We start from the raw sequence: 143,728 nt of genomic DNA on the forward strand, positions 1-143,728 counted from the left end.
CTCCTTTATCACACCGTGCCATGGAGCCATCTCTATCATTGTGCCCCCTTGTCACCATCACACTAAATATAATATATATAACACAAAACAAATGGGAGGGGACGCCAAATAGTATAATACTGTATATAAAAATACAGAAAGGTGTACCAAAAGTCAGAATCTTAACCACTAAATAGGTATAGACACTCAGGTAATAATAGTGGATCAACAGGAAGAAGGAAATGAGGAACCACTCTAGAACACCAGCGCCGTGCCAATATAATATGCGTACCAGATAAAAGATCTTTAAAGCTTATCTGTAGGTATAACCGGTATCTTCACCAATCAAGTTGAGCCTTATTACCCCATGGGAATAGCAGATGCTTCATACAATGTTGAAAGGTTCCAGAACTGGCACTTCATATATACTCAGTAGTATTCAGGATAATGGAGAGGAAGAAACTCACATAGTGTAATGCTGTATAGCAATACATTTATTACATAAATAATGTGGATGTGCACTTACATAAAAAATATATATATATATATATACACACACACATGTACACACACACATACAATATAAAGAGCCTCCTAGTGTCCGCCGTACCTTACAGAGAGCATTCCTGTGACCGCCATACCTTACAGAGAGCATTCCTGTGACCGCCATACTATACAGAGAGCATTCCTGTGACCGCCATACTATACAGAGAGCATTCCTGTGACCGCCATACTATACAGAGAGCATTCCTATGACCACCATACTATACAGAGAGCATTCCTGTGACCGCCATACTATACAGAGAGGATTCCTATGATCGCCATACAATACAGAGAGCATTTCTGTGACCACCATACTATACAGAGAGCATTCCTGTGACCACCATACTATACAGAGAGCATTCCTGTGACCGCCATACTATACAGAGAGGATTCCTATGATCACCATACAATACAGAGAGCATTCCTGTGACCACCATACTATACAGAGAGGATTCCTATGATCACCATACTATACAGAGAGCATTCCTGTGACCACCATACTATACAGAGAGCATTCTTGTGACTGCAATACAGATAAATACCTCACCTGAAATTAATAGACCCCACCATTAAATTAAAAAGCCCCATCAATAAATTAAATTGACCCACCAGCACCCCACAAATAAACTAGTACCCATTAAATAATTAGCCCCGCCTAAACGTCACCATTAAATTAATAGCCTACCTCCCACCCATGTACTAAGACACCCAACCTCCCTACCCTCATATCACACATTATATTAATACATACCCCCCTTCCCTCACACATTAGGGCAGCATACCCCCCCATCCCTCATAAAGCATAGCAGCATCCCCCCCCTCCATAATAGCAAGATGCAGCACACATTCCTCCCCTCCCTAATAGCAGCACACATTCCCCCCCTCCCTAATAGCAGCACACATTCCCCCCTCCCTAATAGCAGCATACATCCCCTCCCCCCCTCCATAATTGCAGCTTACATTCCCCCCCTGCCTCCCTCCATAATTTCAGCTTACATTCCCCCCCCCTTGCCTCCATCCATAATTGCAGCTTACATTCCCCCCTCTCCTTGCCACCATCCATAATTGCAGCTTACATTCCCCCCCTCTTGCCTCCATCCATAATTGCAGCTTACATCCCCCCCCTTGCCTCCATCCATAATTGCAGCTTACATTCCCCCCTCCCCTTGCCACCATCCATAATTGCAGCTTACATTCCCCCCCTCTTGCCTCCATCCATAATTGCAGCTTACATTCCCCCCCCCCCCCTTGCCTCCATCCATAATTGCAGCTTACATTCCCCCCTCCCCTTGCCACCATCCATAATTGCAGCTTACATCCCCCCCCCCTTGCCTCCATCCATAATTGCAGCTTACATTCCCCCCTCCCGTTGCCACCATCCATAATTGCAGCTTACATTCCCCCCCTCTTGCCTCCATCCATAATTGCAGCTTACATCCCCCCCCTCCCCTCCATAATTGCAGCTTACATCTCCTCCATAATTGCAGCTTACATCCCCTCCATAATTGCAGCTTACATCCCCTCCATAATTGCAGCTTACATCCCCCTTCCCCTGCTTTGAAACTTACCTCCTGTCCAGCCGTCGCTGCCTGGCTCCTCTCTGCTTCTCTGCTCCTCTGCTGCCTAGCAACGTCATGACATCAGACGCTGAGGCAGAGGGCAGAGTTCAGAAGGGGGTGGAGCCGGGTGCCGGCCGCCATCTTGGATGCGCCGGGCGGCCGGCAGTCTGAATCTGAGGTCTGTTTAATTTTTTTTTTTCTTTTCACTCCTCACACAGAAGTCGGTGCGGGCGGCCACTGCGCCCCCTAGGGACTGCGCCCGGGGCGGCGGCACCGCCCGCACCGGCCTCGTTACGGCTCTGGGAAGCATCACTACTGACAGATTTTTATGGGACAATGGCTGTCTGACAACACCGATAGCAAATGTGTTATTTTACTGCGATAAGACAGTGTTTATCATACACTGGGCTGTACTTCTCCCAGAGTGTTTATGTATCGCTCCCATGCACTGTTCAGCCTGTGTAAAATATATATTCGCAAAAGAATACACAGAAAAAAAAAATCAATGTCACCTGTCCATAATATAAGCATTAATGACAAAACAGTTGGGTAAAAAAAGTATTTTTTTTCTAATATATTTTTTTTTTCCCCATGAAATACTTTTATTAGGATGATCTTAATGTCTACTGAACATAAAATACATTTTTACAGTTACTCCTGATTGCAAACAGTTTATTGCTGCGCTTAGTTGCATATGATCCGGTTCTGCGCAGATCAAATTTGTGGATTTTACGAACAAAAATTGGCACTTATGTTCCTTAATGATTTAGGACCACACTCAGTGTTCACTTAGGATGTCTGACGGAGATCATGTGTCTGGTGGACACATCTCAGCTATAGGGACACTTTGTTATTCAAATATCACATCTTTATGTGGGAATTGCTGTACAATTGTACGCTGTGCTTTTGGAGATCTGTTATTTATGCATCTATGTATCACCAGGAGGTGGCGCTCTATCGTCCTTCAATTATCTTTTTATTGGACATTGTTTATTTTTATAATGCCATTACTATTATGTGATTGTCATGAGCGATGTCGACATTTAGGTTAAATATTAAGAAGCGGATGACCTCTTCCTCTTTTGTGTCAACTTTATAATTCTGCATGGATAACTTTTTCAAAAGCTTTGATGGTTACAACTTTCTGCATTTTAGTACTTTGTGGTGTTAGAACTTGGGGGATTATTTCAGATAATTACAAAGCAACAGGTGAGGGTATCAGGACACGACGCTTCATAGTCAGAACGATGAGCAGTAAGTACATTCCAATGTATAGGAGGTTTTCGTGCATTCACATATATACATCTTGGACTTGCAGGTTTTGCGGAGGAATACAAGCACTACAGTGATTTCATTGGTCGTTTTAGGATTTAAACGCACGGTTTGCATTCTTGTTTTCAAACTGCGAGCTACAATGACATAATACCCAGCAATATGCCGCTATGTTGTCCTAGTTACTGCACTGTGAGAGCCCTTTATGTAGACAGTGACACCTGAGTGTGAAATCACAGCGCTGGGACACTAGGTACACACAGACGGCGCTGTTTACTGTGTAAACACATCTTCACGGGTCATGAACCAAAATGTTTCCCAGACATCTGCTGTCTGCTACCCAGAATGCAACAGGAGTGGATGCTGGTTCAGTCGTACAACATCAGTCAGGAAAACTTACAAACCGTGCAAGTGTACAAACAAACAAATAATATTTTGTGGCATCAAGCGCCTACTTTTGGACAACTGTATCTGGTTTTCAGGTCGAAGTGGATGGCTCTTCTTACAAGATGGCGGCATCCAAGTGGGGCAAAGTTTGTTCTGGGGGATGGTAGGAGTAGGTGGGATTGGGAGAGTTCTTTGCTCAGTGCAGATTCAGTGCACAAGTTCATCTAATTTTGCACTTAAGTGCCAAAACGCAATTTATTTCATTGCTTCTCCGTCTGTCGGCTAAGACCAGGTGTAGATTCTCATGTACGTTGCGGTGCTCAATGGGTGACAGGCCGTCACCAGATCCTTTGTTAAAGGGGCTGGTAGCCCGAAACCCGAAGGTGCTATGTGCCCCCAACGGAAGTGGTGTGCCCCTTGTGGGCCACCTTTCTTCCCATGTCCATTGGAGAACCCCCCCCCTCCCTCCGCTTTGGGGAGGGCTGAAGACTTCAGTGCCCGAGGGAAGCCGCTCTTGGGGGACAAGAGGCCCTACCCGATCCTTGTAGCGAAGGTGGGTCTGAAGACCCTCGCCCACTAAGGAGCTTTATGGCTGCACAGGTTGGGTATTAAAGGGACCCCACTAGTTCCGGAGACGGGGGAAGGGGGCTAAAGACTGTTGTCCCCCTAAGGGGCATTGTTGCTCTGGGGGATGGGGAAGAACAGGGCACATTTTGATTTTGGATAGACCCAAATTCTCAGCTCCCTATGGACAGTATTCACCATGCACTGAGTGATGGAAGCAACTCTGGCATCAATAATAGTATAAAAAAATATAATTCAAAAACATATTGGTAGGTAGTGTCCGATTCAAGCTTTGGGCATCTCTAAGGTACGTTCTTTTCTGTTGTATCACTTGCACCATCTACAGGTCAGGTGTAAGTGCTGACTACTAGAGATGACGGCTGTGTATACAGCTAGAACATGTGTCTGCAATCAGGATCAACTGTAACAATGTATTTTATGTACAGTAGACATTAATAACATCCTTATAAATGTATTTCATGGGGGGGATAAAATATATATTTTTTTAATGTTTTCTCATTAATGATTATATTATTAATAGGTGACAATAATTGAATTTTTTTTTTCTGTGCGTTCTGCCGAGATTATTCCACATATGTATTGTACTAATCCTGCAGTGTATTGTATGCGTCAGAGCACTATTCTTCAGATCTGCTTCTAGTTGGATACAGACGGACGTATGCCCAAATTACGTGCGCACAATACGTTCGTTTTTCGGGCCCAGTGAGCGCGCTCTGATGCCATGTGACCTCCAGGCAGTGTCAGGAAAGGGTTAAGTCCCCGGCAGCCTGGAACTAACAAGTACCCGTTACCAGTGATATGATGGATGTGACGTGGAGCCGCACTGAGGCAGAAAGAGGATTACTAATCACCAGGGCGCTGCACTAATACCTGGCAACCCTCCCACCTCCAATTACTTGCTGCTTATATAATGCTGTAGGCAAAGGCCGGGGACAGGGGCTGAGATTAACGGGCCTGTTTAGGAAAAGGAGAAAGGGTTTCTCGCTAGTTACCAAAGCCTCCCGGCGAGGGGACACTGCCGAGCAGCGGCAGCGATAACATTCGCCGTGGGTCTCTGGCGAAGGCTTCTCCATGCAAGTATCGCCGCTGTACTGCTCTCGCCATCTCAGCGGAGGCTCCCCACACGAAAAAAATATTTATTAGTCAAATAAAGCATTGTTTGCTTTTATTTGTATTTTAAATAAAGTTTTTTTTTCTTTTTATTATTTTTTTAAAAAAAAAACTTTATTAAGAATTTTTTTAAGAATCTGGAACTGCAAACCCAAGTTCTGGCTCTGCAAACCCATGTTCTGTCCCTGCACTGCCCTGTCGGGCGCCAAGACTCCTCCTACCGCTGCCAGCCAGTACCGCCGGGGAGCTGGATTGTCTTGTGATAGTGGGATAATTGCGATAAATCTTCCATATAGCCCAATATTAACTCCTCAGATACAATTTACGTTTTCTTGTCCACATTCAGATGAATATAGTATATTGGCTTTCATGCACTCTCCCACAAACATTATTACATACTTGCCAACTCTCCCGGAATGTCCGGGAGACTCCCGAAATTCGGGTCAGTCTCACAGACTCCCGGGAGAGCTGGCAAATCTCCTGCATCCCGTACCCCAAAACAACGCGATTCGCAGTGAATTGCATAATTTTGGCCCCCCCGCGGGGCCAGAATGAAGCAATTGGCAGCGCCCCACTCCCAGACAAAGCAAGGAGAAAGTAGGTAAGTATGCATTATTATCTTCTGTGCTCCTCACTTATGTCTTTACATCATTACAGTTGTTCGTGTTTTTGCCGACCAGCTCTGCTATATAAACAAAACAGCTTTGATGAAAAGTTGCACGATGGCGTTAAATTCAAAAACGAATGTGGAAAACATGTCTGACAATGACCTTATCAAGAATAAAGAGCTGAATCAGTTAGTTTTCTCTATATTTTGAGCGGCTCCCAAGACTAAGATCTGCTTTGGATTCAGTATAAATCTTACATTGTTATACATTAATTTGACAACTTTCTTTAATCAGTTTTACTGTATTATTTACTTGTCAGCCACACGAAGGTGAACGTCAGGCTACGGTGAAATCAATTAGTGACTATTTAAATATTATCTTGGTCAGACCGCTGCGTGCTGACCTGTGACGTAGATGTGGTTTTGAAACAGTCAATCTGAGCTTAATCAGTGGATAGGTCCGGGTTCCTGCCTTTTAAGGGTCACTCATACTTATGTTTGTAATTCGGTGATCACAACTCAGTGCCATACCTCCCAACATGTCAAAGGAGGACATGATAGAAACTTTCAAATATATAAAGGGTTATAACAATGTACAGGAGTGAAACATTCTACAAAGGAAGAGAAGTATTAGAACACGAGGACATGTACTGACACTGGGGGGAAGAGAAGTATTAGAACACGAGGACATGTACTGATACTAGGGGGAAGAGAAGTATTAGAACACGAGGACATGTACTGACACTGGGGGGAAGAGAAGTATTAGAACACGAGGACATGTACTGACACTGGGGGGAAGAGAAGTATTAGAACACGAGGACATGTACTGACACTAGGGGGGGGGGAAGAGAAGTATTAGAACACGAGGACATGTACTGACACTGGGGGGAAGAGAAGTATTAGAACACGAGGACATGTACTGACACTGGGGGGAAGAGAAGTATTAGAACACGAGGACATGTACTGACACTGGGGGGAAGAGAAGTATTAGAACACGAGGACATGTACTGACACTGGGGGGAAGAGAAGTATTAGAACACGAGGACATGTACTGACACTGGGGGGAAGAGAAGCATTAGAACAGGAGGACATGTACTGACACTGGGGGGAAGAGAAGTATTAGAACACAAGGACATGCACTGACACTGGGGGGAAGAGAAGTATTAGAACACGAGGACATGCACTGACACTGGGGGGAAGAGAAGTATTAGAACACGAGGACATGTACTGACACTAGGGGGGGGGGAAGAGAAGTATTAGAACACGAGGACATGTACTGATACTAGGGGGAAGAGAAGTATTAGAACACGAGGACATGTACTGACACTGGGGGGAAGAGAAGTATTAGAACACGAGGACATGTACTGACACTGGGGGGAAGAGAAGTATTAGAACACGAGGACATGTACTGACACTGGGGGGAAGAGAAGTATTAGAACACGAGGACATGTACTGACACTGGGGGGAAGAGAAGTATTAGAACACGAGGACATGTACTGACACTGGGGGGAAGAGAAGCATTAGAACAGGAGGACATGTACTGACACTGGGGGGAAGAGAAGTATTAGAACACAAGGACATGCACTGACACTGGGGGGAAGAGAAGTATTAGAACACGAGGACATGCACTGACACTGGGGGGAAGAGAAGTATTAGAACACGAGGACATGTACTGACACTAGGGGGGGGGAAGAGAAGTATTAGAACACAAGGACATGTACTGACACTGGGGGGGGAGAGAAGTATTAGAACACGAGGACATGCACTGATACTGGGGGGGGGAAAGAGAAGTATTAGAACACGAGGACATGCACTGACACTGGGGGGAAGAGAAGTATTAGAACACGAGGACATGTACTGACACTGGGGGGGGAAGAGAAGTATTAGAACACGAGGACATGCACTGACACTGGGGGGAAGAGAAGTATTAGAACACAAGGACATGCACTGACACTGGGGGGAAGAGAAGTACTAGAACACAAGGACATGTACTGACACTGGGGGGAAGAGAAGTATTAGAACACAAGGACATGTACTGACACTGGGGGGGGAGAGAAGTATTAGAACACGAGGACATGCACTGATACTGGGGGGGGGGGAAGAGAAGTATTAGAACACGAGGACATGCACTGACACTGGGGGGAAGAGAAGTATTAGAACACGAGGACATGTACTGACACTGGGGGGGAAGAGAAGTATTAGAACACGAGGACATGCACTGACACTGGAGGGAAGAGAAGTATTAGAACACGAGGACATGTACTGACACTGGGGGGAAGGGAAGTATTAGAACACGAGGACATGCACTGACACTGGAGGGAAGAGAAGTATTAGAACACGAGGACATGTACTGACACTGGGGGGGAAGAGAAGTATTAGAACACAAGGACATGTACTGACACTGGGGGGGAAGAGAAGTATTAGAACACGAGGACATGCACTGACACTGGAGGGAAGAGAAGTATTAGAACACGAGGACATGTACTGACACTGGAGGGAAGAGAAGTATTAGAACACAAGGACATGCACTGACACTGGGGGGAAGAGAAGTATTAGAACACGAGGACATGTACTGACACTGGGGGGAAGAGAAGTATTAGAACACGAGGACATGCACTGACACTGGGGGGAAGAGAAGTATTAGAACACGAGGACATGTACTGACACTGGGGGGAAGAGAAGTATTAGAACACGAGGACATGCACTGACACTGGGGGGAAGAGAAGTATTAGAACACGAGGACATGCACTGACACTGGAGGGAAGAGAAGTATTAGAACACAAGGACATGTACTGACACTGGGGGGAAAAGAAGTATTAGAACACGAGGACATGTACTGACACTGGGGGGAAGAGAAGTATTAGAACACAAGGACATGCACTGACACTGGGGGGAAGAGAAGTATTAGAACACGAGGACATGCACTGACACTGGGGGGAAGAGAAGTATTAGAACACGAGGACATGTACTGACACTGGGGGGAAGAGAAGTATTAGAACACGAGGACATGCACTGACACTGGGGGGAAGAGAAGTATTAGAACACGAGGACATGTACTGATATTAGGGGGAAGAGAAGTATTAGAACACGAGGACATGTACTGACACTAGGGGGAAGAGAAGTATTAGAACACGAGGACATGTACTGACACTGGGGGAAGAGAAGTATTAGAACACGAGGAGATGTACTGACACTGGGGGGAAGAGAAGTATTAGAACACGAGGACATGTACTGACACTGGGGGGAAGAGAAGTATTAGAACACGAGGACATGCACTGACACTGGAGGGAAGAGAAGTATTAGAACACGAGGACATGCACTGACACTGGGGGGAAGAGAAGTATTAGAACACGAGGACATGTACTGACACTGGGGGGAAGAGAAGTATTAGAACATGAGGACATGCACTGACACTGGGGGAAGTAGGTTCAGAGGGAATGTGAGGAAAAACTACTTCACAGAAAGGGTAGTGGGTAAGTGGAATAGCCTCCATGAGAGGTGGTAGAGGTAATACAGTACAGCAATTTAAACATGCTTGGGACAGACATAAGAATATCCTTACAAAAAATTAAGGATCATATAGGGTTTGAGGTTACCATAGGACGAAAAATGGACAGATAGATGAGGCCACGCTGGGATAAAGTGACTCCAGATATAACGTGAGAGAAGAGTTGGAGCCAAAGTTCTGTGGTTACACTGCACTAATTACATCCCTACCCGTGTTATTATCCCTGTCTTATAACGTCACGTTCCTATAGAGCTAAACAGAGAAGTGGAAGCCCCATCAGAGCTACCAACCGTCAGTAAATGTACGGCTAGTCAGTAAAACATGAGTCACCACGAACCCCACGTGTTTTTCCCATTCCCAGCTGCGGTCGCGGGTTAATCCATAAATCAACATCTCTCGGTGCAACGGAACTTCCTTTTCTTTCTACACAATGAGCCAACTGGTCGCAGCTTCTATCTGTCTCAGGAACAGGTTTCCTTTCCCCGTCATATCAATATATGTTTGTTTTCTTTCCATTGTCAAAATACAACTCAATGTTTTGTAATGCGTTACTGAATCTTGTATTTCTTTAGAAAGAAGAAATAAATAAATGATTTATCACATGTAGTGATGGTTCTACTGCTCTGTAGTGTTTTAGTTGGTCTGTTTTTAGAGGTGTTTGGGCTAAAGGAGGAAGTGCCTATTATGCCGTTTGTACAGAAGGCTAATAATAAGCCCCGCCCACTCACTATCGAATCCATTACTCTCACTTGTCAAATTATACCTAGAGATCGAGCAAGTTATTGTTACACGAGTGTCGTTGTGACATCAGAAAACTGTTTGTGGACTGCGCCCATCTTTACGGTACTGCAAATGGATGGTGATGGCTAAATAGCATCCATGTAAGCGATCATAAAGGAATGGGGAGTTGCGCATATTTGAAGGCTTCCGTATTTTTTTGTGGGACTTCATGTGGTTCTAGCTGAGAAAATGATCTTGAAACGTACTACACCTTGGAAGTGCCGGTACTCTGTCTTTTCTGAGCCCCCTGTCACTTGGCGCAAAAGGGGTGGAGAAAAGCCTTAAATGGGGAGGAGCTTATTGCAGGACTGCGGCACGACATTTAAGAAATTCAAATAATGTTTGTAACACAAATATAAATGGCTGTAATGTAGATCAATTCTATCCATTCATTTTTATTTACTCTTGTGCAGTTTCTCTATGCAACATTTTTTTCTGTTTCTTTATAAACGTTCCCCAATGTAGTGTAATATTATACAGTATCCTAATGAGAGTTTTCCTTTCCTCTCCACCCGTCAAAACCATTTAAACGTGTTATTTACCATCCTGGATACAAAAAGCATATCAACAAATCAGCGACAAGTATAATAATATTATAATAATCTAAAAAGCCAAATAATAACAGAGTATTAATTCCCTGGTTACATCACATTTCCATGACTTCATCCCCATCTACAATGAGCCGCTTGTGATGTTACCCGACACCGGGTGAGTTACAGCCTCAATTATAGAACAGCACCAGGCAATTACGGGTCAGTGATTCAGAAGTATGGTCTGGGCTCCCAGCTATGGAGTTTGTGGCTCAGGGAACTTGCCAGGAAAATGTCTTTATGGAGGACAGGATCTGAGGACCTTTATTATGAGAAGACGGAGGGAATATGCTAAATTTAAATGATTTTTACTCATTTGAACTGCAAAGTAAAATGGAGTCAAGTTATAAAGTTGTTTCTTGTTGTTAGATAACTCTAGTCCTATCCCGCCTGGAACAACTGAAACCAAGGACATCTCTGTGGGCATAAGGCCCGATTTCTGTCTTTGGTGGACAAGGTTACATCCCAACCCATACTGAAGCAGGACCTCCTCCGTGATCAACGATACGATTGTCCTGGACAAGCTCTTCTGAACAAGAAGACCACCAACATCTCTAATGCACAACAACTGTTCACCATTATTTTCTCTTCTTCAAAGGCTGACCATGGCTGACGTCCATTCTTCACTGGGAAGACCAAGGTCAACCGTGTCATGACCAACGAGCCAACTTCTAGAAATTGTGAACCTTGTACCCAACACCAAACTATAATAGACCATTATCATCAACCATCATCATACATCAGGAGATTGTGTCTTTTTCCAGGTCCTAAACATACCCAACGCCTTTCATTTTGGAGATATTTGACGATAGAAATTACTGTGGGATTAAGTAGTTTCATATAATAAGGAACATATTCTATAGTGTTTGGTACATTCCTTTCTGCAATGGAAAATAATCATCTAAAAGATACTGTATCAATGGTGGATCTCATATTTTAATAGACCTAATATATTCACCTGGGCTCTTGGGACAAGGTCCGTTCCTTGTAGATGAGGCCTGAGGACAGTGGCAAGAGGTAACGCAGCCATTCATAGTGAACTACAAAACAGTATATAATGCCACAAGCACATTACACCATAGAGGGCACATAGTTTAAGCTCCACAATGTACACTGTGTGGACAAATAAACTGTAGAGGTTGCAGAATTTTGGGACAGAAAACCAGGACAGCCATGTCGCCTTTAGTTTCCTCAGTCTAAAATAATTCCACCCTCTAATGAAGAACTAAACTTTTAGCTGGATTTGAAGCCTGGCTTGTCCTCCGATTCCTATAGAAGCAACTCCTGTCCGACTCCATACTAAAATTGTACACAAGCTTCATGAACTAATGAAGAACTAACTTTCAGCTGGCTTTAAACCCTGACTCGTCCTATGGTCCAATTACAGCAACTCCTGGCCAACTCTATACTAATGTTGTACACAAACTTCAAGAACTAATGAAGAACTAACTTTCAGTTGGATTTAAACCCTGACTTGTCCTCTGATTTTTATAGCAGCAACTCCTGTCCGACTCCATACTGAAGTTGTACACAAGCAGCAGAATAACTAATTATTCCTCCGACCACACATTCCCCCCTAACATCTTCTCATGACATGATCCCCATATCCTCAAATGACAGTCGTAAGCATTTAAATGACAGGAAAGCCCTCGCATATTATTTTCTGCTGGTTAGTGGTGCACTGAGCTGTATTTCAGCCTGACAAGAGCCAGTTACCAGGTGCATAATTGTGATCTCAGCCCTGTGAGACAGATATTTACAATGACAACATTCACAGAAAGGGTCCCCACCCCCTGAACCAGCTGCTCAAATCATCAAACACATCCCAGGCTTCAACAAATTACTGTGCAGGGTTCCTATAGGTGAGTAAACGGGATTTAAACACTTTCACGGCAGGAAATGATTGACATACGTAAAATACAAGCGTCTACCATCCTGATACATGCTAAAGCTCAGCAGTATCAAAATAATAACACACAGAATATTAATATTATTAACAATCCCCTGTGCCATGACCCCCAGCATAGTGAGTGACTGTTCTGCAGAGCTTACAATCAGAACAGTATAATAGTGAAATTCTGCTTAACATTTCACTCATATCTCCTTATACATTAAGTAAGACACTAACAGTGCACACATGATAATGTACATACATCAGTGTACAAATTGTATATATAGAATCATGCACATTATTACGGTAGAGTTTACACGCTCTATGCAGCACGGAGACTCACAATGACAGTTCTCCAGAATCCCCAAACTTCAGCCGAAGAGGCTCAAACTCCTGCCGATCCGGCACAGCCCAGACACTGGGGAAGCTGCGAATCCTGACATTAAACCAGCGACTGTGTAACCAGAGAGGAAACCTCGTCAGGAATACAACTGACATGAATCAGAGAGTCAGCTTACCATGTGCATACCCCCCTCCTCTCTCCCTTCATCTCACCCCCTCCTCATCCACACACACACAGCCTGCCCATCCTGGCTGCGGCTCAGCTCTGCCCATGTACCCTGCAGCAGTGGGGTTATCGGAGTAGGTGCCAGCCAACAAGACGGGAAACATGACTTAAAAAAAAAATAAAGCAATTAAACTGTGATCCTTTAAAGTCATTATTAAACCATCTTTGAAAAAGAGTTTAAAAGTTTTGAACGCTTTTCCCAATCTGTCTACGAGATGTTCCTTAGTGCTGAAAAGTCTTAAATATGTAAAAATGTGCAAACTGTATTTTAGAACTTACAATATATTTTATTTCTTCATGATTCCAGTCTTAATTACCCCAATGTCTTTAGTGCAGGTACAGGATGAGGAAATTAATTGTGAGACAGGTATAATGTCAGGTGTGTCACACCATGAAAAACAGGTTGTGAACCATCAACTTGCGTTAAACAGTAATTAAAAATAGCCCAGAGGCCTCGTTACTAACAGGATTTATCCGAAACAGATTAATGTCCATCGATCAGTATTTTGGTAAGAAGCAATAACTTGTGACTTGAATACAGTAAGGGCATGTTCATGTAAATACAGAGCTGGTGCAGCTAAATGCAATGATAATACCAGCAGCGCTCTCTAGCTGGTTGTGATTGGCTGTTCGTGTATTGACCTCGTCAGCCAATAGCGTTGTGTCTGCATCATATCAAATTGCAGCCGTCTATTCGTATCACTTGAGATTTTTATTTGGACTGCAGCAGGAAAATAGAGTTCCATTTGATTTTTAAAGGGGAAAACAAAATCACTGCAAGGCTGCAAAAAAACCCCCCCCAAAAAATGCCCCTCCACCACCTTACTTGGTGCAAGATTTGTTTAGTTTTCACCAAACATGGAATTGTCCATGAAGACCAAACAGCTCCACTTTGGTGTTTTCTGTCCAGACGTTGTCCCAGAACTCTCGTGTTTCATTCAGATGCAACTTTGTAAATCTCATCTCCTTGTCTAGTCTTTTTCTGATGGTAACGTCATGAGCCCAATGGGGTCTGTAGATTGACGCATGTAGCTATTGGGTTCTTTGTCATCTCTCATCATACAGTCTTGTCAGATTATGGAAAATTGTCAATCTCTGGGGCATTCTCGTTGCTAATATCTCACTCCACCCTCTTCCAGCTGTTGGTGGTTCCCGAAAATGAAAGAGTATTTAACATGACTTCTAGCAGATAATCACAGTCTCCTGTATCTGATCAGTCAGTGCGTCTTGCTTTATCCCTGCCTTTGAACCGATATGGATCTACATTATTCATAGTTCTGTCACTGGAATCCATAGATGTTGGTTCTGCTCTCCTGGTACCTCCAGCTTCCTGCAAGCCCCACGTGCCAACTGGTCTGATCTTTGGGTGGATTTGCTGGGTTGCCCACTGCGGGTACCCTTGAAAATCAGCAAATGATCTGCTTTATTGACATGGGAGCAGTAAGGGTGTACTTACTTTGTCACATATTGCTAATTCCTACTGGCTTATATTTTTAAAATAAATCATAACAAAGTCAAATCTGTCTTGAGTCCTATCATTTGTCACTTGAGATTGGATGTATAACATTTTAGGACTTGGTGAGGACTAGATGATTTTTTTATTTTGTGATCTATAAAGACACAAGTTTGAAAGAGGATGTACGTCTTTCAGATTTGAAAGAGCTGTAGACATCCAGCCATAGATCACAATTTTTAAAGACCTTTATGGCTGCGTTCACCCCCTTGATAGGTATCACGAAGTCACTATTTTCAGGAACACTACCACTGCGATCCCCCCGTTATTGAACACTGCCCAGGAAAATATACTAGGGGAGGCAGTAAAACGGACTATGAATATGTACCCCTATGGCATGGTCATGGGTACCTCACCAGGGAATGCAGAACAAATGTAGGTGAAACAGCTCTTACAATAGGGATCAATGATCCATATGGAAAATGGACTCAGTATACACAAGAGTATATAGCAAATGTTGGACAGACCATGGATGGAATAAGATAGTGTCTGCAGATCCCTGATCCATTCTCTGCGGGGCTTTTTCAGCAGGGATCAATGATCCCTACTATAATTGTCATTTCCCTCACCTTATGCAGCGATCACTGCCGAGAGAATGCAGGTTAATACTCCCATAAAAAATTACCCCTCTGTACGAAACTTTGATGGGAGAGGGAGGTCAGGTTCACACCGGGTATCATTACTGAACTGAGCGGATCTCAGAGGTCAGTTTGACGTTAAGCTGGTACTATCCACTACAGAGATTGGAGGCAGATATCTTGTGAGCTGAACCAGCCTATAAATTCCTATAAACACCAATCTAGCTGCCATTCATCCATCAAATGACAACTAGAATCTGATTGGCTGCTATAGGCAACACCTCAACTTTTTCTTTTTAGAAGATTTGATTCAACCCCCAAAATACGGCTGGAATGGGAGCCTGCTGGTCAGTTTTGGTACTGCAGTTTTTCCGGGTACCTGTAATTCCCATCCTAAACACATCAGCGACAGCAATCAGGTTACCCAGGAGGTCTTGAACGTTCATGCTTGATTATAGGCGGGTCATAAAGTCACCTACACGCATATTATAGTGCTAGATGGGGTGAATTCGCTCTACGTAGTCTAACAGAGCACAGCAATGACGCATGATAATGGCCTAGAACACATTGCACTTAGAAGACCTAGATCTAAACATTACAAACTTACCTGAGACTCGTCTCCAACGATCACTGATGATTTCAGTTCCACGACCCCCCAGCGTATCACATCCTAGGACAGTGTAACTGGACAGGAGGTTCTGTGGGTTTCTCTGCTCAGTTCTGATAACAAAGTGCTTTCTGCTACTGTAACACTCGGAATTCTAGAGCTCCCCGGGAACAGGGGGTGGGGGTGTCGGATTTGATCCAGGCTGCCCAAGTCAACACTGCCGGCTTTGTGCAGGTGGTGACAAGGTATTTAACAAGTCCTCTATGAAAAGCTGGGGATTTATTATTTCGCACACACTGAGTCACAGGGTGGGTAGAAATACAATAATCAGGTTACCGGCTCCTGGCCCTGCAACCTTTGGCTGAACCGCTGAGCACAGCGAACCCCACCGGCAGCGGGAAAGTTAAATTACCTGGTCTCACCCGCCGTCACTTCACACCCGTTTCCACAGAAAAAAAAAAAGAAAGATTTTTTTCCCTCTAAAAATAGTTAGAACATAAATAGTATAGTACGTTTTTATATTATTTATTTAAAAAAGATCACAAATAACCATAAAAAATTCCTTTCCATTGCAGAATCTGATTTATAAATCAATTTTTACAGCAATAGGTGAGAAAAAAAATCCTTCACATTCATTTATTTCGTTAGAAAGACCAATTAAAGTGAACAAGTGGCTTGAACACATTGCAGACATTTCCTAGGCTACATCAATATTATTTTGTATAGAAGTAGCACGGTAATATGCCAAATTACCATGGAAGGTGTTGGTATTTTGGCTGTTTGCCATGGTGTGGGCAGCACGGTGGCTCAGTGGTTAGCACTTCTGCCTCACAGCACTGGGGTCATGAGTTTGATTCCTGACCATGGCCTTATCTGTGTGGAGTTTGTATGTTCTCTCCGTGTTTGTGTGGGTTTCCTCCAGGTGCTCCAGTTAACTCCCACACTCCAAAAACATACTGGTAGGTTAGTTGGCTGCTATCAAAATAGACCCTAGTCTCTCCCTCCCTGTCTGTCTATGTGTGTCTATCTATATTAGGGAATTTAGACTGTAAGCTCCAGCAGGGACTGATGTGAGTTTTGTTGTCTGTACAGCGCTGCGGAATTAGTGGCGATATATAAATAAATGATGATGTAAATGATGGTAATCCTGAGCCTTTATTTCATAAGGATTATCATTGTGCTATTGTTGTAGGACACAGCCTGGCCCTTCACTGGTATCCAAGACATACAAATCGCATTACCATGGCCCGATCTGCGATTTGAGCCATTGTCAGGCAGTGGGCGGTGCCGCCATGACATGAATCGTATTGCCACGTCCCCAGTCTGGACCTCTCTTCCGTCATCTCTCGGAGGAGAGTTCCGTACAGTTGGCAAGAACGATCCGGTGACCTCCTCCCTAAAGCACTTTAAGTGGTACACGATGGAGGCAGACATTTTGTGGGCTGGATCAATATTCATGCGAAGGCAGCTTATCAAATCACTAGTAACCGGTGACATCACTGAGAGACCTCATGAGGTAGGCCACAAGTGTACTTTAAAATACCCATATTCTTGGAAACAGGGACGATTAAACCTACAGCTTACAATGCAAATCTCAAGTCACCTACAAACAAGATGCTCCGAATTTCTTCCGCTCCTTCGGTGTCGCATTGTCTGCGCTGACCGCTGCCATTATTCTCCAGTTCAACATTTAATACATCAGGATAACTGGGAGGCGAAGGTGACGGATGGATTCCTGTAACATAGAACATTGTTTAGATGGAATTAATACAAGAACTGAGCCCACCAAACCAGCCCTGGTACTTACCAGCGGAACCCCGATGCCAATCAGACAGGAACCTTTATGACAAATCACAATAAACTGCCCCAATACACAACAGGTCTTTATTGTTCGTTAACATATTTATCTAGCATTACAATCATATGTAAACGCCAATTGAATGGCGCCCAATTCATTGCTCAAACATTACAGCTGCTTATGCTATAAACAGCCAATTATTGCCATTTAGTCATCTTCACCACTTAGAAACTAACTAGTTACCCTCCAAATCCACTTGCTAGACACCACTGCCGAACTATACCCAAATATGTTACACACCAATAATCATTTTTTGGACGTATTTTTTAATTCCCTTGCAATTTCCCCACGTTACACTGATTATGTTTATGACTACTGATCAGAAATCAATTGTGCTGCATTTAAAAAAAATACAAAACAATCGAGATTACCCCACGCAAGCAAAGATTTAGCAGAAAAGAATAATGAAGAATTGTACAATTACAGCACACGCACAATTAGATTGCATTAAGATACATTTTTTATCCAACTCATCCAATCAGAATTCTAGACGACCTGACTGTATAGGTTTTCCACAAACAGAAATGTTTCTGTGCAAGTCAACAAAAATGAACCGATTGATCTAATCAAAACGTAATGTGTGTGGATACCGTTACCAAGACATGGAACAACCAATTTAACATTGATCTGGCTGGCAATTAAGATTCATTTACCAGATATTCCATTAATGCCAGGAGAATCTTTAAGATCTAAGTAAAGTCTTCCTGGAGGCAAAAAAAATGACCAATGAAAGTATCGAAAGAAGTCGATTATTTTCCACCTATTTTATATTTTGAAATCCAAATAAAATCTTAGGGGGTAAATGTATCACGCTGAGAGTTTTCTGGCGGGTTTGAAAATGATAGTTAGAATCTGATTGGTTGCTATAGGCAACATCTCCACTTTTCAAATCCTCCAGAAAACTCTCAGCTTGATACATTTACCCCCTAGTATTTATCATAGACTTAAAACAATGACTTCCTGCATCAACAACTATTCCTGAACGCAACGTGTGTAAACTGATAAATTACACTGAATACATGTAAGGTTTTAGTAATAAAATATTAACTATAAAAAAATTATTTCAAAAAAATTGTGCAACTCAGACCACGGATATAAACTCCAGATTCAGGCTGGTAACTAAGAATTAAACCTCCTCTATTCACTGTTATAAAGTTGTATGTTAAAAACGGAGAGAAATTGTTGGAATTATCTTTCATGGAGACTGATCATATTGTAATAAATAGATTTTATATTTTCAGGGAGACATTCAATTCACAGCACTATGCTGCCAGACTGTCGCGCTATGAGATATCCATCTGTAATAACCGGATGTGCGCACAAGAGAACACGGCGCAACGCTCCGGTCGTGTCATGTGCCTGAAGAGTCCGGCATTCTCCCTGATACTGAGCCAGTACAAGACGTGTTTGGCTTCGCCATCTGTGGCATGATGACACAGTTCAGAAATTGTGTCCTATGTCCATGTATTGATGCCTATGGAGGTGACCATTTTCATTGAGACCAAGGTTTAATCAAAGACAGACAGGTAAGACAACATGACTTCAGTAATGAAGACAGAAATGTAAAAACACACTTCAGTCTCTAGAGATTCATTAGCTGCTTTTCTTTAACGCATAGTTGCCTACTCTCCTGGAATGTCCTGGAGACTCCCGCATTTCTGGGAGACCTTCCGGGCTCCCGGGAGAGCAGGGCAACCTCCCAGTTCTCACCCCCGCATTAGATAAGTGGCGGGGCGGGGCTTAATGATGCAAATGTTGTGTTATCTTAGCCCCGCCCCCTGCTGTAAAAGGCCAAAATTGTGACAATTGTTTAGGGGACAGTGTCAAAATGATGCGATTCATCAAGCCCCGCCCCCGCACGCCCACCTCTAAGGCGCCAGCTTTTTGGGGATGCAAGCCAAAATTTTGGGTTTTGCAAATAGGAAGAGGTATAAACTGAAATTATTTTTAAAATATAAAAGAGAATAGTTGTTCTCCATAGTAAAATGAAAGAAAAATGTAGTAAGGTTATAATCTTGACGTATTCCTAGGGTAAAGGTTTGTTTTACCTACCGCATATTAGCCTGGCGTGGAAGAGGAGGGGGCACTACGAGTATATTAGCCTAGCGCATTCTGAACCCTTAATCAGCTCCTGCAGATATACTGTAAACATTAAAAAGAGCAAGTAAATATATTATTTGACACTAATGTAAGGCAAGGACTGTATATTACTGAGTTGAATAATATACAAGAAGCAACTGGAGTGTTTACACTTATATAAATATATCCATTATGCTCCCTTTACTCCCCCTGCGGAAGAATACTGCCATTGTAAGAGAGGTTCTTCTACAACAAAGCAGACACAGAGTGACTGGCAGATTTGTAAACTTTCCTTGAATAAATACACTGTGTGGATTCATACAAAGGGGTAGAATCAGTAATGTTAAAGAACATTATTATTCCTTATTAAATTTTAAGGTGCAATTGACTTATAAGCAGGATTGAACAACCAATAAAATTATTCACGTGTGTTATTGTGTCAACGAGGACAGGGGTTCTGTGACATGATGTGAGGAGGGGAATGGAGGCAGCAGGAAGCCACAGACAGAGAGTTATATAGTGGAAGGAGCAGGGTCCCCAGCAGCACAGAGTATATCAGGGGATGAGTGATGTGATAGTGAGGACAGGGCTGCATGTGACGGGGGCAGTGACATGGTGTGAGGAGGGGAATGGAGGCAGCAGGAAGTCACAGACTGAGAGTTATATAGTGGAAGGAGCAGGGTCTCCAGCAGCACAGAGTATCTCAGGAGATGAGTGATGTGTTAGTGAGGACAGGGCTGCATGTGACAGGGGGCAGTGACATGGTGTGAGGAGGGGAATGGAGGCAGCAGGAAGTCACAGACTGAGAGTTATATAGTGGAAGGAGCAGGGTCCCCAGCAGCACAGAGTATATCAGGAGATGAGTGATGTGTTAGTGAGGACAGGGCTGCATGTGACAGGGGCAGTGACATGATGTGAAGAGGGGAATGGAGGCAGCAGGAAGCCACAGACTGAGAGTTATATAGTGGAAGGAGCAGGGTCCTCCAGCAGCACAGAGTATATCAGGAGAAGAGTGATGTGTTAGTGAGGACAAGGCTGCATGTGACAGGGGCAGTGACATGATGTGAGGAGTGGAATGGAGGCAGCAGGAAGCCACAGAATGAGAGTTATTTAGTGGAAGGAGCAGGGTCCCCAGCAGCACAGAGTATATCAGGAGATGAGTGATGTGTTAGTGAGGACAGGGCTGCATGTGACAGGGGCAGTGACAGGATGTGAGGAGGGGAATGGAGGCAGCAGGAAGCCACAGACTGAGAGTTATATAGTGGAAGGGGCAGGGTCTCCAGCAGCACAGAGTATCTCAGGAGATGAGTGATGTGTTAGTGAGGACAGGGCTGCATGTGACAGGGGGCAGTGACATGGTGTGAGGAGGGGAATGGAGGCAGCAGGAAGCCACAGACAGTTATATAGTGGAAGGAGCAGGGTCCCCCAGCAGCACAGAGTATATCAGGAGATTAGTGATGTGTTAGTGAGGACAGGGCTGCATGTGACAGGGGGCAGTGACATGGTGTGAGGAGGGGAATGGAGGCTGCAGGAAGTCACAGACTGAGAGTTATATAGTGGAAGGAGCAGGGTCCCCCAGCAGCACAGAGTATATCAGGAGATTAGTGATGTGTTAGTGAGGACAGGGCTGCATGTGACAGGGGGCAGTGACATGGTGTGAGGAGGGGAATGGAGGCAGCAAGAAGTCACAGACTGAGAGTTATATAGTGGAAGGAGCAGGATCACCCAGCAGCACAGAGTATATCAGGAGATGAGTGATGTGTTAGTGAGGACAGGGCTGCATGTGACAGGGGCAGTGACATGATGTGAGGAGGGGAATGGAGGCAGCAGGAAGTCACAGAAGGAGCCAATAACTTTTAGAAAGATGTAGGAAGATTAAGGTGTCAGACACACCTCTATATGAAGGAAACATCACACTTTTCTTTTTCTTATCAAGAAGTTTCTATCTCATTCATGAACTAATTGTACAATTCTGTTGAACGGTAAAACAACAGATAAAAAAAACATAAAGCTAAATAGGACCTGCTTCCTGAGGAACTCAGGGCCACAAATTGTATAAACCTCCCAAGCGTCTGCCCAATGTAGACATTAAATGCAAACAACATTGTCATTACTGTCCCTGTGGGGTGTCTTCTGCGTGTACCTCAAAATTTCTCTGCGTAATAATCTTCTTTTTTTTTAGACCAATAACAATCTTCTTTGAATCGATGGGCACTGATCTATAAACTCAGAGAGTGTCAATGTTACAGTGAGATCTTGTTATTTGAGTTCACTGAAAACCAGCACTACGACTGTAAAGATATCACTGGCTCTGTAGAAGACTGCTGTGCTCGGCGCACGTGTCAGCTAAGCTCCTAAGAATAGCGGCTTCCACTCTACATAGCCGGAGTCCAAAACCGTTTGGTTGCTTCTTCTGGTTGCACGTCTAGGCCCGGAGAAGCTTTGGATGGCCTGCAGCCACAACCGCCCACCGTCATCCTGTCATCGCCAGGATTTCTGAAGTCTTCTGTTTTATTAGCCAGACCCGAGCTAGCCAAACAGCGTCATATTTTAGAAGGTCGATGGAGCTGCAACAGTCTCTTATGGCTGTGTTTGGTGGACACTGGGCTGAATCCAGAAAGGTCCCCTCTAGGCATTAAAGGCTGAAGTTCTTGCTGCTGGATGGTTGTGGGGTCTAACAGACTTTTCGCACCTTGCGACGGAGAATTAGCAAAAGGAAAACAGCTACACGTCTCTGGCAGGGTCTGAAGGACGGGGGGACTCCGGGAATCTTGCCTCAAGCATCTTGCTCCATCAAAGTGGATGCCTGGAGCTGGAGGAGAACCGATGCTCTCTAGTGAGGAGATGCTTTGCTTCCAGGACTTCTGTAAGTCCACGGGGACTATTTTCGTGGTCTCGGAGGAGATGCAGACGGTGTTCTCATCTGGTTCTCCTTTCCAGGGGAGAACTTTCTCAGCCATGGTTGGTGATGGTGGGACGATTCGAGGACTTTGACATACTCCCAACATTCCTGTGGATATAACATTTATGTCAAACCTGGTTGGTTTCTCAACACCAATATTCAATAACTTAATTTACCAATAAGTACTTATGTAGGGGTTTCCCCTGGGACCTACGCCAATCACTTTCGGCATTATTGGCTCTTGTCATTGTAGGGGAGACCCAACACAGACGCTCTTAAGCTTCCAATTAGAGCAACTGTTTTGGATTTCTCCTGCTACTGACTATATGTCCTTGGTCCTAACTAAATACAGCAAATAGGATCCCCCACCAATGTACTATTATAGGTAAGGTAAGCGATCAAGTACTTGCATGCATAAGTTATTTTGTATATTTAACTGCCCGTGCTGCTCTGTCATCCAAAATCCGGTGTACGGAGGATTATGGGCGACCCATCGACCCTACGTAAAAAGGAAAGTGATTACCCACCGACTCTTTACGGATAACCAAAAAACGACAACAGAATGGAACATAAAGCGCTCATGGCCGGTCATCCGTTGACAGGTCATTGGGTAAGCAGAGTTCTTCTACACCCAGGGATCAGCCCACCCCAAAAGAAGCTCCGTTATTGCCGATTACAGAGCACAGGCAGATGGATACACGCCAAGGACGAGGTTGGCAAACGCTCCTGTCTTACCTGAGACTTTAACGCCATGGAGGATCTCATCGGTTGCTCGAGCCACGAAGGTTATTCCCTCGTCCTCCTCCATCCCAACATCCGAACATTCCTCCTCCGAGTCAACGGTTACTACAATAGAGGCTGGGCGGGGAAACACATTAAACAGTATCGGTCTGCACTGGGCGCCGTCAAGTCGGAGCATTATTTATCAAAGACGCAGATAATTACACTTTGCATTTCCACTCCACAGCTATTAGAACGTACAATGTCCCGATTCTCTGTTTTAGCAGAAAATAAGATTTTTACTCACTGTAAAATCCATTTCTCTGACTCCATTGGGGGACACTGCGAGCCATTGGGGTGTAGTAGTGGGCTCAGGAGTCTTGTCACTTTAACTGTAAAGTCTTTGGACTCCTCCCCTGCTACGCCCCTCCTCTCCAGAGAGATCCTCAGTTTTGAATAACCAAGAGTGAACGTAAAGGAGGTAATATAACCTGGACAGGTCTTAAATTATAAAGAACCATATTTCACACACAGAACTATATACAGAGCAAGGGAGGGTGCGCAGTGTCCCCCAATGGAGTCAGAGAAATGGATTTTACGGTGAGTAAAAATTTTATTTTCTCTTTCCTGCCATTGGGGGACACTGCGAGACATTGGGGATATACCAAAGCTTCCTCAAGGGTGGGAATGCTCTGGACCAGCTGCACGCATAATCCTGCGACCAAAGCTTGCATCAGTCGATGCAAAGCCTTGAAATCTATAAAATTTAGTAAATGTGTGGACGGAAGACCAAGTCGCCGCTCTACACAACTGCTCCGCTGACGCCCCGTGCCTGGCCGCCCAGGAGGCACCCACTGCCCTAGTAGAATGTGCCCTTAAGTTCTGCGGAACGGCTAGAGAAGCTGAAATGTAAGCCTCACGAATAGTGGACGTGATCCACCTAGCAATTGACTGCTTTGAAGCAGGCCAGCCTCTTTTATTGGCGTCGTATAAAATAAAAAGATCTCTGGTTTTTCTGACCTGAGACGTACGGTCTACATAAGCCTGTAGAGCTCGTACCACATCCAAGTACTGCATAGACCCTTCTGAAAAGTCTTTCTTTGGTTGGAACGGAGGGACAACAATTTCCTGATTTAGGTGGAACCTGGAAACCACCTTAGGAACAAAAGATGGCTTGGTACGAAGGACCGCCCTATCAGCATGAAAAATAAGAAAGGGAGGGTCACAGCGAAGCGCCCCGAGCTCAGACACTCTACGAGCTGAAGCTATAGCCAACACCAATACCGTCTTCCACGTAAGATACCGTAAGTCAATAGACTGTAAAGTTCAAACGGAGGTTTAGAAAGAGCACGAAGAACCAGACTTAAGGTCCCAAGGCTCGACAGGATGACAAAAAGGAGGTTGTATACGCAAAACCCCCTGCAAGAATGTCTTGATGTCTCAATAATCAGCAATCTTTTTCTGAAAATAGACAGAAAGGGCGGAAATCTGACCCTTGAGGGAACCCAGACCTAAACCTTTCTGAACACCTTCCTGAAGAAAATCCAGAACGTGGGAAATCTTAAATCTAGTAGAATGAAATCCCCTAGACTCACACCACGCAATATATGCCTGCATGGGAAGCCTGAATGGAGGAGCCCCTGCTAATAATAGTAGACCTGAGAACCACGCTCTGCGTGGCCAAAATGGAACTATTAGAATGGCGGGAACCCTCTCCCTTTTCACCTTCTTTAGGACCCGCGCAATCATTGGAATGGGTGGGAAAATGTACACCATCCGATATGGCCAAGGGGCCAACATGGCATCTACTATTTGCGCCCAAGGATCTCGAACTCTTGCGCCGTAGCGCGGAACCTGATGGTTTAGACTGGACGCCATCGTGTCTATGTCCGGGCAGCCCCAACGCTCCACCAGTAGGGAAAATACCTGACTGTTTAGAGCCCATTCCGGGGATGTAGGGTATGTCTGCTGAGGAAGTCTGCTTCCAAATTCCTCATCCCCGGGATGTGAATGGCTGAAATCCTGGGGACCTGATGTTCTGCTCACGTTCTGCCCATGCTAAAATGCGACTGGTCTCTCGCATGGCAGCTGCGCTGCGAGTGCCCCCCTGGTGATTTATGTAGGCCACCATGTGGCGTTGTCTGACTGAGTTTGAAGAGGTTTTCCTCTTAGAAATACCTGGGCTCCTATCAGAGTATTGTACACTGCTCTGAGCTCTAGAATATTTATTGGAAGAGTGGCTTCCTGAGGGGACCAGAGACCCTGAAGCCTCAGGGTTCCTGTTACTCCCCCCCACCCCAACAGACTGGTGTCTGTTGTGACTAGAGTCCAAGACCAGGTCTGTAAGGATTGGCCTCTCTCCAAGTTGGATTGGGACGTCCACCAGACAAGGGATAGCCTTGTGGGTGTGGACAGACGAACAATCTGTTTGTCTAAATTCTTCTGAGACCCTGACCACTTTCGCAAGATCTCTGCCTGAAGTGGACGGGAGTGAAACTGCGCAAAAGGAACTGCCTCGAATACAGAGACCGAGTACCGAGACTCTCTTTTTCAATATCTCTGGTCCTTTTCTGCAGAGCTAAGACTTTTTCTGTTGGAAGAAAAACTCTCAGAGACTGAGTATCGAAAAGCAGACCCAAGAAGCGCATCTGTTGAGTTGGCACTAGCGATGACTTGGGTAAATTCAACACCCAGCCGTGACTCTGAAGAAACTGCATAACAGTCTGAATCTGTTGGGATAGAAGAATCGCAGACGGTGCCTTCAACAAGAGGTCGTCTAGATAAGGGATAATTGTTATAACCTTCTGGCGCAAAAGACTGGCCATGACTGCCATAATCTTGGTAAAGACTCTGGGGGCGGTAGCCAGGCCGAAGGGGAGAGCCCTGAACTGAAAATGCGCCTCTTCTACTGCGAACCAAAGGAGACTCCGGTGTCCCTCCCAAATCGGTACATGCAGGTAGGCATCCTTGATGTCTAACGATGCCAAAAACTCCCCTTTTTCTATCCCTGCTATAACCGAGCGAAGGGATTCCATGCGAAATTTCTGAATCTTCAGCTGCTTGTTTAGAGACCGAAGATTCAGGATGGGCCGGAAGGATGCATCTGGCTTTGGCACCAGGAAGAGGTTTGAATAAAAACCAAGACCCCTTTCTAGAGGAGGAACCTGAACTATTACCTGCGCAGTCAGAAGCTTTTGAATAGCTTCCTGAAGTGCAACACGTCTGAGGGGACAAGAGGGGAGAGGAGTGACGAAGAATCTGTGACGGGGGGAGTGGGCTAGATCTATGACATAACCCCGGGACACAATTCCTAGAACCCAGAGATCCGTCGTGGACTTCCACCACTGATCCCTGAATTGAAGAAGTCGTGCCCCCACCTGATGCTCCCCCCGAAGAACTATGTCACGCGGAGGGCTTGTCTGCTGGACGAGCAGAACCTCTCCTCGCTGCACCTCTAACTCCTCTGCTTCTATTAGCGGATGCCCTAGACGCTGAGAACTGTCCTCTACTAAAATAACTTCCCCCTCGGGAAAAGTTCCGAAAGGAGCGAAACCTGCCCTGACGGGGCCTGTTTGAGACCGTGGGTAGAGAAGTGCTCTTTCCCCCCGTAGTCTCCTGAATAACCCTTTCGAGCTCCGTCTTGAATAGAGTTAATCCGTCAAAGGGTAAATTCTCTAAAGCTCTTTTAGAGTCTGCATCCACTGACCAAGTCCGTTACCATAGGTTACGACGAGCTGCTACAATAAGAGCAGAGGCATGCCTGATTCCCCAAATAAGACGATCCACACTCGTGGAGACTGAGTCAGAATCATAGAGAGCCTCCCCTTCCGGGTCTATATCTACCTCACCTTCCTCTGCTGAGGAGAGATCAGAGAGCTGATCTATGTCCAGACCTGCATCAGTAATGGCTCTCTTACCCCTCTGGGAAGTAGAAACTACCCTATCTTTCCTGTGGGTAGACCCTGCCTGTGATGTGGAAGCATTCTCGTCAGACTGACTGCCTGCAAGTGTAAGTGAGGTAGTGTTGTCACGTACCTCTGTTACCCGCAGCATCATGGCATCCCGTCAGTTTCTCCACAGGCGAAGACAAGGACTGCATCCAGGGCGGTTCTACCACTACAGAAGACCCCTCCTGGGCTGAGTTGTCTCGCCTCTGAGCGTCCGCAGTACAAGCTGCGCAAAGGGCGTTACGGTCTGAGTGTCCAACAGAAAATTTCGTGTTACATTTAGATACATTACAGAAGGCACAAAGTGACCCTTGCCTTTAGCTGTCCCCTTCTCCGCCAGTGTCCTGCTTCTTAAAATTATTATTAAAAGTAAGGCAGACAAACAGGGAGAATAATAAGTACTGGAGACTCCCAAACTAGAAAGTCTCTCACACTATAAGCACTCCTCGCCAATGTAAAAGCCTGCAAAGTACTGTCTGTGAAAATTTTTACCTCAAATAATTCACAAACAACAGATATAAACCTCCACATGTCAGGCACCGCCTGTGAGATCGGGATGGATGTCCCGCTGTGCCACTCAGCGCGTCTGGTTGCCTACCAGACGCGTCACTTCCGCCCCCGCTCGACCGCCCGGCTACAAGTTCAGAAAGCGTTCCAGTTGCTAGGCAACGGGACGCTGCATGTAGGAAGCGCTACGGCGCTAGTGTTATGACAGCGCTAGTATTATGACAGCGCTGCGGCGCTGAGGCTTATTGGCTACCAGAAGTATTTAAGCCTCTCTGGATCCCACCTCCTGTGCCAGAGTTTCAGGTCCTCCTGTCCTCCAGCGTTTCCAGTGTATTCCTGTGATTACCTGACCTTTTGCCTGCTTCCTGATTATTGCCGTTTGCCTGTGACCCTCGTGACCCGGATTGCTTTGACTACCCTTTTGGATCTCCCTTTTGTACCTCGCTGCCAGTACGCTACCGACCCGGCTTGACTCACCACCCCTTCGGATTCTCCTTGTGTACCTGCATTGCCCGCACCATTGCTGAACCGGCCTGTCTGACATTTCTCTCGTGCTTCGCTATCTGACTCGTGGAAGGAACGCGACCTGCGTGTTCCCTGCAGCTGAGTCCATACCTCCTTGCGGGGGTCCCTGGTGAACACCAGGGGCACGTTAGACTCCGCACCTTCCTCCGAGTAGTGCCAACGATAGCAGGTACGCTATACTAGTCGTGACACCACACTGACTATTATAATACAAGCCTGTATTAAAAAGTCTGTCCACAGAGGAAAGGCACAGCAGAGGCTAGAGAACCGCTGACACGCTGTCTCTTCAGTTCCCCCTCACCAACCGACAGAGCTGCGCACGGGAAAAGAGCCCCGAAGGAAGGGGGATATAGAGTATCAACTCCTCCCCTTCCTTCTGTTTCTGCCCGCCCTGCTGGCCTCCGCTGTCTGTGTCCCCTAAAGACCTGGCAAAATGACCACCCAGCAGCACTTATTTCTTGAAGCGGTCCGACTCACCTGCTACGAGAGTGAGCGCCGCTGTATCCCCCTTAAATGAAAGCTCATTGTCTAGAGGCGAGCTGGGAAACTGCCGTCATGGATGGAGGCGGGGGAGGAGAGGCTGTTACAGCATCGCTCCCTCTGTCCGCTATGGAGGCATCTTAACTGTCGCGGATATCCCGCTAAACTGTCTGCACCAAACATACACAGCCTTGATTCTATTAAATTACACAGCCCCCCTCCTATCTATGGAAATGCCGGCAGTAGGTACAAGGTAACAGAGCCCTAGGCTTCTGATACCTGCGCTGGGGTCCCCAGAGAGCAGAGCTAGGTCTTACTCATTGTTTTCCTGGGTCTTGTACTGAACCCTGCGCTTTGCACCTGTATAAGGAAGAAAATTAAAACATGAAAACCTAAAACTAAACGGGTATAGGCAGGAGGCTATACCCCAGTGACCTAACTCCAAGTCACTTCAAAAAACTGAGGATGTCTCTGGAGAGGAGGGGCATAGCAAGGGAGGAATCCAAAGACTTTACAGTTAAAGTGACAAGACTCCTGAGCCCACTACTACACCCCAATGTATCGCAGTGTCCCCCAATGGCAGGAAAGAGAAATAACCTATATTTTTTCCATTACAACAAACTAAACTTTATTTGTCTCATCTCTGAGTCCTGGACTCACAGCTCCTCCCTTAATGCCAGTGACATCATATGCAAAAGAGAGGGAGAAGATTCAGCGGGTATTCCGGTAGCGTAAAAAGAATTCTGGCTATGGCCATTGACTCTTTTGGAAAGAATAATGAACTAACTAACTACAGCTTCCTTCTGCTAAGAAACACACAATCCTATAGACACAATATATGATGACCGGAGATGACCGGTCTCCTTGCGCTGTAATTATACAATGAAGTTAGTCGCCATGTCTTACCAGTATTTTGCCAGCTCACTACTTTATTTTGTCTTCCATTACGGGTCTCTAGTTCCATGCTGCTTCTTCTCTGTATAAAAAGATTAAAAAACAATATATATATGTTATATATATATATATATATATATATATATATATATAACAAGATTAAAATAAAGACACAAAGTAGCGGCTATATTACTACATTCATCTAGTTACTGAACACTGCAATATCGGATCATCTGATCTGTTCTCACACAGTTAAGATAGATAGTTAAGAAATTTAAATTCATAGGTACACAAGATAATGCACCACACATATACAGCGTTATCAGCCCCATTTCAAATCATTCTACTCTACAATTTCCTACATTTATATTAACTACATTTTGCGATTATACAAATAAGACAAAACAAAACGCTGACGGTTAGTAAAATTTTGCTCACTGGTTTCCAATCGAGCATTAACCTTGCAGCATCGCTCAAAACACATTTACTTAACAGTTCAGTATAACATATAACGGTTCATAATTCCATGGAAAATAACAGATTCAGCATTTTTTTTTCAAAATAGTATTTTTATAATGTAGATTTGCAGTCCTGCTGCGTGACCTCGCAGCCTCTGTTGTCTTTGGTAAAAACACACAAAAACGTCCACGGTGAAGTGTGCGTTCCAGCAAATTCTGCCCAAAGTCTTTTCAGGTCAGGAATATCTGGTAAGCAGACGTGTCAGTCAGCCACTTCAGCTTTTGTGTGGATCTAATGGTACCCGTCTCCTCAGTGCACTAGTCTCGTACAAAGTGGAGGCCGCCATTTTGTGGGTGGGGCCAATGACCACGCGATTGCCGTCTACAAGGATACCAAGAAGCGGCGACTTCACAATTCTCTAGTGAATCAACACCACCACTCTCGTCGTTTTCACCTGACAAAATGGCTGCTTCCCCTGGCGTTGTCATTGGCTCCTCGTGACTTGGTAGGCCGCACTCTCATGACAGGGTAACTCCACAAAATGGCAGCGAGAGGGCGAGGGCAGGAATTCCTGTTATTTGGAGCATTCTGTCACCACGTTATAAAGAGGTAAATAAAGTTGAAGGAACGTGAGGCACACAACCAGGGTGGAGTCTGAGAGGCCGCCGCGGACACTAAATTCAGTCAAGTTTTACTGTATCCCAAATTCAGCGTTACAGAAAGGGCTAATCTTATTACAGCCTAATACTTCCAGTCATTTTATGAGGTTAATTGGACAGGTTTACGATTGTTTTCAAATGTATTTTTCTTTTGTCTTTATTGGAAACAGAGGCAGCGTTCAGTCCCGTGGACGTGCGCCAAATCTGCTCGGGGTACGAAGGAGCAGGCAGGGTTCAGCCAAATTGCATTTGTCAGGAATACAGTCAAATCCTACCCTAAAATAAACGCAAATCTGGCCTTGTGTGAGCCTGTGGGGATGACAAAGGGACACTTGGGGAAGAGGGGATTAATAAGTATGGCATTCAGCAGACAATAGCGCGGTTACTGCATAATGTCATCCTTATTTAAAATATTATATATATAATGAATTAAATGATCATTAATCTACAAGATACAGGGTCTCCGGTATATTTTTAATGACAGATACATTTTTATTACTTTTTATTCTTACTCTATTCCACAGATGTAACATTAATGATGGCTGGCAAATAAGATGTAGGTAGAAATCTCTGTATAATTTACCCACCTAGATCAGTAGATAATGACTGGAGAAATCTATTTATACAGAAATGCTCTAGGCAGCCATTCTAGGTACCTATATTCAGCAGAAAGTAATACCTTAGTGCTCGCGGTTCCATCCGCGTTGTCATATCATCCTATACTAAAAATAAAAGCCCAAACATGACCCCAATCCGCCAACACTATGCCCAAGTCAAATAGGCATGCCCCTAAAGTAATGTAACTCCACCCACAAATCAGTAACTCCACCCCTTTGTCACAAAAACGGAGATTCTCCTTTGAAAAACAGGACAGATGAGTCATACGGAAATAATTGAACACATTCTCATTCTCGGTTCAGCAGACAAAATGGCAGCCTCCACTTACTACTCCGCCTCTCCACGGTTGCTAGCAGATGGATATACTTCAAACGCAAGGAAATTGGTTCTGCCCACAAAATGTCTGCCTCCGCTGTGTGCAGATAACACTATACCATCCAGAGAGCATTCTATTGAGCACTATACCATCCAGAGAGCATTTTAGTGACCACTATATCATCCAGAGTGCATTCTATTAACCGCTATACCATCCAGAGATCATTCTAGTGACCACTATACAATATAGAGAGCATTCTAGTGACCACTATACCATCCAGAGTGCATTCTATTAACCACTATACCATTCCGAGAGCATTCTAGTGACCACTATACCATCCAGAGATCATTCTAGTGACCACTATACCATCCAGAGATCATTCTAGTGACAACTATACCATACAGAAAGCATTCTAGTGACCACTATACCATCCAGAGTGCATTCTAGTGACCACTATACCATCCAGAGATCATTCTAGTGACCACTATACCATCCAGAAAGCATTCTAATGACCGCTACACAATACAGAGAGCATTCTAGTGACCGCTTTACAATGCCGAGAGCATTCTAGTGACCACTATACAATACTGAGAGCACTCTATTGATCACTATACAAAAAAAGAAAGCATTCTAGTGATCAATATACAATACGGAGAGCATTCTAATGTTCTGTGTACAATAGTGAGAGCATTTTAGTGACAACTACAATACAAAGAGCTTTCTAGTGGCCTCTTTATTAAGCAGAGAGCTTTCTAGCACATCATATACAATGCAGAGATCATTCTAGTGACCACTATACCATCCAGAGATCATTCTAGTGACAACTATACCATACAGAAAGCATTCTAGTGACCACTATACCATCCAGAGTGCATTCTAGTGACCACTATACAATATAGAGAGCATTCTAGTGAACACTACACCATCCAGAGTGCATTCTAGTGACCACTATACCATCCAGAGATCATTCTAGTGACCACTATACCATCCAGAGATCATTCTAGTGACAACTATACCATACAGAAAGCATTCTAGTGACCACTATACCATCCAGAGTGCATTCTAGTGACCACTATACAATATAGAGAGCATTCTAGTGAACACTACACCATCCAGAGTGCATTCTAGTGACCACTATACCATCCAGGGTGCATTCTAGTGACCACTATACCATCCAGAGATCATTCTAGTGACCACTATATCATCCAGAGATCATTCTAGTGACCACTATACCATACAGAAAGCATTCTAATGACCGCTAACCAATACAGAGAAAATTCTAGTGACAGCTTTACAATGCCGAGAGCATTCTAGTGACCACTATACAATACTGAGAGCACTCTATTGATCACTATACAAAAAAAGAAAGCATTCTAGTGATCAATATACAATACGGAGAGCATTCTAATGTTCTGTGTACAATAGTGAGAGCATTTTAGTGACAACTACAATACAAAGAGCTTTCTAGTGGCCTCTTTATAAAGCAGAGAGCTTTCTAGCACATCATATACAATACAGAGATCATTCTAGTGACCACTATACAACGCAGACCCTATTTTGGACACCGGTATAAAAACACTGCCCATTTGAGTGCACAATTTACAAAACAGAGATTATTATGATAAATTGCACAAAGCATTCTCGTGACCTGTATACAATACAGACCCTACACTTGGTAACGAATCAATGCAGACCCTAATTTCTGCTGGCTAAATGATGCAGACTTCACTCTTTGGTGGTTATACAATGTAAACCCCAATCAATTATAGCTATACAATGCAGATTCAGACCTATTGCAGCTATATAATGCAGACCTAATCTCCAGTTTCTATACAATACAGACCCAAATCTAGAGTGACAATATCATTTTGCACCCAATCTCTGGTTTCTATTCTATGCAGACCCCAATCTGATTGTTATACAATGCAGACCGCAATCATTTCTAGGGCAGAACCAATCTATACATATCATACAATTTCTGTGTGCGACATCCACATGTATGTATGTATGTATATATGCATGCATGCACATTACATGTAACCTCAATGTCCACAATCCACCAGGGCCTCTATACAGATATCACACATACATGACTGTAACACAATGTCTGACCCAGAAGAAAAGAAAACAGACTGGGTGGATTAAAACCAGACCTTACAATCCATCATGCTCTCACCATGCAGCATCAGTCACTGGAAAATATAAGTCAGACTATCGTCTATGGATTATTATAGCAACAGATTTTCTGTTAGTGAATATATATTATCTAGCTTGTAAAGTCTCAGCGCCGGAAATCAGATATTATAACCCCAAGAAAGATTGGAAAAACATGTCCGGGGAACGACTGCTGGCACGATACAGACTGGACACGTTTCTGCAGATTCCTCTGGTCTGTGTTCTTGTGGAACTGGCAGGCTCAGGGTATTGGGGAATTTGGATTAATAACGAGAGCGTGTCCTAGCAGAACGCTGACTTAGTATTTATATGAACATACAATGCGGTAGGTCCTAATTTTGCGACTCTAGAGTGTATATTTTCTATAGTTTCAATCATGAATACCATGGGATCAAGAAAAAAAAAAAAGAGAAAGTTTTATTGTAACTAAGGTTTAATTTTACCTAATGTTATGTATATTTTAAGTAATTCATCTGGATACAAATCATCCTGCACAGGTGTGTCACACTTTGTACTATCTGTTTAATCAGAATTAATAAATGCAACAATCTGATTGGCTGTCACATTACTAAACATTGTTTGTGAGACTTTAACACACACTTTTTCAAGGACCTGTCTGGGATGCCAAAGGTGCCTAATTTTTAGATTTATCACTTGAAGTTTAGGTCCCCATTGAGTCAGGATAACAAATTGCACGACATGCCGCTGTTCTATATGTAATGTAATTACCATTACATGGTCTGATTATGTATGTACGACAGCTACAGAGTAACACATTTCTTACTCTGCATGCTGTGAGTAATTCACATTATTTATTATTAGTTTAAATTTATCAACAACTGTCAGTATCACAGAGCATAGCCAAGAGATGGATAAACACTAGGGGATGTATCTAGATCAGGGTCAGTATCACAGAGCATAGCCACAAGATGGATAAACACTAGGGGAGGTATCTAGATCAGTGTCAGTATCACAGAGCATAGCCACAAGATGGATAAATACCAGGGGATGTATCTAGATCAGGGTCAGTATCACAGAGCATAGCCACAAGATGGATAAACACTAGGGGATGTATCTAGATCAGTGTCAGTATCACAGAGCATAGCCACAAGATGGATAAATACCAGGGGATGTATCTAGATCAGTGTCAGTATCACAGAGCATAGCCACAAGATGGATAAACACTAGGGGATGTATCTAGATCAGTGTCAGTATCACAGAGCATAGCCACAAGATGGATAAATACCAGGGGATGTATCTAGATCAGGGTCAGTATCACAGAGCATAGCCACAAGATGGATAAACACTAGGGGATGTATCTAGATCAGTGTCTGTATCACAGAGCATAGCCACAAGATGGATAAACACTAGAGGATGTATCTAGATCAGGGTCAGTATCACAGAGCATAGCCACAAGATGGATAAATACCAGGGGATGTATCTAGATCAGGGTCAGTATCACAGAGCATAGCCACAAGATGGATAAACACTAGAGGATGTATCTAGTTCAGTGTCTGAATCACAGAGCATAGCCACAAGAAGGATAAACACTATAGAAAGTATCTAGATCAGGGTCAATATCACACAAGAAAGTAGTGATGAGGTTAAACTAAACACTAGTGAGCTGTACACAGGACTTGGCTCGTCCGGACAAGTTCCATTTTCCTGGTTCTCTGGCCTCATTTCTACTTCTGAGGTTTTTCCTTTCAAACTCTCGGTGGTGAGAGAGAGGAAAGTCTTGAAATGAATCGTACTTGATAACCATCTGTGGATAAAGTTACCCGCTGCTCACAAACGGAGCGCTCTGTAATGCACAATTACATCAATGGTTTCCGCTTGTAAATAAACACCGGGAATGTCGCCTTGGAGACAGCATTATACAATATTATATGTCTCACTGCCAAAATATGCTATAGGCAACCTTATTAAACTAAATACACCAAGAAACAGAGCATCTCATTATAGCATCCTCAGAGCTGATCGAGAAATGGAATTAAAGCAGTCACTTACGGGACGGAAACAGGCCAAGGGGTCTCTATGTATTACACAAATACATCTAAACTTTCTGTCTGATTAATAAAAAATAAAATAAAAAGTCGTTCAAAAAGCATATTTTAGTGTTTTTTTTGTATTCACAAATGTTTTAGTACATTCTGTTCCTTGTGCCTCTGAAGTCCGCGTGAACCGGGGGGCTCTGATATAAGGAGAGGGGATAAAGCAGGATATTGTATGACACTCGCTGTCTCTCAATCCAGGAAGCATAGAAATAAATCTGTTTACGCTTCTGTTTATTTCTTTACGCTAATAAAGTGCATTAGTCACTGTGTAAAAAAAATGCTTAAACAGGAAAAGCAACAGGGCCTCTTAAAGTACTGTAAAGGAATGGCAGGTTTAAATATACATCCTGTTCTCATTGGATCACCTTATATAATAGAGACAGCTCTTCTTAAAGTATTACATTTACATGATACTAATATTCCAGCAACCAAATCCAATCTCTGCATCCATCTGGATGAATACTGTGAGTGGGGAAATACTGTGGGGGATATTCTACAAAATTTCAGAGAAATTGTTGTTTTCCTCCACATTGCTCCCTTAAATAAGAAGACGACAGAAAATCAGGATCAGCGCCAGACTCTTCCAAGTAAACTTAAAAGTGGACGCGGAATAAAAAAACGAGATGCGGGCCAAAAAAAAATAAAAAATAATTGTGAAAGACAAAAGCATTTTGGAGTGAAATAAAGGTCCCATGAAATGTTGGTTTGGACAGTGTCAAGAACACATTTTTATTGATTATTTTTGTCAGCAGAAATGGACGTGTTATATTGAGGAATATCGTCTAGAGCCGGCCTGGCTAATGTGTGGCTCTCCAGGTGCTTACAGGTCTGTTCCCTGGATAACCAGCGGTCACAGAAGATATCGGTATCGGTGCTCAGCAAGTGACGGGAATCGGGAGTTATCGGATATTTTCAATGGGACGTTTAATTAAAACATTGAAGCCCACAAATTGTTCATTTCCTGGATCGACCGTATTACTTCCATTAAAACAAACATTCTAGATCATTATGTTATTTCATACGTTGTCCATAGATGTCCCCTTTATGTCCCCGTGATCTCACAATCTGCTGTATAGAACAGATGACGATATACATATAATGTACAGAGGTGATGTCAGGACGTGGCTGCGATGGGGTCTGAAATATTAGGGAGTCGGAGGGAAGCGACTTCCTTAGGCTTTCCTATCTGCGTATACAGGACGGATTGTTGACGGATTAGGTAGGGATGTATTGCGGGAAGAGAGACCCGTCACTGCTGTTGGGCTATAGGCGGCCAATAAAGTGACAGCGTTTATAAATAAAGCGTTTGGCGTGAATATATCGTTGTGGCTTCAGTTACTACGCTGCCCGCTTCAGACCGGTCACCCTACTTGTTGCCGAATACACTGGCAGCTGCGTAATCCTAGCCGGCCAGACTATAATGTATAATACCGTCAGTAAAGGGTAATACAGGGTTTAGTGGCAAAATAAATATCCTTAGTTAAAGATTTCCAGTGGCAAAAAAAGCTGGGACAATCCTGGGAAAATCAGGACACGTGGAGGAGACAATGCCCTTGCTCTTACCTTCTTGCGTCCATCTTTCTTGACGCGGGATTTGGACGAGCAGATGTTGTGCTTGGTGGACTTGAAAGACTCCAGCCTCCGCTTCATGTTCTTCTGGAAAACCTCCTTCTCCTGACGCTCCTGCTCATCCTGCGTCATAAAGTGGCGGCTGTAGCTCGCTTTGCACTGTGGAGATAAACCGCGGCGGGGCGAAGGCCGCGTCAGTCAGTTTGTAGTAACCGCGTCTTCAGACAAAATGAAAATACATTGAATTGTGTTTCTTTATCGCCCAAGGACACTTTTAGAAATGTGCCCAAGTCTAGTGATTCGCCAGGAACCAATCACAAGGCCTTAAGTACCTGCCCCCCAATCATTTTATTAAAAACCCTGTGTGTCCGCTGACTGTGATTCTCAAAGGGGATCAGTCATCCTTATGTCATGTGTTGTCTCTACCGTGTCCAGCGGTCATAACACAAAACGGAACACGGAGAGTCGAAAACCAACCAATGTGAAACAGCGATTACAGGTCCGTATCCTGTATTTGAAGGCCTAGATCATGGAAAGAAATATAGGACTTACCATCCGTCGTGGTTTATACAGGCTTCCCCTTAGTACATGATGCATGACGGCGTCTTCTCTGTCTCTCCCACTGCGCACCGTGTCGATGGCCTGCAGATCCAGACACGCCTTGCTGCCGTTCTCCCTCCTAAGATGCAATCAGGAGAGAGCAAAGAGAATATCAGACCCACTACGGCAGCTGTAGAAGAGAAAGTAAATATTCCTATATAAAACAAAATAAAAAGTTCTACTTTTAAATGGGCTGTCCACCGTCAGACAACTTTAATTTACTGATGTTTACCTTTGCCATCCCTTGCGGACCTTAGTCGGGGACTAACTAAATCTCCCCCTTTTGGACTTGTATTTACAGTCTTATATCCCATAGTAATATAAATAAGCCATGTGGAACACCGGTTCTCAGCCTGTAACCGGCCCCTTAATCACACCAACAAGCTTCTGATTCACACAGGTAAGAGCGGGTGTCGAAGCCCCTCCCCTGGCGTATAAGTCAGCAATGTGTGGCAGTCTCATGCACCAGGCTTCTCTCCGGCAGAAGCCCGGAGCAGAAACCATCACTCGTTCATGACACATGTACAAGTGGGGACATCAGCTCTCTCCTGTGTGAATGAGGCGATTGGCGCTCTATATATAGATATATATGTAACATTAAAGCCCAGTACCGAGGAGATATTGGGAAACAGTGATGCGCAGCTTATAATACATCGCTGGTAAACGTAACATACAATAAAGCATTTAACATCAAAGTTTCAATCTTGACTGGAGACCTCATATAACTACGTCAGTGACACGATTTCTCCGGTGTCTAAACACAGATTTGTACGGTCTTGGCGTGTAGATTACATGTTATCCTGTGCTTAACATATGTTACCATATTTTTACGTAGTTTTTGTATTATTGTCAGGACACTGAAACAAATGTAAAAAGTTTAACGAGGAGTCTGGGACTTGTCCTGTGTGGCCGTTATACAGATCACTGGTAAACAGAGAAACCGCTGATTGTCTTACTTACAATAGGTTAGTCACGGAGGTCTCGGACATGGAGGCTCGACTTGGCATCGACGGTAAAGACAGTCTATCGGGTGACAGTATATGACCTCCCTATAGGAAAAAGCACCAGAGGATTAATAAGAGTTTGTAAATCAGATTGAGAGGAGTCTGCACCGCACGCGGCCTCCAACCCGCTCTGAGATTAAGGTTTACAGTTTCAATCCCACCGGTATATAATCCATATGCTCCTATATAAAATTACCGCTCTGTAGGCCAAACTGTGCCAAGCACATAGTACTCAAACATCACCCAATGACGTTTACAGAATGAACCTTTTTTTTCTGGAAATGGTTTTAAAATGGGTAAGTTCCTTTTTATAAACAAAGGAAGTGGCCTTTCTTTTCACACTGCTAGAAGGTCTGATGAATGTGTCCCCTCCTGGTTTGCATAGAATTGCTCTGACGCATAAGGTTAAAAGAGGGCAGGTGAAAATGGAGAGAACCACAAAGCCGACAGCAAAACATGATCTATAACAGGCTTGGCTAACCTGTGGCACTCCAGGTGTTGTGAAACTACAAGTCCCAGCATACCCTTCCAGCAATAAGCTGCTATATATTGGCAAAGCATGCTGGGGTTTGTAGTTTCACAACACCTGGAGTGCCACAGGTTAGCCAAGCCTGACCTATAACATGTTACATGCTACAGAACTGCACAGGGGTAATACACAGCGACATGTCAGTGGATCGGAACTGGAGAAACTCTCGTTCCTTTTACAATGTTGTTTACTGTCGTTACTCTGAGATAGGATACAGCCCTGGGATATATGAAACTGGATTCTGGCCTATAGAGATCCCTGTATTGCTTATAAAGACCAGCATTTGCAAAAGTGGCTAACACTCACAGACCTGGGGTCATGAGTTCGACTCCAGACCATGACCTTATCTGTGTGAAGCTTGTATGTTCTCCCCGTGTTTGCGTGGGTTTCCTCCAGGTGCTCCGGTTTCCTCCCACACTCCAAAAACCATACTGGTAGGTTAATTGGCTGCCAACAAATTTACCCTAGTCTGTGTGTGTGTGTGTGTGTTAGGGAATTTAGACTGTAAGCTCCAATGGGGCAGGGACTGATGTGAGCGAGTTCTCTGTACAGCGCTGTGGAATTAGTGGCGCTATATAAACAGCGGATGATAATGATGACTCTCCCATCTCTCTGGCGCCACCTGAAGCCGGGTGCACGGGCGGTCACTCATTCATGACCCATGTACTAGGGGGAGGTGTCCCCCACCCTCTGCTGTGTGAAGCATTAGAGGACAGAAGATATCGGGCAAACAGTAGCACCTAGGACGATAATACCTTACAGGTAAGCTTAAAAAAGAATTTAAAATGATATTCTCAGTCTTAATTGGAGATTACTTTAAGTCAGTGACTCTATTTCTACAATGTTTAATCACACTGCTGAGATTTGGAAATGTTTGCTGTATAGGGTGGTGTCCTCATATATCCCAATTTTCCCTTTTTCTGGCTTCAAGAAAACTATAAGGGGCTTCAAACTGTAATGTAACGGTTTATACATAGCATCCCACAAACTCTACAACCCAAATTATTTTTGTTGCCCTTAGATACATCACACCTCAGCTCTGCCTTAAACACTGAACACAGCTGTATCCACAAAGCATTTCTGTATCATATTCAAGGGTAAAGAATGTAAACCAATGTGCCTATAAATTTTTAAGTGCACTCAAAATTGATTACAACAACGTATATGAACGCTGGATGGACAGAAAGCCTAATGGCGCTGTGTTTTGATTTGTAAATTGCTTTCAGGAAATGCAGCACGGTATTCATACAGACGCCGCATCTGTCATCCTAGAATAGTCTGCGATCCAGCGTTCCCTGGTTGCTGAATGGCCAGGGGATCGCTAGCTCATCTACAAACGCTGAGTGTAACTAGCTGGATTTTGTACAGTTATGGAAATAACTGCCCAAGGTGCACTGTTATTCGGTGCTTTCGTTTCTAAAGATTGTTAGGTAACAGATAAGAGTGCAATGTATTGTGACGTCCTATGCCCAGACCGGGATTTAAGAAAAAAAAAAGCATGTTCCAAATATATTATTAGGAGTCTACAGGATCATTTCCCACGTATAATCTCATTATTATTCCCACTACTTCAAATGATCTGTCGTATGTGGTTAGAACTGTAAGATTTGCATAAAACGTTCTGCACCAAGGGCCTGATCCATTGTGAACCAACAACACTACGGGCCGCTCTAAACTCACTATGATCCTTTAAATGTCAATGATCTGGTAACAAGAAGACATTGATTAAACGTCTATTGTAAATTGTTGGGAGGGGATATATTTCCCAAAACTTTGTTTGGATCGTTAGAAATCAGAACACTTGAAATTAAACCGTTTCCAATAACCCAGAAGTTAGCGTAGGTGAGTGCTATAGGTGGTACAGGATCCGCATGTGCCGCTCCGTGTTCTATACTTTTGCAATCACAGATACTGATCACACAAGCTGGGTCCATATCGGCAACGTCTCGCCAATTCCAGCCCTGACTCACGGTCTAGCAGACATGGATGTCTATTTTTAAGCAGCCAGCTTGGGCTGGGTCCTGCTCCGTTTCTGGATCACAGCTGTGAGACCAGAGCTCGCTCATCCTTCCTGCGGAGGAGCCTCCTTTGCTGACTCCACAATCTGCTGCTTTCCCTGAGTCACCACAAAATTCCAGGTGCCCCCCCCCCCCTCCCCCAACACACAAATATTATATAGCAATTATTTTCATCCTTTACCGAGTCATATTCCTGCTGCCTTTAAAACGATCAGGCCCTTCTTACCTCTACGTATCTATGTATTACCCAGTGTTGTTTTATTTGTATGTCCCCACTTGTAAAGCGCTACGGAATCTGCTGGCGCTATATAAATAAATGTTGATGATGACGTTGATGATAGGTGACCCAGAGAGCTGACAGGCGCAGCGTATATCGAGAGCTGACGGTAAATAGCGTAAAACCCACGTGAGATGTATGAAATATGTTTTGTTATTCTACAAAAGTGGAAGAACTAGAAAATATTTAAAAATGTATTTTTATAAAACAACTAAACTAAGCTTATTATCTAGGAAGAGAATTTTCTTTTTAGCACTTAAAACAGCTTTTTTTTCTCTGTGTTTTCTTAGACTCTAAAAATTGCAATGGTCATTCGTTATTCTCTTCATAGTAACTTCAGACTTTCTTAATAGACACGGTCAGAAACAGATCAGTAAATGGGCACATAGCAGGTAATCTATAAAAGTGATATTTTGTTGTGGCGTTAACTAAACTACAAACACTTTCTACTTATTAGCAGACTAAGCAGCGATAGCAGCAGAAAAATGGTGATATCTTAATAGAATATGGAAACACAAAGGAAGACAATCTTAATGACAAGTTAAGGAAACATTTCAATTACTCCTCTTTTAGAGAATAACCTTCTAGGGCCTATTAAACCATTTCCTGGTGACTAGTGCACAGTACAGACACTCTTCCTGATGGCTAGATTACAATGTATGCCCTTTGTAGCTAGTGTACAATGCAGACCCTATTGCTCACTGCTAATGTACAATATACACCCATTTCCTTGTAGCTAATGTACTCCTCCTTTCTTTGTGGATAGTGTACAATGCAGACCATTCTCTTGGTAGCTAGTATACAACGTAGAGTCCCTCCTTGCTGGCAGACCATCATTGTATCAGCTGTTGTACGATAAGGTGTCATGGTCATTGCAGTACAAGAGAGGGGACACACACATCACTGACACAGGCACTGCACGTATAACAGTCACCCTTAGACAGTACGTTTTATAACTACAAGCATGGCTGACAAACCATAGCGCTTAGTTCAATACCTGGTCTGCCAGACTTAGCGCGTCGCGGATGTTCAGCTTGTAGCAGACTTCCCAGATCTCATCTTTGATCCGATACGCCGATTTCCTCATCAGCCACTGACTCAGGTATTTCTTATCAAACTGCTCCCACCTATCGCGCCCAGAAATAAGGACCAGGATCAGGATTATCCATAGGGAGAAACAGTCGGTATAATTAAAGGGATTCTGCTGAACTCTTATTTTCATGCACCTAGATCTGATGCTGGGCTGGAACTAGCAGGAACGCAGGTCGGACACTTCTTTTGGCCCCTAGACTGTATTGTTTAAAGATCATTTTTAATGTCCCGCCCTCAAGTTATGTCAATTTAAGTTCCACTTATTTTGCATCTACAAATTAAGCACTGTGTTTATCAGACTGGGGTATGAAGGGCCCTTCATGAAGAGCAGGGGCCCATAAACTAATGTTCTGCTGAGGGGGGTGTGGCATCCCAAGGCAGGGGTGTGGTTAGCATGCAGAGGGCGTGGCTAGTCCACTCTTCAACCTCAACTTCCAAGAGGAGTTCTGATGTAGGAAGTGTGGCCCTCAATGGGCCAAACACTGACTCATAGCACCAGCCATCGTAGGCTCCGATCCCGTTGTACTCACTTGTCCCGCCAGTGGTGGTATCCGTGATGACCGATGACATCCTCTACCGCCGCCATGATGTGGTCAAAGGCCTTGGGGAGAGAGAAACTGTCCTGATTTCTTACCCAAAAACAACTTGCTGTTTTATTAAAAAGTAAATATTTAAAGGGTTTTCCACCTTCAAGCAACTTCAATGTATTGGCTTGTACCAGATTGATTAACTTAATTGCTTTTTTGTTAGCTTTCTAGATACGTATTAAGATCATCCGGCAGAGTTCCTTTCTGATTAAATATATGGAGGAAGGACAGGAATCCACAAAGATAAAGTCATCTACTAAAGTAATTGTTGCATGAGGGCGTCTACAAGCAAATATACTACAGTAATCTGAAGGTGGAAGAGAACCTGTGAGGTTACAGAACACAAAAAGCACAAAGGGACTCATAATTAGCATTTATCATAATCACATAGACACCCACTGTAGCTTAATACTAAAAATATCCTGATACGTATCACTGATAAGTGACGCAGACAGGCTCAATTAGCTCTTTGCCAATAATCAATCATATTTGATTTAAACAGACACCATCACTGTCTGCGTTTGATGCAGGATTATTAGTTTTATCCATTATAGGGCATCAATGTGAGGATCTCCACTCTCCAGAAATAACCCAGAACTCTCCATGCCATTGTCATGACCTCCTCTCCTCCCTGCTACCCCTCGTCCATTCCTCCCCCCTCCGCTGGACCACAGAGAAGCTGGACCGGGCTCTGTGGTCTGATGGGGACATTTAATCAGATACCATGGATGGTTTGCCGGGGAAGGACGTTAGACAGCTGCTATGGGTGTAGATCCCAGGGACTTACATGCTCTTGTAATTCCTCATTTAACGTCGGCTTGTGGTGGTCTCGTCTCTTCACTTTCAGCCACTTAACAAGAGGTTTGATGGTCAGACCCTGAAAGAGAGGAGATGGGGCGGTCAGTTTATTTTACAGAAAGTGTTACATTATCCGTGTACATCCAGGAAGCCGTCAACCATTGCACCTGCGCATTGTCGAGTACACTCCAGAACTTAATCAGTGACTTAATAAATGCTTCTGGTAATAAGTGCACCAGCGGAGGCAGACATCTGTGGGCGGAACCAATATCTGTAAGAATTTCAGCTAATCAATTTACCAGCAACTAGTGACATCACTGAGGGATGAGTGGAGGCCCCTCCCTAATGCCTGTGGCATTCTATGACACTTTCTGTCAGTGCGTCAGTGCAAATATGTCATTGACACAATCATTTAAGCATAAAAACAAAGAAGATACACAGTGAGGATTCACAGATAAAATCAGTCGCTAAGATTCTCTAACATACGATATATGAATTACGTTCAGAATTACACATTATTTATTAGAATATATATTAACCCTGGTGGTGTGCCACAAAAATAATCTCACTGCAGGGGTGTCACAACATTAAACATGCATAATATATCAATACATCGATGCAATACAAAGAACGGGAAAGAATAGGAGGAAGGAAGGAAGAAAATAAAAAACGAAAAAAACGAAAGAAAGAACGAATGAAAGGGAAAGGAAGAACGAACGGGAAAGAACAGAAGGAAAGAAAAAAAATATAATAAAATTATTGAGCATAACAACATTTAAATGAGGGAAGAAAACAGGCAATATGTTAAATATAATGTAATAATCCAGAGATGGGGATTTTATTTCCCTTTAGACCATCTGTAGATTCTTTTGCCCCCAGGGAGGGTCTTTATTTCAGGCCATTGATTACTAAGGAAATTCTCATTAATTCCCAATGTCCTGATTGTTTGAAGACTAAACGAAGGGAATGATGAATAGTTATCTGACACCCATTGTTACTGCCATAGAAGGGCCGCTCTGGCCGATAAACAGGTTAGTGACGGTGAGACCCCGCAGACCGAGGTCAGGTACCGCAGGGAAACAGTAATGATACGTTTCACCAACACAATCAGGTATAACGGCACCACCTGAAACAAAGGAACGATCTGTGTGTCTTTGTGTCGTGACCTCAGAGGTTCCAGCTGACTGAAAACAATGATCGGATCTTAATTATGGGTCCTGAACAATGGTTACCAAAAATTAAAAAAAGAACCCCAAAGACTTCTGGGACCGCGACAGATACGACAAACGTCACATCCATGGCCAGTACCATTTTATTTTCTATATTAACTCATTCAATGCCACCGCTCTAAGCTGTGGGTGTGGGTATCTTTTAATACATACTTATCCAGGACCATGACTTTAGTTTAGAATATAATATACATCAGTAAAACAGGTGTCCAGGTACTGGCCCAGGGGCCAGATGTGGCCCTCAGCGGCTATTAATGGTAAGAATGGGTAAAGAGATTGTGTTTATAGAAACTTAATTTTAACTTAAGTTTATTGTACATCTACATGATACTATATGCAAAGTACAGTGATCATAATATATATATATATATATATATATATATATATATTTCTTTTTTTCTAAAAATCACATAATGCGGAGAGCTTGAACTTGGCGATATCTGCAGCTGCTGACTACACACACTCACATACACAAACATACACTTATACACATTTACACACACACACAGTTACACACACACACTTACAAACTCACTTACACACAATCTCTTTTCATACAGCTCCCTTTAAAGTCTGTGACGGCTCTTTCCAGTACGACTATATTTATTATACTGGTGGCTGCTGCTCTGTTCATTGTCAAAGAACAGCAACAGTGGCCCCCAGGCAGTGTAGATCTTTTGTGGCCCCTTCTTCCCTTCACCAGTGGCACCAGACATTATTTCGCTTATAGCGCTCCTACACGGTTGATTACATAGTAACAGTGCCGTCCATACTGATTGTACAGTACCAACAGTAATCCCATCCGATTATACCAACAGTACTCGCCACACTGCTTAAACCTGCATCGAGTTGACGCTACCCTCTAATAAGGCTTATTGCTTTACCTAGAGTCAGGTAGTTGTGAGTGGAAGCCTTCCCTTTTATATATTTGATCAGTAACGAAGAAAGATGCTGTCACAGTTAGAATGCGCTGTTACCTGTGGTGTTAAATATAACTCTATAATCCCAATGATACATTTCCGAACAATGCCGGCTCCATTCAATCCGTTAACGCAATTTAAATCGCAGAGAGGTCAATGGAGTAACCTCCAATGACCCCCTCTGACCGCAAGTAAAACAAACACCTTTGACATGTGGTTTTACTGGTGTTCGAAGTGGGATTTTATTTTTTAAACACATATTTAAAAACCTGTGCCTACCCACCTAAGATAACCCCCCGGAATGGCTTCTTCTGAAACTTATAGTATTCAACACTGATTCAACACAGGAAAGAGAAATAGTATCGGTAATATATTTTAACCACACAAGACTACAAAGAGTCACTATAGACTGAATTAATAAAAGTAAAAAGAGGATAAATGCTAAACATATGTATGAAAGGCTCTTGCTGACTCGATAACACAAATGAGGTTACAATAAACAGGAAAAGCTGAGCTCGGATAAATACATTGCTTGAGTCAGATATTAAACCTCTGCGTTGACTGGCAGCTTGTGTCCTGCTAACACACCCTTTCCAACCTCCTGTCATCTCTCCTCACCCCGACGGGCTACACAATCCCTGCAAGCGGGTGGCAGAGCTGTCATTACCAGAGACAGCTGCCAGTAACCCCTTCCTGACTCACGCCAACCCCCTTGTTGGTGTCTTGCACCGATACTGCACAGAGAGACAGACGTGAGGAGGTTAACAGCTGAATTCTGCTGAATAGTAATTGAATCATGTCACAATGTACAGATGTCGAATAACAAGACAATCAGATGCAGATCCGAATTAACTATTCCTGGATAAAAAGAATTAGGAGAGACACTTCTGCCAGACGGAGCGGCGGAGGATAGCTGACAGAGCTAGGGCCGCAGAGTGAATAACGCAGCGTATTAAAGGAGCGCACGGCGAGGTGTAAGTGAATTATACGCTGAAAAGAGCTGTAACGGACATGTCACATTATCATGTTAACCTAATCTGAGGAGCTCTGTCACTTCTGTTAGAGATCTTGGTTAAACTGCTTAGCGACCAGTTGAGGTCACAGACTAGACAGGGAGTCAGATCCGCGGACACCAGGAGATCATCCTGGAAATTGCGCTGTCATATTAAACAAATTGAGAGACAGTGGACTGAAAATCGTCCAAAAGATGTCTCTCGTCTGTAACATGCGATAGCTAATAACACTAAAATTATATATATATATATATATATATATATATATATACACATATATATACATACATACATACACACACATACACGTATATTATATATTCCTACTAAACAAAATAAAGTCTGTATCTGCTTACCATGCCCTACCCTGGGAGAGAGGAGGCTCTGCAATTTCAGTATATTCTGGGCCATTAGATACACTCTTTCATGGTGTATCTAACAACAATGCAAGGTTAAGTAGCGTCTTTACCTGGCAAAAACAAACCATATGGGTTTATTGCATCCACACAAATATCCAGAGAGGTTGACATATAATTTTAAGTTGGACTATAGTTTTTATTTAATGCATTTAGGTGACCACTCTCACAAACATTACACAGGAGCAACATACATGCAAGAATAGGTATTGCCATGAGTATAGCAATGCAAGAGGAACTTTATAGTTAATATTTTATTGTGATATACTTTTATTCCCACCTAATGATGTATAATGTCTTTATCGGACCGTGAAACCCAACTTATGCCTGGGGTATCGCTCTGTCTCTCGGGCACTGTGCCATGCTGTCCGTCCCAATGCTTGGACTCCCCTATGTCCTTCACAGGAATGACATAATAAGGGTGTCTAGGTGCCAGGGCATGCAATGGGCACAGGAGAACCATAGGGGTGGGCCTGAATCCAATGGGTGAAATATAATCCACAAAACACAACTATGACAAAATGTCATCAGACAAGACTTCTACATACGGACTTTACAAACTAATAACTAATCTCAGACGCCTATTAGATATAACAGTGTTTAGTAGACTGTGCCCCCCCTGCCTCAAATTATTTTTGGTTAGACATTAATCATTTCCTAGGGGATTTTAATATCTTTGTACAACTTTTTATTGATTGGGAAAAAATGTACAGACCCTCTTATATAAATAAGATTCACATTTTGTAGGCGTCTGCCTTAGGAAAGCCCATAATTAACATTGTACTCCCCAATACTAACTCATGCACGGAGCACAGTGATTGGCTGCTGGAATCAGAGCAGGGGTTTGTATGTTACCCCGATTTTTCAAATGGTTTCCTCTGGCTTTCCCCATTTACTCCTCTGGTCCAAAAATCAAACATGAAGGTAAATTGTTAAAGTGTCTGACTACATTGGCCCTATTGTGTGTGGTAGTAACAATTATATTACACGATCCACTGATGTGTATGAATAAGTAATCTCTGATTATATAGCTCCAACAGACTCCACAGTGTTGTACATGGGATGTTAATACCAATATAAATAGAAAGAATGTCCAAGAACAGGCAAAGGACGTCACAAAAGAGGAAACAGCGTTTTTCCAAGATTGTAAATAACCTTTTTAGAATTATATCTGTAGGGATAACTGTTTCCCAGAACGATGGTACTTTTCAGTGCTACTGAACTGCGGTGTATTAAATAAGACTTGCTAGCTAGTAAACAATGTAAAAATCGCCATCTAGTGGAGATATTGGTGAACAGCGGATATGGGACATCACTGCCTGATGTGTGCAAGGGGGGTAACTGTGTTCAACTACTGCAGACTTGGCCATCCAATGGCTCTCCAGGTGTAGTGATACTACAAGTCCCAGCATACCCTACCAGATATAGGCTGGCCATCTACTGGCAAAGCATGCTGGGGCTTGTAGTTTCACCTGGAAAGACACAGGTTGGCCAAGCTTGGACTACAGCATGATCCCTCAGTGTAAGTTTGCTGAAAACCCGGACACCAGTGACTGCTCAGTCCATAGAAATACAGGTCATGCCTCAATATAGATGGTAAATGCTGTAACACAATTACGCAAGAAAATCCACTGTTGCACATCAATAACTGTGTATTTCTGACCTAAATATTGAACCCTACTTTGTTAAATTTAACGAATATGACTGGTACGATATTTTAACCCTCCCATTACCATTGTAAGAAGGCCAGCGCCGGATACAATTTAAACTTAGTCCTAGGGTCCCAAATATACTTCTTTTTTATACCGTTTCACCAAACACAAGACAGACAAAAGTGAAATTTATTCCGCAATTGTTTCAGCTGCAATTAACATGTCCAACCTCAGAAGTGAATAAAACGAAAGACTCTGGGTGATGCCAACAAACAACTAATCTTGGGAATAAAGTCGCCCATTGTGCCCACATTGGGTTTAATCTTTTAGTGGATTCAATATATTGCAAGTTCTTATGACCAGTGTAAAGCACAATAGGTTGATGAATACATTGTAGCCAATATCTCCACTCCTAGAAAGCCCTGTTTTATGGCCAATAATTCACGACTGCGAACGTCACAGTTGATCTCAGCAGAATAAGAATCCTCCTAAATGGAGGCGCAGAGATGTAGCTTCTAATCACCACCAATGCTTTTTTTAAAGATTTATAGGTGGAAAGGGCCACTAAGGACCATTCTACAGGACGGGCCCCGTTCGTAGTCAACAAAGTAATAGGAGCCAATATGGTAGCAAACGATTTAATAAATCAACTATAATAATTAGCAAATCCCAAAAACCATTTGCATAAAATTAAGGTTTGTAGGTTGAGTCCTATGAACAATAGGTGGTATCATGACAGGCTCCATACTCATCCCAGAATGCAGCCTAGGATTCACATTATGTCTCACACTCACTATTAAGCACAAAGCCCTGCCACCACAAAGATCTGGTTCAACAGCTGACAACTCTTAGGAAGTCTTCAGATACTCCCTGACTAATTCAAAAATGAAACCACAACCTAATTTAATCATAGTTACTGCTAACCAAACAATTCCTTGCATAAATATAGTGTAATAAAAACCAAGCCTACCTGACACATGAATTATTTAAGAACACAAAGAGAGAACATTATTAAATGGGATTTAATGAGGGGAAAAAAAGTCAATCCTTATGGAATAAAATTGGTGATAAACTGGCTTACAGAAAAATCGATGCCCAACAGTTTCTTTAAAACAAAGGCATAAATAAAAACACAGTAACAGAAGAATTACACTCGCATATTCTTTTGCATAATCCAAAGCCTTGGGAAGGCTAGAAGGTATAGACAAGCTCTTCAGTAAAATACTAATCCCCAAAAACTGTCAATTTCTAAAATCATTTCAACCCTTTTTAAACCTTGTTATTTTTTGTCCAAACTCCCCTCTGCTGTGACATAATTACAAGAGGTGTGCTGGTATGCTATTCTGTTTTACAACTGTGTCATTGCGCTTTGTCCCAGAACAGTTCTATTAAACGGTTATACAAATATTTTATAACTCTTTTCTGTACTATAGTAGAGACCTGGATTTCCACTAAACATGGTATGATTTTTTGCACATATAAAAGTGAAACATGACATCATTCCTATAGGTTCCTTATGGGTTAGGTATAGATCATTGACACTTTTGGGGCATATTCAATTAGGTCCTGGCATCGCGGCTACGCATGTAAGGGTGTCAATACAGTACTGCACAACATGGCGGAGTACCGCTGTACCGTGGATTACCTTCACGGGCCGTTCCAGCGCGTAGCCCACACCTAACTGAATATGGCCCATTGAGTTGTTTCTTTCAGCTGCTACAAATTTATACAGAGGTTTTCACACACATGTAATACGAGAAGTACTGCTTTGATCCATTATGTTTCCAAGAAGGAATATACAATGGACTTGGTTTGATCCAAGTATAATTCTTGCTGGCCCAAAGAATTTTAGCTAATCATTCAGGATCTGTGGAGCACTTAACTGGGAAATATTTTAGGATCGATGACCACATTAATATATTATTTTCTTAATTATCCTGATTAGACTATAATCATGACACCCATTACGAGAATTAAAAGGCCATTTTCCATTCACCCCCCCTCTCTATGTTTATGAGATAACATGCACCTCACAACTCAGTCAGAGAAATAATAGTATCCTTAATCTGATAAACAATTTGGAGATCAAAGGAAGAGGATATTCATTTTAACGGTTATCTTGTTGAGACCTCGAATCAATACACATACGTAGGGCCACTTTCTTCTTAGACACAAAGAAGAAGTCAGCGGGCGATGTAGAATGTTTAATAAATCCTATTTCTAAACTTTCCTTAATGTCATTTCCCACAGCTTTGGCCACGGGAGCGGAGAGAGCATAAAACTTCCCTCTTGGGAAGCTTTAAACCTGGAATGAACTCGATAGAAGTCAAACTTTCCATGAGAGCTGCAGAATTTTCTATCATCATAAATTTATCTGTAAGGTCTAAGTAGATCTTCAAAATAAGTACAACAAAGATTGTTCTCGACCATTCCTACAACACAGAACAATCTCACCTCACTTCCAGTCAATAAGGGGATTATGGATGGATAACCCAATACGATAGGAATGGAAGATTAATTCATAACAAAAAAGAAACTTTCCTCCACATGCAAAACAAACAATACTAGAGTCACCTTAGGGAATAGATTAACTAAACCGTCTAAAAAGAAAAAGTGGAGGTCTTGCTCATAGCAACCAATCAGATTCCAGCTATCGTGCTCTAGAATGTACTAGATAATTCAGCTAGAATCCAATAAATTAGTAAATGAGTCACTGCAGAATTACACAGAAAAATGACAGCAAATTAAGCCAGATCAATACCCAGAGCTTGAATTAGACGCTGCTGCGTGCGCTCGAGATTGGCACACGCTTACCGTACAATGACTACGGGCAAGCGCCCCTTCCTCACCCGGTTCTCGCCCTGAAATCGTAGGCTGTAGTAAGAGTTCTTTGTGCTTAAGATGAAGTGAACGTGGCGGCGTTCTGTGGCGTGCGCAGGGTAGTCGTGCGGATCATACGCACAAAATCACTGTTTACACGCCTTAATGAATCAGGACCTAAATGCGTTTAAAGGGATGGTGTTATAGGATACCGTGGCAATCAATACAAAAACAATCAGGACTCAGTATAGTCAGTGGCCGTCAGCAAAATTGTTGTAGAGACGCAAAGCTAAAAACAGCTGACAGGAAAGCACAGAAACTTGTTGTCTTCAGTGACGAGGACTAATGGCGGAGCACTAAGTATGAGACCAGGAGGTATCCAAAATAATGGCTGATCTGTGTTACTGAAATTACATATATATATGTATATATATATATATATATATATATATATATAAAAATATAAATATAGATAGTTTGGTTTTAGCATTAATAACGCCAGGTTAAATGTTACTATACAGTTGTAGATGGTGTCTTATTACACAGACTGTAGAATTATTATGAGGAGCCGCACTATCATATTATATATACACCACATACTTTATATACACATTGACGATAATATAGACACGTCTTGGAAGTGGTTATTAATCCAGATTTCCCCTTCATTTCTTTAGTACACATTCATTTAATACTTAATTTAAACGACTAGTCCCGGTCTGACTGCACTATATTCTAAGGCTGCGTCTTCTGCAGATTGTAATATAATACAATAAAACATGATTGACACTAATTAAAGATTTTCCGTCTGACTTTGAGACATTAACGCTCCGAGCGCCGCCTGGTAGAGTTAATCAGTGTGTGTACATAGCGGGAGGGGGAGTTCTTGTTCCTCGTCTTACAGGAACTGGACAGATTAACCAACCAAAACCGAATGTCTCGTCATCTGCAGAGCGTCACCTCTACGTTCTGTACTGATGAGCTGCAGACTATTAGTTTCCTATACTCCTCTCTACAGAACTGTATCTGATTTATCAAACCGTCTAAAAAAGTAAAGTGGAGGCGTTGCCCATAGCAACCAATCAGATCCTAGCTATCATTTATCTAGTACATGCAAGAACACGATAGCTAGAATCTGATTAGTTGCCATGGGCAACGCATCCGCTTTTCCTTTTTAGATAGTTTGATAAATCCACCCCTAGGTCAATAGGATTAGGCAATGCCTAGGTATGTAAAGGAGACCAAAACAGGGAAGATTCCACGTATTCAAGATTGCTCATTTACTTGGGGACAGAATGGGAGAGAAGACTGCACCATACCATATCTTTGTTCTCTTCTGTCTGCGCACTTACAGAGAAGTCACGAACATTACTAATGATGTCACGGCATTTTGACGCAATTTAAAATGGCGACAGCTATATTAGTATTTTTAAAGCGGCAATGATGGCTCCCTAACCCCCTACTCGTAACCTTAATATCCTAATACCCTAACCCTTACCTTAGATGACAACCAACATTACTGCTTTAAAAGTGCTGATATCTCGGACGCCATTTTTAATGACGCCAAAACGCCGTAGCCGTCATTGTTCGTGATTTGTCAGTACGCTGTCGGGTCGTTCTTTTGTCGTTACGAAGGTCCGTCTGCATTTATTAACTGTCGGGCAAGTCACTTTCGTAAATCTTTTGTCGTGGTAGTCACTGTCGGTGTTATAAGCCCCGTTAATGTGACTACCACCTACGGGGATAGATATGCGCACTTACTTCACGCTATATAGGGCCTTGAAACAATAGTAAACATCCCATTTTTCGCATTTGGTGGGTCTAACTCTAATAAATTATTTATAAGCATAACGTAACAGATATTTACGTTTCGTCTATACAAGGGAAGCTCCCGGCTGTATTAAAGGGACGCTAAATACAGCAAACGTTGGGACTCCCATTAAAGTACTATTACTGGGAAGGGATTTAAGAAAATGTAAATTTAAAGCAGAAAAGCGATTTAAGAACAATCTTTCCAGGTTTGGAGACAGTCCGGGGCCTAGCAGTTCAGCAGGAAAGAATAAGTACGTATTGGCTGCTCTTCGAGCCCAACTGGCAGAAAAACGCTATTTAAATCAAATTTAAACTTATTATTATTTAGTTACCAGGTACCAAGCAAATAGAGGAGTCTGAGATGTTGACATTGAGGGGATAAAGGCAACAAGGGGCAGATTATTTCTGATGCTCAGATTAGTGTGTGATTACTGCCAACCCTGGCAAATTATTAATACAGGTAACGAAACGTAATTGTTCGTTCCGCGGGCAGCGCTCAGTAACCGCCAGAGAAATCCGCCCTTGGAAGAATATAAAATGACGGTAAGATGTGACGTCGTACTAACCTGGAACATGACCGTGAAGAACACCACCACGATTGTTGTGGCGACAAAGTAATCTTTGGCTTTGACTTTCTTTCCATCCAGCAGGATCACCAGCGCGAAGGCCACTGCCCCTCGCAGGCCACCGTACGACATCACCACTTGGTCTATCCTGTCCAGCGGGAGGAGTCTGAAGCGATTTAAAACACAAGTCTGTAGGACGACACCTGGAACGTACAACAAGTTTGTTTCACGTCTCTGTCCAGCTTTAAGGATTTAACGCAGCCCCTTCAGTTTATATCATCTCCAGGTGATCCCCAAGATCAGATAATTGGGGCTTCCCTTGTTTTTAGGGAGCGGGGCAAGACAACAATATAACATTTTAGTAGCCTATAAAACTGCATTTTCTTGCTTTTTTGTATCACATATTCAGTAACAATGACAGATCTACAAATCAGGATAATCCATACTGATTGCATTTTTACACATAGACCGCTCTACGCAGGGTGAGATTAGATGTACCAGTCCATCAGGAAACGCTCCCAGAAAATAATATTCAGATGTTGCCAACTATGTAAGATTAAGTTAATCAACTGTGATGCATTTGCCAAAAACTACAACAGACTTATAGAAAGCGGCGCTGGGAAGAAACTGCATAAACTTCTGCGTCTTCTCAAATAAGTAAAAATAGACTCATCCATCCCGTGCATCCCTCACACCGGTCCTGGCGGCCGATACACCGGACTTAAATTGCAAACTTGCAACTCATGATAACTCAAAAAAAAAAAGCTGAATCTTTAATTACAGAAACTTGAAACAGTTTAATGGAGTCAGAATGGATAGAAAAGACCCATTGACCAACATGCCGATAATGGTCTGATTGGTTTAAACAAGTTTGTTATCAGGCACCAATCATTGAGCCACGGACGCTGAGATACCGCAATAATCGCAGCGAGTGCGGCCAGGATAGGGGCTCGTCCACAAGGACAATCTATGAAATGTTTGCCAAGGGAACTGCCCAAGATTTGCAACACTGGTGAAGTCTCCTGTCTGTTCACACAGATTTAAGGCGTGAAAGTCACACGGTACATTTCTGAGTTTTTGCCACGTTTAGGTGTAAACGGATGAAAGTGGCTGCTGCATTTCTGGGGTGACCCACAAGCAGTTGGCTACGGATCCAACATGGACCTGACATGAAACACAGACTCACCGATGGCTCTGAAGACGAAGATAAAGATGAGCGTGGACAGGACCAGGGCCGTGTCCCACGTCCACTTGGTTGTGTCCACCGCTGAGATTCCCAGGAAGATGAAGATGATGGTCTCCGAGCTGCTGGCTAAGGTTTTCATTGTGTATTTGACGGTGGTCCTGGATTTGTTGGAGATATTAGCCTCGACATACTTCTTACAGCACAAGCCGCAGAAAGTCACCCTATAGAATAATCAAGAAAGAAAGGTACCAACTATATACTGTATAATAAGCTCACACATCTAAAGTAACTAGTATTTTTAAGAACCACCGCTAGGTGGCGCTACAACACAGTTCTTTCTCGGAGCGCATATTTTTTTTTATTAAAATGCAAACATTTGAATAACCCCAACATGAATAAAAAGGTCTGTTCTCATATCTAACCTGTGCACAGTAACTTATTGTGTGTCTTATCTTACCATCAGTGAAATACATTGGCAGATATTAAACATATTTATATTTTACTTGCATTAAAAAAGCTTTACAGGTCTTTTTTATAAGGGTGTGCACCGGCCACTTTTAGTGTTTTGGGTTTTGGGTTCTGATTAGCTTGAGGTTTTGGGTTCTGATTTGTTTTGCCAAAACATCTGACGAAAGGTTTTGGTGCTAAAAACCAGTTTTGTGGTTTTTTTTTTTCACTCCTACGCTATTATTAACCTCAATAACATTCAATAACAATCATTTCCACTAATTTTCAGTCTATTCTGAACACCTCACAATATTGTTTTTAGGCCAAAAGGTTGCACCGAGGTAGCTTGAGCACATAATGCCAAAAAAAGAGGTACAAGTTGGAATTGTTCTGGGCCCTCCCTCCCACCCCTCGCGAGATTCGACGCGAGACTTGGACGACAGAGCCTCGTTTTCAATTTTTTGCCCGCCGGAAATATCCGAACAGTGCTCGGATCCGCACTGTTCGGGTGGGCTCGGATTAGCGGAATCCGAGCCCGCTCATCTGTACTTTTTTAACGTTGTTTACAGACAATGCTCAGAGATGCAAATCTGCACTAAAACCTGAGCAACCAATCAGCAACGAGATTTTTATCTGTATAGCGCAGGCTAGATAATAAAAGAAAACTTCTGATGGGACTGCGTGTTCAGTGCGCTCCATCTAGTGGTGAGGTTGTGTATTGTACTTTATACAGTCAAATATATATATATATATATACACACACACATATATAATGTAAGTGACTGGAATGTGATAATGTTACAATGAAGGCAGTAGTAGTGGCGGTATGATATACCCCCGTACACCCCCCACTTCCACCGCTGTCTGTCTATATATTTATTTTTTACTGGATACAGTCACTTCTTGCACTATATGTTTGTGTCAGTTTCATAAATCATTAACCTTACTTCCAGTGGATCCTTCTGGGTCCACAGATGGCCCGTGTACCATGATGTTATATGGGCTGACTGGATAGGATAAGAGCGTATAATTAGCTATTTGTGAATAAGTCGCTCAGTGAGTCACTTGAACCTGGAGCAAATCGTGTTTCCTGTGACCTCTATCGTCCTCTATTTGACGCAGTAAACCAGGTCGGACGTATGACTCACGGTGTGTGTGACGGACTCTCGCTCGGTTCCTGTGAGACTCCGTATCACCTTGTCCTTTTCACATCTGTTGTGTGACTCAGCTTTCTACTAACCAGCAATAAGGGCTCCGTCTATATCGATGTGAGCAATGTGTGATATACAAGGCTGTGCGATATATGGGGGCTCTATAATCTCAGAGCAGCCTGACCACTAAACCCCAGTGCTGATAGCAGACACACAGGGGTGTCCTGGGAACATACTATTAATATGTAAAGTGAATTGACCTGTTTAAATTTTTTCTGCAAAATCAGGGGGGAAAATTGTCCAAATTAGTGTAACATTTCTAAAATCCAATGTAGCGTGCTAGACAAATGTTACACAAACACAGAAGAAAAAACACACACAACACTTGTTTAGCAAGCTGCGGGTTTGAAAAAGTGGAGATGTTGCCTATAGCAGCCAATCAGATTCTAGCTGTCATTTTATAGAATGTAATAAATGATAACTAGAATCTGATTGGTTGCTATAGGCAACATCTCCACTTTTTCAAACCCGCAGTTTAGCAAATCTATCCCCTAGACCAGTGTTGGCTAATCTGTGACACTCCAGGTGTTGTGAAACTACAAGTCCCAGCATACCCTTCCAGCAATAAGCTGCTATATATTGGAAAGGCATGCTGGGACTTGTAGTTTCACAACACCTGGAGTGTCACAGGTTAGTCTACACTGCTCTAGACACCTCTTACAAGTGGTAATTTTGTCTGTTTTCTGCTGAAAAATCCCACTGCAAACACCATAGTTACATTATAAATAACGTGATCTTATCAGTTTCTAGAACATTGATGGGCAAAAGGTCGTCCTAGGGTCACTAGCCGCCCTCCGACACATCCCCTGTGGCCCTCAGCTCCTTCCGCTTTATTGTCAGATTTGTTTATTAGCTCGTATGTCAGCTGATGTTATTACAATTAGGGGTCTCTTTCTTAGATTACATGTATTGTTTTAACTTATAACCAAGATTAAGGATAATGTGTGGCCCTATTGAAGGATAGAGGGCCCCCGGAAGTGTATCACTGATCTAGAACATTGGGATCAGTCAACAAGCCGCATAGTCCCTCGTCCTTCATCCCCGATGACAGAGCACTTTACCTAACAGGCCAGTCCTTAGAATCCTGAGCTACAGGAGTAATTCCAGAGGACTGTAAAAGAGCGAATATAGTCCCACTGCCCAAAAGTGGAAGCAAGGAAGAGTTATCTACAGACCAGTGAGTCTTACATCAGTAGTAGGGAAACTGATGGAAACATTCTTAAAAGAAAGAGTTGTAGAATATCTCAAATCCAGTTACTTACAGGATCCCAAACAGCATGAATTTACTGGGGGGAGATCATGTCAAACAAATCTTATTGACTTTTTTGACTGGGCGACTAAAGAAATAGATCAAGGAGGAGCTGTATATATAGCTTATCTAGATTTTAGTAAGGCTTTTGATACTGTCCCACATTGCAGACTGTTAAATAAACTTGAAAGCTTGGGATTGGATTCTACGATGGTGGAATGGATAAGATCTTGGTTGCAGGATAGAACACAGAGAGTTATAGTAAATGGAGAACATTCACAGGAGGGAAAGGTTACCAGTGGATACCCCAAGGATCTGTACCAAGGATCTGTAACTGCTTCAACACTTAGCCTGCGGGTTCCGGACATTGCCGCTTTAAATTACCATTCAAGTAAGTCACGCCCAATCTGGCCAGCCTTGTGTGAAGCTAAACTGGACAATTATGTTGCTCAGCGTGGCTGAAATTTCTGCTGAGCACACGTCACTCAACGCGTTATCATGTCTTTGTCATGTTCTCATTTGCAGTATGTAACACGTGCCGGTCAGTGACTGGGAAAATGTAAAAAATGTACTCACGCTAATATTGAAGAGAGCGAGACCATCTCAGCGGTGAGGTGGGCGAGATAGACGATCAGGAAGATGAAGAGGGGCTCGATCATGCGTACCCGCTTGGTAAACCGGGTGATCAGTGCCAGCAGGAAGGCAAACACCAGGCCCACGGCCGTGCCACCGAGACTAACCACGAAGAAGGAGCCTATGGGTGAGACAACACGAGGTGACGTTAGATGGAGCGTAACCTTGGAGAGAAATAGTTTATACATGAAGCCGTTCAGCGGCGATGGCGGACAGGCAGCGATGCCGTCAGCTGGGCAGTCGCTCTTTCCACGGCGCCAGCACGCTCTCCCACTGGTAAGTGTGAGTATCACACTAGGTGCGCTTGGCTTGTTATAGGATGGATTGGGGAAGCACTTGGGGGGGGGGCAGGTTTAAGCAGAGCCACCTCTTTATTCACAAGTCAATAAGAAAACATTGGGGGCTTATCCAATAATATGCGAAAGGATAAAGAAACCCACAGCAAAAAAATAATAAAGATCTAATATTTCATTTCCTAAACTGGTCTAGAAAAACGACAGCAACAATCTGGTGCTATTACAGCACCTGTGTGTTCATCGCGCCAGGTGATGAAATATGTCCCATAGACATAACGGGGGTGTTACGGATTAATATGGCTGACCAAGGTGTACGTCACTTTATATAGAGCATGTACACGTTATACCCTCCTACACTGTACCCCAAAAACCTACAGGTCTGCAACAAACCCAAGACCCCAACACAAGCCCTTAGTGCATGGAAAAAAAATTGTCAGGTTAATACTTCATATTTCATATTGATACTAAATGAAAAGGAGATTCATTGTATTACATGGCTGCCTCCTAATACTGCCCCTAATTAATGCCACGGATACGGATCAGGGAAACGTCCCGACGATCCCTCGCTACACGTGTTTACTCACCGACTCCTTTCATGTAATCTACAGCCTGGACGTTCCGCGGCCCCATCTCAACAAAAGAATTAAACACTTTGTACAGAACCTGCGGGGTGAGAAAAACAAGACAGAAATAACCACTGTCAGGTCACAATGATCATAGGACCCATCTTACCGGGGACAGAGCTCCAAAAGGAGAGCTTGGTAACAAGTACTGTAATTGTCATTTAGAACATAAGTAAAATGTCAACAAAAAAAGAATTGATTACATTTAATGAATCATCAAAATACAAAGGTCGTGTGAAATACAATATTAACGGATATTGCGCATTGTTCATTAAATTAGTGAAAACGTTTGTTTGTTTTTTGGGAGGAAACCATTGTACACGAGACGCTATTCTAATGTTCTTCTGGTATGCCTTTAGATTTAGGGTAATAGGAAAGAACTGTACCCTCTTGTGTGACCGCTAGACTGGTGCGATTAAATCTTGGAATCACCCGCGATCAATCGCTCCTATCTGCGTATATATTGAACTTTTCCCGCCTCGCTGCCTTGCAGACGCTATGACCGTAAGGGTATGCTTATGTCATGGTGGAAATTATGCTACCCTATGTATTACTATTATATAGTTATTGAAGTTATACCGGGTTCTTAGGTATCGGCAGGGGGATTGATAGTTAAACGTGAGATAGGATAAGAAAGGTCTGCGGTAAACAGCTAGCATACGCACACATAATTATATCATCATACCACCCAACTGTCTCGGTTTCGGCGGGACCGTCCTGAATTTAGGGCTCTGTCCCGCGGTTTTTAATGTTGGGGTAAGGGAGATAGCTAATGGGCAGCCGTTTTGGTTGCCTATTACTGAGCACAGGAGGAAAGACGAACCTACAACAGGTGGATGTTACCTGTTCCACAAACAGAAGGACAGACGGAACCTACAACAGGTGGATGTTACCTGTGTCACAAACAGGAGGACAGACGGAACCTACAACAGGTGGATGTTACCTGTGTCACAAACAGAAGGACAGACGGAACCTACAACAGGTGGATGTTACCTGTGTCACAAACGGAAGGACAGACGGAACCTACAACAGGTGGATGTTACCTGTGTCACAAACAGAAGGACAGACGGAACCTACAAAAGGTGGATGTTACCTGTGTCACAAACAGAAGGACAGACGGAACCTACAACAGGTGGATGTTACCTGTGTCACAAACGGAAGGACAGACGGAATCTACAACAGGAGGACAGACGGAACCTACAACAGGTGGATGTTACCTGTTCCACAAACAGAAGGACAGACGGAACCTACAAAAGGTGGATGTTACCTGTGTCACAAACAGGAGGACAGACGGAACCTACAACAGGTGGATGTTACCTGTGTCACAAACAGGAGTACAGACGGAACCTACAACAGGTGGATGTTACCTGTGTCACAAACGGAAGGACAGACGGAACCTACAACAGGAGGACAGACGGAACCTACAACAGGTGGATGTTACCTGTGTCACAAACACAAGGACAGACGGAACCTACAACAGGTGGAATGTTACCCGTGTCAAAACAGGAGGACAGACGGAACCTACAACAGGTGGGTGTTACCCGTGTCACAAACAGAAGGACAGACGGAACCTACAACAGGTGGATGTTACCTGTTCACAAACAGAAGGACAGACGGAACCTACAACAGGTGGATGTTACCTGTTCCACAAACAGAAGGACAGACGGAACCTACAAAAGGTGGATGTTACCTGTTCCACAAACAGAAGGACAGACGGAACCTACAAAAGGTGGATGTTACCTGTGTCACAAACAGGAGGACAGACGGAACCTACAACAGGTGGATGTTACCTGTGTCACAAACAGGAGTACAGACGGAACCTACAACAGGTGGATGTTACCTGTGTCACAAACGGAAGGACAGACGGAACCTACAACAGGAGGACAGACGGAACCTACAACAGGTGGATGTTACCTGTGTCACAAACACAAGGACAGACGGAACCTACAACAGGTGGAATGTTACCCGTGTCAAAACAGGAGGACAGACGGAACCTACAACAGGTGGGTGTTACCCGTGTCACAAACAGAAGGACAGACGGAACCTACAACAGGTGGATGTTACCTGTGTCACAAACAGAAGGACAGACGGAACCTACAACAGGTGGATGTTACCCGTGTCACAAACAGAAGGACAGACGGAACCTACAACAGGTGGATGTTACCTGTGTCACAAACGGAAGGACAGACGGAACCTACAACAGGAGGACAGACGGAACCTACAACAGGTGGATGTTACCCGTGTCACAAACAGGAGGACAGACGGAACCTACAACAGGTGGATGTTACCTGTGTCACAAACACAAGGACAGACGGAACCTACAACAGGTGGATGTTACCTGTGTCACAAACGGAAGGACAGACGGAACCTACAACAGGAGGACAGACGGAACCTACAACAGGTGGATGTTACCCGTGTCACAAACAGGAGGACAGACGGAACCTACAACAGGTGGATGTTACCTGTGTCACAAACACAAGGACAGACGGAACCTACAACAGGTGGATGTTACCTGTGTCAAAACAGGAGGACAGACGGAACCTACAACAGGTGGATGTTACCTGTGTCACAAACAGGAGGACAGACGGAACCTACAAAATGTGGATGTTACCTGTGTCACAAACAGGACAGACGGAACCTACAACAGGTGGATGTTACCTGTGTCACAAACAGAAGGACAGACGGAACCTACAACAGGTGGATGTTACCTGTGTCACAAACAGGACAGATGGAACCTACAACAGGTGGATGTTACCTGTGTCACAAACAGGAGGACAGACGGAACCTACAACAGGTGGATGTTACCTGTGTCACAAACAGAAGGACAGATGGAACCTACAACAGGTGGATGTTACCTGTGTCACAAACAGAAGGACAGACGGAACCTACAACAGGTGGATGTTACCTGTGTCACAAACAGGACAGACGGAACCTACAACAGGTGGATGTTACCTGTGTCACAAACAGGAGGACAGACGGAACCTACAACAGGTGGATGTTACCTGTGTCACAAACAGGACAGACGGAACCTACAACAGGTGGATGTTACCTGTGTCACAAACAGAAGGACAGACGGAACCTACAACAGGTGGATGTTACCTGTGTCACAAACAGGAGGACAGACGGAACCTACAACAGGTGGATGTTACCTGTGTCACAAACAGGACAGACGGAACCTACAACAGGTGGATGTTACCTGTGTCACAAACAGAAGGACAGATGGAACCTACAACAGGTGGATGTTACCTGTGTCACAAACAGGACAGACGGAACCTACAACAGGTGGATGTTACCTGTGTCACAAACAAGAGGACAGACGGAACCTACAACAGGTGGATGTTACCTGTGTCACAAACAGGAGGACAGACGGAACCTACAACAGGTGGATGTTACCTGTGTCACAAACAGGAGGACAGACGGAACCTACAACAGGTGGATGTTACCCGTGTCACAAACAGGAGGACAGACGGAACCTACAACAGGTGAATGTTACCTGTGTCACAAACAGGAGGACAGACGGAACCTACAACAGGTGGATCATGTTACCTGTGTCACAAAGTTCTACAACGTTCCATTTTCTGTTACAATGAACACTATGAAGTAACTTCCCGCCATCTGCCGCTCAGTGAGACGTTACATAAATATCAGGTCGGTCTTTGTTCCCTGTGAAGTGTTTTGACACTAAGGAAAGTGGGTCTATAAAATGTCATGAAATAAAGCAGCGGTTTGTATTTAGGACACAGGTTACGGCATCGCACCCAGAGATCTGCGCTCTCTCACAACGTGTGATTATCGATCAGCTTTTATCCCATCACTTCACGCTCCAGGATCTGCGCAAGTGTGACAGTGCCAGTTTTATTGTGTCATTATCTTTCCACACAATAAAGTGTACGCACAGCAGCAGGGGCGAATCACGTACAGTGTTGTGTAACGGGTCACATGAAGGTCATACAAGTCTATGAGCTGTGTTATTTATCATAAATATATAAGTGCTCAGAAAGGGGGAATAAGAACTCACATTACTGGCTGTGGTTGTTATCACAGCTCTGCAACCAATAGATGACAATGATTTAAGCTGCTCTTATACAATGCAGCTTATGCAGCCAATTAGATTACTGCAGCCCTAACTCACCGCCAATCACACGGTGTGAGCACAAAACAATCGCTGTTCTGGTCACTGTTTGATTAGGAATATTCATTATGTCACGTCAGCTTTTCCCCAAGACTATGACAACAATGGTTCAATCTCACTCTATAGTGGCAGCGACCACGCGCAACAATTTAGTAATGGAAGCGCCGGGATCATAAGACGCAGCCTGAGAAACAATTACATTTGCTATATATCTAGGTTAGCCATATTAGTTAAATTCATGGTAGATCCTGATAGGACGATGCAAATGTCACATGACTTAATTCTCCCACTTCTTTCAAAACAAATGACAGATTTGTGTAGCTATCTATAAAGTAGTCAATGTGGGATGAGCCTACAATTACAGGACTCTATAGTCCAAGGGCCTGATCCACACAGGCGCGTTTCTGCTGATTTTGAGCGTATTTTATTTTATTGTATTTTATTTTATTGTATTTTATTGTATTTTATTTTAAGTCAGTTTTATTTTAATGTCAACTGTACTCCATATTGTGTTTGCCACTGCCTTTCTGTTTTACTCTGTTCTATAGCCCTCTACAGTCCTACCCACTGTTTTACTCTGTTCTATATCCCTCTACAGTCCTACCCACTGTTTTACTCTGTTCTATATCCCTCTACAGTCCTACTCACTGTTCTACTCTGTTCTATATCCCTCTACAGTCCTACTCACTGTTTTACTCTGTTCTATATCCCTCTACAGTCCTACCCACTGTTTTACTCTGTTCTATAGCCCTCTACAGTCCTACTCACTGTTTTACTCTGTTCTATAGCCCTCTACAGTCATACTCACTGTTCTACTCTGTTCTATAGCCCTCTACAGTCCTACTCACTGTTTTACTCTGTTCTATATCCCTCTACAGTCCTACTCACTGTTTTACTCTGTTCTATAGCCCTCTACAGTCCTACTCACTGTTCTACTCTGTTCTATATCCCTCTACAGTCCTACTCACTGTTTTACTCTGTTCTATATCCCTCTACAGTCCTACTCACTGTTTTACTCTGTTCTATAGCCCTTTACAGTCCTACTCACTGTTCTACTCTGTTCTATAGCCCTCTACAGTCCTACTCACTGTTTTACTCTGTTCTATATCCCTCTACAGTCCTACTCACTGTTTTACTCTGTTCTATATCCCTCTACAGTCCTACTCACTGTTTTACTCTGTTCTATAGCCCTTTACAGTCCTACTCACTGTTCTACTCTGTTCTATATCCCTCTACAGTCCTACTCACTGTTTTACTCTGTTCTATAGCCCTCTACAGTCCTACTCACTGTTCTACTCTGTTCTATATCCCTCTACAGTCCTACTCACTGTTTTACTCTGTTCTATAGCCCTTTACAGTCCTACTCACTGTTCTACTCTGTTCTATATCCCTCTACAGTCCTACTCACTGTTTTACTCTGTTCTATATCCCTCTACAGTCCTACTCACTGTTTTACTCTGTTCTATAACCCTCTACAGTCCTACTCACTGTTTTACTCTGTTCTATAGCCCTTTACAGTCCTACTCACTGTTCTACTCTGTTCTATATCCCTCTACAGTCCTACTCACTGTTTTACTCTGTTCTATATCCCTCTACAGTCCTACTCACTGTTTTACTCTGTTCTATATCCCTCTACAGTCCTACTCACTGTTTTACTCTGTTCTATATCCCTCTACAGTCCTACTCCATGTTTTAATCTGTTCTATATCCCTCTACAGTCCTACTCACTGTTTTACTCTGTTCTATATCCCTTTACAGTCCTACTCACTGTTCTACTCTGTTCTATATCCCTCTACAGTCCTACTCACTGTTTTACTCTGTTCTATATCCCTCTACAGTCCTACTCACTGTTTTACTCTGTTCTATAGCCCTTTACAGTCCTACTCACTGTTTTACTCTGTTCTATATCCCTCTACAGTCCTACTCACTGTTTTACTCTGTTCTATATCCCTCTACAGTCCTACTCACTGTTTTACTCTGTTCTATATCCCTCTACAGTCCTACTCCCTGTTCTACTCTGTTCTATATCCCTCTACAGTCCTACTCACTGTTCTACTCTGTTCTATATCCCTCTACAGTCCTACTCACTGTTTTACTCTGTTCTATATCCCTCTACAGTCCTACCCACTGTTTTACTCTGTTCTATAGCCCTCTACAGTCCTACTCACTGTTTTACTCTGTTCTATAGCCCTCTACAGTCCTACTCACTGTTCTACTCTGTTCTATAGCCCTCTACAGTCCTACTCACTGTTTTACTCTGTTCTATATCCCTCTACAGTCCTACTCACTGTTTTACTCTGTTCTATAGCCCTCTACAGTCCTACTCACTGTTCTACTCTGTTCTATATCCCTCTACAGTCCTACTCACTGTTTTACTCTGTTCTATATCCCTCTACAGTCCTACTCACTGTTTTACTCTGTTCTATAGCCCTTTACAGTCCTACTCACTGTTCTACTCTGTTCTATAGCCCTCTACAGTCCTACTCACTGTTTTACTCTGTTCTATATCCCTCTACAGTCCTACTCACTGTTCTACTCTGTTCTATATCCCTCTACAGTCCTACTCACTGTTTTACTCTGTTCTATATCCCTCTACAGTCCTACTCACTGTTTTACTCTGTTCTATATCCCTCTACAGTCCTACTCACTGTTTTACTCTGTTCTATATCCCTCTACAGTCCTACTCACTGTTTTACTCTGTTCTATATCCCTCTACAGTCCTACTCCCTGTTTTACTCTGTTCTATATCCCTCTACAGTCCTACTCACTGTTCTACTCTGTTCTATATCCCTCTACAGTCCTACTCACTGTTTTACTCTGTTCTATATCCCTCTACAGTCCTACCCACTGTTTTACTCTGTTCTATAGCCCTCTACAGTCCTACTCACTGTTTTACTCTGTTCTATAGCCCTCTACAGTCCTACTCACTGTTCTACTCTGTTCTATAGCCCTCTACAGTCCTACTCACTGTTTTACTCTGTTCTATATCCCTCTACAGTCCTACTCACTGTTTTACTCTGTTCTATAGCCCTCTACAGTCCTACTCACTGTTCTACTCTGTTCTATATCCCTCTACAGTCCTACTCACTGTTTTACTCTGTTCTATATCCCTCTACAGTCCTACTCACTGTTTTACTCTGTTCTATAGCCCTTTACAGTCCTACTCACTGTTCTACTCTGTTCTATATCCCTCTACAGTCCTACTCCCTGTTTTACTCTGTTCTATAGCCCTCTACAGTCCTACTCACTGTTCTACTCTGTTCTATATCCCTCTACAGTCCTACTCACTGTTTTACTCTGTTCTATAGCCCTTTACAGTCCTACTCACTGTTCTACTCTGTTCTATATCCCTCTACAGTCCTACTCACTGTTTTACTCTGTTCTATATCCCTCTACAGTCCTACTCACTGTTTTACTCTGTTCTATAACCCTCTACAGTCCTACTCACTGTTTTACTCTGTTCTATAGCCCTTTACAGTCCTACTCACTGTTCTACTCTGTTCTATATCCCTCTACAGTCCTACTCACTGTTTTACTCTGTTCTATATCCCTCTACAGTCCTACTCACTGTTTTACTCTGTTCTATATCCCTCTACAGTCCTACTCACTGTTTTACTCTGTTCTATATCCCTCTACAGTCCTACTCCATGTTTTAATCTGTTCTATATCCCTCTACAGTCCTACTCACTGTTTTACTCTGTTCTATATCCCTTTACAGTCCTACTCACTGTTCTACTCTGTTCTATATCCCTCTACAGTCCTACTCACTGTTTTACTCTGTTCTATATCCCTCTACAGTCCTACTCACTGTTTTACTCTGTTCTATAGCCCTTTACAGTCCTACTCACTGTTTTACTCTGTTCTATATCCCTCTACAGTCCTACTCACTGTTTTACTCTGTTCTATATCCCTCTACAGTCCTACTCACTGTTTTACTCTGTTCTATATCCCTCTACAGTCCTACTCCCTGTTCTACTCTGTTCTATATCCCTCTACAGTCCTACTCACTGTTCTACTCTGTTCTATATCCCTCTACAGTCCTACTCACTGTTTTACTCTGTTCTATATCCCTCTACAGTCCTACCCACTGTTTTACTCTGTTCTATAGCCCTCTACAGTCCTACTCACTGTTTTACTCTGTTCTATAGCCCTCTACAGTCCTACTCACTGTTCTACTCTGTTCTATAGCCCTCTACAGTCCTACTCACTGTTTTACTCTGTTCTATATCCCTCTACAGTCCTACTCACTGTTTTACTCTGTTCTATAGCCCTCTACAGTCCTACTCACTGTTCTACTCTGTTCTATATCCCTCTACAGTCCTACTCACTGTTTTACTCTGTTCTATATCCCTCTACAGTCCTACTCACTGTTTTACTCTGTTCTATAGCCCTTTACAGTCCTACTCACTGTTCTACTCTGTTCTATAGCCCTCTACAGTCCTACTCACTGTTTTACTCTGTTCTATATCCCTCTACAGTCCTACTCACTGTTCTACTCTGTTCTATATCCCTCTACAGTCCTACTCACTGTTTTACTCTGTTCTATATCCCTCTACAGTCCTACTCACTGTTTTACTCTGTTCTATATCCCTCTACAGTCCTACTCACTGTTTTACTCTGTTCTATATCCCTCTACAGTCCTACTCACTGTTTTACTCTGTTCTATATCCCTCTACAGTCCTACTCCCTGTTCTACTCTGTTCTATATCCCTCTACAGTCCTACTCACTGTTCTACTCTGTTCTATATCCCTCTACAGTCCTACTCACTGTTTTACTCTGTTCTATATCCCTCTACAGTCCTACCCACTGTTTTACTCTGTTCTATAGCCCTCTACAGTCCTACTCACTGTTTTACTCTGTTCTATAGCCCTCTACAGTCCTACTCACTGTTCTACTCTGTTCTATAGCCCTCTACAGTCCTACTCACTGTTTTACTCTGTTCTATATCCCTCTACAGTCCTACTCACTGTTTTACTCTGTTCTATAGCCCTCTACAGTCCTACTCACTGTTCTACTCTGTTCTATATCCCTCTACAGTCCTACTCACTGTTTTACTCTGTTCTATATCCCTCTACAGTCCTACTCACTGTTTTACTCTGTTCTATAGCCCTTTACAGTCCTACTCACTGTTCTACTCTGTTCTATAGCCCTCTACAGTCCTACTCACTGTTTTACTCTGTTCTATATCCCTCTACAGTCCTACTCACTGTTCTACTCTGTTCTATATCCCTCTACAGTCCTACTCACTGTTTTACTCTGTTCTATATCCCTCTACAGTCCTACTCACTGTTTTACTCTGTTCTATAGCCCTTTACAGTCCTACTCACTGTTCTACTCTGTTCTATAGCCCTCTACAGTCCTACTCACTGTTCTACTCTGTTCTATATCCCTCTACAGTCCTACTCACTGTTTTACTCTGTTCTATAGCCCTCTACAGTCCTACTCACTGTTTTACTCTGTTCTATAGCCCTCTACAGTCCTACTCACTGTTTTACTCTGTTCGTCAGTCCTTATGGAACTAAACTTCTAATTTGCTCTGTTCCACTACGGTCTCCCTTTTGCTGCCCTCCCCTCTGTGTTACTCCTCACCCCTCCCCTGCCTCCCCTGGCCGTTCTCTCACCCCCTGTCCCCTGCCTCTCATCATGCCGTTATTTAACTGAGGGCATTAATCTTGGCATCGCGTGTATTGATGAATCGGTCAATCTATCGGTAATCTATCAATACACGCACCTGCTTACATGTAATCTATTAATACACGCACCTGCTTACATGTAATCTAATCATATACGTACCTGCTTACATGTAATCTATTAATACACGCACCTGCTTACATGTTATCTAATCATACACGCACCTGCTTACATGTAATCTATTAATACACGCACCTGCTTACATGTAATCTATTAATACACGCACCTGCTTACATGTAATCTATCAATACACGCACCTGCTTACATGTAATCTATTAATACACGTACCTGCTTACATGTAATCTAATCATACACGTAGCTGCTTACATGTAATCTAATCATACACGTACCTGCTTACATGTAATCTAATCATACACGTACCTGCTTACATGTAATCTAATCATACACATACCTGCTTACATGTAATCTATTTATACACGCACCTGCGGACCATGCCGGCATCGCACACCTGTAGCTGAGCACCATACTTCAGGAATACTCTAGGTCTATAAAGATAATGACTTTAAACAACGAGCAGAGTGATGGCAGATGGATAAATAAGTGATGTGTTTTTATCTAGGACACAGATTATTAAAAGTCTCCAAGGAAACCCTTTTCCTTTCCATAACATGGTGACTATCGATCCTGATTCACAAGTTCTGTGTTATTATCCTAGTTCAGCTGTGACGCATTATACGGGCAACGTGTCTGTAAAAAGTGAAGTTAAGTTATGTAGATAAAAATGAAATAACCCCAATAAAAAAATATTTGGAAATGTTATTAAAAGACTCATTAAGTCTAAGGACTAACTAGGAACGTTCACCAATATATCCAAATATAGTTACACAAGTAAAATAAAAACTATTAGAAATAAGGATGGACCATGGGGGAAGCATTTTTGTCTGTGTGTAGCAAACGTCCTGTCAGTAAAACTATTAGAGATGAACTCGGCCTTTGGACACAAACGTAACATCTCTGGACAATCAACATCTAAGTCCCTCCAACTAGCGGCAGATGACATTTCTTAGGGGTATCTTGGGGCTCAGTTTTCTAAGGGGGTCCAGACTCCCCTCCCCATGAATCAGTGCAGCAGTTATGACCTAGATAACAAACATCCGGCCACTTTGTGTGAGAAGCTTGTTGTATGTTCTTATGAACCTGGGGAGTCGCTATTGCTGTTTATTGCAGAACATTGAAGCATTAAGCTTGCTGAATATATTAAAACATTTGGAGTAATGCGCTGACGGGGCTCTAATGAAAAATCAGAACGTAAAAATGTTCCACAAGGTATATTAACAAATCATGTGATCTTGCATGAGAAAAATATATTAAGCTTCAACACGGCTCCCAAGGCCAATGGTAGTTTTACTGGATAATTGTTTGCCGAATAAATGTGTTTTTGTTTTATTACGGTGACCTGAGAAAAACCTTTTGTAGGAGGTTCTGGTAACAGTTTTACACTGCAGTATAAAGAAGGGCTAGGCCGCAGCCGCCCTCAACGCTACATCAGATTGAGCAATTTACACTGCTGCCGCTTCAGCACAAAATGTTTTTACAGGTGCAAATTTAGCACCCAGCACCTTGATTTGCTCTCCGCTCTAAAACAGCCAAGATATGCCTCTCCTCTGTGACATCATCACCAAGCTGCGTGCAACATGGTCACATCAGCTAGTGCTCGAATACGGAGGGCCAACATCTGCAGAGAAGGTAACACAACATGGTGATTGAAGAGCTAAGACCAGGAGAGAAGGTAACACAACATGGCGATTGAAGAGCGAACACCTAGAGAGAAGGTAACACAACATGGCAACTGAAGAGCTAACACTTGCAGAGAAGGTAACACAACATGGTGATTGAAGAGCTAACACTTGCAGAGAAGGCAACACAATATGGCAAATGAAGAGCTAACACCTGGAGAGAAGGTAACACAACATGGCAACTGAAGAGCTAACACTTGCAGAGAAGGTAACACAACATGGTGATTGAAGAGCTAACATTTGCAGAGAAGGTAACACAACATGGCGATTGAAGAGCTAACACCTGGAGAAAAGGTAACACAACATGGCAACTGAAGAGCTAACACTTGCAGAGAAGGTAACACAACATGGTGATTGAAGAGCTAACACTTGCTGAGAAGGTAACACAACATGGTGATTGAAGAGCAAACACTTGCAGAGAAGGTAACACAACATGGCGATTGAAGAGCTAACACCTGGAGAGAAGGTAACACAACATGGTGATTGAAGAGCTAAGACCAGGAGAGAAGGCAACACAACATGGCAATTTAAGAGATAACACTTGCAGAGAAGGTAACACAACATGGTGATTGAAGAGCTAACACCAGGAGAGAAGGTAACACAACATGGCAACTGAAGAGCTAACACCTGGAGAGAAGGTAACACAACATGGCAACTGAAGAGCTAACACTTGCAGAGAAGGTAACACAACATGGCGATTGAAGAGCTAACACTTGCAGAGAAGGTAACACAACATGGCGATTGAAGAGCTAACACCTGGAGAGAAGGTAACACAACATGGCAACTGAAGAGCTAACACCTGGAGAGAAGGTAACACAACATGGCAATTGAAGAGCTAACACCAGGAGAGAAGGTAACACAACATGGCAACTGAAGAGCTAACACCTGGAGAGAAGGTAACACAACATGGCAACTGAAGAGCTAACACCTGGAGGGAAGGTAACACAACATGGCAACTGAAGAGCTAACACTTGCAGAGAAGGTAACACAACATGATGCAGCGTAAGTACAGATGGCGACAAAGCAGCATAGTTGTATCTTGCTGCCTGTAGCAACCAGGGGGAATCTTCTGACCCTGAATATTTCAGTAGTATATTACACCTGCTGAACCAAGGCAGGGATTGACATCAATAACCTCTGTCCAGCTTTGGGATCTATCCCTGGCCCTGTTGGCAAATGCCGAAATCTCCGAAACAGAAGTTCCCACCTATGCCAACACGGTAGAATGGATTAGTCTCCATGTGCAAGCCAAAATCAATCACGTATAACCCGAGATATCAACTCTTTAGTCGCTTTATCCATTAGTTGTTAAGATAAATACTAAAAGCCAGGCTCCTCCGTATTCTGTCACATCAGTCATCAGATGAATAACATGTATCCTGATATTTATACAGTGGCATATTTCCCAAGCTTTGTCCTACACGCAGACGGCTGCACGATCTGTTACGTCTCCTGTTATTTTTAAATTGCAGGTTCGCTCTGTGCTGGCTCTTTATTGGGAGTATGATTAATTCGATTGTAAGCTCTTTTGCACAGAACTGTGCATACATCGTGACACATTTCTTAGCTGCTACAATTGCATGTGATTTGCATGCCGTTAATTGCTAGGTTTCCGGCTCCGATGCCATCTGATCCTATTAGTGCAGCCAAGAGAGGTCTGCGTGTCAATCACAGCTGCTACATAAGTCATGAGCCCAGCAGGTCACGCTGCCTGTCTTCCACAGACTGTCAATTAATAACGTCGGCGCTTCCAATTGGAAACTATAAAACCGCCAGTGCTCTGAGGGCCCTGGACAGCAGAGCTCAGTGTATTTCTACATAAAAAGGACCACTACACCCCAAATTAACATTTTCAGATCTGATCCATGGAGAAAATAAAATCAAGCTATTATTACCTTCCCTCTCCATTACAGCGAGCTGAAGCTCCTCCCCTATCTTTAGGACAGTGTCCTGATTGGATCATATACAGGTCAAAAAGCTAAAACGGAGTTGCTGTCACATTACTGGCCTCGCGCTATGGATGAGTCAACCAATCCCTAAAGTGCATTTCCACAAATAAAAGTCTGCCTAGAAGCCCCTCCCTCCTAACATGGCTGCTGCAGAGCAGTGATAGGCCGCGGGGAACATAAATAGTTAAGTATAAACCTATATTGCATTGATGATTATATATTTCACTGAATATTTTATAGGCAAATAAATGTGTAACTTAATAAATAAGGTAATATAATCAATTTAATGTATCGACTATTAACTGGACCTTCAAGCCTGCTCGGATTACTCTCCAAACAATAGGAATTTGAGTGTTTATATAAAGATATGGGGCTTCCTGAGATGCAGATGGAAGATTATGATACCATATATAAAAATCATCATATATTTACTGCTACTATTGACTGTTACCATAGAGTTTAATCTCGGTGCGTAGATGAAATGATACAAACCATCACTATATATTAGCACGGCAGGCAGATTGTACAGTGCATTACCTTGCTTTCATCACGCTCTGGTTCCCGAGCACCTGGCTGCCGGCCAGACAATCAGAGACTCTGCAAAGCTCGGCTCTTGTGAGTCCAGCGCACGCTACGTGATCGCTAGACGGTCTACCACCGCCATATCCAGGGGTGGTTTTCGCATCAAGAACCTACTATAGGGTATCATGTTAACCAGTTTGCTTTGAGCCAACCATCCAGCCTGTTACCCGATTTAACAGGTCTGTGTCAAATTTAGCCACCAAGGGCTAACCACAATGAATCACTGGGCTGTTTAGGTGGAACTGCATGTGCTTCTGATCTCCCCAAAGTCAAAAACATTGTTCCAAGGATGCAACGATAAGTTTTTGCAGTACCACCTATGACCAGCAGGTGACACAGCAGAGCCCTTGTATTCAAACTGCAAATTTCCTATATACAGTGGGCCTGATCCATTAAGGAACATAAATGCCAATACTTTCCGTAAAATCACTCTGTGCATAACCAGAACCAGAGTATACATCAGTGAACGCAGCAACGTCCAATTCATCATTGAGCGCAAAGGACCCTTACTACAGCCTAGGTTTTCAGCGGATGGAATGGGGAGGGGACTGGGCGTATAAACGTAGGGCGCGCCAAGCTCGAGCAGGTGGACAGGTTCATATTTAGTGAGGATCGGACTATTCATCCTGCGACACCTACCACAGTCACAGCGTCATTGAGCAGCGATTCTCCGAATACTATGATAAACAGGGTCTCGTTGACGTGAACCTCCTCGAACACGGCCAAGACAGCCACAGGGTCAACGGCCGAAATGAGGCTACCAAAGAGCAGGAAATCCATCAGGCCGGCTTCCACCTGGGGGTCTGAAAGGAAAGAGATTTTGAGAGCCACATTACATAACAAGGTACATTCAAAGTCTTTCTACTTTCGGGTTCTTAATGCAACTTACTGGTAAAATTCCTGATGCCTGAAACAGGACCGCTGCCTGAAATTGCCTGTTGAAAACCTCTCAACACACTTCATAATGATTTTAGTTAGGTAAAGGTAAAGTACCCTTTTAACGTCTGCAGTCGACACACCCCTGCCCTTGTTTCTGGTACATCAATATTTGATCCCAGATCCCGCTACATCTTCTTGCAAAATGGGTAGATCCGCGATGACCCGATTTGTGACATCATGACCCCGCCCCCACTGTGTGATGATGCAAATCTCATTAATGCGCAACCGGGAGGGGGGGCTAGAGGGATGGGTGCTGGAGGCTGTGGTGATGCAAACTGCATACTTCCAAAATATGAAACAAAAGTAAAATTAAACTAGTTATTATTGACTAACGTACGGTACCCATTTATATCTTCTTCCTGATAACGCAGGAAAGAGCTAGGGGCCACAGGTGAAGTCTCGGAGGGCCACCTGTTGCTCGTCACAGATGTAGATGCAGCTGAAATTGATTATAAAACCAATAAGGGTTTGTTTTTGGTTTTTAATGCTACCTAGTCGATTCCTCATTGACAGTTTGGATAAGGGATCAGTCTCCCAGAACGCTACGCCCACGCAGAACGAGAAGACATAGGAAGGGTCTAGACTGTTCCTCTTCATTTTGGAATTGTGTATGAACAGATTAATAATTGACAACCTATTTTCTCCTAAAAGTGACGTTTCTGGGGATTGCACCTGTATCTGAGAACCGATTACATCCTGTATTATGTTATGACATGAGATTCCTGATAATTCCTGATAATGAGGCAACGTCTCAGACGGGAATATTTAAGAGGCAGCAAAACGCATAGAATGAATTTTACAACGCCTTTGGTGCAAAAGTCTAAATGATATCTATTCACCCTTTTGTTGGGCAAATTAGATAATGCTAAGTAAATCCATTTGTCATTTATATTGCACACAGCTCCCAGCTCGTCGTGTTAGTTGCTGCATCCGGCTGCAGAAGGGTTAATCGCACTGCTAGGAACAGGAATACACATTATTGTATTTCCAGCGGTAATAACAAAGGAATATCGTGCTGAAGTAGTATCGTTGTAAAGACAATTTTATAGATCTTTTTATAGCCCGAGGGAGTTCTCTGCGTTACCACCACCTCGGAGAGATACTGTGCTCCATAAATACTCATATAACATGATTAATATGTATATAGATTATATTGATCCCAGCCTTGTACGGTGGTCATCATGCCCGGGCTACACGGGAATGGGGTAAAGGTGTCCAGGCTATAAGAATATTGGCCGGTTTCTGAGTCGGGTATTTGATGACAGAACTATAGATGTGAAATGGTCCCAAATCCGTCACAAGGTTAAGAGGTATCCTGACCAGTTTATGTCATATTATATATAATATTACTGACCAGTTCTCTCCTGCTGTATTGCTGGATGCAATTCTCAGTATCTCGCTGTATTGTGGAAACAAAGAGAACTACACATCACTACTTCTTTTGTGCCGTAATTCTCAGTATCTGTAGTTAATGTGTAGATACGGCCAACTGCACAGTACCACTTCTCTTGTCCTGTATCCTGGACGTAAATCTCAGCATGTCTTTGTATTATGGATATGTAGGGAACTAGTCAATCTTATTTTGCACCTGTAACATAAATTCAGCTATCCGAGTGCTTTGAGTCAACTTGAATTGAATGTTCAAGCAGTAATTGAGCTGCATAATCATTATTTTAGATTGGGTATGGAGGATTAAGGCCCTAAATTTGCCTAGGAGCACTAAGTGTGACTCTACACAAGCAAGTGATATCTATTATTGGTAAATATGCCACCACTAGGGGGAGCAGCTCTTTCTGAACACTTAAGGTGACTATGCCACAAGAGCTTACAGTCTAAATCCTCTAACAGACAAAACATGCAAACTAGGCTCAGTTTTGTCACATGCCAATTAACCTTACAGTATGTTTTTGGAGTGTGGGAGGAAACTGGGGCACCCGGAGGTACCACACGCAAACACGGGGAGATCATACAAACTCCGCACAGATAGGGGGATGGTCGGAAATGAAACCCCAGAGCTGTGAGACAGTACCGCTAATATAAGAGACCTCAGAGATTAGAGACCTGTATAAAAGCACGTGCCCACGTGACTTATCATTTACAGCAGGGGGTACATTATCCCAAATATAATTTCCGACCTCCGTATCAGTCACTGCTGGCATTGAAGCCGATTAAATGTCATTTTCAGCTGTGCATTATTAATGACGGGATGATGTATAAACTCATGGTCTCAACAGCACAGCTAGAAAAGATCAACAAAACCCAATATAAAATATTTAACGCACCTCCGATAGCTACGGAGATCTCATTACAGTTAATCACATGCACGGAGAGGCAGTAAAGGAGTAGTGTCCCCGGGCATAGGTGTGATCGGGGGACACACAACATGCTGACACACTTTAAAGATCTAAAGGAGCCTGGACTGAGTGTGTTATACGGAGGGTTTGTGAATATAAACTAACGTCATGATTTAGACTGACTCCCCCCTCCCAGAAGAATCCTTTATTAATCAATATCAAGGCGTTCATTGGCTTTATAAAGGATGTATCCTGTGCGTGGGTGGCAGACCTAACACTGACAGTGATTGAAGAATAGTATAATAGTACATTCATCTATCACACTTTATAAATAACAGGTTTTATCATTACCTCCTGGATGAACACGGTTATAAACTCTCACGATGTGGAGAAAGATCAACAAATGTAATTTAGCAAATAATAAAGACCGTATGGGATATAGCCAGGAAACCAAGATGGATTAGAGGATAAACTGCAGCACACCAGCCTGATAATACATTACTAAAGCAGCGATCCCACTGGGCCCAATTACTGGAAACACTTTATAGGGACATTTTTACACTGGGCTAAATTTTATTAAAAAACAATATTTTATATTTTATAGGGCTCTTATTGCTGAATAAAATGAAAGAACATCGGAGTCTATGGATAATATTTATACCACTAGGGGCGCTGTTACATCGGAGTCTATGGATAATATTTATACCACTAGGGGCGCTGTTACATCGGGGTCTATGGATAATATTTATACCACTAGGGGCGCTGTTACATCGGGGTCTATGGATAATATTTATACCACTAGGGGCGCTGTTACATCGGGGTCTATGGATAATATTTATACCACTAGGGGCGCTGTTACATCGGGGTCTATGGATAATATTTATACCACTAGGGGCGCTGTTACATCGGGGTCTATGGATAATATTTATACCACTAGGGGCGCTGTTACATCAGGGTCTATGGATAATATTTATACCACTAGGGGCGCTGTTACATCAGGGTCTATGGATAATTTTTATACCACTAGAGGCGCTGTTACATCGGGGTCTATGGATAATATTTATACCACTAGAGGCGCTGTTACATCGGGGTCTATGGATAATATTTATACCACTAGAGGCGCTGTTACATCAGGGTCTATGGATAATATTTATACCACTAGGGGCGCTGTTACATCAGGGTCTATGGATAATTTTTATACCACTAGGGGCGCTGTTACATCGGGGTCTATGGATAATATTTATACCACTAGAGGCGCTGTTACATCGGGGTCTATGGATAATATTTATACCACTAGGGGCGCTGTTACATCGGGGTCTATGGATAATATTTATACCACTAGAGGCGCTGTTACATCGGGGTCTATGGATAATATTTATACCACTAGAGGCGCTGTTACATCAGGGTCTATGGATAATATTTATACCACTAGGGGCGCTGTTACATCAGGGTCTATGGATAATTTTTATACCACTAGGGGCGCTGTTACATCGGGGTCTATGGATAATTTTTATACCAGTAGGGGCACTGTTACATCGGGGTCTATGGATAATATTTATACCACTAGGGGCGCTGTTACAACGGGGTCTATGGATAATATTTATACCACTAGGGGCGCTGTTACATATGGGGGTCTATGGATAATATTTATACCACTAGGGGCGCTGTTACATTAGGGTGTATGGATAATATTTATACCATTGTGCAACACGACTGATTAATCCTCGTACTTACCCATTAACCCCATCTGCTTCACCCCCCATAGGGCAATTCCAGTTGCAAAAGAGTTCCAAACCGTGCCCACCACGGCGTACATAAGAATGGCGCCTATGTTGTCGAAGAAGAGACGGCTGGGCATGAAGTAGCCGGAGTCCAGGACTATAGGGGGCAGCAAGAAGAGGAAGAACATGCTGGGCTCTAGCTGGAACTCGGCCCTCTGAGCTATGGCCAGGACGATCCCACCGAGGGCCAGTCCGAGGATGATCAGCAGGCAGCTCTCGGGGACTACGGAGGTCACCTTCCGAGACAGGTGGAACACTGCAACACAGAGCAATGGAGGAACACTGATGAGGATGCCGTACCCAGGACATGAGCACTCTCTACTGTACATTATATGGGTATTACAAGTCAAGGAGGAAACAGTTGCTCTACAAACACCATGTGTTGGCCGGGAATCAAACCCGGGTCAACTGCTTGGAAGGCAGCTGTGCTCACCTGTTCAACCTATCGTGGATCTCCTGCGATCCTCATCTTATATTTGAAATTCATCCAGATAAAACTGCTAATATAGGCGAATTCATGGTGGCTCAGTGGTTAGCACTTCTGCCTCACAGCAGTGGGGTCATCAGTTTGATTCCCGACCATGGCCTTATCTGTGTGGAGTTTGTATGTTCTCCCCGTGTTTGCGTGGGTTTCCTCCCACAATCAAAAAAAACATACTAATACTATTAGGTTAATTGGCTGCTAACACATTAACCCTAGTCTGTCTGTGTGTGTGTTAGGAAATTTAAACTGTAATCCCCAATGGGACAGGGACTGATGTGAGTTCTCTGTACAACGCTGCAGAATTAGTGGCGCTATATAAATAAATGATGATGATGACTGCTAATATGAAGAATCATTTACAGTAGAGAGTGCATTATTCTTTACTATACACAAGAAGCGATGACATCAGAACAAACCGATTATATAGATATTATTTACAGGAGTTTATACATATATTAGCATCACTAGTACATTATACATTGATAAAGGACATTTATGACTTCTGTTACCCCAGCTTCCCTGAAAAGCCCCACATTTCATTATTTAATATATAATATGGGGTGCAGCATATGGGGCCACCAGTGATGGGCAGATTGGAGACCTTGCAGACTTGACGTGACATAGGGAGGGGGGGGAGGGGAGCAGTGTGACAACGTGGACCAATCAAATCTGTCGCACGCACCTTCCAGCGTGGCCCCTCTCTCTGCCTCGTTGTTTAGAACAGCTGTTTTGTCAATGACAACACAGTAGAGGGATCTAAAGCAACGACTGGGCATAGAAACTACGCATTAAAAAAAAAGCTGTAATCAACAGCAAGGTGTGAAATGTAATAAAGGAATCTCGCTTTATACCAGCTCGGCTATAAATACAGCATATTATATTTATTGTAATGCAGATCTGCAGAGGGTGAACACATGACTTACTGCAGGGATGTATGGTCAAACCTATCTCTATAATAGTAACTACTAGTCACAATGACAGAGATTAGTGTTTGATAAATGCAATAAATTAATAAAGAAAAGCTTTGCACAGCACAAACCCCCCCTTACTAACGTACCTATACGCATACAGCTATGGGGTCTTTCATTCAGAAGGTTTGGGGGATTTCCAAAGATCCCACCAAAGCTTGTAAATGAGACATAAGTTGCTACCTGCAGACTAGAGGTCAAGGTAAGTGTGTTAGGTTTTGTATATGTGAAAATGGCGATGTCTGGGGGTTGTGTAAAATGCCTTCTGGGGTCCTAAACAGCCCCCGGAACGCCGGGTCATTCCCTAGAGGTTTCCATACCAGCACTTCCAAATTCCCACTTCAACGACTGCAAAAAACTGAAGTTACAGACCACCCAAAGCACAGGAAAAAAATACATATTTAAAAAAGAAAAAAATATATATTAATATAAACATTTGTTGGAGGAAAAAATAAATAAAAATGTTGGTTTAAAAAAAAAAAAAAAAAGACGTTAAAAATGAAACAAAGATTCCGATTTAGATTAAAACAGCTGTTTCAGAACGTGCTTTGGGGCTAGAAAAGTTATGTATTATGTGTATCAGCATTACTATTACAAACATTAGTCTTAAAACATTTATTTGTTCGTTGTCGGTTTATTTTTTTGTGCCATTTTTGTGTTTGCGTTTAACAGATGTTACTCACCCCTTTGCTTCAGACGGTAAACATAGCACGAAAACACAAACCAGGGTCACTAATCTGTTTTAGCTCCTCTGACACAAGACCGCTTCTTAACCTACACCCCGACGGGCAAAACATTCGACTTGCACCTTGTGGTCAGCGACTCTTTTTGTCTGTCAGAGGTGATGTAAGGCGTCCTACTAGAATTCGCAGCTCTGCTTCCCCTAAAGATACAGCATTTAAAATCGTATACGCCATCACGGCTCCAATAGGATAGATCAATTCCCTGTCTTATATGGGCAGGGCCTAAACTGTTGCTTGAACTGGGGAAAAATTAAATAAAAATAATATATCTCTATACAATACTACAATACTACAGCGCATGTGGAATTATCTTTAGCCTACCCAGACCTTGTTTGGTGTGTGTATGTATAAGAGAGAGAGAGAGAGAGAGAGAGAAGAAGAGAGAAGAAGAGAGGAGAAGAGAGGAGAAGAGAGGAGAAAGAGAGGAGAAAAGAGAGGAGAAAGAGAGGAGAAAGAGAGGAGAAGAGAGGAGAAGAGAGAGAGAGAGAAAGAGAGGAGAGAGAGAGAGAGAGGAGAGAGGAGAGAGAGAGAGAGGAGAGAGAGAGAGAGAGAGAGAGAGGGAGAGAGAGAGAGAGAGAGAGAGGAGAGAGAGGAGAGAGAGAGGAGAGAGAGGAGAGAGAGAAGAGAGAGGAGAGAGAGAAGAGAGAGGAGAGAGAGAAGAGAGAGGAGAGAGAAGAGAGAGGAGAGAGGGAAGAGAGAGAGGAGAGAAGAGAAAGCGAGGAGAGAGAAGAGAGGAGAGAGGAGAGAAGAAAAGAGAGAGAGGAGAGAAGAAAAGAGAGAGAGAAGAGAAGAGAGAAGAGAGAGAGAAGAGAGAGAGAGAGGAGAGAGAAGAGAGAGAAGAGAGAGGAGAGAGAAGAGAGAGGAAGAGAGAAGAGAGAGAAGAGAGAGAGAAGAAGAGAGAGAGAGAAGAGAGAGAGGAGAGAGGAGAGAGAGAGAGGAGAGAGAGAAGGAGAGAGGAGAGAGAGAAGAGAGAGGAGAGAGAGAAGAGAAGAGAGAGAGAGAGGGGAGAGAGAGAAGAGAGGGGAGAGAGAGAAGAGAGAGGAGAGAGAGAAGAGAGAGAAGAGAGAGAAGAGAAAGCGAGGAGAGAGAGAAGAGAGAGAGGAGAGAAGAGAGAGAGAAGAGAAGAGAGAGAGAAGAGAAGAGAGAGAGAAGAGAAGAGAGAGAAGAGAGAGAAAAGAGAGAGAGAGAAGAGAGAGGAAGAGAGAGAGAGGAAGAGAGAAGAAGAGAGAAGAGAGAGAAGAAGAGAGAGAAGAAGAGAGAGAAGAAGAGAGAGAAGAGAGAGAAGAGAGGAGAGAGAGGAGAGAGAGAGAGAGAGAGAGAGAGAGAGAGAGAGAGAGAGAGAGAGAGAGAGAGAGAGAGAGAGAGAGAGAGAATGAAAGTTATTGGTCCAGCCCACAACATGGCTGACTCACCATATCTAGGAGATGGGTGCACTTTAAGTGATAGTTATATGAACAAATATCTTGTACAAAAAGAAACATGTGATGGTTGAAACCCTGGAAATTAATTTGCCACCACAATAAATAATTATAAGGAGTGGGCTTCATTAAGCTGACATCTTCCCCCGCAAACAGCCGGCAAGTTAATTACACCTTCCTAAATTAAGAATCCGTTTCCCTAGTTACCAGATACACTATTTAAATCCAAGGACGGAAAAGCAAAGAATCTTTATTACTACAAGAGAGAATATCCTTCTAACATGTAAGTTACCCGCACAGCCGGTAACTTATAAAACAGACATCCATGTCTAAGAACACAGACAGTAATTAGCCATTATTCCCGAAAATGCAGCCTATTACTTCACTAGGAACTAGTGTCATGTATATTCAGTCATGTAGTTGCCTCAGTGATGTCAGTGGTTCCAAGTGATCTGAAAAACTGAACAGTCAGAAATATTGGTTCAGTCCACAAAATGGTCGCCACAGTGAGGTCAAAGGTCAACAGGCCATACTGCCCAGCACTGATCCCGGTCCAAATTGCAAAAAGAGAGTATTGTAAGCACATACCTCCCTAATTCCCGGTAGTTGGGACAAAGGGGGGAAGTATGCTGGCTCCTAATATATTGATAAGCTGCACATAAATATTGGTTCAGCACACAAAATGGCCACCGTTGCTATACAGAAAATAAAACTTGTCTTCTGACAGGAAAACAAACTGCAATTAGTAGCTTTTATTAAGTGTTGTGTTCTCTAGAAGACAATAAGCTCTTGCTTCAGCTTATAACCAGCCTTCACCATTAGCCAAATTGGCATTTAATAAAGATCAATGACTCAGACATATGTGGTCCACTAATGCATCTGAACATCCGCACAATGAATACACCAGTCTGTTGTATATACGTTTGCTTGGACAAGACAAGACCGTGCGTCTCCACATGTCAAGTTGTAACCTAGATAGATACCTAATCACTGAAGATACCTAATCTTCCCTGAAGCGCAGTGTACGGGTCACACTGTGCTGTTACATAACGCCAGCACAGCATCGCACGGTCAGAACTAGCTGTGTACAGCACCAATATATGTTATTTATATAATCATTCCACACTGCATGATTTCCCCAGGCAGGCGTGCTGATGTCTGCAAGATTTACAGACTAAGTACAGTCAGAGAAAATGCAGAGATAGAAAAACTGGGAGGATGATCCGTCCTGCGTCCAGGGGGACATATAGAAGAAGCAGTGTGGCCACATTTAAACTGAACAAACACAAATTTTTACCTGCCTTCCCTTACAGCTAAATGTTATGTGGTGGGGAGGGGAGGTCCTCTATTAAATAGGAGCATCTAACTAGCATTGAGGAGGACTGGACGCAGTGGCTTGGGGTGTGTCGGTTATGGGGCCTGGGTAATCATTCACAGGCCCCGCTGTGAAAAAGAGCAGGACAGGGTCCCTTCTGAGTACACACAGGGGCCCTCGGCAGGTGCAGTGAAGCCACAATGGGACCTCCATAAAAGACCCACGCTCTCACCTTCTGAGAGTGGAGCGGTGGCAAGGGAGGGTGGAGCAGCATCGTCATGCTCTTCCCCAAATTCTGCTATGGATGCCTTTCGCCAATGACCGGGGGATTCAGTCTTCTCTCGACACAGCGATACGGTTCCCCAGCAGGGGCACTTGTACACGAGAGGCTGTCCAAAAGTGGGACCATTTAAGGTCTACACAGCTCCGACTCTGCAAACCACTTCCTAGCCTGTTGCTAAAATTTACCCCCCACCCGATGAGAACTGATTCACTCCAAGTACTACCATTACAAAGGAAAATTACCGGCGCATATTAATCTGCTCCGCGTCAGAGAGGGATAATATTTCCACCCTAATTTTACTCTAACACCCTACTGCCAAATGTTCTCGCTCCTTATTGTCCAAGGCAGCTTGGTTAACCCTTCAGGGGTGTAAGACCAAGAAATATGAACAATCTCCCCAGGCTTCTGTTGTATAAGCACAATGTGCCAGCTACAACCCCTGTTTTATGCCACCCACACAGCGCCATCCTGCTACACAGACCAAGCGCCAAGAGCAGAGTCCAAAATGGCCACAAACGTAGGTAGCCATATCTGACAACGTTCGGCCACAGAGCTCCTGGTCTGACCACCCGAGTTTCATCCGTTGTCATTAGGGACCGTGTTGTTGTGAGATAGCATCAGACACAGGCCAACAACTTCTACATATATACTGTATGGGTAAATGTTATTAGTATTTCTTTTATATACACTTGTGTGCAAAACTTTGGAATCACCAAAACATGTCTTGGTTTTGGAAAAAAATATATACTTTTTTTTAATCAAGGAACCATTAAATTGATCTGAAATCGTAGTCAATACATTGACAATCTTAACTTATTATTTTTATTTCACATAACTGTTTGATTCATCAAACTTTACATTCCTTAAAGAATCCTCCATTTGCAGCAATTACAACTTTCCAGACGTTTGACAACCAGCTGCCGGTCTTTGAAGATATTCAGGGGAATTTGCACCCACGACTTCTGTAGCTCTTCCCAGAGGTGCGACCGGCTTATAGGTGATTCTTCTCTTACCTTACGGTCAAGTTCATCCCACAACAGCTCAGTAGGGTTGAGATCAGGCGGTGGTGCCGAACAGACCATGCTTAGGTCCGTTGTCCTACTGCCGGCTTAAATTTGTACCAACCAAACGCTGACCTCAGGGGATGGCATGCCGTGGTAATATAGAGCGAAAACTTTTCTGGTTCATTATTCAAAACAGCCCCATACTATTATGTTTTCTCCGCCATGCTTGACACAAGGCATCAAACCCTCCTCCAGGATCTTTCTTTTGCTCTATGTCTCCCATCTGACTCCTCTTTCGAGCCAAACACCTCAAACTTAGACTCTTCCGTCCATAAAACTCTATTTCAGTCACCCACCGCCCAATGTCCGTGTTCTTTCCCCATATTAAACTTTGCTTCCTATTTGCCAGTTTCAAATATAGTTTTAACTTGACACAGAGGTGCCAAGTTGACCAGCATCCCGGAGTCGTCATTTTACTGTTGCAGATGATTCCGCTTCCTTCTCTATCCAGGTTAGATCCAGTTTGTCCTTTTCCCTCCAGATCGTAGTGGGCACCTTTGTATGAAATCTTCAGTTTCTCGGCAATGTTACCCACAGAATAGCCTTCATCCCTCGAATCAACAATAGACCGACGCGTTTCTTGAGAAAGCGGTTTCCTTTTGGCTATTTTTGCCTCCAGAACTGCGCTTTAGAAATGCTGCAGCTTGCAACACAAGGTAAAACAATTAACTGACTTTATTGAACAGAATAATGGGTTTTCATCTGTGATAACACAATTACAATGGCTTCTGTAATAACCAATTAACATTAAAACAAGATTAAGGATGTGCTGTGAGAGTTTGTCATTAGGACCCTGGAATAATAGCTGCTGAAAATGGGGCTTTGCTGTCATATGTCAATAATAAATCATAACTCAGTAATTTCAAGCAGTAATAGCCACTTGGAACATTAGTAATATCTCATCTATATTTTCAAATCAATTAATGGTACCTTGATAAAACTTATTTATGTTATGCCAAGATAATAAGTCTGAGGAAGAAACTACAGAGATATGGGAATATATTATGTTGGCTACTTATGACCAGTCTTCTAATTTTAGCTTCATCCTATTAGAATCTCAAGTTACCCAAGCATAGGCAAACCGAGGGGGGGGGGGGTTCCTAGTGCCTGGAAACCCCCTCCAAGCCTGGGGCACTGTATAATTGAGGTGGCTGGACCCTGCCCCCGCTTCACACGGCTCTGCTTGAAAAGGGAGAGCTGTGTGCACCTAAACGCAGTGCACGCAGCATTGCCCATGTATATTATGGAGATAGTAAGAGATGGAGAGCAGCCAAGCACTGTCTAATATTATAGCCACGCCCCCATGCATGCTGGTCACGCCCACTGGCGGCGTGGTGTGGAAACCCCCCCTCTACAAATCCTGCGTTTACCCCTTGGACGGCTTCAGGTCTATGCAAATGCACAGGGCTTGGTGTAGGCCATATAGAAACTCATTATTGAATTGCCCAATACACTAAAAAGGATTCTTGCCAGCCATAGGTTGCATTTAGCAGTTATTGCGGTGGTGGGCACTGGCCCCGAAAATCAGCAAGGTAGCCCTTATCGGTCAGTATTGCCGGGGGAGCTAGCTATACTCTTGTTAACTGCGGCGAAAACCGATTTTGCTGCTAAAGAAAAAAAGAATTTAGACTTTTCGCTGGGATTCAGTAATAAATAGCCCCCTTTGTCCCGTTGAGGAATAAACTGACCACCACTGGAGACCCTGTAGAGCAGAACTAAGACCACCCGTTTCTGTGTCTCCCACGATCCCACAGTAATGTAATATGGAATCACCACCTCTCCGCCCTCTTACAATAACATTCAGCGATTTTCCACCACTCTGCTACATTGTGTGATTTCCTACACGTTCTACGGAATTATATTCCCCCGCGCGCCCCCCGGAGCTCTCTCTATATGCTGCCATTTCAGTAGAGCATTATTAAACACACTTAAAACACAGGCCACCCCAACTGCGCAATGCACATTCCCGCTCCAAGTCTCAATCCTGCAGCTCTCTGCTAAGTCGCTTCGTGGAAAGAGACAATTTTAACAACACAACAAGAGAGCAATAAATAGTACTTGAGCTTGCTGAATATGCACCATGGTAACACTGTATGTACAAGGACATCTTCCTCGCACTCAGAAATACATGACAGGTAACAGTTCTAGGAAACAGTATGAGATGAAACAAGTGCAGCAGCTACATCCTAACAATGAGATTGTTTAATACAGTGATAGGCAACAGATGGCCCCTGGGCCACACGCGGCCCTCTGAGCCTTAAACTGCGCCCCCCCAGATACTTCCTACTTTAATGTCAGATTTGTTTCTTATTACGTAGAACACTTGTTTATCTTACATTAAAATATGTTATTTCAGATAGGGGTCTCTTTCTTTGATTAAATGTATTGTTTTAATTTATTGCTAAGATTATGAGCAATATGTGGCCCTTTTGAAGGGTAGATGTGGTATATGTGGCCCCTGATATGTATCAAGTTGCTCGTCACTGGTTTAATATTTAGCTTTAAAAGTAATATTACTCCCACTTCTTGGAGTTTCAAGCTAATTGAGACAAGTCAATTCTGCTAAGGCCAGGGGCCACTTCTCCCTTCTCATTCTCTTGGATCTCTCAGCGGCCTTTGACACCGTTGACCACCCACTCCTGCTCCACACCCTTCAATCCTTTGGCCTCTCTGGCTCCGTCCTGTCCTGGTTCACCTCTTACCTTGCTGACCGTTCCTTCTCGGTCACCACCTCTGGATCTCTCTCCCCCCCCTCCTCCCTTCCAGTAGGGGTCCCCCAAGGCTCTGTTCTCGGACCCCTACTGTTCTCTCTTTACACCTCTTCCCTGGGCAAACTCATCAGCTCCTTTGGTCTCAAGTACCACCTCTATGCCGATGACACCCAACTCTACCTTTCCTCTCCTGATCTCTCTCCCTCCCTCCTCTCCAGGGTGTCCGACTGCCTCTCTGCCATCTCCTCCTGGATGTCCTCTAAATTTCTCAAACTTAATCTTGCGAAAACCGAACTAATTGTCTTTCCTCCTGCTCATTCCCCCTGCCCTTCCGACCTCTCTATCACTGTACTCAACTCCTCTCTTTCCCCTGTTCCTCAACTTCGCTGCCTCTGTGTCATCCTCGACTCCTCTCTCTCCTTTGCCCCTCACATTCTCTCACTTGCTAAATCTTGCGGCTTCCAGCTGCGCAACATCGCACGCATGCGGCCCTTCCTTTCCCAAGATGCCACTAAAGCTCTTGTCCACTCTCTTATCATCTCCCGCTTAGACTACTGCAACCTCCTCCTTACTGGCATCCCCCGCTCTCATCTCGCCCTCCTTCGCTCCGTTCTCAATGCTGCCGCTCGGCTTATTTTCCTTTCTCGCCGCTCCTCCTCTGTCTCCCCCCTCTACCAATCCCTTCACTGGCTCCCCTTCCCCTACAGAATCGTGTTCAAGCTCCTTACACTTACCTTCAAGGCCCTCTCCAACTCCACCGCTCCCTACATCTCCATCCATGCTCCATCCCGCCCTCTGCGTTCGGCCAATGACCGTCGCCTCTCTTCCCCCCTGGTCACCTCCTCCCACGCTCGCATCCAAGACTTCTCCCGTGCTGCCCCACTCCACTGGAACCAGCTCCCTCGCTCCATCAGAACTTCACCCAACTTGTCCAGAACCCACCTCTTCCTTATAGCCTTCCAGTCCCCCACTTAACTGCCCTCCTTCCTGTCTCCCACCTATCTTCCTCCTCGTCGCTCTCCTCTCCCCCCCTCCCCTCCGTCTTTGCCTCCACTCTCCCCCTCTCCTCCTCCTACCCTTGCGTCTCTGTCCGTCCTACCCTCCCCTTAGATTGTACGCTCCTTGGAGCAGGGCCTCCTCTCCTCCTGTTCTCCACCACCTTAACTCTGCTCTCCAGCTCCTTGTCTCTTCCGTGAGGCCCTTCTACCCCTCTAGCTACCCCGCTGGGGCTCTCGCCTGTCATCTAGCTGTATTTTGAGCTTCTGAGTTACTGTGCTTTTTGTTAACTGTTCCGTGATGTCTCACCCTGTACTGTATTTCTGTCTGTCCCTGTACGGCGCTACGGATACCTAGTGGCGCCCTATAAATAAATAATAATAATAATAATAATAAAAGTCCCTATGTAGGATTAGCACATTTGAAACTAGAAGATTATTTTGTTAAATATAAGTGTAGCACCCCAGAAGGTGTGAGAGAGTGAGTGCGATGCCCTGTTTGGCAGGATGAGAGTTTTCGCGGGACTGAACTCATGTGCTGGGATTGATCGATTCGGTAAACGAGTTGATAGATTGTTATGGCTCATAAGTTATATGTTCGGGTGTGACTTTGTAACAGGCTGTTCGGAGTGGAGTTTGGTAGCCGTGTGACTGCACACAGTAGAGATGCTGCGTGTTACAGAGTTAGGAATTGGTGCAATTATAGAGAGAGAGAGATCCTGAGTGATGAGATGGAGTGAGTGTGAGATCAGTCTGAGGGATACCTGGGATACTCTGCTACCCTATACAACTGTACCCTAAGAGAATCCTGGGGTGGGAGAGACTGAGCCGGGTGGATGGCATAGGGTAATAACAGGTGGGAATTATACAAAACACACTACCACCACACCCAGAGGGGGAAACGAGGCAAATAAGTAAAAACTGCAACTATCATCATTATCTACTTATTTATATATAGCGCCACTAATTCTGCTGTACAGAGAACTCATTCACATCAGTCCCTGCCCCACTGGAGCTTATAATCTAAATCCCCTAACACACACACACACAGACCGAGAGAGACTAAGGGTAATTTAATAGCAGCCAATTAACCTACCAGTATGTTTTTTTGGAGTGTGGGAGGAAATCGGAGCACCCGGAGGAAACCCACGCAAACACGGGGAGAACATACAAACTCCTTACAGATAAGGCCATGGTCGGGAATCGAACTCATGACTCCAGTGCTGTGAGGCAGAAGTGCTAACCACTGAGCCACCGTGGTCTACAACTGTATCACACAATACAACAATACATATAATAGTATTAAACACTGGCAGTACTGCAAAGACACCATTGTAATCATTTTAGGGGCTGCTCCTGTTGGTCCTTGAGGGCCACTATCCGTACAATGGTTGTTTCCCAGTATGGAGAAAATCACAGTAGGACTTTATACCAGTGGCTTAATGTGACTACATTTGGAGGATTCAGGAAGAGTACAGATTACAGCGGTCAGATGGAAGGGAGGTCAGAAGAAGGATATAGAAAGTTACACATTGGTCTAAAGTACAGAGAGGGATAAATTCAGCTGGGAATGGATAAAGAGATTTAAACATATACTTAATTAGATTGATGGTGTGGGATAAATTGAGAGATTAAGAGGGTGCTGTCGCCAAGAAACACACACTGTTCCAATGTGAACAAAAGGATTGTGTACCATTTATAGAAATATATTTAACATAGCATGTGATATATAGAGAGATGTGATAGTGCTTAATTTGCAGATAGAAAATAAGTGGGAAAAACTGGCATATGCTGGGAGGATAGTTACAATGATCTTTAAAAATTAAAGACTATGATATCCCCATAGATTGTAAGCTTGCGAGCAGGGCCTCTTTGTCTGTTTTACCCAGTTTGTCTGTTTTACCCAGTTTGTTTATTAGTTTACTATGTTTGTCCCCAATTGTAAAAGCGCTACGGAATATGTTGGCGCTATATAAATAAATGATGATGATGATGATGATGATACCATTTGGCAAACTAGGTGCAAGGGCTGTGTTCCTGAGCCTTTTAGCAAAAAATAAGATCCAGGTATAAGGGAGATAGTAGAGTGATTGTTGGGAGAGCGATCATTATGAGATATATATGAAATAGATAGCGTTAGCTATTGCACTCTGGACTTCTCCACTGTACGAACTAAGTAGCAGACTGTAGCTGCCGTCAGTCACTTTACAGAAATATATATAATCAGATGCCGTCTTCTCTCAATTTAATTTCATCACCAGCAGTTCTACTAAGCTACAGGATACAATCATACGGTAGAATAATACATGGGGGTATATTTACTAAACTGCGGGTTTGAAAAAGTGGAGATGTTGCATACAGCAACCAATCAGATTCTAGCTATCATATATTTAGTACATTCTACAACATGACAGCTAGAATCTGATTGGTTGTCATAGGCAACATCTCTACTTTTTCAAACCCGCAGTTTAGCAAATATACCGCAATCTTACTCTGTCCGCTTGTCATTGGCTGGTGTTAGAGACCCTGGGGTAGTGTGCCTGGGGGATGATTTTAATGGGTTTATACCCTCATTTGAATGATGATGTATCAAATTTTTTTAGAAATATTGCTTTGATCTATTTAATACAATGGTGGAGAACTGTTTGGCAGTATCTTTTATTCAATTAAATGTTATTTGAATAATGTTTGTTATTTTTTTTATTATTCTTTTGATGTCCATAATACTGGGAGTACTGAGGTGCAATTCTTTAACTCCAGGGGATAAATGTATCAAGCTGCAAGGTTCTGGTGAGTTTGAAAAGTGGAGATGTTGCCTATAGCAACCAATCAGATTCTAGTGATCATTTATTTAGTACATTCACAAAGATAGCTGGAATATGATTGGCTGCTATAAGTAACATCTCCAATGTTCAAACCCATAGTAAATTTGCAGCTTGATAAAATTACCCCCCAGGCGTCCCAATATTGATAATTACCCTAAAACCCCCATTACCGGAAGAGGGGTAAAAAGAGCCCAGGAACTTTTCAGCATGTGGCTGGTAGCCTCTAGGAGAAGGGGGAACTCTGAATTTTATCCTCACTCCTGCCCCATAGAGACACCATATTATTATCAAAAAGCAAGAGAAGGATAGAAAGTGAGAGGGCACGATACAGAATATAAAGGGAATAGTGAGAGGGCACAGTGCAGGGTATGAAGGGTACAGTGAGAAGACATAAGTGGTATAGGGAGAGGGCACAGTGAGGGTAGTAAGGGTACACTGAGAAGGTACATTACAGGGTATGAAGGGTACAGTGAGAGGACACAGTACAGAATATGAAGGGTACAGTGAAAGGGCAAACTACAGACTATTAGTGTTATAGGGAGAGGGCACAGAACAGAGTATTATTGGTATATAGAGAGGGCAAGGTACAGAGTATTAGTGGTATAGGGAGAGGGCACAGTACAGAGTATTAGTGGTATAGGGAGAGGGCACAGTACAGAGTATTAGTGGTATAGGGAGAGGGCACACTACAGAGTATTAGTGGTATAGGGAGAGGGCACAGAGCAGGGTATTAGTGGTATAGGGAGAGGGCACAGAGCAGGGTATTAGTGGTATAGGGAGAGGGCACAGTGCAGGGTATTAGAGGTATAAGGAGAGGGCACAGTGCAAGGAATTAGTGGTATAGGGAGAGGGCACAGTGCAGGGTATTAGTGATATAGGGAGAGGGCACAGTGCAAGGTATTAGAGGTATAGGGAGAGAGCACAGTGCAGGGTATTAGTGGTATAGGGAGAGGGCAGAGTGCAGGGTATTAGTGGTATAGGAGAGGGAGAGGGCACAGTGCAGGGTATTAGTGGTATAGGGAGAGGGCACTGTGCAGGGTATTAGTGGTATAGGGAGAGGGCACAGTTCAAGGAAATAGTGGTATAGGGAGAGGGCACAGTTCAAGGAATTAGTGGTATAGGGAGAGGGCACAGTGCATGGTATTAGTGGTATAGGGAGAGGGCACAGTGCAGGGTATTAGTGGTATAGGGAGAGGGCACAGTTCAAGGAATTAGTGGTATAGGGAGAGGGCACAGTTCAAGGAATTAGTGGTATAGGGAGAGGGAACAGTGCATGGTATTAGTGGTATAGGGAGAGGGCACAGTGCAGGGTATTAGTGGTATAGGGAGAGGGCACAGTTCAAGGAATTAGTGGTATAGGGAGAGGGCACAGTTCAAGGAATTAGTGGTATAGGGAGAGGGCACAGTGCATGGTATTAGTGGTATAGGGAGAGGGCACAGTGCAAGGAATTAGTGGTATAGGGAGAGGGCACAGAGCAGGGTATTAGTGGTATAGGGAGAGGGCACAGTGCAGGGTATTAGAGGTATAGGGAGAGGGCACAGTGCAAGGAATTAGTGGTATAGGGAGAGGGCACAGTGCAAGGTATTAGTGATATAGGGAGAGGGCACAGTGCAAGGTATTAGTGGTATAGGGAGAGAGCACAGTGCAGGGTATTAGTGGTATAGGGAGAGGGCACAGTGCAGGGTATTAGTGGTATAGGGAGAGGGCACAGTGCAGGGTATTAGTGGTATAGGGAGAGGGCACTGTGCAGGGTATTAGTGGTATAGGGAGAGGGCACAGTTCAAGGAATTAGTGGTATAGGGAGAGGGCACAGTTCAAGGAATTAGTGGTATAGGGAGAGGGCACAGTTCAAGGAATTAGTGGTATAGGGAGAGGGCACAGTGCATGGTATTAGTGGTATAGGGAGAGGGCACAGTGCAAGGAATTAGTGGTATAGGGAGAGGGCACAGAGCAGGGTATTAGTGGTATAGGGAGAGGGCACAGTGCAGGGTATTAGAGGTATAGGGAGAGGGCACAGTGCAAGGAATTAGTGGTATAGGGAGAGGGCACAGTGCAAGGTATTAGTGATATAGGGAGAGGGCACAGTGCAAGGTATTAGTGGTATAGGGAGAGAGCACAGTGCAGGGTATTAGTGGTATAGGGAGAGGGCACAGTGCAGGGTATTAGTGGTATAGGGAGAGGGCACAGTGCAGGGTATTAGTGGTATAGGGAGAGGGCACTGTGCAGGGTATTAGTGGTATAGGGAGAGGGCACAGTTCAATGAATTAGTGGTATAGGGAGAGGGCACAGTACAAGGAATTAGTGGTATAGGGAGAGGGCACAGTGCATGGTATTAGTGGTATAGGGAGAGGGCACAGTGCAGGGTATTAGTGGTATAGGGAGAGGGCACAGTGCAGGGTATTAGAGGTATAGGGAGAGGGCACAGTTCAAGGAATTAGTGGTATAGGGAGAGGGCACAGTGCAGGGTATTAGTGGTATAGGGAGAGGGCACAGTGCAGGGTATTAGTGGTATAGGGAGAGGGCACTGTGCAGGGTATTAGTGGTATAGGAAGAGGGCACAGTTCAAGGAATTAGTGGTATAGGGAGAGGGCACAGTTCAAGGAATTAGTGGTATAGGGAGAGGGCACAGTGCATGGTATTAGTGGTATAGGGAGAGGGCACAGTGCAGGGTATTAGTGGTATAGGGAGAGGGCACAGTGCAGGGTATTAGAGGTATAGGGAGAGGGCACAGTTCAAGGAATTAGTGGTATAGGGAGAGGGCACAAGGCAGGGTATTAGTGGTATAGGGAGAGGGCACAGTGCAGGGTATTAGTGGTATAGGGAGAGGGCACAGTTCAAGGAATTAGTGGTATAGGGAGAGGGCACAGTGCATGGTATTAGTGGTATAGGGAGAGGGCACAGTTCAAGGAATTAGTGGTATAGGGAGAGGGCACAGTTCAAGGAATTAGTGGTATAGGGAGAGGGCACAGTGCAAGGAATTAGTGGTATAGGAAGAGGGCACAGTGCAGGGTATTAGAGGTATAGGGAGAGGGCACAGTGCAAGGAATTAGTGGTACAGGGAGAGGGCACAGTGCAGGGTATTAGTGGTATAGGGAGAAGGGCACAGAACAGAGTATTAGTGGTATAGAGAGAGGGCAAGGTACAGAGGATTAGAGGTATAGGGAGAGGGCACAGTTCAAGGAATTAGTGGTATAGGGAGAGGGCACAGTGCAGGGTATTAGTGGTATAGGGAGAGGGCACTGTGCAGGGTATTAGTGGTATAGGGAGAGGGCACAGTTCAAAGAATTAGTGGTATAGGGAGAGGGCACAGTGCAGGGTATTAGTGGTACAGGGAGAGGGCACAGTGCAGGGTATTAGAGGTATAGGGAGAGGGCACAGTGCAAGGAATTAGTGGTATAAGAAGAGGGGATAGTGCAAGGAATTAGTGGTATAGGGAGAAGGCACAGTGCAGGGTATTAGTGGTATAGGGAGAGGGCACAGTGCAGGGTATTAGTGGTATAGGGAGAGGGCACAGTGCAGGGTATTAGAGGTATAGGGAGAGGGCACAGTTCAAGGAATTAGTGGTATAGGGAGAGGGCACATTGCAAGGAATTAGTGGTATAGGGAGAGGGCACAGTGCAGGGTATTAGTGGTTTAGGGAGAGGGCACAGTGCAGGGTATTAGAGGTATAGGGAGAGGGCACAGTGCAAGGAATTAGTGGTATAAGGAGAGGGCACAGTGCAAGGAATTAGTGGTATAGGGAGAGGTCACAGTGCAGGGTATTAGTGGTATAGGGAGAGGGCACAGTGCAGGGTATTAGTGGTATAGGGAGAGGGCACAGTGCAGGGTATTAGAGGTATAGGGAGAGGGCACAGTTCAAGGAATTAGTGGTATAGGGAGAGGGCACAATGCAGAGTATTAGTGGTATAGTGAGAGGGCACAGTGCAGGGTATTAGTAGTATAGGGAGAGGGCACAGTGCAGGGTATTAGTGGTATAGGGAGAGGGCACAGTGCAAGGAATTAGTGGTATAGGGAGAGGGCACAATGCAGAGTATTAGTGGTATAGGGAGAGGGCACAGTGCAGGGTATTAGTAGTATAGGGAGAGGGCACAGTGCAGGGTATTAGTGGTATAGGGAGAGGGCACAGTGCAGGGTATTAGTGGTATAGGGAGAGGGCACAGTGCAGGGTATTAGTGGTATAGGGAGAGGGCACAGTGCAGGGTATTAGTGGTATAGGGAGAGGGCACAGTGCAGGGTATTAGTGGTATAGGGAGTGGGCACAGTGCAGGGTATTAGTGGTAAAGGGAGAGGGCACAGTGCAGGGTATTAGTGGTATAGGGAGAGGGCACAGTGCAGGGTATTAGTGGTATAGGGAGAGGGCACAGTGCAGGGTATTAGTGGTATAGGGAGAGGGCACAGAGCAGAGCATTAGTGGTATAGGGAGAGGGCACAGTGCAGGGTATTAGTGGTATAAGGAGAGGGCACAGTGCAAGGTATTAGAGGTATAGGGAGAGGGCACAGTGCAAGGTATTAGTGGTATAGGGAGAGGGCACAGTGCAGGGTATTAGTGGTACAGGGAGAGGGCACAGTGCAGGGTATTAGTGGTATAGGGAGTGGGCACAGTGCAGGGTATTAGTGGTAAAGGGAGAGGGCACAGTGCAGGGTATTAGTGGTATAGGGAGAGGGCACAGTGCAGGGTATTAGTGGTATAGGGAGAGGGCACAGTGCAGGGTATTAGTGGTATAGGGAGAGGGCACAGAGCAGAGCATTAGTGGTATAGGGAGAGGGCACAGTGCAGGGTATTAGTGGTATAAGGAGAGGGCACAGTGCAAGGTATTAGAGGTATAGGGAGAGGGCACAGTGCAAGGTATTAGTGGTATAAGAAGAGGGCACAGTGCAGGGTATTAGTGGTATAGGGAGAGGGCACAGTGCAGAGTATTACTGGTATAGGGAGAGGGCACAATGCAGAGTATTAGTGGTATAGGGAGAGGGCACAGTGCAGGGTATTAGTGGTACAGGGAGAGGGCACAGTGCAGGGTATTAGTGGTATAGGGAGTGGGGACAGTGCAGGGTATTAGTGGTAAAGGGAGAGGGCACAGTGCAGGGTATTAGTGGTATAGGGAGAGGGCACAGTGCAGGGTATTAGTGGTATAGGGAGAGGGCACAGTGCAGGGTATTAGTGGTATAGGGAGAGGGCACAGAGCAGAGCATTAGTGGTATAGGGAGAGGGCACAGTGCAGGGTATTAGTGGTATAAGGAGAGGGCACAGTGCAAGGTATTAGAGGTATAGGGAGAGGGCACAGTGCAAGGTATTAGTGGTATAAGAAGAGGGCACAGTGCAGGGTATTAGTGGTATAGGGAGAGGGCACAGTGCAGAGTATTACTGGTATAGGGAGAGGGCACAGTGCAGAGTATTACTGGTATAGGGAGAGGGCACAGTACACAGTATTAGTGGTACAGGGAGTATGTACAGTGCAGAGTATTACTGGTATAGGGAGAGGGCACAGTGCAGGGTATTAGTGGTATAGGGAGAGGGCACAGTGCAGGGTATTAGTGGTATAGAGAGAGGGCACAGTGCAGGGTATTAATGGTATAGGGAGAGAGCACAGTGCAGGGTATTAGTGGTATAGGGAGAGGGCACAGTGCAGGGTATTAGTGGTATAGAGAGAGGGCACAGTGCAGGGTATTAGTGGTATAGAGAGAGGGCACAGTGCAGGGTATTAGTGGTATAGAGAGAGGGCACAGTGCAGGGTATTAGTGGTATAGGGAGAGAGCACAGTGCAGGGTATTAGTGGTATAGGGAGAGGGCACAGTGCAGGGTATTAGTGGTATAGGGAGAGGGCACAGTGCAGGGTATTAGTGGTACAGGGAGAGGGCACAGTGCAGGGTATTAGTGGTACAGGGAGAGGGCACAGTGCAGGGTATTAGTGGTATAGGGAGAGGGCACAGTGCAGGGTATTAGTGGTATAGGGAGAGGGCACAGTGCAGGGTATTAGTGGTACAGGGAGAGGGCACAGTGCAGGGTATTAGTGGTATAGGGAGTGGGCACAGTGCAGGGTATTAGTGGTATAGGGACAGGGCACAGTGCAGGGTATTAGTGGTATAGGGAGAGGGCACAGTGCAGGGTATTAGTGGTATAGAGAGAGGGCACAGTGCAGGGTATTAGTGGTATAGAGAGAGGGCACAGTGCAGGGCAGTGAGTGGGTATTACACAGGGCACCAGCAGAGGGCAGAGAGACACACAGGGCAGCTGGGGGCAGCACTACTGGTCCGGGCACGGGGCACACTTACCGATCTTGGCCAGACTGGCCACCAGCATCCACACGGCCACCAGGTAAGGAGTCTGGACCATGTGCCATTCCCAGCGCACCACCTGGAAGCCGCCCGGGCTGACAGCCTCTTCCCCCCGGTCACCATCGGAGCCGAGCACCGGCAGCGCCGGGAGCAGCAGCCCCAGCAGCAGAAGGTCCATAGCCCCGATCTGTCCTCCAGCACCCGGAGCAGATACCCAAAGCCGGCCCGACGTCATGGCAGAGTCCACCAATCAGAGGGCGAGGAGAGAGCAGGTAAGTGCTGTGACGTCACTCACCATGTGCTCCCAGTAATCTCATCGCTACAATGTATCAATTATCACTGTATATACTGTACTATATACATCTAACATCACTGTATATACTGTACTATATACATCTATCATCACTGTATATACTGTACTATATACATCTATCATCACTGTATATACTGTACTATATACATCTATCATCACTGTATATACTGTACTATATACATCTATCATCACTGTGTATACTGTACTATATACATCTATCATCACTGTATATACTGTACTATATATCTATCATCACTGTATATATTGTACTATATACATCTATCATCACTGTATATACTGTACTATATATTTATCATCACTGTATATACTGTACTATATACATCTATCATCACTGTATATACTGTACTATATATATATATATATATCATCACTATGTATACTGTACTATATACATCTATCATCACTGTATATACTGTACTATATACATCTATCATCACTGTATATACTGTACTATATACATCTATCATCACTGTATATACTGTACTATATACTAGAGATGTGCACCGGCGACTTTTGGTGTCTCGTGTTTTGTGTTTTGGATTCGGATTTTCTCGATGTTTTGGGTTCGGATTTGTTTCGCAAAACACCTGCCGAAAGGTTTTGGTTCGGATTTAAGGTCTTGGATTTTTTTTAAAAAAAGCATAAAAAGTTCAAAAATCAAGTTTTTGGGCTTATTTTCACTCCTACGCTATTATTAACCTCAATAGCATTCAATAACAATCATTTCCACTAATTTACAGTGTATTCTGAACACCTCACAATATTGTTATTAGTCCAAAACGTTGCAACGAGGTATCTTTCTGGACTGCGTAGAGGAGTGGTCCCCACAATATAATAAGAAAACCATCAACTGGTCTTAATCGCACCAAAAAATGTACCTGGACTGCGTAGAGGAGTGGTCACCACAATATAATTTAAAAACCCTGAACTTGTATGATTCGCACCAATCAATGTATCTGGACTGCGTAGAGGAGTGGTCACCACAATATAATAAGAAAACCATCAACTGGTCTGAATTACACCAAAAATTGTATCTGGACTGTGTAGAGGAGTGGTCACCACAATATAATTTAAAAACCCTGACCTTGTATGATTCGCACCAATAAATGTATCTGGACTGCGTAGAGGAGTGGTCAGCACAATATAATAAGAAAACCGTCAACTGGTCTGAATCGCACCAAAAAATGTACCTGGACAGCGTAGAGGAGTGGTCACCACAATATAATTTAAAAACCCTGAACTTGTATGATTCGCACCAATAAATGTATCTGGACTGTGTAGAGGAGTGGTCACCACAATATAATAAGAAAACCATCAACTGGTATGAATCGCACCAAAAAATGTATCTGGACTGCGTAGAGGAGTGGTCAGCACAATATAATTTAAAAACCCTGAACTTGTATGATTCGCACCAATAAATGTATCTGGACTGCGTAGAGGAGTGGTCACCACAATATAATTTAAAAACCCTGAACTTGTATGATTCGCACCAATCAATGTATCTGGACTGCGTAGAGGAGTGGTCACCACAATATAATAAGAAAACCATCAACTGGTCTGAATCGCACCAAAAAATGTACCTGGACAGCGTAGAGGAGTGGTCACCACAATATAATTTAAAAACCCTGAACTTGTATGATTCGCACCAATAAATGTATCTGGACTGTGTAGAGGAGTGGTCACCACAATATAATAAGAAAACCATCAACTGGTATGAATCGCACCAAAAAATGTATCTGGACTGCGTAGAGGAGTGGTCAGTACAATATAATTTAAAAACCCTGAACTTGTATGATTCGCACCAATAAATGTATCTGGACTGCGTAGAGGAGTGGTCACCACAATATAATTTAAAAACCCTGAACTTGTATGATTCGCACCAATCAATGTATCTGGACTGCGTAGAGGAGTGGTCACCACAATATAATAAGAAAACCATCAACTGGTCTGAATTACACCAAAAATTGTATCTGGACTGTGTAGAGGAGTGGTCACCACAATATAATTTAAAAACCCTGACCTTGTATGATTCGCACCAATAAATGTATCTGGACTGCGTAGAGGAGTGGTCAGCACAATATAATAAGAAAACCATCAACTGGTCTGAATTACACCAAAAATTGTATCTGGACTGTGTAGAGGAGTGGTCACCACAATACCACAATATAATTTAAAAACCCTGACCTTGTATGATTCGCACCAATAAATGTATCTGGACTGCGTAGAGGAGTGGTCACCACAATATAATAAGAAAACCATCAACTGGTCTGAATCGCACCAAAAAATGTATCTGGACTGTGTAGAGGAGTGGTCAGCACAATATAATTTAAAAACCCTGAACTTGTATGATTCGCACCAATAAATGTATCTGGACTGCGTAGAGGAGTGGTCACCACAATATAATTAATAAAAAACCCTCCATGGGTCTGAATTCCCCCCAAAAAAATTCTGGACTGCGTAGTGGGGTGGCCCCGGTACCCAATTTGATACCGGGGCCATAATATAATTAATACACCCTCAACTGGTCAGAATTCCACCAAACAAGTATCTGGACTGCGTAGTGGGGTGGCCCTGGTACCCAATTTGATACCGGGGCCACAATATCATAAATACACCCTCAACTGGTCAGAATTCCAGGGAACAGATGGCGGACACCGGATGGACGTCTAAAACCAACATAGCAGTTAAGGGCGCAGTTCCTCTTTTTTGTGACTGCACAAACAATTAACGTAGTAATAGAAATGACAGGTTTTTTTGGGGTTTTAAATATAGAAAGAAAGAAGGTAGTACTAGAAATGGCAGTTATTTAGTTTCTTTTAAATATAGAAAGAAAGAAGGTAGCAATAGAAATGGCAGTTCCTCTTTTTTGGAACTGCACAAACAGTGATGAAAATGAAGGTGGAGCTGGTGGCATGTCACGGTCCTCTTCAGAGGACAATCTCCTGACCAGCAGGTCTTTGCACCGCTGTAGACTTGTGTCCGAGACACAACATACGCTTTAAACCTAGGATCGAGAACGGTGGGCAGAATGTATTCCTCTGACTTTAAAAGAGTGACCACCCTCGGATCCTGGCAAAACGTACGAAGGGCTTCATCCACAAGAGCTACATGCTTGGTGGAATCGCAATGGTTTACCAGCTCCTCCCTCACTTTCTCCAGCTGCTTCTGCAAAAGCCTGATCAGGGGAATCACCTGATTCAAGCTGGCAGTGTCGGAACTGACTTCTCGTGTGGCAAGTTCAAATGGCTGCAGAACCTTGCACAGCATGGAAATCATTCTCCAGTGCGCTTGACTCAGGCGCATCCCCACTACTTTTCCTATGTCGTAGGTGGCTGTGTAGGCTTGAATGGCATTTTGATGCTCCTCCATCCTCTGCAGCATATAGAGGGTGGAGTTCTAGCACGTCACTACCTCTAGTTAATTTAGATTGCAAGGCTCGTAAATACTTTGAAGATAAAAAAAGCAGGCTGCACAGACTGTGGAGCTAGAAAGTGAAATTAAATGGACCACGTTACTTTGGTGGCTATCTATGCCCCCCCGCCCTACACTTGTAGTTGAATATAAAAAAAGCAGCCTGCATAGACTGTAGAACTAGAAATTCAAATATACAAAGAAATGGACAAAGGCTGTTTGGTATCTGTCTGTATCAGATCCCCTCTCCACTAGGAGTAAAATAGAAAACTATTCAGCCGTTATATAATCTAGAATATAAATAGAAATTGAGAAAGGCAATTTGGTATCTGTCTGCATCATAATCATCAACATCCTCCTCAGCGCCAGCTACATCAATATCCTCCTCCCGGTGTACAACATTCACACCTTCATTAGCCAAATCTGTAACTGGACTGTGGGTGATCCTTCCAGCATATGCAGAGGGTGTGCTGCAAATGCTGGATGGAGTCACCTCTTCCCGTACATTGATGGGAAGGTCAGGCTTCACAACCACCAACACCCTTGGACTCGCCTTGGGGATTGTGATGTCATCTGTTTAGAAGGCAGAGTTCTTTGCTGTTTTGTTGTTGTTGCTGACAGCATAACTCTCTTAAATTTTTTGTAGGGGGGGGAGGAGGAGGGCTTAGATCCTTGGGTGAAGCTGGACCACTAGTCATGAACACGGGCCAGGGCCTAAGCCGTTCCTTGCCACTACGTGTCGTAAATGGCATATTGCCAACTTTACGTTTCTCCTCAGATGATTTTAAGTTTCTCTTTTTGATATTTTTTGAGAACTTGGGCTTTTTGGATTTTACATGCCCTCTACTAGGAGATTGGGCATCGGGCTTGCCAGACGACGTTGATGGCATTTCATCGTCTATGTCATGACTAGTGGCAGCAGCTTCAGCATTAGGAGGAAGTGGGTCTTGATCTTTCCCTACTTTATCCTCCAAATTTTGGTTTTCCATTATATGTAGCACAAGAGAGCGTACCCCTAAACCACACACACTCGGCAAAGCCTTTAAAAATTATATGCGGCACAGGAGAGTACCACTGGACTTGTACTGCTGAATCAGTGAACTTTGTAATATATCAGTACCACTGGACTTATACTGCTGAATCAGTGAACTTTGTAATATATCAGTACCACTAGACTTATACTGCTGAATCAGTGAACTTTGTAATATATCAGTACCACTGGACTTATACTGCTGAATCAGTGAACTTTGTAATATATCAGTACCACTGGACTTATACTTGTCATTCACCGGACTGTGAGTGCCATTTCCCGTGTGTTCAGGAACCGTGGCCGTCCGCCATCCTGAGGGTCTGCGCATGTGCGGCCCTTATCAAGCCTTCAGTACCTGTTGCTTTTAATTGATTGGATGATCAGGCAACCCTCCCTATTTAAACCACCTGTGATCATTACCTGGTTGCCTGATCTTGGAGTCTCATTCCCCATGAGCCTCTGAACGTGTTCCTGTGTTTCCTCGTGTATTCAGCTCCTGCTGATTCCTGTTTACTGCTATTGTGGTTTACAGACCACTTCAACTCTCCTGTGTTCCTCGTGCCTGCACTCAGCTGATTCCTATCCGCTGCCTCCGTTACTACTACAGAGTTCCTGTTCACTTCAACTCTCCTGTGTTCATCGTGCCTGCACTCAGCTGATTCCTATCCGCTGCCTCCGTTACTACTACAGAGTTCCTGTTCACTTCAACTCTCCTGTGTTCATCGTGCCTGCCCTCAGCTGATTCCTATCCGCTGCCTCCGTTACTACTACAGAGTTCCTGTTCACTTCAACTCTCCTGTGTTCATCGTGCCTGCACTCAGCTGATTCCTATCCGCTGCCTCCGTTACTACTACAGAGTTCCTGTTCACTTCAACTCTCCTGTGTTCATCGTGCCTGCACTCAGCTGATTCCTATCCGCTGCCTCCGTTACTACTACAGAGTTCCTGTTCGTTTCAACTCCCCTGTGTTCATCGTGCCTGCACTCAGCTGATTACTATCCGCTGCTTCTGTTACCACTACAGAGTTCCTGTTTATTTCAACTCTCCTGTGTTCATCGTGCCTGCACTCAGCTGATTCCTATCCGCTGCCTCCGTTACTACTACAGGGTTCCAGACCGCCTCTACTCTCCCGTTTTCAGCGTGCCTTCTCTCCGCTGCCTCCACCACTACTACTGGATACCAGACAGCCTGAACTCTCCCGTGTTCTTCATGTTTCCAGTTCCACTTACTACTGCTTCCTGAGTATTGCTTCGTTGATTCTGGATTACCTGCCGTGCGCTGCACCAACCTGATTACCGCTTCCACCCTTCAGTGGTCTCTCCTCTTGCCGGCCTTCAGCCATTCAGGTATCCCTGCACGTCTCTCTGACAGCCTGCTCTCCTGAACCGCGGTATGCATACTTTCTATTGACTTTGCTTGTGTATTGCATATCCATCTGGACTGAGTTGTGTTCTCCTCCGGAGCCTCCTATCCACTGAAGCTATTGTTACCATTGACTTTGTTTCCTAATGCCTGGATAGCTATTGTGACTTTGTATACTTCAAGCAGTGCTTGTCAGTTATCGTTGTATTGTGGATATCATCGTGGGATCAAGTTCTGTGTGCCCCGTGTATACTCTGCTTTACATTCATCTCCTCGTGCCCCTCCTCACATATATATAGCAGTGGTACAACTTGCTGACGCAGGCCACTGACTCCTGTTCCCTGTGACACCAGTTTCAAGTATCCTCTCACATAAGCAGTGGTACAACTTGCTATACGCAGACCACTGACTTCCCCGTTACCTACCTTCACCTGGATTCCATTCCTTCACTATAGACAGCGGTACAACTTGCTATACGCAGACCGCTGACTCTCACTACCTTCTCGCTACTCCTGGACATTCCTCCTCACTATAGCAGTGGTACAATTTGCTATACGCAGACCACTGACTTTCCTCACGTTCCCTTGTCCATCTGGTTCCTCGTGTACATTCATCTACTCATTACCGGTTGCTGCTAGTCATAGACTTTCCTCGAGCATTCTCTCACCATCTGCTGTTTCTCCTGTTCCGTTGTCACCCTGCTACCAGAGAACCATAGTACCAACTATATTACTCTGGTAAGTCCATCATCTGGTGATATCCTGGGCAAAGACTCCTAGTGCCCGTGACAATACTGCTGAATCAGTGAACTTTGTAATATATCAGTACCACTGGACTTATACTGCTGAATCAGTGAACTTTGTAATATATCAGTACCACTGGACTTATACTGCTGAATGTGTGAACTTGGTAATATTGCAGTACCAATGGGCTTATACTGCAGGATTGGTTTTGCAAATTTTGTTGTTTTTTTTTAACTTATTTTTTTGTATTTTTTTTATAACTTTTTTTAAATTTTTTAAACACTTGGGAATAATGGGGAAATAACTATGCCCTTAGAAGCACAGAGCACAGGACACAGCACCACTGGACTGAACGGGACACAGCACAGGACCCAGCAGCACCACTGAACTCAAAATTGACAGAGCACAGCACACAGCACCACTGGACTGATACTGCAGAACACAGCACAGCACAGAACTAAACAGCACAGCACGAGATCTACCAGGACAGAGGACCACCTAACACACCCTCCCTCTAACCTGATCAATGCCTGAGTGAAGATGGCGGCGACTAGCGGGGAATTTATAGGTTCCGAGTATCGCGAGATCCGACAGCGGGATTATGACTCCGAGCCTCGGTTTCAAGTTTTAATTTGGCGCCAATATCCGGATCTGTCTCGCATCCGACTCGGATCGGAAACGTTCGGGTGGGCTCGGATTCACGAAATCCGAGTGCGCTCATCTCTACTATATACATCTATCATCACTGTGTATACTGTACTATATACATCTATCATCACTGTATATACTCTACTATATATCTATCATCACTGTATATACTGTACTATATACATCTATCATCACTGTATATACTGTACTATATATATCTATCATCACTATGTATACTGTACTATATATATCTATCATCACTATGTATACTGTACTATATACATCTATCATCACTGTATATACTGTACTATACACATCTATCATCACTGTATATACTGTACTATACACATCTATCATCACTGTATATACTGTACTATATACATCTATCATCACTATGTATACTGTACTATATATATCTATCATCACTATGTATACTGTACTATATACATCTATCATCACTGTATATACTGTACTATATACATCTATCATCACTGTATATACTGTACTATATATATCTATCATCACTATGTATACTGTACTATATACATCTATCATCACTGTATATACTGTACTATACACATCTATCATCACTGTATATACTGTACTATACACATCTATCATCACTGTATATACTGTACTATATACATCTATCATCACTATGTATACTGTACTATATATATCTATCATCACAATGTATACTGTACTATATACATCTATCATCACTGTATATACTGTACTATATACATCTATCATCACTGTATATACTGTACTATATATATCTATCATCACTATGTATACTGTACTATATACATCTATCATCACTGTGTATACTGTACTATATACATCTATTATCACTGTATATACTGTACTATATACATCTATCATCACTGTGTATACTGTACTATATATCTATCATCACTGTATATACTGTACTATATACATCTATCATCACTGTGTATACTGTACTATATACATTTAACATCACTGTATATACTGTACTATATACATCTATCATCACTGTATATACTGTACTATATACATTTAATATCACCGTATATACTGTACTATATACATCTATCATCACTGTGTATACTGTACTATATACATCTACCATCGCTGTATATACTGTACTATATAAATCTATCATCACTGTGTATACTGTACTATATACATCTATCTTCACTGTATATACTGTACTATATACATCTATCATCACTGTGTATACTGTACTATATACATCTATCATCACTGTATATACTGTACTATATACATCTAACATCACTGTATATACTGTACTATATACATCTATCATCACTGTGTATACTGTACTATATAAATCTATCATCACTGTGTATACTGTACTATATACATCTATCATCACTGTATATACTGTACTATATACATCTATCATCACTGTGTATACTGTACTATATACATCTAACATCACTGTATATACTGTACTATATACATCTATCATCACTGTGTATACTGTACTATATACATCTATCATCACTGTATATACTGTACTATATACATCTATCATCACTGTGTATACTGTACTATATACATCTAACATCACTGTATATACTGTACTATATACATCTATCATCACTGTGTATACTGTACTATATACATCTATCATCACTGTATATACTGTACTATATACATCTATTATCACTGTATATACTGTACTATATACATCTATCATCACTGTATATACTGTACTATATATATCTATCATCACTATGTATACTGTACTATATACATCTATCATCACTGTATATACTGTACTATACACATCTATCATCACTGTATATACTGTACTATACACATCTATCATCACTGTATATACTGTACTATATACATCTATCATCACTATGTATACTGTACTATATATATCTATCATCACTATGTATACTGTACTATATACATCTATCATCACTGTATATACTGTACTATATACATCTATCATCACTGTGTATACTGTACTATATATCTATCATCACTGTATATACTGTACTATATACATCTATCATCACTGTATATACTGTATTATATACATCTATCATCACTGTATATACTGTACTATATACATCTATCATCACTGTGTATACTGTACTATATACATTTAACATCACTGTATATACTGTACTATATACATCTATCATCACTGTATATACTGTACTATATACATTTAATATCACCGTATATACTGTACTATATACATCTATCATCACTGTGTATACTGTACTATATACATCTACCATCGCTGTATATACTGTACTATATAAATCTATCATTACTGTGTATACTGTACTATATACATCTATCATCACTGTATATACTGTACTATATACATCTATCATCACTGTGTATACTGTACTATATACATCTATCATCACTGTGTATACTGTACTATATACATCTAGCATCACTGTATATACTGTACTATATACATCTATCATCACTGTGTATACTGTACTATATAAATCTATCATCACTGTGTATACTGTACTATATACATCTATCATCACTGTATATACTGTACTATATACATCTATCATCACTGTGTATACTGTACTATATACATCTAACATCACTGTATATACTGTACTATATACATCTATCATCACTGTGTATACTGTACTATATACATCTATCATCACTGTATATACTGTACTATATACATCTATCATCACTGTGTATACTGTACTATATACATCTAACATCACTGTGTATACTGTACTATATACATCTATCATCACTGTGTATACTGTACTATATACATCTATCATCACTGTATATACTGTACTATATACATCTATTATCACTGTATATACTGTACTATATACATCTATCATCACTGTGTATACTGTACTATATACATCTAACATCACTGTATATACTGTACTATATACATCTATCATCACTGTGTATATTGTACTACATACATCTATCATCACTGTATATACTGTACTATATACATCTATCATCACTGTGTATACTGTACTATATACATCTATCATCACTGTATATACTGTACTATATACATCTATCATCACTGTATATACTGTACTACATCTATCATCACTTTCCTCCAGAGTTTGGTCCTGGCCAGCGATCCATGCCTTTCATCCTCTGTAAACAATACAGCGACTAAGCCCAAAGTCCTCCTACTTTTTGCCATATCCACAAAGTAGCAAGTCCACAGAGGCTTAGCAGATCCGATCCTCTACACATTTCCTGATCGAGTTCAAACTGAGCCAATACCCTCTAGTCAGCCTGCCTAAAGTAGGATGTAGTTCAACAGCTAGACGCCTGGACTCCCTCTCTTAAAACCGGTCTGGTTCCAACAGTGGTGTGACCTTGGTGAGGGCTGGTCCTACATAACATTACCCAGGTGGATTGGTTACCTGTATAACTGATGGCGCCCGCTGAGCCTCCCCCAAGTCCTCAGGTTGCCACATGGGTGTCTTTAGCTGAAAGTGGCTTTCCACTTGTGGCTCAACAGGGCCGACTGCTAGTAAAGTCTTTAGCTAGTGATCGGTGCAACTCCTAGATCTCCGTCCGTATATACAGACACATCAGTCTCAGCATCTGGGTATACATCTATGAAGGAACATATTATCATTATATATAAACCCAGACATGTATGTACAACTGGAGGGGGGGGGGGGGATTACTGTGGAATCTATGGAAGTACTGACTTGAAGGGGACATTCCCTCAGCTGCAGGTTTCAGTGTAGAGTCACAGGTGTCAGGTTTAATATGCTGTGATCACTAAAGCACTGGCACATGGTAATGGGTTTTTGCGACCTTCGATTATAAACTCTACATCCGCTGTAAGACTCCATAGATATGTAACAGTCATTGGAATCACTTGTGTGACATCACCCTTATGTCCAGGGGAGTCGTCCCCTGACAGGGGCAAGACTTCCCTTGGAAGCCATCTTCTTGGGGCAGTCAACTGGACTACTCCCTGACCATTGGTTGGGATTGGTTGTCCCTTTTGCCAGCCATCCGAGGCAGCCAATCACAAAAACATAAAGAGGAAGTGTGACGGGATGGACTGCCTATGCCACCCTGTCTGATGTTGGTGGGAACTGGCTGGGCTTACTTTGCCACCGTTCCCTTTCGTTATCCCAAATGCGCCCTCTTGCTGCTGTAGGAGGGGCTTACACGAGCTACCACCACTGGACTCCTTACCGGCATCCAGTACTGGGTTTCTTCTGGGTAAATGACGCGACTAGCGTGTCTCATTGCTGGTGTACCCGGGCTGGTAACTCCGGACCTCTTACTATGAATCCGGGTTGCTGTGAGTGGATTTCCCCCTGGTCTATCACACTGACCAGGGCTGCTGGGTCAGATGAAAAATCAGAAGAACACTTACATCCTCACATAGCTCATCTTTTATACAGTTCCGAAATAGTCTATTTTGAGAATCAGGATGTACTCTATTTACACAAACGTGGATTTACATGCATTGCAAAGCCACTAATATTTATACTTACCGTATTTGCCGGCGTATAAGACGACTTTTTTGACCTGAAAAACATGCCTCCAAGTGGGGGGGTCGTCTTATACGCCGGGTGCCAAACTCAGGGGTCTCAGGGGTGCCGCGGGCCAGCCATAAAAAACCCCAAACAGAAACACTTACCAATCCGCGCGGCGCCGGGACCCAGCATCCTCCTCTCTCACGCAGCCTGTCATATATCAGTGACAGGCTGTGTGAGAGTGGAGGATGCTGGGTCCTGGCGCCGCGCGGATTGGTAAGTGTTTCTGTTTTTTTTTTTATGGCTGGGGCGCGGCAGAGGGGGCAAAGTGAGAGAGGGAGAGAGGGACAGATGAGAGTGACAGGAGGGGGACAGAGGAGAGTGACAGCAGAAGAAGGTAAGTGTTATTAGTATGTGTTATGTTATGTTTGTTTTATGTTATGTCATGTCAATGCAGAGTGTGTGATCAGCATATATGAGTGTGTGTGTGATCAGCATATATGAGTGTGTGTGTGTGTGTGTGGGGGCCAGTGACTTCATGCAGTGTGTGTGTGGGGGCCAGTGACTTCATGCAGTGTGTGTGTGGGGGACAGTGACTTAATGCAGTGTGTGTGTGTGGGGGCCAGTGACTTAATGCAGTGTGTGTGGGGGCCAGTGACTTCATGCAGTGTGTGTGTGGGGGCCAGTGACTTAATGCAGTGTGTGTGGGGGCCAGTGATTTAATAGAGCGTGTGTGGGGGCCAGTGATTTAATACAGTGTGTGTGGGGGCCAGTGATTTAATACAGTGTGTGTGTGGAAGGTGTGCGGAAGAGGGGGTAGTCTTATACGGCGAGTATATAACAAACTCTATAATTTTGAGTGGAAATGTTGGGGGTCGTCTTATACGCCCAGTCGTCTTATACGCCGGCAAATACGGTAGCTATGAAATTCTTAAAAACCTTGCTGTGATTTCGTGGATCTTATTTCAGAGGCAGGAGACTCACTAGCAAGTCAAAAGGTCTGACTGGCATGAATACTTCAGACAGTCGCCAAATACACATTTCCACAGAACAAAAAAAAACCAAAAAAAAAAACAAGCCACTTCCCCACATCACAATACACCAAAGGCTTGGTAAACACAGGCTCATTGTATCAGATATATACATCAGAAATAGGCATATCCTATAGCAAGGTTAAACAATACAATATGACTACAGTGTATTTCCATAAGAGGTAGCAGTGCTTCACTTGTAAACAGTTTTATATTCAGAAATTACAGCTTTCAGCTTGGGCTTAATTCAGAGAGTAAACAAACTCTATGCAAACATGCCGTTGGTGCCCTCTAGTGGCCGATGTTATTATGACATTTAACACAATTTACTTATTGCATTATATGACCACTCAAATATTTTTGTTTAAATTCACATAATCTAATTGATTATTAGATGAATTGCAAACATTTTTATACTTTTTGTAGCTCCTTTATGGGTCCTTCACACCTACCTTTCGGTTTTTAAAATGCAGGAAGAAAGTTTTTTAATGCGTGCTAAATTTAACCGCATAATATTTACATGGATAGCACCTACACACGTTATATGTTGTCTCTGCATGCTGGCGATATCTCAGGAAACACTTGTTGAGGATGCAAAATGTCGCAGATGGCAGATTATTGCCATTATAGGCAGGGCTCACAGACACAGAAATAATTATTGATTTAGTGAGAAAACACCCAGATCTATAGGGCTTCACACAGTCTATAAGGAAAACAATACGATATGAGAAGACATTGCCTCTGCTGGTCTAGAACATTTCAGGGAGTTATCCAAACCAGGGGCAAATGCAGGATTTGTAGAGGGGGGTTTTGACACCACGCTGCCGGTGGGCGTGGCCAGCATGCATGGGGGCGTGGCTATAATATTAGCCAGTGCTTGGCTGCTCTCCAACTCTTCCTATCTACATAATATACATGGGCAATGCTGTGTTCACTACTGTTAGGTGCACGCAGCTCTCTCTTTTCGAGCAGAGCTGTGTGAAGCGGGACATACCTCCCAACTGTCCCTACAATCAGGACAAAGTCCTGATTGTAGGGACAGTGAGTGACTGAGTGATGTGTTAGTGAGGACAGGGCTGCATGTGACAGGGGCAGTGACATGATGTGAGGAGGGGAATGGAGGCAGCAGGAAGCCACAGACTGAGAGTTATATAGTGGAAGGAGCAGGGTCTCCCAGCAGCACAGAGTATATCAGGAGATGAGTGATGTGTTAGTACGGACAGGGCTGCATGTGACAGGGGCAGTGACATGATGTGAGGAGGGGAATGGGGGCAGCAGGAAGCCACAGACTGAGAGTTATATAGTGGAAGGAGCAGGGTCCCCAAGCAGTACATAGTATATCAGGAGATGAGTGAGGTGTTAGTGAGGACAGGGCTGTATGTGACAGGGGCAGTGACATGATGTGAGGAGGGGAATGGAGGCAGCAGGAAGCCACAGACTTAGAGTTATATAGTGGAAGTAGCAGGATCCCCAGCAGCAGAGTATATCAGTAGATGAGTGATGTGTTAGTGAGGACAGGGCTGCATGTTTAATAATGCACATCACTCCGCTTTGCGTACGCCCAAATTCAGCAAGAAGCGGATCTGAAGATATATGTGGTGATGGATTTCATGTGTGGGTCTGCCCTGCTCTACTACACAGAACACTGCAGGATACGTCCAATACCGATGTGGATTATACATTCGCAAAAGAACGCACAGAAAAATGTAATCAATATCACCTGTTAATAATATAGACATTAATGATAAAATTGTAAAATAAATAATAATAATACTTTTCCATGAAACACATTGATTAGGATGATCTTAATGTCTACTGAACATAAAATATTTTTTTAACAGTTTTTCCTGATTGCAAACATGTCCTAGCGTAAACACGAGACTGTCATTATTGTTATTATCTTTTATTTTCTAAGGCGCCAAAAGGGTCCGCAGCGCCGTACACGACATATACAGAAAGCAGCGATCCATAACACATACTTGCCAACTCCCGGAAACTTGCTTCTGGGGGCGTGACTGGAGGGCGGGAGGGGACGGGGCAAGGCCAATCGCGTCATTTTGGCGCCGCCCCCCGCAAACCTGTACTGTACGTCGCGGGGGCGGGGCCAAAATGACGCAATTGGCCTCGCCCCGCCCCCTCACGCCCTCCTAAATGGCGTAATTCATTTGACGCGATTCTCTGTGAAATCTTGGATCCGGGAGAAATGCCAGCTCCCCCGGGAGCCCGGGAGACTGACCCGAATTTCGGGAGTCTCCCGGACTTTCCGGGAGAGTTGGCAAGTATGCCATAACATGATACATGAAGAACAAAATTCAAAGACCAGACATACTGGATGAATAAATATACAGGTAACACCGTAATGTAGATCAAATTACAGTGAGCGAGAGTGAGGGTAGTAATCAGCGGGAAGTAGGACTGAGCTTAAGAAACCAGGGCTAGGGAAGCAGTCTAGAGGTACAGGGGGTGATGGGATATTAGATGGAGAACACAAGGATAGAGGGCCCTGGTCCTGAGAACTTACACTCTAAAGGAAAGGGGGAGACACAAATAGGGTGGTACTGACTGGGGGAGAGGGGTATGACTCCTTATCACAAATGATAAAAGATTATTACATGAATCCATTACTCTTTTGGTAAAAAAAAAAAGTTCTTCCTTATATTACATTTCAGTCTTTTTCCCTCCAAACGTCTCTCCTTATTCTAGAAATTCTCTTATTGAACTATTAATATCTTTACGTTTTTATCACTCCCTTCTGTCCTCTATGCAGTACAATAATATTATTATTATTATTATATAGCGCAATAATTTTTGTTATATAGCGCATGCACCAATTCAGAGGTCATGCTTCCATAACAATGGCGGGAGATTGGGAAGGAGATGTCTGCAGGAAGCAGTGTATTTGACAGGAGAACGTTCTTATTAGGAGTGTTGTGTATATTTGTAGTTGCAGCTATGACACGTGTTGTACTACTGTTCATTTACAAATAATAGCTTCTGTTATCTACCTCCATAATTTACACCCCCCTCCAAAAACTGACCACGCCCCCTCTGGTCTTATGCCACCGCTTCACTAGGGTCACATACGCTTTTAATTTAAAAACAAAATAAAAAAATCCGGTCACCATAATATTTGAACCCCATAATAATATGAATACTGAGCATGATTATAATGTAAATCTTTTTATATCTACTGAAGAGTATTGTAATTAAAATGCACTTACACGGCCAAGGGACAAAAGATAGCAAGAATAGGATTCAATATGTAAAATAATTGGAATTATAATGTACACTTGATCAATTTTAATGGAACAAGAAAAAACTTTCAAATTTGAGACTGTCCCTGGAATTTAGGGATGGCTGGCAAACAGCCACACCCATATCAATCAGCCACACCCATATCAAACAGCCACACCCACATCAAACGGTCACACCCACATCAAACAGCCACACCCATATCAATCAGCCACACCCATATCAAACAGCCACACCCACATCAAATAGCCACACCCACATCAAATGGCCACACCCACATCACAGCTACTACCCAAGAGGTTTGTCACACTCACCAGCCACATCCATTTCATCACAAATGACTGACATAAGAAGGGTCATTGTTACATCATTGTAATAACTTACCTGTATAAGAAATATTTCTAGCTACCAACCATCATTTGGGACCGTGAGTAGGCGGTGTGTGGGGTGGGGCTGTGTGGTTGTGGTGCACAGGGGGAGAACGTACAGAGGTCAGCGTGGGGGAGACCCGTCAGTGCCGTAACTAGACATTTTAGTGCCCTGGGTGAGACAGGGCACCGGCGCCCCCCATCTAAGTGGGAGTGGCATTTGCTGAGTGAGTGTGGTCAACCTAATGTTGCCACTTTACTGAAATAATTCTGTTACACATATTAGCAAATGCATGATATATAGATAGATAGATAGATAGATAGATAGATAGATAGATAGATAGATAGATAGATAGATAGATAGATACATTGGAACACCTAACTCTAAGGGCATGCACCCGAAGACCATGTCTAACACAACTCTCTTTTAATGATAATTGTAGTGATTGGTGTATGGGTGAGATGATGCCTTTTTAAGTGTTCCTGTCAGACGCCAGTCTCCCCAGGCTGCCGCTCGGTAATCGGCGCGCCTACCCGTCTCCAGATTCTCCGCCCTCTCCTCTGGCTGTAATGTCAGCGGCGGTCCTGCGCATGCGCAAGAGACCGTCTCACCCCTCTCACCTACCCCGCTCTACCATTGGCTGCCTCTCATTGGCCCCCTTTATAAGGCTCCTCCTCTCACCCCTCAATGCTGGTTCTTCTCGTCAGTCTCCTGGCCAGGAAGCAGCTCCTGTGTCTCCGTCTATCTCTCCAAGAGTTCTCTCCAAGTGTACGGCCGCTTACCTGCTCCACTCGTTAGTGGTAAGTGCCGCAGATGATCGCTCTCTATCTCTCCAAGTGTACTGCCGCTTACCTGCTCCACTCGTTAGTGGTAAGTGCCGCAGATCATCGCTCTCTATCTCTCCAAGTGTACTGCCGCTTACCTGCTCCACTCGTTAGTGGTAAGTGCCGCAGATGATCGCTCTCTATCTCTCCAAGTGTACTGCCGCTTACCTGCTCCACTCGTTAGTGGTAAGTGCCGCAGATCATCGCTCTCTATCTCTCCAAGTGTACTGCCGCTTACCTGCTCCACTCGTTAGTGGTAAGTGCCGCAGATGATCGCTCTCTATCTCTCCAAGTGTACTGCCGCTTACCTGCTCCACTCGTTAGTGGTAAGTGCCGCAGATGATCGCTCTCTATCTCTCCAAGTGTACTGCCGCTTACCTGCTCCACTCGTTAGTGGTAAGTGCCGCAGATGATCGCTCTCTATCTCTCCAAGTGTACTGCCGCTTACCTGCTCCACTCGTTAGTGGTAAGTGCCGCAGATCATCGCTCTCTATCTCTCCAAGTGTACTGCCGCTTACCTGCTCCACTCGTTAGTGGTAAGTGCCGCAGATGATCGCTCTCTATCTCTCCAAGTGTACTGCCGCTTACCTGCTCCACTCGTTAGTGGTAAGTGCCGCAGATCATCGCTCTCTATCTCTCCAAGTGTACTGCCGCTTACCTGCTCCACTCGTTAGTGGTAAGTGCCGCAGATGATCGCTCTCTATCTCTCCAAGAGTTCTCTCCAAGTGTACTGCCGCTTACCTGCTCCACTCGTTAGTGGTAAGTGCCGCAGATGATCGCTCTCTATCTCTCCAAGTGTACTGCCGCTTACCTGCTCCACTCGTTAGTGGTAAGTGCCGCAGATCATCGCTCTCTATCTCTCCAAGAGTTCTCTCCAAGTGTACTGCCGCTTACCTGCTCCACTCGTTAGTGGTAAGTGCCGCAGATGATCGCTCTCTATCTCTCCAAGTGTACTGCCGCTTACCTGCTCCACTCGTTAGTGGTAAGTGCCGCAGATGATCGCTCTCTATCTCTCCAAGTGTACTGCCGCTTACCTGCTCCACTCGTTAGTGGTAAGTGCCGCAGATCATCGCTCTCTATCTCTCCAAGTGTACTGCCGCTTACCTGCTCCACTCGTTAGTGGTAAGTGCCGCAGATCATCGCTCTCTATCTCTCCAAGTGTACTGCCGCTTACCTGCTCCACTCGTTAGTGGTAAGTGTCGCAGATCATCGCTCTCTATCTCTCCAAGTGTACTGCCGCAGATCATCGCTCACCTGCTCCATTCGTTAGTGGTAAGTGCCTTTATCTCAGTTGCCTTAGGATATTGCATCTTTAGACTAGAAGAATATTAAGGTGTTTGGGTGCTTGTATGTTTGAAACCATAGCGAATGTTGGACCCTATCCGAAGAAAGCCACATGTGACTAAAACGTAACCTGCAATCCAGCAAAACTTGCAATTCAGTGACAGCTTCTTTAATTCTCTTGTGTCTGATGCTGCGAGATCTACTTGGGTGATTGAGGAGTCATCTATGCCAGATTTAGTGTCAGATTTATCAGACTAACGCTTTCGCTCTCTGCAGGAATTTGCGCCTTTTTGCAATATCTGCCTTTCGGCAAAGAAATCTTGCAGTCCTTTAGTTTGCAATTTCTTCTGTATCACGTTTCTTCTGCATCATAGGAGCTGGTATTATTTATGTTCTGCAGGCCACTGTAGCAATCTCACGCTGCGTGGCTGCTGTAATTTATACCCCGTGCGGTCTCCCATCCCAGCGCAGGTATCCTGCGTGGGAGGTGGAATTGGGAGCTACGGTTCTTGTGCAGGAATGAACTTCCTGCTTTCGGTGGAACACACTACTTCTGCTGGAGCAGGAGATACGGCAGAAAAACAAGTATTTGCGTTTACTGGCATTTGTCCCAGATCTGGCCATTTTGCAGACGATACGCTCAGCAGATACATGCATTGATGAATCAGGCCCAGAGTGGTTTTTGTTTTAATTTTTATATCCGTTTGGCCAGTTGCAGTTTGCTGCATATTGGGGGGATGGATCTAAAAATGTATAAATATTTTTAATCTTTCTTAACAAGTGGATGCATAAACACTGCATGTTGGTTTGTTTTTTAAACATGATTTTAAAAAATATGCCCCCTACATTTGTACATCAGCTTTTGAGACGTTTTGAATACACTTTGTAAAGATGCATAAACTCATCATGCTAAAATAATCTATATTAGATTAGCCGGCTGATCCTAAAATGGTCTTTACTAAAATAATCTCCGTTTTATATACTAAGATACCAGTTGCAGCTCTAGCATTTAAGTGCAAATAATTTTCCTACTTCGGGCATTTGATTCTGTAGGCATATAACATTATCTACTAACAGCCTGTAGGTGGCGCTGTCTGCTGTGATAGCCAATACAATGCACTAACTGTCAGGAACAGACCTTTGCAAACAGAGGCAAGTACAGTGTAAGCAGTACCACAGTTTTATAAATTAAAAATATAATTTTTTCCATTAGAGGACAAAAGTTGACGATTTTGTATCATCTGGATTTAAGGCTCCACTCCCCACGGGGTGTTTTGTGTGATCATGCAACCGAGTGAGTCCGTGGTAAATCCCATCAAGGCTCCGCTCACTCCCAAATTAAGTGACGTGGGATCTGGGAGTGTGACTTACTCTGCCGAGAGAACTACCCAAAATTTGGGTACGTACAAAGGCTGCGCCAGAGGGACGACCGCCCAGGGTGTAACACTGAAGGGGGTGCAGTTTATCATCATTATCATCATCATCTATTTATTTATATAGCGCCATTAATTCCGCAGCGCTGTATAGAGAACTCACTCACATCAGTCCCTGCCCCATTGGAGCTTACAATCTAAATCCCCTATTACACACACACACAGACCGAGAGAGACTAAGGGCAATTTACTAGCAGCCAATTAACCTACCATTATGTTTTTGGAGAGTGGGAGGAAATCGGAGCACCCGGAGGAAACCCACGCAGACCCGGGGAGTGCATATTTATGAATATTTTATTAAATATTTGGTTAAAATTGAGAGCTGGGGGGTAGCTGGGGGGAGCTCTGAGTATGTAACCAAATATTGAATAAAATATTCATAAATATGCACTCCCCGGGTCTGCGTGGGTTTCCTCCGGGTGCTCCGGTTTCCTCCCACTCTCCAAAAAACATAATGGTAGGTTAAATGGCTGCTAGTAAATTGCCCTTAGTCTCTCTCGGTCTGTGTGTGTGTGTAATAGGGGATTTAGATTGTAAGCCAACCAGGCTGCTAGGCCACTTACCAGTATAAACTGGCCAGACACACAGTTATTATTTATTTTTACCTGTTTGTATCAGAGCCCTTCCACCGGGACCCCAGACCCTGCTTCTTCTCAGGGTCTAAACAGGAGTTTTTTAATTGATCAGAAGAGATCAGTTACTTGAGAATCCCTGGCAGGTCGGGCTCAAGGAAATCCTGGACCTGATTCCTACTTGTTTAGTGGGAAAGAGTCACAGCTTACCGTCCACTCCGAATACTCCACCCCAGGGTTCTGTAACAGCGCTGTATGACACAGTATATACTAACAAAACCTTTAGCAACAACATTTAATTCCCCATTAGTAAGGGCAAAGGATATACTGTATTTTTGATACAAAATGTCCACCTTCCACATCAGTACCCAATATTTACAGTAGTCTACTTCCCTTCCATCAACTCTTGAGCAGGCGCTGCACCAAGGCCTACAATAACTACGTACCCTTAATCAGGTATCCAGCTTTCCCCCAGCATGTGAATACCACCATATGAAAAAATAGTATTGGCTGTCCTGAGCCACCAGTGTCAGACTAATGTCTGCACTCCTGCCTCAGTTCTACAGCCAGTAAGAGGACTTCCTGTACAAATAAATAAATAAATTGCTGTTTTATAACAGAAATTAGGGAGGGACGTGCAGAGGTTGGCTCCACCTTCTGGGAGGAGCTAGATGGATTGGGGTGTTCTGAAAATGGGTACATATAAATACAAGACTTCCTGTATGTACTGATATATTTAAATGAGTTTCCATTGTGTGCTTATTTGGAGTGATTGGAGGTTGCGATGATCTGGAATTGATCTACAGGAAACCATTTTAACCAATTACACTAAAAAGTACAAACGTACCATCTATGTGATGCTTGTAATTGTTAGTATGTCCCAAAGTCTGGACATGCCCTAAAATCTAAGCTGGCTGGGTCCACCATTGGATAATTCCCTGAATATCGGAGGAGGGGGTCATGGTTAAATATGTTGCCATCTTGTAAATGGCGCTTGAAATACTATTTACTATTTTGATTTCTTTTCTAAGCTGCTCCAAAGATTGTATTGGGCACTATTAATGTCACACAGCGGGGGTAGCCATATTGTGGGCTGAACCAATCAGTGTGACAATTCTCTAGCCACCTATGACATCACAGTCCTATGAGTGATCACGCCTCCATCAAGCAGGGGCCAAGTCTCCATCAAACAGTGACCACGCCTCTATCATACAGTGGACACGCCTCCATCAAGCAATGGACACTCCTCCATCAAGCAGTGGGCACACCTCCATCAAGCAGTGGACACGCCTCCATCAAGCAGTGGGCACACCCCATCAAACAGTGACCACGCCTCCATCAAGCAGGGGCCAAGTCTCCATCAAACAGTGACCACGCCTCTATCATACAGTGGACACGCCTCCATCAAGCAATGGACACTCCTCCATCAAGCAGTGGGCACACCTCCATCAAGCAGTGGACATGCCTTCATCAAGCAGTGGACACTGCTCCATCAAGCAGTGGACACGCCTCCATCATGCAGTGGACACGCCTCCATCAAGCAGTGGACACGCCTCCATCAAGCAGTGGTCACACCTCCATCAAGCAGTGACCATGCCTCCATCAAGCAGTGGACATGCCTCCATCAAGCAGTGGCCACGCCTCAATCAAGCAGTGACCATGCCTCCATCAAGCAGTGGACATGCCTCCATCAAGCAGTGGCCACGCCTCCATCAAGCAGTGACCATGCCTCCATCAAGCAGTGGACACGCCTCCATCATGCAGTGGTCACGCCTCCATCATGCAGTGGTCACGCCCACTCCCACAGTTTGCCAGATGTTAGGTGGTACCAAATAGGGACATTTTCAGGGTGAAATATTTAAACGCTGGGACTGTCCCTAGGTTCAAGGGACAGTCGTCAAGTATGATTGAATAGTCCATAGAGAGCCGTGCATTAGGAAAGCAGCCATCAAATACAGTTTAATTATAATTCCCCGTAGCCTCTTCCTTCTTCTAAGCAGGAACCACAAAGCTGAAGAAAACATTTCCTGTTAATTATCACTCACAAGAATGCCCCTGGCTTTATGATTGCAAATTAAAGTATCTTTTCAGCTGTTCCTTCCTTTGTTTATCACCGAGACGGGAAACGGGGTTAGTGATGGAATGAGACAGTGCATTCAGTTATATGTAACACATAAGTAACTAGAACAGAGCAAAGGGCAATATATCTGCAAAATGAAAGCAGATGCCTTCACTACAAGAGGAGCGAACGTGAGGAGTAACAGAAGCTTGGTGTCGCCAATATTGATATTAAATATGAATTATTATATTTTTTTTAAAAAAAACCCTTTGAGTTGCTAAAGATTAAAAAAATAATCTGGATATTTCTTAGCATTTATAAAGTTTCGAAAGAGTTTGGGAAGTGAGGACATGGATTTTGTATCGGTAATGGAGAGTAGAGAGTCGTCCATGTATAAGGAAACATTGTATTCGCCTTGTCCAATCTGGATATCTGAAACGTTTGGGCTTGAGAGGATTAATTAAGCCAAATTACAGAGAATAGGGCACCAGAGTGTTGGGGGTCACCTAAAATAGTATGGGATGTAAGGGGCTCCTAAAACACTGAATCAGTTACATAATAACGCTCATTCAGTCTCTTATCACCACAGTGCCCCCTCCCCCCATTGACTTCACCATTCGGTTTTTGGATAAAGTCAATTGTAGTATCTTTAATTCTTGCATTTAATCTGCATGACAGCATCAAATCCACGTCTGTGGATAAATGTCGTGGGGCATTTTCTGCTTTTTCCATTGGTTAGATGGTTAGATAACTCTATCAAATACATGTTCAAATCCAGGGTTTCCTTAAGCCGTATGTCATTCCTGCAGGATCTGTTTTCAATATCTTCCTGATGAAGCTGTAAGTTTGAGCGGATGGCGTATGCACCTGTCACTGGTGTGGCAACAGGGAAATAGTCTTTTTGGGGGTAGGGAAAGAGGTTGGGGGTCGCCTAGGGCTTCAAAGGCGCTAGCTATGCCCCCCACGGAGAGTGTGGTCATGCCCCCAATGGGCCATGGCCATGCCCCCTAGTGGTGAAATTATGCCTCCAAGAAACCCTAATAGAACCTAGGGACATCACTGGAGGAAGTCAATTTTGGACACTGCATTATTCATGAGAATACATTAATTCACTAGGCCAGTGACACAAAGGACTTTGTTCAACCAACAAAATGGCGGCCTCCCTCCATTTTGTACTTGAGCACTGCTCAACAAATAAAATGGTTCCCTCCACATTGTACAGACTAAGTGATGAGCGGTGTGCCATCTGTACAGATATTGGTAAAGGTGAGTTGGGGGTCATTTTATGAGGTGTAAATAGTTGTACAGAGCATGTAGTGTCAGGTGTGATCATTTCTGGACGTCTCACTCATGTTCCCAAGCAGGTCCCATAGTCACCCAAAGCAGCACTTGTTAAATATCTGCACAGCGCGTGAGACATTGCAATGGGAAATTATTTCTTAAACGGGTCCACAAGGTAGAAAGTCTTTTGTAATTATTTCAAATTAAATGTATTTTGTCACAGATAAGAGACACCGATAATCATTGAAAATAACCTCCCTGGTGATAGGGACATCTCTGAGGCACTTAATGTGGTGCACGATCAAGGCAGCCATTTTGTGAGCTGAAACAATATTCATGAGAATGAAGCTTATTATCCACTAGGAAGGTAAGTAGTCCTATATCATGGGTCAGGAACTCACACCTCCCAACTGTCCCTATTTTAGAGGGACGTCCCGATTTGGGGGCCCGCAAAAGGGGCAGAGCTTAATGGGAAAGTGGGCTGGGTTTTGAACAAATATTGCAGAGTGTGGGCGGGGTTTAGGCATAATTGGGTGGAGTTTGGCTGGGGCGGGGTTAATTTAATTCATCTTTGAGGATTCTGAATGTTGGGAGTTATGGGAACTGACAAGTGCAAATTAGGATATAGGGACTCGTTAAAAGGTCGGTTTAAATCCAACTCGAGGGTGCAATTGTTCACCTTGGCTAAACAATGCAGGAGGGCAATTTTAAAATGTAGAGGTAGAGCATACTTGCCAACTTTATTAAGTTGGCTTTCGGGAGTGGTGGGCGTGATGGGGGCGGGGGTACAAAATTTGCGTCATTTTGGCCACAAATGCATTATTTGACAGTAGGGGGCGGGGCCAAACACGGCGATTACAAGTGAATCGCGGCGTTTTGGACCTAATTCTGCCCACTTCACTAGGAAGCGGGCAGAATTCTGCCATATGCGGGAGATTGCCACACTCTCCCGGGAGTCCGTGAGACTCTCGCAAAATGCGGGAGTCTCCCGGACATTCCGGGAGAGTTGGCAAGTATGAGGTCGGGTCCAAGCTCAAGTCTAAATTGCAGTGTAAAAATTAAGCTCAATATTTCAGTGTTACATGCAAAAGCAGGCTCTAATTCCCCTGCATGCGAAAAATAATAATAATAATAATTTTAATGTCATTTGCACCTCTCGTATTGCAACATGGTTTGTCCTGGCGCAAATTTATTCCGAACTGTAAATGAGGCCTAAACTGTCTCGCCTAGGGGCCGGAAATCTACTATATAAAAGCCTAGTGGCGTGTGTCTGTGTGTGAGAAAAAAAAAAACCAAGCTGCAGCGCCACCTGCTGGGCGAAGTTATACACTGACCTACTAAATTCTTAGTGTGTGTGTGGGAAAAAAACCTCAGAAAGGGCCGAAATTTGCTGCAGCGACACCTGCTGGGCGGAGTTATACACTGACCTACTAAATTCTTAGTGTGTGTGTGTGTGGGAAAAAAACCTCAGAAAGGGCTGAAATTTGGTATACTAAGATGTTTTTAATTTGTTAATTTAATTTGTTAATTGTTAAAAGTGTTTATAAAGATTTTAAAAATATATATATTTCTTGAAGGAGAGGTGACAGTTGGGAGTGGTTGGTGGTTGCCGGGGGTGACAGTGGGGAGTGGTTGGTGGTTGCCGGGGGTAAAAGTTGGGAGTGGTTGGTGGTTGCCGGGGGTGACAGTGGGGAGTGGTTGGTGGTTGCCGGGGGTGACAGAGCGAGAGGAGTGTGATACTCAGGACCGCTGAGAGAGATCCCTGTGTCTGGATAGACATCTGGATAGATGTGGCGATAAAGATGAAGGATGAGGTGATGGAGAAGAATGATGAGGTGGTGACATGTGGATAAAACCACGTTAAAAAAGGGCACTTGCGTCGGGAAGTAACGCTCTTCCCCTGAGGAGGCCTGGCCTAGCCCCAAATGCATGACAAGAACCTTTTTAACACCTTAAGTAGATTGATTTGACTAGAATGCATGAGTATAACTCGTGTGAAATATATTGTGTTCTTTCAAGATTTTAAACCTAGGTGAGAATTTCGCTATCTGTCTCACTTTTTAAATGAGCATTAACCATTCAGTATTTAAGTTGCTGAACTCAGCTCGTACCTCGTACAGAGGGCAATGCCTTATACTGACATCGGAAAAACCTGCCTGTGTGTGTGTAATAATGTAATTCTTTACAAGGAACATGTCTGAGAATTTCACATCACTTGCATCATCGACGAATAAAACAGATGTGCTCAATCATGCAGGAAAGAAACCAAAATCACTTTTTTCCTTAGTGAAGAAAGTGGATTGCTGACTAAATCAGATTTAATATTTTGAAAGGAAAAAGAACATTGGACGGGTAGCTCCAATCTCATTAGAAACATCTAATCTCTATATTATTACCGGTGTAACCCTTGCTACTCACAGTGCAAGCAGCCATTTTGTGTTGGATACAAATTAGGGACGTCACTGAGGCACTTTGGTCCAACAAATAAAATGGCTGCCCCCACATTGGTGACAGATCCACCGTAACATAAGAGAAGGAGAACTTGGGGCACAGAGAAGGGGTGATTGGCCCTTGATTGACAAGTGAGGGGTGGAATCTACAGCCAACCATTATGTGAGTGGTAAATTTATGGTTCTAAGCCCGTACTGTCACATGATCATATTTAGACGCCCAGATCCCCAGCCGGTGACACAGCCGTCCAAACCAGTAAGTGTGAAATTTCTGCACAGAGTGTGAGACATTCTTATGGGGAATCATTTCTTATACAAGACGAAGATGTGAAAAGACTTATGTTAAAAATTGCAAACAAGGGGGCCTAGTTACGAAGCCCAAAACTATGCGGAAAGTACTTTTTCCACATGTCTTAGGAATTTTTAAGTAAAATGTTAATGCAAGAAAAGCCCAACGCAGAAGATATCTGCTGCATTAGGCAAACATCCTCATTAAACCGCAGTCTCCATAATACTCAATGAGGACTGTGGTCTGGGCAGTTTTATCAAGCTCCGAAAAAACTGAAGCTTTTCGTAGCTTGGCCCCTGACGCCATTTGAAGATAGCTTTGGCCATTCAAGTCAATGGCGGAATCATTGTAGGGATCACAGAAGAGTAACTGCTCTCCCCTGCGCTGTCTAAAGCAAATGGCAACTGCGCATCAGAAACCGTAGTCTTCCTTAGGACCCGGGTTCAGAACCCGTAGTCTTCCTTAGGCATACTTGCAAACTCTCCCGGAATGTCCGGGAGACTCCCGAAATTCGGGTCGGTCTCACGGACTCCCGGAAGAGCTGGCGATTCTCCCGCATCTGGCCCATCTGCCCACTTCAATAAAATTAGAGCCGGGAAAGTACAAGCAGAGGGGCGGGGCTTCATAATTTGCATCATTTTGGCCCCGCCCCCGGTGATGTAATGCTTATTTGGGATATTTTTACACTGTAAAAAGAACCCTCTACAACGACTAGGCATCAGTGCATCTGGCCTTGTGTTCAGAACCAACAGCCTTCCAGTCCATCTTGATTATTATTCAGAGAGGTTTCTACTCATTTATGGTTCAATTCATTTTGTATAAGGCATATTTTTATGTGCTTTCATTTTTATTTATTTTTTTTGCAAAGCAAAATATACCAAACCAATAACTCCATACAGTCTTGTCTCAGGTAAGAGTCACGTAGCCAACATTCTTTGCAGTCAGGTTTTCCATAATACAGATAACACAATAGTGTGGGTACTCCACAGAGTATGAAGGATACTTTCTCTGCTGAGTACAGTAAACACCTTGAGCATTTCTTACTCTCTGTGAGAGCCGAGATAAGAACATGCTGAGATCTCAAGTATCCTGCGCACCTTTTATCCAGGAATCTAACTAATACAGAGACCAACTAGACAGCACATAGGTGATACTATGACCAGTGTCAACCCTGGTACAGAGGAATGGTCAGCCTGCAGAGGAGATATCCTGCAGAGGAGATAGCCTGCAGAGGAGATAGCCTGCATGCAGGGGAGATGTAGCCAAGGCGAATTGCAGGGTTTCCAGATAAATGGCCACCATTAGCCCCCTATTGAAAGTGTGTTCAGTCGTAATCAAACCCCTGGCATCAGCGACCAATCCTGTTCAGGCAGCACGGTGGCTCAGTGATTATCACTTCTGCCTTATAGCACTGGGGACATGAGTTCAATTCCCGACCATGGCCTTATCTGTGAGGAGTTTGTATGTTCTCCCCGTGTTTGCGTGGGTTTCCTCCGGGTGCTCTGGTTTCCTCCCACACTCCAAAAAAAAACATACTGGTAGGGTAATTGGCTGCTAACAAATTGACCCTAGTCTGTGTCTGTGTGTATGTTAGGGAATTTAGACTGTAAGCCCCAATGGGGCAGGGACTGATGTGAGTGAGCTCTCTGTACAGCGCTGTGGAATCAGTGGCGCTATATAAATAAATGATGATGATGATGTCTTTGTCACATGGAGCGAGGGCTCATCTCAGTCTATAAACATCTCTAGAATCTTCATCTCTAGAAAAATCTTTTCGGTTTTTCCTGGAGTGCTATCCCACCCCCACGGTCGGGGCGGCAGGACCGAGGCCTCGTAATGGAACTGTCCCTCCTGAATGGAGATAGTTGGGCGGTATGTATCATATTATCTAAGTGTGCTACTCAGCCTAATTGAGAATGCTTTGCAAAATTAAATCATTTCATATAATGGGTCACTAAAATGATGAATAAAGCGATCCATATAACATATATGTGAGTAACTGACTGCCTGTGGCAGCATTTCAACAAAGGGGACAGGGCCAAAATTAAATGATTTGTACCCCCCCTCCTCCTGGCTGCATTTTCCACTTGATCCTTAAAGTTGGCGAGTATGATTAAGCATGTAATAACAAAGCTCTCCAAAAACTGCTGTACCTTCATTTTATCCAGCAAGCTGGAATCTGCAAAACATCTTTATCAATGCAGCGCTATTTCTTTATACTGTCCCTTTAAATCACCCCAGGTTACCGACACTCACACGAAACAATATGATAATTAAAAAGCTGTCAATCATTTTTAACTTAATTACTATGGAGGTGGATGGTGTGGGACAGGTATTGATTATAACATGTTAGAACGTGTCTCCTGAAAGTTCACTTTGCCCTAACCAAAAAGACGGTCACGATTTAGTATCTGACAGGACATTATTACAGTCTGCACTGGAAATGCACATTGACTTATCAGCTTCTGAAGAGGTTGTGACCTCCAAAATGTACATTGCTTACTGGTGCCAAGTACCAGGGACTGTGTGTGTGATAGATACACCTTAATGTTACTCCTCTAGGTATGAGCAATGTCAGGGGTTGTGTCTGACACTTATTAATCTGCTTTCTGACATTCTTTAGTCACTTCAGGACCTGGTCACGTTCCCTATGACGAAGGCTACCTTGCAAGGGGGCTCGAGAGGCGGAAACAACATCACTACCCAAATTTTGCTGTGGATCCGAGCAACGTACCCTTCCGCCCCGTGCTTGCCACCACCCAATGCTATTCGTTTGTGGCTGGATGACCACATCACAATACTACTGTTAAATGAACTCTGGGAGGAGATAAAAAGGGATTCTAAGGAAGAGAAGGCAAGCAAAGGAACTGTACTAGAGTGTGAGCTCTGTGTGTAAACAGCGCCACCGTAGAAACTAGGTAGAGTTTACAAACAATATTTTTTTTCATCCAGTCGTGTCTTCATAGTTACATTAGATATATAAAAAAATAGAAGTAAAAATAAATAGCTTTAAATAATGCAGTGACTTACAATGTAGTGCATTGATCAGAAAAATAATGTGACATTGATGCGCACTGCAATAGTGAGACCAGATATTAGTAAACTAATGTAAAAATATACACCCTGCTATGGCTAGAGCATAGCAGCTACAATATCATAATAATTGCCACCATCGGATTATTGGGCTACTGGAGTCATGTGGTCCCGGGGAAGATAGCAGCACTTATAATAGGTGTAAAACTATTTCCAATCCACTGTGGACTTCTGACCCCACTGCTTACGCCCACAGGTGATCTTACTATAGAGGCATTTCCTGTGTTAAATAAGCAGTATTGATTTACTTTTATAATACCGATACCTCTATCCTCTAATCCTCTATCGTAATGTTTATTGCAGCTTCCTCACACTATTACCTTTTTCAAGGTAAATGTTGTTTTTTGTTGCACGGATCTGCATGTCTGCTGTAAGAACAGACCATAGTTGTCCTGAAATGTTTCTCTGTTGATTTAACTAACGATCTTTAGACTAAGAATGGAGGGATAATGAGATATCAAAAGAGCACATATTACCAGGCATATATCACCTTGAATCCCTAAAAAATGCGTTTCAAAGATGCTTTCCACATCATTTGGTTGGAGATATACGTCCGTAACTTTAGAGAGGTTCTATGAGAGCAAAAGGATTCCGATTGGATGATCGTGGTGCTCAGCCACTCAGCAGCTGTTGAAACATAAATGTACATGAAAGTAAATCTTATGTAAAATCTAATATTATTTACTAAACTCTTCTATCAAAACAAATCCATATTATTTATTACTCGTATAAATGTTGGTAAAATGGGTTTGCCAAAATGACCAATATTATTGACATCAATACATTTTATTTTTCAAAATTTAGGGACAAAGACAAGGGAAGAGGGGGAGAGGGAGTACAAAGGGGGTAACGGACACATTGTTAAATCCAAAACATTAAAATGTAATAATTAACCAATAAACCTACAGGCTTGAGATGAACCTGTACATGATGTAAGTTGTGTTTCAAATAAACTGAAAAGTGTGGGGACTTATTTGGCTGATATTCTCCCGCCGTTACATAATAATACCATTTAATAATTTGGGAGGAAGCTGCAGTAGAGTAAGGTATATCTAAGGTCCCCATTTCCAAACTGCATTAACTTTTAGCTACAATATTACTAATAGTTGGGGGGTGATGGACTATTTTTCAGATTTAGCAAATGTTGCTATCAGTATGTGACCCATTAAATATTAATCATGATCTAAGGTTTGGGATGGACAATGATGTAAACTTGGCAAGTCTGGAGAAGGAGATTTCGGATGGTCAGGCAAAATGAGCAATACTTATTTTTGTTAATTTTCAAGGGATGTCTGGGTCATGGTGTCATGATATCTGAAAGAGCAAACGCTGAGAAGTGACCTCGTGACCAAATGTAACCTAACGAGAGTCACTCTAATTAGATGCATGACAATAAAAATATACACCGACGACTGATCTAGTGATTCCTCATCGGGTTTTATTAAAGTGCAACAACGCACGACAAAATCATATTTAATCATAGTGACTCAGTGACATTTAAAACACTTGTAATTAAGACTGTGTTAGCAGAGACTGGAAACTCTGATTAGTTTATGTATTTATATAATATTATTGGCTCTCCTCCCCTTACAACAGACTCAAGTGTCTGGTCCGACTTCTACCCAGGGAACAATCTGTGAAACTCATACACTTCATAATGTCAGTAGTACACATTAATCCTTCAACTCTCACCTACTGTACAGTCTGGCTTTAATCTGGGACCCTTACAATAGAGGGTCTGGTCAGTGTTCTGTGAACCAGTTGGTCAGGTTCCCAATCATATAAGAAAGGAAAGTCAGATGCTTGGTTGCATAGGGAGAGCAATCAGTAGCAGAAAGAAAGACGTAATAATCATCAGCAGCTGTTTATATAGCGCCACTAATTCCGCAGCGCTGTACAGAGAACTCATTCACATCAGTCCCTGCCCCATTGGAGCTTACAATCTAAATTCCCTAACACACACACACACAGACACACAGACAGACAGAGAGAGAGAGAGAGAGAGAGAGAGACTATGGTCAATTTTAATAGCAGCCAATTAACCTACCAGTATGTTTTTGGAGTGTGGGAGTAAACCGGAGCACCCGGAGGAAACTCCTCACAGATAAGGTCATGGTCGGGAATCGAACTCATGACCCCAGTGCTGTGAGGCAGAAGTGCTAACCACTAGGCACTGTATAGGTCATTGGTCCGGCCTCATCTAGAATACTGTGTTCAGTTCTGGAGGCCATATCTCCAGAAGGATATAAATACATTACAGACTGTACAAAGAAGGGCAACTAAAATGGTGCATGGCCTACAGCACAAACCTTACCCGGAAAGACTAAAAGATCTTATTATGTATAGTTTGAAGCAGAGAAGGGAACGGGGGACATGATAGAAACTTTCATATATATCCAGGGTTATAACAAGGTGCAGGAGGGAAACATTCTACAAAGGAAGAGAAGTATTAGAACACAAGGACACGTACTGACACTGGGGGGAAGAGAAGTATTAGAACACGAGGACATGTACTGACACTGGGGGAAGAGAAGTATTAGAACACGAGGACATGTACTGACATTGGGGGGAAGAGAAGTATTAGAACATGACTACATGTACTGACACTGAGGGGAAGAGAAGTATTAGAACACGAGGACATGTACTGACACTGGGGGGAAGAGAAGTATTAGAACATGAGGACATGCACTGACACTGGGGGGAAGAGAAGTATTAGAACACAAGGACATGTACTGACACTGGGGGGAATAGAAGTATTAGAACACAAGGACATGCACTGACACTGGGGGGAAGAGAAGTATTAGAACACAAGGACATGTACTGACACTGGGGGGAAGAGAAGTACTAGAACACGAGGACATGTACTGACACTGGGGGGAAGAGAAGTATTAGAACACAAGGACATGTACTGACACTGGGGGGAAGAGAAGTACTAGAACACGAGGACATGTACTGACACTGGAGGGAAGAGAAGTATTAGAACACGAGGACATGCACTGACACTGGGGGGAAGAGAAGTATTAGAACACGAGGACATGCACTGACACTGGGGGGAAGAGAAGTATTAGAACACAAGGACATGTACTGACACTGGGGGGAAGAGAAGTACTAGAACACGAGGACATGTACTGACACTGGAGGGAAGAGAAGTATTAGAACACGAGGACATGCACTGACACTGGGGGGAAGAGAAGTATTAGAACACGAGGACATGTACTGACACTGGGGGGAAGAGAAGTACTAGAACACGAGGACATGTACTGACACTGGGGGGGAAGAGAAGTATTAGAACACGAGGACATGCACTGACACAAGGGGGAAGAGAAGTATTAGAACACGAGGACATGTACTGACACTGGAGGGAAGAGAAGTATTAGAACACAAGGACATGTACTGACACTGGGGGGAAGAGAAGTATTAGAACATGAGGACATGTACTGACACTGGGGGAAAGAGAAGTATTAGAACACGAGGACATGTACTGACACTGGGGGGAAGAGAAGTATTAGAACACGAGGACATGTACTGACACTGGGGGAAAGAGAAGTATTAGAACACAAGGACATGTACTGACACTGGGGGGAAGAGAAGTACTAGAACACGAGGACATGTACTGACACTGGGGGAAAGAGAAGTATTAGAACACGAGGACATGTACTGACACTGGGGGGAAGAGAAGTACTAGAACACGAGGACATGTACTGACACTGGGGGGAAGAGAAGTATTAGAACACGAGGACATGAACTGACACTGGGGGGAAGAGAAGTATTAGAACATGAGGACATGTACTGACACTGAGGGGAAGAGAAGTATTAGAACACGAGGACATGTACTGACACTGGGGGGAAGAGAAGTATTAGAACGCGAGGACATGCACTGACACTGGGGGGAAGAGAAGTATTAGAACACAAGGATATGTACTGACACTGGGGGGAAGAGAAGTATTAGAACACAAGGACATGCACTGACACTGGGGGGAAGAGAAGTATTAGAACACAAGGACATGTACTGACACTGGGGGGAAGAGAAGTACTAGAACACGAGGACATGTACTGACACTGGGGGGAAGAGAAGTACTAGAACACGAGGACATGTACTGACCAGTGTCAGGGGGAAGAGAAGTACTAGAACACGAGGACATGTACTGACACTGGGGGGAAGAGAAGTATTAGAACACGAGGACATGTACTGACACTGGGGGGAAGAGAAGTATTAGAACACAAGGACATGTACTGACACTGGGGGGAAGAGAAGTATTAGAACACAAGGACATGTACTGACACTGGGGGGAAGAGAAGTATTAGAACACAAGGACATGTACTGACACTGGGGGGAAGAGAAGTATTAGAACACGAGGACATGTACTGACACTGGGGGGAAGAGAAGTATTAGAACACGAGGACATGTACCGACACTGGGGGGAAGAGAAGTATTAGAACACGAGGACATGCACTGACACTGGGGGGAAGAGAAGTATTAGAACACAAGGACATGTACTGACACTGGGGGGAAGAGAAGTACTAGAACACGAGGACATGTACTGACACTGGGGGGAAGAGAAGTATTAGAACACAAGGACATGTACTGACACTGGGGGGAAGAGAAGTACTAGAACACGAGGACATGTACTGACACTGGGGGGAAGAGAAGTATTAGAACACGAGGACATGTACTGACACTGGGGGGAAGAGAAGTACTAGAACACGAGGACATTTACTGACACTGGGGGGAAGAGAAGTATTAGAACACGAGGACATGTACTGACACTGGGGGGAGAAGAAGTACTAGAACACGAGGACATGTACTGAAACTGGGGGGAAGAGAAGTATTAGAACACAAGGACATGTACTGACACTGGGGGGAAGAGAAGTACTAGAACACGAGGACATGTACTGACACTGGGGGGAAGAGAAGTATTAGAACACGAGGACATGCACTGACACTGGGGGGAAGAGAAGTATTAGAACACAAGGACATGTACTGACACTGGGGGGAAGAGAAGTATTAGAACACAAGGACATGTACTGACACTGGGGGGAAGAGAAGTATTAGAACACAAGGACATGTACTGACACTGGGGGGAAGAGAAGTATTAGAACACGAGGACATGTACTGACACTGGGGGGAAGAGAAGTATTAGAACACGAGGACATGTACTGACACTGGGGGGAAGAGAAGTATTAGAACACGAGGACATGCACTTACACTGGGGGGAAGAGAAGTATTAGAACACGAGGACATGCACTTACACTGGGGGGAAGAGAAGTATTAGAACACAAGGACATGTACTGACACTGGGGGGAAGAGAAGTATTAGAACACAAGGACATGCACTGACACTGGGGGGAAGAGAAGTATTAGAACACAAGGACATGCACTGACACTGGGGGGAAGAGAAGTATTAGAACACAAGGACATGTACTGACACTGGGGGGAAGAGAAGTACTAGAACACGAGGACATGTACTGACACTGGGGGGAAGAGAAGTACTAGAACACGAGGACATGTACTGACACTGGGGGGATGAGAAGTATTAGAACACAAGGACATGTACTGACACTGGGGGGAAGAGAAGTATTAGAACACGAGGACATGTACTGACACTGGGGGGAAGAGAAGTATTAGAACACAAGGACATGTACTGACACTGGGGGGGAAGAGAAGTACTAGAACACAAGGACTTGCACTGACACTGGAGGGAAGAGAAGTATTAGAACACAAGGACATGTACTGACACTGGGGGGAAGAGAAGTATTAGAACACGAGGACATGTACTGACACTGGAGGGAAGAGAAGTACTAGAACACGAGAACATGTACTGACACTGGGGGGGGAAGAGAAGTATTAGAACACGATGACATGTACTGACACTGTGGGGAAGAGAAGTATTAGAACACAAGGACATATACTGACACTGGGGGGAAGAGAAGTATTAGAACACGAGGACATGTACTGACACTGGGGGGAAGAGAAGTATTAGAACACGAGGACATGTACTGACACTGGGGGGGGGGGAAGAGAAGTATTAGAACACAAGGACATATACTGACACTGGGGGGAAGAGAAGTATTAGAACACGAGGACATGCACTGACACTGGGGGGAAGAGAGGTATTAGAACACGAGGACATGTACTGACACTGGGGGGAAGAGAAGTATTAGAACACGAGGACATGTACTGACACTGGGGGGAAGAGAAGTATTAGAACACGAGGACATGTAATGACACTGGGGGGAAGAGAAGTATTAGAACACAAGGATATGCACTGGGGGGAAGAGAAGTATTAGAACACGAGGACATGCACTGACACTGGAGGGAAGAGAAGTATTAGAACAGAAGGACATGTACTGACACTGGGGAGAAGAGAAGTATTAGAACACGAGGACATGTACTGACACTGGGGGGAAGAGAAGTATTAGAACACGAGGACATGCACTGACACTGGAGGGAAGAGAAGTATTAGAACAGAAGGACATGTACTGACACTGGGGAGAAGAGAAGTATTAGAACACGAGGACATGTACTGACACTGGGGGGAAGAGAAGTATTAGAACACGAGGACATGTACTGACACTGGGGGGAAGAGAAGTATTAGAACACGAGGACATGCACTGACACTGGGGGGAAGAGAAGTATTAGAACACGAGGACATGTACTGACACTGGGGGGAAGAGAAGTATTAGAACACGAGGACATGTACTGACACTGGGTGGAAGAGAAGTATTAGAACACGAGGACATGCACTGACACTGGGGGAAGAGAAGTATTAGAACACGAGGACATGTACTGACACTGGGGGGAAGAGAAGTATTAGAACACGAGGACATGTACTGACACTGGGGGGAAGAGAAGTATTAGAACACGAGGACATGCACTGACACTGGGGGGAAGAGAAGTATTAGAACACGAGGACATGCACTGACACTGGGGGGAAGAGAAGTATTAGAACACAAGGACATGTACTGACACTGGGGGGAAGAGAAGTATTAGAACACAAGGACATGCACTGACACTGGGGGGAAGAGAAGTATTAGTACACGAGGACATGTACTGACACTGGGGGGAAGAGAAGTACTAGAACACGAGGACATGCACTGACACTGGGGGGGAAGATAAGTACTAGAACACGAGGACATGTACTGACACTGGGGGGAAGTAGGTTCAGAGGTAATGTGAGGAAGAACTACTTCACAGAAAGGGTAGTGGATAAGTGGAATATCCTCCCATCAGAGGTGGTAGAGACTAATACAGTAGAAGTAGTAGTACATGCTTGGGACAGACGTAAGGATATTCCTAAATAGAAATAAGAATTAAATAAGTTTTGAGGTTACCATAGGTTAAAAAATAAGCAGACTAGATGGACCAAGTGGTTCTTATCTGCCGTCAATTTCTGTTTCTATGATAACAAATCACAACGATCAAAGTTTTCTTACAGTAACAAACTTTTCCTAGTCTGCCCCTCTCATTCTCTCAGGCATTTTAGCGAGACAGAGGTGCATGGCAGTTGTAACAATATATAATGAAACAATATATAATTTGTTTTAATAAAACTACCCTCAAACTCTCTGTATCCCTATTAAGTTCTATTTAAGTGATTTTTTTTATACCATTCCTCCTAGCCCTAAAACTTCCTCAAACATTACTAAGTAAAATATCTGGTGTCACCGTACCTGGGGAAACTAGGTGGTAAAATGTCAGGGTAATTTTTTGGCTCTGCACATTAGTAAAAGTAACATGAAATGTTTTCTAAGGGAGCTTCCGAAACTAGGATGGCAACCTTGGTCGGCTTGGAGAGGCGTCACAGCTTTTAGACTGGGTAATTAAAAGCAGAGACCAAATTAATAAATATATTTGAAATAAATATTGTTGCAAGTATATATAGCAATAAAATGTCACACCACCGGTGTGTGTGTGTCGAAAAACCCACAAGAGTATCAACATGTAATGGGTGTGGCTATCACTTCAGAGAGCACCAGGCTGACCTGCAACGCGTTCCTTTCCCTTTCAAATACACCACCAATTACATTAATAGCCCCCACATTACATCAATACCCCGCTACCGCCCTAAACACTTAGAGACTCACAGTAACTCCACTTGCCTCATGTGGGGTGAACACCTCCCCCTGCGCACTCAGAGTTCCCACCTCCTCTAAGTAGGGAGCCGGCCAGCTACCAGGAAGCTCACCAATTCTGGTGGACCGGACCCTATAGATCAGAGCCAGCCCTGATAACACTGGATTACCCATACCAGGTCTCCGATCCCTACCCTTCCACCTTTATTTTGGAAAGAAAAGTGACCTTAGAGGTGACCTAATGAACATGTATAAATATATTGGTGGTCAATACAACATTTTCTTTTGTACCAAGGACAGTATAGAGGACAAGGAGTCATCAATTGTAAATGGAAGACATATGGTTTCACCATGAGCATAGGAAAGGATTCTTTACTGTAAAGGTGGTGAAGTTGTGAAATACTTACCACAGGAGGATTTAGAAATGGATTGGATGCCTTTATTAGAAGATATGTTATCAGAGGCTATAATTAGTAGAGGATGTTAGGTGAATTAACCAACCATTGTATTTTCCCATTTTTTTGGTGTTGTCTGGAAGGAGTTTTACCCCCTGTGATGATAAATCAGCAACTGTCACACTGTTATTTTTTGTTATTTTGCTTTCACTTTATGAAATGTTTAATTCGATGGACCTGGGTCTTCTTTCTACTTTACAAACTATATCACTATGGGAAACATTTTAATGAAGTGTATTGTTTTGTGATTATACCCATTTTCCCCTAAAGTTAAACCATATGTAATCCAATAAGCTACCAAATGAAAGCCCTACCTCTTCTGGGGGGGGAAACAAAAACTATAAAATGAACACAAATAGACTAAGAAATGAAACCTGTATTCCCATCAACCCAGCAGACCACAAAAATGCAAAAAATGTTCCTGTCATTATGATACAAATACCGCCAGCCATGAAGGGGTTAATGTAGCCCGATATTGTGTGATGGTCTTTCCGCGTATCTGGCGTTACAGGTATGCTCCTGTTACCCGGTTAGCAGGTGTCCTTACAATGGCGATTAAACAGAACACGATAACAGCTTGTAACAAAGACTAATTGTTTGTGTCTGTGATGGGGACTCATTGCACTAATAAAAATCTTTCCTGTTTTACTTTGCTAGTAGCTTCTACATCAAACATAGAGGCAGAGGTTGCTTAAGCATTTGTATATTAGCGTTTAATTTGATTGAGTGGAGGCATCACACACAGATAAACACACCGGTGTGGACATTCTGCCATTACTTTGGATCATCTTTCTATACAAAATAGTAGGGGCTGATTCAATTGTTTAGCGATGTGCCGGAAAGTGCGCAGGAAAATCCACAATACCGTAGTGCGCTGCTGGAATGCTGGATAAATCTGTATTTTGATTTTGATTTTATTTTTATACAAAAAACAATCCTCATCAGTTATTTATATAGCACCACTAATTCCGTAGCGCTGTACAGAGAACTGACTCACATCAGTCTCTGCCCCATTGGAGCTTACAGTCTAAATTTCCTAACACACACACACACACATAGATTAAGAGCAATTTTGATAACAGCCAATTAACCTACTAGTATGTTTTTGTAGTGTGGGAGGAAACCGGAGCACTCAGAGGAAACCCACGCAAACACGGGGAAAATATACAAACCCCACACAGATAAGGCCATGGTCGGGAATCGAACTCATGACCCCAGTGCTGTGAGGCAGAAGTGCTAACCACTGAGCCACCATGCTGCATACAATGAACATAAAAGTTGAGAAGTCTTTTTGGGAATAAATTACTCTTGAGCAATGAAGATAAATAGATATATAATACGTATGCAGTTTTTAAAGACTAAATAAATTTGGTATAACATCTATTTGATTGTGTTATGGTGTCATAAGACCTAGTTCATATTCAATTCCTGCATGTGTGGTATATTTAAGAAGAACAGAATTGGGGATCACAGGACAAGCTAATCATGATAACTAAACCTCGCTGATGGTATTACTCTCTTTTTCTGGCATGAGAAGCTGTTGGCAAGTATTTTACTTTACCAACTAGCGCCTGCAACCAGCAATAAAAGGCATCCAAGAGGAATTCCCCAAGAGGGTGGGGTCCATTCATTTTAGCACAGCTCGGAGCCTGGTCTGGCTAATGATAGCTCTGTCTAAACTGCACATTTCTGGTCGTCAAGGTGAGAGTGTTGTGACAGGAACCTGCATTCTTTAAATAAAACACCGATGTGTGTTTTCTGCATTGTTTCAAGTATGCATGAAGTTGACTCGATGATAAAATACAGATTATTTTGCTTCAGGGTAATGAAAAAAGTACCAAGAACTCCGAAGGCGCAGAAAAGCCAGATTACCTCTGAGGCTTGGTCTATCTCCACTAGAACCTTGGTCTATCCCCAATTGCTTCATCCCCTATCTGTCCAGACACAGATGTTAGTCATTTTACTGACAGTAAAATTGGTGACTCTGCCAGAGGTCGCAGTTAAATGTTTCTAAAGAATGCAAAAAAAATAAAAAAAGATCTAGGTGGATATTGAGACGTAAATTTCGGCCTTTTCTGCTTCATCAGGAATTTTTCTCCTGTTCTCATGTTTCATCTCTGATTTCATAACAAAGAAACATAGCAGGCTGGAAAAACTGCTCAAATGAAAGAGATTTCCCTGTCAGGTCCGGAACAGAAATGTAACTTAAAGGAAAATATATCTCAACAGACAAAAACAAATCATTAAACTACCATTGTTTTGGTCTTTATCGCTATGCAAACACTTCAGACAATATACATTTTCTTTTTCTGTTTTGAAATAAATGAAATTCCTGAAGGTTGACATTCCTCTGAAACGGAGTTATGTCCATAAATCCCATTGTAAGTATGAAAAATAAGACTGACTAATGCAAACGAATAGATTTACAATAAACATGGAAACAGCTTTTTAACAGTGGGGCATCACCGTCAAGAATAATCACGTCTGATATGCAGTAGCTAACGAGACTCTGCTCTCCAGCAGGTGTAGACTACAAGTACCAGCAAGGCCTGCAAAGCACAGAGTATATGAACTCACACGCAAATAAATATTATATATATATATATATATATATATATTCTACACACAATACCCAATAATGACAACGTGCAAATGTATTAAAAATAAAAAACTAAGAAATCACATGTACATACCTATTCACAGCCTTTATTATTATTATCGTTTATTTGTAAGGCGCCACAAGGTTTCGGCAGTGCCGTACATGGTACAAACAGTAGACTATACAGGGTAAGACAGTACAGAACAATAAACACAAAGTACCAGTACTTCAGAAACTCCAGGCAGGCAGATACAGTAGAGACGGAGCGGAAGAACAGGTATGGAGACAGGAGGGAAGATGAGCCTTTGCTCAATGCTTTGTTGATGCACCTTTTGGCAGCAATTACAGCCTCAAGTCTTTTTGAATATGATACCACAAGCTTGGCACACCTATCTTTGGGCAGTTTCACCCATTCCTCTTTGCAGCACCTCTCAAGCTCCATCAGGTTGGATGGGAAGCGTCGGTGCACAGCCATTTTCAGATCTCTCCAGAGATGTTCAATAGGATTCAAGTCAGGGCTCTGGCTGGGCCACTCAAGGACATTCACAGAGTTGTCCTGAAGCCGCTCCTTTGATATCTTGGCTGTGTGCTTAGGGTCGTTGTCCTGCTGAAAGATGAACCGTCACCCCAGTCTAAGGTCAAGAGCGCTCTGAAGCAGGTTTTCATCCAGGATGTCTCTGTACATTGCTGCATTCATCTTTCCCTCTATCCTGACTAGTCCTCCAGTTCCTGCTGCTGAAAAACATCCCCACAGCATGATGCTGCCACCACCATGCTTCACTGTAGGGATGGAATTGGCCTGGTGATGAGTGGTGCCTGGTTTCCTCCAAACATGACGCCTGGTATTCACGCCAAAGAGTTCAATCTTTGTCTCATCAGACCAGAGAATTTTGTTTCTCATGGTCTGAGAGTCCTTCAGGTCCATTTTGGCAAACTTCAGGGGGCCTTCCACGTGCTTATTACTAAGAAGTGGCTTCCGTCTGGCCACTCTACCATACAGGCCTGATTGGTGGATTGCTGCAGAGATGGTTGTTCTTCTGGAAGGTTATCCTCTCTCACCATTGGGTTCTTGGTCACCCTCCTGACTAGAGCCCTTCTCCCCCGATCGCTCAGTTTAGACGGCCGACCAGCTCTAGGAAGAGTTCTGGTGGTTCCGAACTTCTTCCATTTACAGATGATGGAGGTCACTGTGCTCATTGGGACCTTCAAAGAAGCAGATATTTTTCTGTACCCTTCCCCAGATTTGTGCCTGTCTCGGAGGTCTACAGACAATTCCTATGACTTCATGCTTGGTTTGTGCCTTGACATGCACCATCAAGTGTGGGACCTTATATAGACAGGTGTGTGCCTTTGCAAATCATGTCCAATCAACTGAATTTACCACAGGTGGACTCCAATTAAGCTGTAGGAACGTCTCCAGGATGATCAGTGGAAACAGGATGCACCTGAGCTCAATTTGAGCGTCATGCCAAAGGCTGTGAATACTTATGTACATGTGATTTCTTAGTTTTTTATTTTTAATAAATTTGAAAAGATCGCAAAAAAACTTTTTCATGTTGTCATTATGGGCAATTTGTGTGCAGAATTTTGAGGGAAAAAAATAATTTATTCCATTTTGGAATACGGCTGTAACATAACAAAATGAGGAAAAAGTGAAGCACTGTGAATACTTTCCGGATGCACTGTATATACATACACGCATATGATTAGCAGTCTGGGATGCAATATGTTGCTTCCTGAGTAATAAGTAATTCTACACATGGATGTCCCAACGTTACCTAAAGCTCAATGTGTCATAAACAGAGTTTATTATCTTCCCTCTTACCAGAGTCACCACCTGCCCTCAGTGTGAATATCACCACAATTTCCTCAGTCTCCCAAGCCCGCTGCCTTGGTGTCACACTTAACTCTGTCCTCTGCTTTATTCCTCACATCCAGACTCTCTCCCAGTCCTGTCGACTCCACCTTAGAAACATTGTCAGAATACGCCCTTTTCTTCCTCAATATGCTGCCAAACTCTTATCCATTCTCTCATCCTCTCCCGTCTTGACTACTGCAACCTCCTGCTATCTGACATTCCTGACACCCGTATATCCACACTTCAATCCATCCTAAATGCTGCTACAAGACTGATCTTCCTCTCTCACCGCTCCACATCTGCTGCACCACTTTGCAAATCCCTACACTGGTTCCCTGTGTCCTCCAGAATCCAATTCAAATTACTCACCCTTACCTACAAAGCCCTAAACAACACCCCCCCTGCATACATCTCAAATCTTATATCAAAATACTCTCCCTTCCGCCTTCTTAGATCTACCTCTGACCTGCACCTTGTCTCGTCTCTGGTACCCACCTCTCACTCCCGCCTACAAGACTTCTCCCGTGCTGCTCCCCACTTATGGAATTCCCTACCACGCTCAGTGAGGCTTTCCCACAGCCTTTAAATCTTTAGATACTCTTTGAAAACCCATCTCTAATTTAGAGGTGACCTTATCCCCAATAACACTATTCACACTAATGCAGCCTCACAACTATCCCAATCTCCACTCTGAGCAACACTCGCTCCTCGTTTCAGCTGCGCCCTCTTCCCCTTAGAATGTAAGATCTCTAATGAGCAAGGTCCTCCATACCCTTTGTTTTCATGTCTGTGTTTATTTTGTCCACCTTGTATGTCCCTGTTTTATGTATGTACAATTTTCCCTGCTGTACAGCGCTGCGGAGCACTGTGGCGCCTTACAAAGCTACGATAATAATAATGATACACTGATATAACGAGAGTGAAAAACATACTCAAAACAAGTTCTAGTTGGACAGACATTCTCCATGTCCCCATAACAGTTATGGACCATGTTATGCTGCATTGTTGGCAATTGAGACCTGAATGTAACAATCTGTCTGGGCCCAGCGGTGATACTGATCTCAGCATAGTACATGTTGTAGATTTGGCCGTGTACCGGGGTCTAATCACACCTAACTGGTTTTTATTTATCCTTTTCTTGCTCTTGGATCCCAACCTCACATTTTTGCCAAACTTTCTGGTTTTTGTCACATTTTATGAGATCTTGTGACGCCTCCATTCACTTCCATTCCTGTCTCAAAATTTGTTTTTCTCACGTAGTTCTTTCCAGAGATATAAACCACAACATGAACTTCCAGAAATGTCATTATCTAATGAGTAAGATTCCGGGACTACAGACAATGTATAGTCATCAGGGGTATGGAACAGCTATTAATACTAATAATAATAATAATATATATATATATATACAGAGCAGCTACAACATGACAACCACCTGCAGAATATTGTGTAGGTTCCTCTGGTGGCGCCAAAACAGCTCTGACTCATTGAGACTCACAAGACCTCTGATGGCGACCTGTGGTATCTGGCACCAAGACGTTAGCTGCAGATCCTGTACGTCTCTCTGTCAGTGACAGTCTGTCAGTCACACAGGGACAGTCTCTTTCAGTCACACAGGGACACTCTCTCTTTCAGTCACCCTGTGAGTCTCTTTCAGTCACACAGGGACCGTCTCTCTCTCTGTCACACAGTGACAGTCTTTCCCTCAGTTACTCAGTGACAGTCTCTCTCAGTGACAGTCTCTCTGTCAGTTACTCAGTG

At 43.5% G+C, this 143,728-nt stretch overlaps 1 protein-coding gene across 4 annotated transcripts; it reads right to left on the bottom strand.

The window, feature by feature from the left end:
* Positions 1-17,086: 17,086 nt before the first annotated feature.
* On the bottom strand, positions 17,087-99,242 carry SLC9A5 (solute carrier family 9 member A5). 4 transcript variants are annotated; one of them, XR_012679588.1, is made up of 18 exons: positions 99,024-99,242; positions 79,900-80,202; positions 75,572-75,735; positions 60,782-60,860; positions 59,845-60,022; positions 56,362-56,582; positions 55,176-55,378; positions 44,737-44,826; positions 43,893-43,963; positions 43,268-43,397; positions 39,403-39,491; positions 38,395-38,521; positions 37,837-38,001; positions 30,002-30,071; positions 23,652-23,774; positions 22,158-23,024; positions 19,988-20,077; positions 17,087-17,812 (listed from the first exon to the last, which is right to left on the bottom strand). XR_012679588.1 is itself a non-coding variant. In XM_075189268.1 (16 exons), exons 1-16 carry the CDS (start codon positions 99,202-99,204, stop codon positions 22,558-22,560), a joined length of 2,661 nt encoding a protein of 886 aa, XP_075045369.1. In that variant the 5' UTR covers positions 99,205-99,242; the 3' UTR covers positions 22,051-22,557. The 4 variants fall into 4 exon arrangements, 2 of the variants coding, with proteins under 2 accessions (XP_075045369.1, XP_075045370.1); XR_012679586.1 differs by lacking the exon at positions 17,087-17,812 and having other exon boundaries at positions 17,948-20,077; XM_075189268.1 differs by lacking the exons at positions 17,087-17,812; positions 19,988-20,077 and having other exon boundaries at positions 22,051-23,024.
* Between the last annotated feature and the right edge of the window lie 44,486 nt (positions 99,243-143,728).

The sequence above is a fragment of the Mixophyes fleayi genome, chromosome 10 (assembly GCF_038048845.1).
Source record: "Mixophyes fleayi isolate aMixFle1 chromosome 10, aMixFle1.hap1, whole genome shotgun sequence".
NCBI lineage: Eukaryota > Metazoa > Chordata > Amphibia > Anura > Limnodynastidae > Mixophyes > Mixophyes fleayi.

What these genes read in the sequence shown, in the direction of transcription:
- SLC9A5 (XM_075189268.1), bottom strand. Translation starts at nt 99,204, where the DNA reads ATGGACCTTCTGCTGCTGGGGCTGCTGCTCCCGGCGCTGCCGGTGCTC. An exon ending in GAAGCAGATGGGGTTAATGG is followed by an intron (nt 75,736 to 79,899) that starts GTAAGTACGAGG and finishes CTTTCCTTTCAG; the next exon opens with ACCCCCAGGTGGAAGCCGGC. An exon ending in ACCTCCGTGACTAACCTATT is followed by an intron (nt 38,522 to 39,402) that starts GTAAGTAAGACA and finishes ATTGCATCTTAG; the next exon opens with GAGGGAGAACGGCAGCAAGG.